This window comes from Dermacentor andersoni, chromosome 2 (assembly GCF_023375885.2).
Source record: "Dermacentor andersoni chromosome 2, qqDerAnde1_hic_scaffold, whole genome shotgun sequence".
Lineage (NCBI taxonomy): Eukaryota > Metazoa > Arthropoda > Arachnida > Ixodida > Ixodidae > Dermacentor > Dermacentor andersoni.
The window spans coordinates 174,569,750-174,713,928 of NC_092815.1; the positions used below are offsets into that span (position 1 = coordinate 174,569,750).

A 144,179-nucleotide genomic window follows, 5' to 3' on the forward strand; every position below is an offset into this window, starting at 1 on the left:
AACATTTCTTTCCTTTTATTACCACTGCTTAACGTAAATAACACCCGTTCTTGATGCCAGTTTGAACCTAACAAAAAAGTGGCATCCTAATTTTGGCGCTAATAATCACAGACGTTTACACACGAGTAAAACCATGCACAAGCAAGCACAAAATAGCAATCCCGCTCATCTGTATGGCACTGAAAATCATTTCCCTGCTCATCTACTTGCGGCAAACATTCGTGTTTGGTTATAGTTTGGTGGCTTTGGATAATTTTTGTGGCTAACATCGTTTGTCATTTAAAACGCTTTTCTTGCGTTTCTTGTTTCTAGCTAGCCACACGTTTGCCGCTATAACTTCTAATATTCAAGTACAATACTGCTGTTATTTCTTTGTTCTGGCCCCCCTCAGCTACCCCACTTGTTCTTCCCCCAAGAAAGCGAATTCTGATGCTGTAAACTTTTGTGTGACACAATACTTCAAGTGCACTCGGTGGCTTGCAGTTGTACTTATGTCGCTGTTAGGTTCATTAGTCACAAGTGAGTTCTGATTAATGAGCATTTGAAACGGGCCGCCATGCTTGAATGTAGTTTCATGAAACATCACGCAACTCGGCGACCCAGGCGAACAAGAAAAAAAAAACAATTACGCGAGCACGTATGCGATTCTTCTGATGCATAAATACGAGAGCATTACCTGTCGCTGACTTTGTCGCTGAGTTTTGTCACTGAGTTTAGTTTTGAGGTGAAGTATCACTGAGTTTAGTGCTGCTACGTTATATTTCCAAGCGTAATGCTGCGGCTTATGAGGCCGCAACAACGCAAAGCGACAAACCGTCCATATTGGGATCTCTCAGCTTAGTTTTGTTAGAAGCGTAATGCTGCTGCTTATGAGGCCGCAACAACGCAAAACGACAAACCAGCCATATTGGGATCTCTCAGCTTAGTTTTGTTACCGATGCTGTAATTAAAGTAGTGTGTCAAGCACGTTGCGTTTAGTGTCCTTTCTCGATGACACCACTTTTCAGCAACAATGACGACAGTTTGCCGAGCGATGACAGTGGTTTTTCGAGGGGCGCCATGGTGTTGACACTACTTTTCTTTATCGGGTTCGTAGACGAACTTCACCTTATGCACCGGGGGCACCCGACGGGCGCGTGATGCGCGTTGTATCTTATTCGTCGTCCTTGCCAGTGGGCTCAGGTGACGGCGTGTGCAGGTCCAAGTTGATCGACAGTAGCATGGCCTTGTGGTCGGAGTAGTCTGTATATATATCGTTGTTCTTTGCTTGCTTATTTGCAATCTTATTTTATGATGTTTGCACATTGCGCATGATCGATACGGCGTTGATTTTGCTTGGCAAACTGGTTGTAAACCATCCTCGAGGTTGTGCTTCATTTCGTGTGCGCAGCATGCACGTTTTCGAAATGTTACATTGAATTTCGAGTGACTTTTGGCTTAAATGCTCTGTATAGAAACTTGCTCTCTTCTCTTTTTTCTCGAATAATAATTTGAATGTTGAATTTTTTTCCCAATGTACTCGATTGTGCACTGTTAAACTTTATTGTAACATTGATGTTCCTGCTTGAAAAACTGCTTAACCTACATTTATTGCTTTAATGCTACCCTGGCGGATGTGCTTCGGTATTTCCATGTCGATTCTTTTTTTTTTCTCTTTTTCGTTTCACACATGATTGTCTGTGTAATGCCCACCTGCTATGGTCTACACTGAGAGTGGCAGTATTGAATATATATATATATATATATATATATATATATATATATATATATATATGTATACACTACTCCGATCACAAGGCCATGCTACTGTATTATGCTATACTATACTCTATAGTGTACTATACTATACTTTGAATCCAGAATGTACCGAAATAAAGAACTTCGATGTGAATACATTGTAATTTTTTATGTTGTAATCTTATTTACAATAGCTAACCTGGGGGTACAACGCAGGCCATTAAAACAAACTAAGTGTTTACCACCATACACTTTACATACACATTCAAAGCAATTTCTGCTGTGTACCACTCCTCTAGATGCACACTTTGCACAATAAAATGTTAACCTAGCTAACCATTGCTCCACAATATTCTTGGCCTCTTCTTTTACGAAACTCTGCTGGCAATACAGCTACATGAGAAACAATCCTATTTCTTTATGAAACTGTTTACCAAAGCTCCAAATACGGCGTTATATATTGTCTAACGTTAAAGCAGAACTATACATGCTGGTTCTAAAACATTTCCAAGTCCCAACGAAACGGATTATCCCATAGCGCTCAAAGAAAAAAGTTACAGATGGTATTTACGCTACAAACTATTTCATAGCGCCATAACTAACTCATTCGCTATTTGACTGCAACGGTGGCCTACTTTAACAAAATCTAATGGTTCACGACTCATGTAATTATGCTCAATAAACAAGGAAACTCAACAGAAACAATTTCTATGCATATCTTTCTTCTTCGTTTTGCTTCAGCATTTTTCCTGTTACAGACTTTCAAGGCCGGCCCAAAATTGTGAATTTTAACAAGTATACTTGTTTCCCGCCTATTTGAATTTCCTTTGTTGCTAACACAGCAGTGGCTACGGAGATTCCGAGGTGAGCGTTGAACCCCTGACTTCCTGAGCACACAGCACAAATGCACATACATACATACATACATACATACACACACATACATACATACATACATACATACATACATACATACATACATACATACATACATACATACATACATACATACGTACATACATACATACATACATACATACATACATACATACATACATACATACATACATACATACATACATACACACATACATACAAACATACATACATGTGCGTGTACGTGTGTTGAACACGCTTAACCCCAAAAGGCTGTCGTACTAAAGTTTCGGCCGGCGACCCAGCATTCATCTGAGGGACGGGCCTACAAAACACGTTCGTTTCCAAGAGGCTGAAGAAGGGGAAAACACGTGAAAAGGACATGCGGCTCTAAAGGAACTCTTGGCGAAAAAAAAAGATAAAATAAAATAATGTAAAATAAATTACCTTTTTCATAAAAAGTTTTGCCAGCCCTGTTTAGAGGCACATGTACTCTCCACGTCTTTTTCTCCTTCCCGGCGCTTTAGAAACAAACGTGCACGTTCTGTAGTCAGTTCACTCTTATGAAGGCCGGGTTGCAGGCCAGAACGTTAGTAAAGTATTAGTTCGGTTGTAGTTAGGCATGTCAATATTGCTTTCATGGGCATTTCTTTAGGTTCAGTGTATGATACATTGGAAATGAAGGTGGATGAAAAGAAATTGCAGCAGATGGGGAACGGTCCCACCTGTTGGTATTATGCGTGCGGTGCTCTTACCAACATAGCTACCGCGTTTCCGTTTTCCCATCCACTTTCTTGCGTATTTATGTGTTACTACTAGAACTAGCTCTGGGAGTGTTAGCCAGCGCCAGCAATCACAAACCTTGGCGGCGGATGGGAAACAGTCTTCCTGCCATAGGCGTCACGACTATGTGATCTTTTTGGGTGAAGGCAACCGGTCAATAAACCTACACATGCTATACCTACTGGCATCAATGTTATCGGATTCGAGACTCTCGTTATGTAATGAACGAGAAGAAAGAGGGTTAACCAAGGGGCCCGATTTTTATTAGTCATATCATCAGAAGCCAACAAACACTGACACCAAGGACAACACAGGGGAAATTACTTGTCCTGAATAAATGAAAAAGAAGAAACGACAAATTAATGGAAATGAAAGTGGATAAAAAGGAACTGGCCGCAGGTGGGGAACGATCCCAGAGCCTTCACAATACGCGTGCGATGCTCTTACCAACTGAGCTACCGCGGCGCCGCTTTCCCATCCACTTTCTTGCGTATTTATGTTCTACTACTAGAACTAACCTTGGCAGTGTTAGCCAGCGCCACCACTCACAAACCGCGGGGGTCACGAGTACGTGATTTTTTTTGGCTGAAGGCAACTGGTCAATGAATCCACACATGCTACCTTAAGGCATCAATGTTGCCGGATTCGAGACCCTCGCTATGTAATGAACGAGAAGTAAGGGGGTTAATCGAGAGGCCCTGTCTTTGTTAATCATATCATTATATATAGATACATATACATTTCTATGTCTAATAAAAATTGGGCCCTTCAGTTCCCTTTATTCCATATATATATATATATATATATATATATATATATATATATATATATATATATATATATATATATATATATATATATATATATATATATATATTGGAAGATGGATACTGCATGCAGCAATAAGGAATCAACATGCGAAACTAAGAAAGAAAAGCAAGAATAAAGAAAAGAGAACAGTTGATGTTGTATGCATATAGATATATGTTCAAGGTACATTTTAAACCGGCAATGTTTCGCATATCCATTGCAGTGGCAGACATTTACGTTCATAAGAAAACAACTTTCGCAATGGTCTAATCAGCAGTTATCACTAATTAATTTTTTAGCCTAATACATTACCGCGCACATTAAATTTCACAAGTTGTAATTGGTGAGTTGGCGAGGCGTAGCCACATGTATCGTATCCTTAGGATGGTTGCGGCTTCTCATTACATGTTGTCAAATTTGTAGTAAAACTTCATTGTTCTCGCACCTGCTTTTTAAAAAGGAAATACCGCGTGATGCTGTGAAGCTCAAATAGACACGGAACGCCAATTTTGGAATGTGGGAAAATTGGCTAATTTCTTAATCTTCCATTTTTATATCTCATGCCAGTAATGTTTGCCACCCGCTCACTGACTAGAATCATGCTACTGGCCACAAGACATTACAATAAGTTTTTCAGTATCTATATATATATATATATATATATATATATATATATATATATATATATATATATATATATATATATATGTGTGTGTGTGTGTGTGTGTGTGTGTGTGTGTGTGTGTGTGTGTGGAGAGATAGATAAATAAACACACGGCGTATGCGTCTCCATGAAGCTAATTCTGCTCACTCCATTCCTTTCATCGGCTTCTCTATAAAGCCATGGCAACAGAATGTTTCCGTCTGCTAAAGTAACTTCCGCCATATACACATATTGCTTTTATTGTTACTGTCATTATAATGTATTCATAAGGTTTCGCACGGCGTCCACGGCGATGTTCTCTCGCTTCCACGCTGCTCCAGACACGAACTGTCAGTCTAGGGAGCTTTCTCTGGGGACTGCCTGTCTGGGCAGGACCCGGTGCACCCTGGTTGGAACATTTATTTCCCACGTGGCTAAGAAGGATGAGACGCGTATAAAAATAGTTGACACGTTGCTTCACTCAAGGTGCTCTGCTGTGACGCGCTGTCCTCATTCTAACGGCGGCTCCTGGATATTGCCTCTCGTCCCTCTGGGGCATCTCTCTCGGTAGTGTGCCGAGTTTTGCCCCCGCAAATTTGCCCCCGCCTTTTCTTCGTTGCACCAAGGACGTGCGTTTAGAGATTGTGGGGCCAAGCGCTCAACCGCATGCACCGTAGTCCCATGGCTTTTGCTAGGGGTGCCCCAAATACACTATCCTACATTTTCTTTTCATATCTTCATCATAACTTTACCAGTATCATTTGACTGATAGATAAACGAAATTGGAGTTCGACCACTATTGTGTGCTTTGCAAGCTTTCTCGTTCGATCAGCCTATGCCAAAGAGGTGCGTATGTTTTTTCAATTACTACTTACTATTTTGACTTTCCAACGTAGGCAGTTACTATTGGGGACAAAAGTGCAGAGGGCGTGCGGGCGATGATTGAATTGCGTCGCTGTGCTTCCTCGCGAAATCAATCAGGCTGTCAGCTAAGTTTAAGACAACTTAAAAGCATCATTTCTGCCAAGAATGTCGCACGAGGTGGTATGTTGTGATGGTGTTTCGAACTAAAGGTACCGTGTAGTGCCTTTTTTCTTCAACCCGTCTTGGTCACCAGTTTTTACAAAGTATGGTTAAACATTTTATCGCTATTATCGTAAACCATCCTTGCGTCTTGGCGTGAGTACAGAATAATGTCATCTTGATTATATCGGTTTTACAGCGACGATGTCTATGGCTAGGATCCCGGGAATTCTTCGTGGCATAACGTTGACAGGAAACTATCATTATCATTGGCTCATACCCACAAATGCAATGACCCATATCCCGGTAAGGCAGAGGCTACAAGCACTCAGCGAAGTGAAGCGCACAGTAGATAAGTTCGTTAGAATTACGCATACAACATGTAGAACAGCATATGTTTCAATGAAGAACAAGCATCAAAACCGCATAATCGATGATAAGGCGCTCCGGCGTTTACATGCCATGCGAAGCACGTAGCATTCCCTGCATGCATTTCTCGATAAAATTTAAATTATGGGGTTTTACGTGCCAAAACCACTTTCTGATTATGAGGCACGCCGTAGTGGGGGACTCCGTAAATTTTGACCACCTGGGGTTCTTTAACGTGCACCTAAATCTAAGTACACGGGTGTTTTCGCATTTCGCCCCCATCGAAATGCGGCCGCCGTGGCCGGGATTCGGTCCCGCGACCTCGTGCTCAGCAGCCCAACACCATAGACACTGAGCAACTACGGCGGGTAGCATTTCTCGGTAAAAATTGCTGTTGCGGAAGCTGCCGTGGCGACGGCAGCTTACGACCTGGTGGGTGACGTCGTTAGCATTACGTTTATAAACTAACCAGCCTATCAACTGATGTTGTTGCAATACCGCTATGGATGGCGGCAGTACCGCTACGGATGGCGGCAAGGTTATCATTAGTCTCATTACAACCATTATTATCAAATAGGATTACTACCATTACTCTAAAGCCATAAAGCACTGCATGCATGGATGGATGTATGGAAAAGTTTTATTGTGAGTCCTGAGATACGCGATTATCGCGCAGCGGGCTGCTCCTACGTTGGGACGGGCAGGCTGAGCCTGACCGCAGCATCGTGGGCTCTCTGGACGGCCCAGAGTTGGTCCCCGTAGTCGAAGCTTCGCAATGAGGTATTCCATCTTGACTGGTCTGCTTGGTCTATGCCTCCTAACGAGTGCCATCGCCAGAACATATGTTCTACGTTAGCTGAATCGCTGCACTGAGAGCAGGTATTGCTAGTGTACGTGTCTGGACAGATCGAGTGTAGTAAGAATGGGTTGGGGTATATCCGCGTCTTCTTAAGTCTGGTGGTGATTATCTGCGCTTCGGTCAGTTCTCTATGTGGGAGCGGATATGCCCTCCTGCTAAGGTAAAAGTGTTGCACGACCTCGTTGCAAGTGGTGGGAGAATCTCTGTTGTAGGGTGTCGTGGGCTGGGGGCATTTTCTATGGTCACGGAACGTGAGACCTCGTGCCTTGGAGTGCGCGAGCTCATTTAGGTTGGTGAGCCCCTCTTCAATGGACCTCATGTGTGCTGGAAACCAGGTTATCGTATGTGGGGTGATCACTTTGCCCTTGAGAATACAGCGGGCTTCCTTGGTGTTGGAGCCGATGAAAAGGCTCGGACGGCAGCTCGGGAGTCGCTAAAAACGTTGTCCGTCAAGTAGCGCAATGGCTATGGCAACTTGCTCAACCGCCCCTAAGGAGGCGCATTCGACCGAGGCCGCGTTGATTATTGTTCCCGCGTGGTCAAATCAGGCGACCGTGTACCTTAGACTATCTCCGTAGCGGGCGGCGTTGACCAAACAATTCTCTTTAGGGTTCTCTTTGACCTTGCGAAGAAGGGCCAATGCTCTGGCTCTTCTTCCGACGTTGCGCAATGGGTGTACATTGCGCGGAATGGGGGAGACGGTGACTTGTTCTCGTTGATTCCTGGGGATGCCGTGGTAGTTGCTATGGATCTTCATTTGTGTAATGCCCATGTCAGCGAGTAATTACCGACCGGCCGTCATTCCCGAGAGTATGGCGATCTGCGCCCTCTCTTGGGCCTCCTCGATCTCATGTGTCGAGTTGTGCATACCCAGCTGGAGCAGCCGCTCTGTGTGCGTATAAAGAGGTAGGCCCAGGGCGCTTTTGATGCCTTTCCGAATGAAGGCATTCACTTTATCTCGTTGCGATTTTTGCCAGTTATGCATTGCTGCGCCGTACTTAAAGTGGCAGAGTAGGAAAGCATGAATGAACCTGACCAGGTTGTCTTTGCACAGGCCGTTAAGTTTGTTGGCGACCCTTTCGATCAAGCCGATGGCGTTATCCGTCTTTTTGGTGAGCCGAAAAACCGTACGTGAGCAAAAACCGACAGTGACTTTAGCATATGCCCAAGAGAGAGAAGGCGAAAGCCTGCGCGCTCAAGAGACATTAACTTACTTGACAGTCTGATCCGAATGCGTTGCTACTTCTTATTTCCTGTTTTGTCCCACCAAAGTTCATGCATTCGAGTGCCTTAATGAATGCTACCTTAATTAACTCAGCGCTCATTAACACAAAAGTTGTGGGTTCGACTCCTAGCAAGTGTCGAGGGCGCAACTCCGAACAGAGGTCGTGAGCTCGAGTGCCCCAATTAACTCTATCGTAATTTGCCTTTTTTGGCACGACGAGAGGCCCGAGCACGTCTCTGCGCGAGGCGGGCTCACATGATTTTCTGTACCGCATGCCGCGTTTTCCAGACCATCGAGGATGTGATCCACTTAAGGCGTTCGCTTGAATAATGCGTAACTTAGCTGCATGCAAAGAACTATACAAGGAAAAATTGCAATCTTTCTGCTTGGTCGGTAATAAATAACTCCGTACATTACTAGGAAAGCCTGCCAAACATAAGTTGCCAACCATTCAAGTGCTCACGCAGCAATATGACCAAGTTCTCTCTTGTTTTGCTGTCGGGCGTACTCGATCGGTGTCGTTTACTGCGGAGCTGCAAATTTGCATCTCTTTTCAGGAGACCAGTAGATGAGGCTCTATTCTCGATACACAAGGCGGCTGCATGGCCGCTTTTATTTGCTAGGTTGAATCTCTGATTGGCAATCTAGTGGTCATGTGTTTTAATACTTGTAGCGGGCAGGAAGCTTCCCGCCATATTCCCGCCATATTTCGTGGTGCAACCATTCGCGATAATTATGCTAGTGAGCGGCCGTATGCAATGGCGGTGGATCTGCGTGTGCATCGCCGCATTTTCCCCGTCGCTCGGGGCCCTGAAAAACGTTTGTTCTTAATTCGTGCAAATACCACTTACATTGCTCTTGGGTGGTGTTGGCATTTGTGTTTTGGGTGACCATTTTTTATTGCGACAGCAATTACACGGGCTCTCCAGGCGCATTTCAGCCATCGGCGTCAGTGTCGCCGTCGCCGTAAGGGTACGTGTAAAGTCCGAGGGCCATAGCACCGGTGCCACGCGCGCTACGCTGTATGCATACCAGTGAAAGCTTGCGAGTGGAGACGACGATCGTGGCTCAATAATCTCGCCCGCGCGAAACGGACGGAGAGGAAGCGCGCGAGACGCCGGGGGGGAGGGTAGGGAGGGGACGACGGTTCTACTCCGGCAGCAACTGCGTTCCTCGCGGCACGGCGTGCGGTATGGGCGTGTCGTGTCTTGAAAGCGATCTGCAGATGCACCATGCCTTTGTGCGGGCTGTTCTATCACCGCTGTTTGCGTTGAAGCGCTAGACAGCACGAAGGTCAGTTCGCTCTGTCCTGCTGTGGCGCTTGCTCGCGTCGGCATTTTGACAGCGAGTGCCCGCGGTCATCGAGCGTGATATCTTAAGAGTTTGCTGGGCGCGTTGACACCATGCTTGTAAATTTAGTGAGCAAGCGAATATTCACGAATTGATACGGCCGATAAAAATGTCATCCTTATTTCGTATGGTTGTCAGTTATATTCGCTATCGCAGTCGATGCTTCGCCTTTTGGGCGAAATTGCAACTTTTTCTTTTAAAACGCGTTTATTTGAAGTGATATTTTTGAACAATACAAAGCTTCTACGACTTTGTGCAAGTTGCACTGTTACATTGCACTGTTGTATTGTAATCAAGAGTAATTACTTTCTAGATTACCACAGGTCGTCACAACAATGCCGTTTTAATTTATAAGAAAAATCATCTCAAGGCGGCCACCACAACCAAAACTGTCTGTCCATTCTTCTTCTTCTTTTTCAAAGCGACGTTTCGAAGTTTCATCACGTGGTGCGAGTAAGCAGCAAAGTGAACGAGAGATGGCAGCGCCAGCGCTTGCGTAATAAAAGTGGCCAATGAAGTAGCATGCGCATTGCCATCGGTGATATTTGACCACTTCCCGGCGAGTAGAAAGCGGCTGAGGCCCTTATGTTTCACGAGATAACGATAACACGGCCTGAAATGTGCGCTGCTTACCACTGCTCTGTCGCGTATGCTGTCTTGAAGTAGTAAAGAAGTGTGTTGGCACCACTATATGACGACTCATTCCCTCTTTCCGACACACGCATCCTAGCCAATAAAGCAGACGCGGAAGCAAGAGACGTTTTCTACAGAAAGATCGTACGCTTTGAGCTGGCTACCGAGAAGGAAAACTGTTTTGCTTTATCAGGGAAGGCCTAGGTTTGTTGCGTCTATTGCAGTTGCTTTAGCGAAATGTCAAATTTCCGTCATGTTACGAAAGCAAATTGGGGCCAACAGCTCCATCTTGTACGCGTCCCACTTATGGCACGCCTCTAAGAAAATGGCGGAATGTGGAGCATAGAGCCTCAAGCCAGCCTGCGAAACACCACCTCGCGCTGCGCTTCGTGGTAAACATTATGTCCTAGACAAGCCAGAAAAACAGCATGACTGCCATGAGAGTGGGCCATGCTTGCGCTTTTCAGTGATCTCGAACCCAAACGACACAAGTTGCTGATCCCGGCAGAAAGCGCAGTGATGCGATTCGGTCACCGCAAGCGTGTCCTGGGCACTTTTCCCGCTTTACTACAATACCTGCAGGTTTAGATTTGTTACTTCGCCAGTACTTTCAGTATTTATGAAGAACTGTCTTACTAAAGCTATATAACTTGACTATACAAGGTGTTTCGCGTAACTTGAACCAAGGATTTGAAAAAAGTGGTTAAGCCCTGTTGAATGAGACCAACGACATATGATTTGCCGTGATGTGGCGCTCTTTAGAGTATTCTTTATATTGCGCTTAATTAGATCACTAACTATGATCAATTATGCAAAACTTTTAATATTCCCTTTAGGACCAAGTTTATGTCCTTATGGATTAGAAATATTATGCCGTATTAATACGCCTCTTATCTGGAAGTCCTCTGTAGCGGAGGACGTAGCCGTTAGTTAGCACTGTATAAGCCTTACCAGTTCTTCCAAGCTCACTAAGGTCAATAATATCCCACGAAATGCCTGATAATTCCTCAGAGTTCTGCTAAGCTAGCTTCATTCGAGAGGGTTAGTGCGTTGAACGTTGCCAGTTTGAGTTTCCAGTGGCAGCCTGTCTGGATCTAGAGATTCTTAGCCCCCTCAGCCGCGTCGCAGGTCTGAACGCCGCCTTGGTCAGGTGGTCCGCAGCCGCTATTAGCGCTAAACATCAAATAAAAAAACCCCTTACGTTGCGTCGACTAGAAGAAAACTATAGTTACTCGGCCAATGCGTGACTAGACATTGCTGAACATAGAACAGCAATGCAGATGACTATAAAGTAACATAAGAAGCACTTTCACCACTTCGTCCCGCAATTCCACCTTCGCGCAATCAGTACTCGAACAAAAGATAATCGGCTGGTAAGGGGTGCATATGGTGTGTTGACAGTGTGGTTCCTGTTACAATAACCACGCAGAGAAGTGCACATCCGGTACATGTGTAGCATAGAGAGATATTAATGCGCATTTCTGGACGGAAGAAGAATGACAGAAATTTCAGCGGTTTCGTTTTCACAGAGTGCTGACAAGCGCTTTTATCTCATGTCACTGCAGCGCCGACTCCCGCACCCGCCAGTGCATTCGATCTGCTCGCTTAAACAGGCAGCGAATCCCCTCGCCCTCTGCCCGTCCAGCATGCCTCCGCGCTCTCTGCTTCAGCGGCTCTCCCTCTCCACAACGTGTCTTCCTTTGCGATTCACCCTTCCTTCTCTCCTGCGAGCAGCTAGCACCAATTCAATGCGCCCTGTGCCCACAAAATTGGATAACAAGGTGCCAACATGACGAACGGCTTTTACTCACCTGAGGGTAGGCCATCTAACAGAGGGCAAGCAGCCGATAGGAAAGGAAAGACGCAGCGCGTAACTGTCAGATGGCAGAAACGCTTTCTGGGCCATTCGGTTGTTTAGTGTTGCGAACACAAATTAATTGCTTTCATCTGATACCGCCTTCTCTCGAACGGCAATCATGTTACGCAGAAATTGCGGTATGCTGTGGTGTTGCAGGCGTCTTCAGGGGACGTATTCTCGGGCGATCACTACTTCATGTGAATACTACGTAACCTGAGTAACGTAGTGCTCAATCAGCCAATCAAGGGATCTTCGGTCTTGCTCAACCAGCCAATAAGCGCGTACTGAAAGTGATATCGGCGAAAGTGACCGCCCGAGAATGCGTCCCTACAACTGGCGCAACTTCTTTTTTTTCTGTGTTTTGTTGAATTCAAAGGTCACTTCTCGTATCCCATGTGATGTTTCTAGATTGTTATGCTAATCTTATGTCGCAATAGATGAAGCGTTTTGTCCTCGGCTGATGGCTGGAGTATGAAAAAGAAACCAAAGAGATGAATGGTTGCTCAGGGAATAGAGCGCGATTGTTCTTCAAGAGCTGCTCCTATTTCCTTAAGGACGCAGCTGCGAAGTTTAGTTTATGCTCTTAGCATTTTTTGAGTACCGTTTCTTTTATCTTATGAGTATATGGTGTTCTCTGCGACAATAGCAATCCACACAGTCTTCTTAAGTAAACATTGTGTCATGATGCATATGCGCAATATCTAGCAGTAGCCTAGATTTCCTCAGTGTCTTATTTTTTTTTTTGCTACTTATATCATGAACGGGCCGTGGGTTGAAGATAGTAAGGGAGTCATGTGAATATATTAAGTTGCTTGAAATGCAACCAGATTGCGCCGTGAACATAAAGACTGATTTAGCAGCTGTCGTGCTAGAGTATTTATTTATGTTCATTGCGGCAAGCGAGTGTTTTCACGTGAGAGTCTTTGGTGCGAGCTGAACGAGACGAAAAAAATAAATAAATATGCGTGTTGACATAAAGCGCAATCATATGTAGCAGAACGGCCCCTTGATAAAAACGCACCGTTCTGATCGAGCGGCCTTGTGTTTACTCCGCTTCGTAATGCTTTGTGTAAGTATTCTTCTGGTGTTTTTTACAAACCGCGGACTATTTTTACATTTTCGATTGTGATGATTTTGACGATTTTCATCACTGTATAAGATAGTGTTCTTGTAAGGATCTACCGCTGCGGTGGTGGCCTAGTGGCTTTGACGTGGCGCTGGTAAGGCACAGGCAGCGGTATCAATCGCGACCACAGCGGCCGCATTTCGATGGGATGAAATGGAAAAATTCCCAGGTACCTTGCATTGGGCGCACGTTAAAAAAAAAGAAAGCCAGCTGGTCAAAATTATTCCGGAGTTCTACAGTACGGCATACCTCATGATCATACCGTCGTTCGGGCACGTGAAAATCCAGAATTTAAGGTTTCTGCGAAGACCACAATATTTATGCGACATTCAAGAGGAAAAGGATTAAGCCTTGACTTAAAGCGTCGTAACCGGCAAAGCCTGATTGTAGGTGTATGATTTAATCCGCAAAGTGCTAGATAGGAAGACACATTTTTTTAAGAGAAAAGCCGAGAAATTGGTCTGATCTACTGTGTTCTCTATACCCTGCAATACAGCTTTGGGGCATGGGGTAAGGTGTACAACAGAAGAGAGAGATAGTGAAAATCCTGACCAAGAGAGAAGAGTAGTTGCGCATGAATAGAGATAAAATGTTGCACAAAGCACTGAAGATTATCTACGAAGATAGAGAGAGAGAACTACAAAGACTCGATACGCATGGAGATGAGACATTCCGGTTTTCTACACTGCACTGGGGTGACAAAATAGAGCTTGAAAAAATATTGCAGAGCAATATATAAAGAATAAAGCAAATGTACAGATCTAACGCACATATTGGAATATTGGAAGGTACGTGAAGTGAAGGTTTCGGGAAGCGGCAAATAAATGCCGTGCAGCTGTTCATCTTTTGCACCATGTTGTGCAGCACAGCATGTCACGTGTATGCACGGCAGGCTTGCGACAAGACGCGGAGAGCCCAGGCACACCACTCACACCATTGAGGAATCACTTGGTTAAGTGAGACGTACCCTTGCGCTGTGCCCCTCATCCACAAGAAAACTAGCCTATGAAACTTTCATTCGAAATAAACTTGAATACGCCTCAGCTATTTCGAGCCCGCACCAAGCTTATTTAATTACTATATTAGAATCAATACGAAATCGTGCCACTAGGTTTATCACTTCCAGGTACAGCCGCGAACAAAGCGCCAGTGCGATGAAATCACGCATAGGACTTGAACCATTGGTGTTCCGTCGGAAAATGGTAAAGCTGTGGGTTTTGCACAGACTATATTATAACTTCCCTGACCTACATGGAAAGCTTCTAATCCCACTAACCCGTACATCTCGTCGCCTTTTTAACTCTTACAGTATCCAGCGCTGCATGGTTCAACATTTTTCCTTAATAAATCGTTTTTGCTTAGCGCCATCACAGAGTGGAAAAATTTACCAAATAGAGTTGTCAATGAAAGTAACCCCATTATCTTCAAACAGCTGCTTACTGTTCACCTCAAACCCTAACCTTATATTGACTTTACTGTGTCTTCGTTCTTTTGCGATTGCCGTTTAACATTGTGACTGTACTGCTGATTTGCTTTTGCATTGTATTCAGTGAGCCTCTTGGCCTTTTCTTTTTCTGTTTTTTATGTTCTCATACGAATCCACCGGCTGACTTTTGTAGGAAATTGTAACCATATCTTTGTTTATATTCTTGTCGTCTCTAACGCCCCCCCCCCCCCCCCCCCCCTATTATGTAATACCCCGACAGGAGTCCTTAAGGGAAAATAAATTATGGTGATGATGATGATGACGATGATGATAATATTGCGTCCGAGATTGGCCAAGCTTGCTTTAGGAGCGAGGAAAGGTGAGCGAATTCATTATGACTATTGAATGCGGCGTAATTTTCAGTTCTTCGCGTGTATTTTTTAATGTTACGGTTTTGCTCGTTATGTCTCATATTTTTGTGTGATAGCGGTGCTAATTCGTTTATACATACGTGCACATGCCAATAAATTTTTGTCGCAAGTCCGCGCGTCGTCTTGTCGTTTTTTTCTGCGTGAATGCGCTCCCTACAGCGCTGTTTAGCCGCGGTAAACGTTGCGGTAGAACTGTCTGCGGGGTCGGTCCAATGTATCGGACGAGGAACCGACAGAGTACAATACAATACAATACAATATATACAATACACAACACACTACACACATACAATAAATAAAGACAATACACATTTCCTTCAAGAAATGCAAGAGTTGTGGAGGATACCGCAGGCTAAAAGCTGTTGGCGAAAAAAAAAAAAAAAGCTTGACACGCGGAACTCGTGTTTAGAAGTCATGGTAGCTTCTGCTTTAATATAGAAAAATATTCGCTTGATGTATACTTGCAGCAGGGAGCATACTGTCAGGAAAGGTTCGCCGAGAACGCTTAACCTTGAAAAAAAAAAGAAAAGAACAGCAAAGGTGGATTCATTAGAGGCACTCAGGCAGGCTGCTTGACCGCACGAAGAGCAGTACTGCGCTTTCTCGACCTTCTGACTCATTAAATTCCGTCGATGCTGTAGGACTCTTTCTTCCGACAGGGGCTGGTCGTCAAATTTATTGAGCATGACGACGAGCGATATTCTCTGTACACTGTGCCGCAGGCGCTGGCACGACAGGTCGTCAAATATTGTTTCCATCGTCGCCCGGTAGTCACCGGCCACGGTTTCGGACATTCCTACGAGGGACACGTTGGAAGTGGGAAATGTCCAACCATAGCATACACACCAACCGTAGCCGCGCCAAGTTATAGCCTACACGGTGTCTTCGGGGAAGGCTTCATCAAATGGAAGTTTAAAGGTACGACCGAACGAATGTTGCCTGGTGTGCCTGAACTTCGCTCCATTCCGTTCAGATGTAGCCCTTTGACGAGCAAATATGTGACGTTTACCTCCAGTAACAGCACTTGAAGGCGAGATTAATAGGTAGCAGTCTTATGCACGGACAAAACAAGCCGCTTCATATGCACGTTCATTGCCGATAATACGGGAGTGGCTTGGCAGACATTGAAAAATGGCTTAGTGTCATGTCCCACTCAGGTGGTGTATGGACTGTTCAATTTCAAACACGAACTGGGGGGGACGACTGTGTGGAGGGGGGGGGGGGGAGGTGAGGAGGTACCTCTTTCGGACCGCGCCGCAAGGCGGGCAGCAAACACTTGCAGTGCCGCCTTAGAGTCTCACAAAATCGACCATTTGTGTATTGTTTCGTCAACAGCAAAGCGCAATGTGACACAGAGTGCTGTAAGTCCTTCTGCCTTTGATGTTGTCGTGTCTGTTCGCCAGGATGAGGCCGTCGGTGTAAATGTGCATGTAGACTCAGTACCTCTCCCGTGAGAGAAGTAAGACCTCAAAAATCAGATGAGCACGAATACAGCAGTACTTCCAAAGTGTGCCGCTGAATTCGATAATGGTGCTTGGTGATGGCAGAATGAATTATCATCAAAATATTTTCGTGAGCGGCATCACAGCACGACGGCGTAGACGTCTGACACTGCATCCGCTTGACTTAGTGTTTTCGTTGCGACATAACTTGTAAACAAGGGTAGAGTATAAACATAAACGCTTCATAAGGTTACAGTTTGCATAGGATCAAATTTAACACAGTTGTTCACATTGCATCGCAGAATAGCCTCCGATAAGACACTTCACTAAAGCTTAGCTTCAGATAAATTCAAACATGTGCGCTGGACCTCCCTGCACAAGTTTTTGTCACACTCGTGGTAGCCATGGCTAGGTAGTCTGTTTATGGCGATGTTCTACGAGACGAAAATCCACCTTTCGTTACGACAACAGCGGTTTTGGGGCGCGAGGACACCACCTAAAATGAATATCTGCGAAAAAAAAAAATACTGGGGAAGCTCTTTAATGCGCGCGTACCAACAGGACAGCCTATTCACGTAGATAAGTTTTTAAGGTTTGTGCGCAACAAATTATTGAAATACAACGAAGGAAACACATGTCAGCAGAACCAATCTTTTCTGGGCGCTTGCTTCACTAATTTCCGCTAAACGCAGGACGTTGAAGGTGTCTTGTACAACGAAGAATAACAGGCGAAATTTCTGCCAGATTGACGCATAAATCCTTGTTTTTGTTTGTAATTTCCTCTTAAAGTAAAGGTTTCTCTAGGAATCATGACTATTTCATACCGCAATAATTTTGTGCATACAGAACAAATATTGTAATGGAGGTTCAAGACTGAGGCTTGCAAAGTAGACGCTGTATCTTTAAAGGCGGAACAGAAAAAGAGCATGCACCGAACGCGCTTCATCGTCTTTCATGGCCCTGTTTATTGCGAGCGCCTTCCCGCCCTGTGAAAACCCCACATCGTTGTGCTAAGTGCCTCCCCCCCCCCTCCCCATGCGAAATGTGACCGTCTAGGTCGCGTCGAAAAGTTCTTTCAACGGAGTTGCCGGTAAGAAATGGATATTCTGAGGTGCAATCTGGACGCTCACGTACGCGCATAGTGTGGCTTCTTCACGCACACTAGATCAATAACTTCAACGCGAGGACGCGGACGGAGCGAACCGGGGTCGTAACTGTAGGGAAGAACTTCGTAGGTTATGTCACTGAGGCGGCATGGAACATTGTCGGAACCAAAATAGCGGCGCAGAAACTTTTCCGAGAGCCCACGGTGACGGATGGGCTTCCAGACCCACACGCAGTCGCCGGTACTGTAATGGACCTCGCGTCGACCATGGCTGTATCGGAGGGTGCCGGTACGCTGTTGCCTCGGGATACGATGCCGAGTACGCTGGCGTGCATCTTTGGCTCTTTGTAAAAAAATACTCTTCCATTTGTTTGGTAGTCGGGCTATTGCCAACCACAGGTAGCATGGCGTCAAGTGTCGACATGACGTGGCACCCGGCTACTGTACAGCAGTGTCATAGGCGTAGGTCACAGTGTGCCGTAATGTGGATTAAGACTATAAGAAGTAGCGCACATGCGGTTTTATAAAAATATATATTAAGAAAGCAAAGCAAAACACAATGCCCATGGTAGTGCATCTGCGTGTAATGTAAAAATAATTTGTAGGAACCTATATTTTTTTTTAGTGGGTGCGAAGTGAAGACTAAGGATTACCACGTATGGGATATAATTTTGTGTGAAGACAAAATTATATTGTATTTGCGAATTCATTACTGGATGCATTTTTATCTTGATGTTGTCATATAACGTTCAGGGGGCAATCTTCACCTTAATTCAGAATCGGCGTCGGAATATTACATGGATTAGTATCAGTGTTGAAAGATGTCTAGAGTTTATCGAAAGTGAAAATTCAATCTGCTGCACGCCAAACGCGTAGTTTCTGGCAGAGTGGTTTAGACCTCGAATATCCATCTTTGCATATCCGAAAGCAACACTGTTTTGATTCGGACACGGGTCTATTAAACTTCACCGCATTGATACGTCATGTTCAATACGGCCTATGTCGCTGCAGCGGGTGCTTTGAATTTCGAAGTTTTTTAGTGAGCCACGCTGCGTGATGGTGCCGCGGGACCACTCAGCAAAGTGTCCTAAAATCCAAGGACACGCTGAGCGAGGGGATACCAACAATCTTTCTCCGCCAAAAAGCAAAATGTCAATGAATAAACAAACAAAGCATAAGCGGAGCCGTTATTCGTTGGGTCCAAGCGCCAAGATGTCCCGGGCATGCCTTTACTCAGGAACGTGATTATCACTCAGCTATACTGCCGCACGTCCTTGTTCTGAGCAGATAAGAGGCCCAATATGGGCACCCGCGCAGTCTTTCCTTAAGAGCTAGGGCAAAGTAGAACAGCTGATGCACTTGTGACGTTGAGAACGCGTAAGTGCCTTTTGTTACCAAACGAGCGCGTTAATGGCTATGTGTCTTTCTCACTGATGGCTGAGGCCAACGACGATTCTGGGACCAAGCTCTCGGGGGATTTCTTCGGCGGGACGTGAGTTTGCCTCATAGGAGTCCGCCAACTCACTGCTCTGGTAAGTTCTGCTGCGCCGAGATGCTTCACTAAGTGACGCATCTCGGCGAAATACTTCCAGTGCCCAAGGAAAGTCGCAAGTAGGGAGACCAAAGTGGCGCACTTATCTACGGTTGGTACTACATGCTTAGATACTGCCTTCTGTAGTAAGTATGCACAGTAGTCGTTTCCGACGCTCGTGTTTTGTCAGTGGAGATTAAGAGAGAACAGTTCGAGGCAAAAGAGAAAAGTGTCAGTGACACTTCTAACGTTGTCAGTTTCGGTAGGCTTTCATGCTCCTACGGATTCACTTTTGCAACTAAAATATACCTACCCAACTCACACCTACCTCTGAAAGATGCATGGCCCTGTCGATCACTAGCGTTGAGATGTCAAAAATATAGTCAGGTGTTACGTGCTGTGATATGAATTATCATTTGGGCGTGCACTTTTTCTGCCAGAAAGCAGTTGCAAAACAAGCATATCTCAGTCTAAGGAACTTTATCAGCATGCAACAGCCGGCGCACTGGACAGATTCTTCGTTGACGTATCTAATACAGATTGGGGTCGAATACAAGTAAATGATACGAACACCGCGTGTCAACTGCATTTCGAGAAATTTTGTTCAATAAACGAAAACCACTTTCCTTTCAAAGAAAAAAGAATCCATAAAAGAATAAGAAAACAATGGATAACCCGTTAAATGCCTGCCCGTATTTGAAAAAAAAATTGTATAAACTGTTTATCACCAGTAAAAACATAACTGCTCTGAATTACTTCAAGAAGGACAGAACTAACTGAACCAAGGACACTCGAAATTCCAGAAGAAATGATTGCGAAAAATATTTTGAATGCTCAATAAACCGTTTAGATAGCTTTTGAAAAAAGCTTAGGTCGCTAGATCCTACAAACGTCGGCGTTAAGTCAGTGGACAGAGTTACTCGGAATTGCTGCGAATACGTGGGGAAACCTCTCGCTGATGCATTCAATGGGTACTTCCCTCAGCATTTCAATCGTCAAATAGATATGCCTATACTAGCCATTAAGTTGCATTCACCTACCATGTTTTTAGAACCAGTCCATACAAACGAAAATAATAAGCATACTTTCTGAAATGAACAGCAGTGTATCCTGTGATGTAAATCGCATTCAATTACGTCCTGCCAAGCATGTAATCGACCTCATATCTTATCAACTAGCATGCTTATATAATCGGTGTTGGAAATCGGCGCAATTTCAATCAGGCATGTAGATTGACAGGGTAACCGGTGTGCACAAAAAAGCCAATATAAATGACTTTTCACATTACCGGCTAATAGTATTCTTCCTGTTTTTTTCTAAGGGTCTCAATAAAGTAATTTCTTGACGTGCAGAGAGATAGGTATCTTAATTTGTCGAGCATCGCACGCGTAATGCGAAGACGTGGAATCGTTCCCCACCTGCGGCAAGTTGTTTTTTCATCCATATTCATTTACGTTACTTATCATTTCTTTAATTCAATAAGTAAGTACAGTTAATTCCGCGTATGTTTTCTTTGGTGTCATTGTTTCTTGGCTTCTTATGATAAGGTTATGTAGTAGTAATACAATATTTACAAGGTACAGAACTAATAGAAACAATGCAAATTTCAATGTCAGTAGGAAAAGAGCCCAATACCCTGAATACGAGAAGAACTGTAAGTTATGCATATTGCTGTAGATTTCTACTCGCCACTTTCGACATCCAGGTAACACTTTTATCTATGTAAGCAAAGAATGGTTTGTGTGGCGCTGCCTGACTGCGATTTATAAGAAACAACAACTATTAAATGTACACAAGGTAAGCCGCACTATGCCCCATGGCCTGTTATGCAAGAAGAAAAAAAATGTTTAATATTACTTCGCAACGTGTGCAATAGCAGTCGCACTGTATCCCCAAGGCTCATGACTTATGAAACACGACTTGGCACCTACGTGTGAGAAGTATGAAGGTGAAAAGTCAGCACAAAACACATTGCTTGTACACTCGAAAGTCCCACAAAGCTACAACGTGTGAGATGGTTTCCTAACGCTATCAAACTGCGTGAAGGGTTTAAGAGTTCTTGAAACCAACTTGCGAAGCCTTCTACTTATCAACGTTTCATCATGTCAGCATTAGGACGCACAAAAAGTCTATAGGCAGAAATATCAAAATGGATCTCAACAATCCAAGCAAACAGCGGCCATGGTTGCTTAGTGGGTATGGTGTTCGGCTGCTAAAACAAGGTCGCGGGATCGAATCCCGGCCACGGCAGCCGCATTTAGATGGGGGCTAAATGTGAAAACACCCGTGTACGGTTAGGTGCACGTTAAAGAACCCCAGGGGGTCCAGATTTCCGGAGCCCCCACTACAGCGTGCCTCATAATCAGATCGTGGTTTTGGCACGTAAGGCCGCATAATTTAATTTTAATCCAAGCAAATGTAGTTATGCTCGAGGTAGTATTTAACATGCCTACGTGGAAGTGTTTACTGGTCATTATAACTGGTAAGGAACCTTTTGCTGACGTATCGCACTGACGCAGCAGTTTCTATAAGGGTTTAGGAGTTGATGGAATAACGCTTAGGAGACTGAAAAAGAAAACCCCTGTTTTCCCGCCTAATGATAAGTACTTGGGTTTAACACGCACAGACATATGTAGGGCGACAGTTATCACCGATATCATAAACTGCTACTGTTCTTGCGTCAAGTTGTCATTTCTGCGGCTTCATTATCCTTTTTTCTCTTTATTAATGTTAAGACAAATAACACAACTTTCTGCTAGAGGTTCTATTAAGTAATGAAAACCTGTAGCCTGTGTTTTTTTATTACTTCATTATGTTTTTACGATTTCTCTTTTCATAAAAGTGTGGTGGTGGTGGTAACACCTTTATTGAGGTTCTGCTCAGTTATGATCTCGCAGGCCCGTAATTCGAAGATGCGTGGGTTCCTCTGTGATGCAGCACTGAACTTGCTTAACAGTATTGTTGCCCACGTATCTCGAAATAACGTGTTTTAGTGTACATTACGACACAGGGACAAGGGCTAAGCAGCAGTTCTTAGAAATACATGGTGACTGAAGCATTGCTGAAAAAGAGAGGAGTTGCTGCTTAGATGGTATTAAATATGGAGCGCGTCGTTTTTCTATTCCTGATTCCAGCAGATTTTTTGTGCTCTCATACTTTCAAAACATCATTAGTCTACTCAACTAATTGCAGTCATAGCCGCGCGCAGCATTGCTGCAGTAAAGGATAAATATTTACTCATAAGTACTGCTGATATGTTGTGTATAGATATAACATAGTTTCGTTTAGATTTTTCATGTCGTTACAGTATTTAGAGCAATATGGTCAGACGTAATTGAGACGTAGTTTATGAAATAGAGAATAAATCAGTAGCATGTAAGGAGTCCTGTTCCAGAAATCGCCAAATTTCGTACTCTTATGAGCTGCTGAGCTCTTCCGACTCTATAAAAATTGTTTTCGTCTAGTTTGCGGAAGGCAATTATCTTGAGTTCCGTTTTACATTTTCTGCGTATTTTTTATAACTAAGTAGTATATGAATGTGCTGTCATGTCGAACATTTTTGTAAAACTACCATGAAGAAATAGATCCAAGCGATAACAAAATTATGTAGATCCCATCCACATATTGCAATGTGAGAAGCGAAGTTTTCGTGAAACGGGTAAATAATTGAAGGGAAAGGGGGGGGGGAGGTTATATTCAGCGCTGCGTTTTGCATCGTAGCAATTACCCCGGCGACCACGTGACCCACATGACCACAGATTATACTCTAAGCGGGATTGGCCCTCTTTGATACGATTGAAATACTGTATGAAATACTGTATACTGCATGCATACTGAAATACGGAAATACTGTATGCAGAGTTGGCGTGCCAAGTAGGGTGTACACTGCACTTTACTGTCCACTGTAAAGTGCACTGTACTCACCGCGAGACAGAGAAAGAGGATGTGCCACACTCTAAATCCTAGTAAAGTGGTCACAGAAATGTTTGCATTATTAAAGGAATTGTGCTCTTCATGTCCTACATTTGTTGCAACGAGGGCATTTAGGCATTATTTATTTTGTCCCCATCAGGACAGTAAAGTGGTAATGCTGTTCGGCGTATGAGCTATTAGATAAGACAGCAGCACCCAGCCAAGGTTCAAAAGCGTTTGGGATGGTCCGCAAAGAAAGCTTTGCTTTAAGGAGTGATTGAATTTTTGCACTAATTATAATGCGCAGTTTGTGGCTTCTAGCCAGCTAAAGCAATCGGACCTTCAAGTTAACATGGGCTGCAATGGAGATAAATATATAGATCTTATTATTTGGATCAACTGTAATGTTTAAACTTGTAAAGCTATATACTAATATGGACTTCAAGAGCAAAACGCCAGATACATTCACATTCACAGCGCAGATTAACAGTTTCACAGAAGCACGAAGCGCGAGCAAGCCAAGCGCCCACTGTCTACTAAAAGATAGCGTCAGAAACCAAGAAGATAGATTAAAAAAAACACACTGCTTCTCTCATGCCCGATAGTCATGGGGAAGCAATTACAGAAATAAACACGCACTTCATGAGCATGGCAGATGAGTTAGCTCGTCACTTCAACACAAACTCGATCTTTCACTACCGCCTTTATCGTAAAACAATGTCAGATTGAAAGCTTCGGCAACTCTATGTGCGCGCTTTTCATAATGTGTCAGCCTACTCGCCCTTTTATTCCATTGTTTCAACTTTTTGTGACACGTCGCTTTTGCACTGTAGATATGTATCTGTGCTAACAAAACTATCTAAGCACCTTACAAAATCATCAGGTATGCGCAAGGCGATACCTTCAAACACCTGTCTGCGTCGGCCAAATAACAATTACGCTAGAATAAGCGTATCAAAGAAGCAGGCTTCAAAGTTTTAATCTTCGCTGCCTTCACATCTCGGAACCTGTCAGATAAAAAAAAAGTATGGATTAAACGTTCACTGAACACAGACACACGCGCTGCTGCTTTTCTCATCATATCTTCCTCCACATTACGGTTGTCGGAGACGGCCTGCACCGTCGAAGCCAGCTGTTCAAGTTGCAAAGTGAAATCGGATATTGAACCCACGACGGCCTGCTCTCCGCTCCCGAGAAAGGCCGGGCCGCGGGCGGATTTTTTTTTCATGTATAAATGAAGATTATAATATCTCCATTAATAGAGAAATAGTGGCTGACGCCACCGAACCTATTGTATTGGCATGTCTTTTGTAGTTTATTACCAGTTTTTAAGGTTGGTGTTTATGGTTAACAAACCATCGATACTGAAAAAGCAGTATTGCCATGAAAAAAGTTTCATATACTCATTTTATGCGTTCTCCGAGTTTACACCACGAATACTCCAGCCATCTTTGCTGTGCTTTACCATTGTGTCAATACCTATTCATCTATTATCTTTGCACTACAACGCTTGAGGCAGAAAAACATTGTTTAGGTCTTTATAGATACTGCCATGCGCTTAATTACAGGATTAAGCTTTAGTCCTGGATTGTTAGAAGGCGGCACAAGAACAAAAGTCCAACTCACTTTAACCTCCCTGAGCGGCAATTTTTTTCCATGATGGTCAGCATGAAGTCATGAAATATTAGAACGCAGAATGCATATCAACTTGAAGGTTTCTGTTGGCCTATTACACAAGCAACTGCTAGTGACGTCGGTTACTGTGATAGCGTAAATATTATGGGATATAGAAAGAAAGACGATCATAACTGCTTCAAGATTCGCACTAGGGCAAAAAAACAAGAAAATGAGTCATCATATCAGTAATCAGCGCGACCGCTAATTTGAGTGGTTTGCTCAAGTGTCTTAAAAATACATGTTGAAACCGACGCTAAGCTGTGTAGGTTACTTCAAATGCAAAGCACTGCTTTTCGCAAGAGCGTGGTTGCCGCATATCGGACAAGTCTGGTTTAAGGGATAACAAAGATGTCAAGCATGGCAGAACAGAGGAAGCCGACTGTTTATCTCTGAACATTGTTCACAGCTGACTGCGCGACGGGATTTACACGGGGCGGAACTAGCTTTTGCAAGGAAGGCAGCCGCGCTCGAGCGAAATCAAATTTGCGCAGAACAGGCCGCGAAATATGTGGGCCTTGGTATTGCACAAACGTCCTTCCGAGCGACCGGACGCTTTCTTGCGTAAGAACTCCCCCTCCGAGAGCTGGGGAAATGCTACGTAAGGAACTAACGCTATAGCTATACATATCCTTGCGTTTGTATTGCCTTATCACTGACGTCGCTAAGTGATTTCTTATGGTAAAGGTTACCTAACAAATAAATACAGTAGTATGTTGCAATACCATACAGTGCTCGATGACACCGCAGGAGGCTGGTGTTATTGTCTGACTTCTTTTCTTTCCCGGAGCCTTAAGAAGGGATCCCAGTGAGTAGAAGCGGTATGATCAAGTGTTGCTAGACGAGATTGGTCTTGAAGCTTGTTGGAAATCGATCGCGAGACGTGAAGGTTTACAGGACGCATGAGTTGCTTTGCGCGAGCTATATAGCCCCGGCTTCGTTTCAACCGAATTGTGTAATTGCGCGCGGCTTTCACAGCAGGCTGTGAGAACCGCTGATACATCAAGAGTGATATAATAATATCCGATTTCTTGTCATTACAAAGAGTGTGGCGGTTGAAATCCAGGTTACGAATTTAGGGAAATGCATTTCGTCAATTATAGGTAGCTTGCACAGATATTGCATAACGTGAAATCATAGCGGGGTGTTCCCTGTGTTCCAGCTAATGGAAAGTTACCGTAGTAATGCTCGTTGATCGGCAACGAGCGCATTCATTCAGTGGTGTCATACGACAAAGGCAGGCTGTACAGATACGCGTGAGCACCACAGAGCGTGAATCCTCGGGCAAGTTGCTTTATGTGGTCGTTGTTGTCACTAACGTGGCGCATGTGAGAAATGTTTCTGCAAAACTTCAGGGTACCACAACACACAAGTAGAAACGAATATGACCCATTATTTCGCAAGCACGACTGGCCTTTAGAACATAATGCCTGTAGCGGAAGCAGGCCACGCTACTAGCTGTAGCTTTTCTTGACGGGGTGAAGGCATGGCTCGATATTTCAACCATTCTGTGACTGTTCCTTTTTTGAACACGTCTTATAAATAAATTAAAACGGAAATGTTTTAACCTGTGCTGCTGTTTACATTGCTCAAGGGCAGCGATGCACTCTGAAAATGTCCCGACCTTTAAATATATTTTTCGGACGTATTATCAAGGTGCAATTACGATAGTATTATATCAGCGATTATTCGGTAAATGCGATCACGTAGCAAAATATAAAACAACACCAGCGTGGCATTACGTACCTTTCTTATATAGCGGAGGCTGTTTTCTCCACATAGCACGTAATAACTTTCACGTCGTGCTTGTTTTGCGGAAAGCAGAAAGCTATTACGATAGAAAAACATTGCTTTGACGTAAGCTGCAAGCCGCTGACATTGCTGCAAGCCGTTGCCTACGAGTCTAAATCAGTGTGCTTGTTTGTCCTGCAGCGAGCAGTTTTGTTTACACAACACATCGCCATTTCCTCGATGCTTATTTCTTGTGGCAATAGAATTATCAGTGGGGGTAACATTTGTGATTGCACTGAAAGCGTTACGTGGGACTAAATTTCCGGATTTTGCGTTATCTTTGGTAACCGCCAGCTTTATTTTCGCCTGTTGAGCCCCTTCTGTGAAAACAACATTGCACTTCGCCATTAACCTGCGTTGCCTTAACGTCACGCCCAAGATTTCGCGGTTCTTGGTAGGCTGCGAGAATTTCTAAAAGAAAAACAGCCGCAGCGGATTATCCGCGCTATATTATTTTGAGAATCGTGGAAGAAATTGCGTTTTTTATCAAAAAAAAAAAAGCAAGGTTTGTTTACCCAAATATTGCTTAAAGTTTGTGTTCGTATAATACAGGATCCGAAGCTCAGATCTGGAAAAAACTTCGGCGTCTTATATATGTGGCCTCTGGCATGGTTTAAAAGAAACTTTGTCAGCTCAAAGGAGTGTGATGACGGCGCATATTGTTTTGTGCATTTATTTTCGTGTATACTGAAGCAAGTGCAAATAGAACGAAATGTGGAATTCAAGACGGAAGTGCTGTACAAATAGGCAACGGAGAAAAAGTGAAGCGTTTCAGAACAGAATCACCGACCGCTTTGTGTGAGTTTGTAGAATCACAGCCTAAATCTTACCGAAGAAGAGAGAGAGAGAATAAACATTTTTATTACGTAAATGCAGCTTTGGAGAGGCGTTCTCATTCCAGAATACCTTGAGCTCGGACCGCGTCCTGGGCCCTCGCAATAAGCCGTTGTTGATCCTCGAGGTCGGAGCTGGCCAAGGTTCTCTCCCACAGCTCGTTCATGTGGTAAGGGTTCAGAAGATTTAATGGTGCCGCTCTGCAGACCCCTACTATGTGCCTGACGGACCCGGGCTCTGCGCAGAAGCGGCATTGCGGAGAGAATTGTGCAGGGGATATAAGGTGATTTCTGGTTGGGTGGGAGAATGTATTAACCTTTAGAGCTCGGAGGAATCACTCCTGCTCTCTAGGTAGTGACTTTTGTGGGGGTGCATATGTTCTGCGGGTTAGCTTGTAGTGCTGTGTGATGTCTTGGTACGAGACTAGAGGGTGCATGCACTCGGGTTCAGATTCCTCGGCGCCGGCTCGGTAGGTCTTACCGAAGAAATCTTCTCGACAAAAAGACCATGGCGCCTGGAGCCCACCTTGCAATACCTTCGGAGCGGTTTCTCAGCGAAGAGGCATTTTTCGCTAATTGTGGAACTTCATGGCCGCCAGCACAGCCACCACTTCAACGTTGAAAAATTTTTTTAAAGTTATCACAGAAGAAGTGTTCTGGAAGCCGGAGGGAGTCACTCCCACAGGAACGTTCCGAAAATTGTGAGGGCCACTTCGGTTATTGAATATGAAAGATGTCCTGGGCCAGTAGGCCTGATAGTACGAAACAGGCCCGAACTTGGTTCCTCTGAGACTGATAAATACAATTTCTTTGTCCTCCTACCTATTCGCCACCTTCACTGCCATCGCCTGCCACGCAGAGCCACTGATTTCACGCCTGTGTGGAGATTTGAGATCATCATCGACAATTACAATTTAAATTTTCAACCAACAAATTTTCTTCTTTGGAAATCCATAATGCACAGAACTTAGAGCATACTAGCACGAACACGAAAGGAGAACCTAGGCACAGAGTTGCTGCTTAAAGTGTTCAATATCTGAAGCAAGAACGTCGGGTCGGAGCAACAATTTTCACTCTTTATATCGTTGTTCATAGGAGCATTTTAAAACGTCCGACATCATTTTGGAAGTGTTCTTTGGTTTGATCCAATGCACCTGAGACCTCGAAAATTTTCTTGTATTTTATCATATGCAGCATTGTTCCTAGCCCACGTCATCTCAAGGCACTTTTGAGAGCGCTGAAAGCCTTCACACGTACACATTCGATGATAACTTGTGGCGCCCTTACAACGACTTTTTTTTTTTGAAATTCAGGAAATTCTTTCATTATGACAAAATTTATTCCCATTAAGCTTCATTTTCTTAGCCCAGCAGAACTAGAACAACGTTTTCATGAAACAATCATCATCATCATCATCATCATCATCATCATCATCATCAGCCTGGTTACGCCCACTGCAGGGCAAAGGCCTCTCCCATACTTCTACAACTACCCGGTCATGTACTAATTGTGGCCATGTTGTCCCTGCAAACTTCTCAATCTTATCCGCCCACCTAACTTTCTGCCGCCCCCTGCTACGCTTCCCTGCCCTTGGAATCCAGTCCGTAACCCTTAATGACCATCGGTTATCTTCCCTCCTCATTACATGTCCTGCCCATGCCCATTTCGTTTTCTTGATTTCAACTAAGATGTCATTAACTCGCGTTTGTTCCCTCACCCAATCTGCTCTTTTCTTATCCCTGAACGTTACACCCATCATTCTTCTTTCCATAGTTCGTTGCCTCGTCCTCAATTTAAGCAGAACCCTTTTCGTAAGCCTCCAGGTTTCTGCTCCATACGTGAGTACTGGTAAGACACAGCTGTTATACACTTTCCTCTTGAGGGATAGTGGCAACCTGCTGTTCATGATTTGAGAATGCCTGCCAAACGCACCCCAGCCCATTCTTATTCTTCTGGTTATTTCAATCTCATGATCCGGATCCCTGGTCGCTACCTGCCCTAAGTAGATGTATTCCCTTACCACTTCTAGTGCCTCGCTACCTATCGTAAACTGCTGTTCTCTTCTCAGACTGTTAATTATTACTTTAGTTCTCTGCTGATTAATTTTTAGACCCACCCTTCAGCTTCGCCTCTCCAGGACAGTGAGCATGCATTGCAATTGGTCTCCTGAGTTACTAAGCAAGGCAATATCATCAGCGAATCGCAAGTTACTAAGGTATTCTGCATTAACTTTTATCCCCAATTCTTCCCACTCCAGGTCTCTGAATACCACCTGTAAACACGCTGTGAATAGCATTGGGGAGATCGTATCTCCCTGTCTGACACCTTTCTTTATTGGGATTTTGTTGCTTTCTTTATGGAGGACTACGGTGGCTGTGGAGCCGCTATAGATATCTTTCAGTATTTTTACATATGGCTCGTCTACACCCTGATTCCGTAATGCCTCCATGACTGCTGAGGTTTCGACTGCATCAAACGCTTTTTCGTAATCAATGAAAGCTATATATAAAGGTTGGTTATATTTCGCACATTTCTCTATCACCTGATTGATAGTGTGAATATGGTCTATTGTTGAGTAGCCTTTACGGAATCCTGCCTGGTCCTTTGGTCGACAGAAGTCTAAGGTGTTCTCGATTCTATTTGCGATTACCTTAGTAAATACTTTGTAGCCAACGGACAGTAAGCTGATCGGTCTATAACTTTTCAAGTCTTTGGCGTCCCCTTTCTTATGGATTAGGATTATGTTAGCGCTCTTCCAAGATTCCGGTACGCTCGAGGTCATTGTGATGTGTGGTGCGCGACGTGGTGCGGGGCTCGGGACGGTCGAGAGCAGACGACGCTGAGTGCACGCGCGCCGAGCCGGAAGGAGGACAACGACGACGCCGAAGAGCGCCCGGCACGTGAACGCGCGGCGCAGGAAAAACAACAAAAAGAAAAAAGCAACCAATTAGAAAAGACCACGGGGCGTCGGGCAGCCAATCAGTAAATGCCAAATCGGCCATACCACAAGAAAAAGCGTGGTGCGCTGGCAGAAGGGGGGCGACACGCAAGAGGACACGCAGGATGACGCCGGGGAGACGCCAGGAGAGTCCCAGGAAGCAACGGCAGGAGGAGGTCAACCACCGGAGCGGGCGTTGAAGACGGGCCGTCGGGTTCCGGACCCGAGCCCACCAGGACTTCACCCGCCCGGGGCCTCCTGCCAACCTGTTCCTGTGCGTCGCCCGTCTACCTGAGCGTGCCGTCAGCTCCTCAACGCCGGTGAGCTTCTGCGCCAGTGGGCAGGACGAGAACAGTCGGGCTTCGGGCCCGAGTTCTATGCCAGCTGCCCGGCCAGAACGCCACCCCCGTCTGCCGTGCCGCCTGCTGCCCGAGGCCGGCGTTCGAACTTCCGCGCCGTGGGCGAAAGGGGAGCAGTCGGGCTACGGGCCCGAGCTCTCTGCCCGGCCAGAACGCCGCCGCCGTCCACTCCAGCCACCCAGCCGCCAGCGTTACCTCGCCTCGCTAGAGCTGGCGCACTCCCGGCGCCCGGTCGGTCAACCTACGCCGCGACCTTTTGTGAGACCGGCGCCACTCCCTCTGCCAGCTTGTCGCCACGTTGCCGCGTCGAGACTGCGACGCGTCCCCGCCCTCGTGGCAAGCCCGGACTCGCACCCTTGTTAAAGCCCAAGTGCATTCCTTACCGCAATGTTTTCTTGAATGTTTATTTTGTGCATGCTTTCCGTTTCGTTCTATTTGCTTTATGCCTCTTTTTATTTTTGATTAAAAGTCTTTGTGTGTGTGTTCAAACCAACGGCTTTGTCCTCAATTGGGTTCTCGGAGGCTCCGCCTAAGAGAACCATTAAAACATTGAGAACTCGAACCTTTGCACCCCATAAGTGGGGTCGTCACAAATTGGCGTCCGTGCGACAGGACAAAGCCGTTCGTTTGGATCCTTCTTCTAGCGGTTAGGAACTATGGCTAACACAAGAGACTTGTTAGCGTTAGCCGAACGCATGGGCCTAGAAGGTGCAGAGTTGAGGGCATGGTTTAACGAACAGGAAGTGCGGGCACGAGAAGAGCGGGCAGCGGAGCGCGAAGCCAGGAGGGAGGAACTTGTATTAGAGGAGAAAAATTTACAGTTACGACTTAAAGTCGCGGAAGCTGAGGGCAATCGTGGCGAGACGAGCCAACGGCAGCTAGAATTGGAGGAGCGAACGCTTCAGTTGCGCCTCCAAATGGCGGCAACGGACGCTGCAAGGACAGCTGACCGAGGACCAGGAGGGAGTGCCCCATTCAGCGTGAATCCTCACAGTTTGATGCCGGGATTCAACGAAAGCCGGGACGACTTGACCGCCTATTTTAAAAGGTTTGAAAGCGTCGCCACCGGACAAGAATGGCCTAGAGACAAATGGGCCACAGCTCTAAGTTTGTGTGTCTTTGTGTCTTTGTGTGTGTGTTCAAACCAACGGCTTTGTGTCTTGTGTCTTTGTGCGTGTGTTCAAACCAACGGCTTTGTCCTCAATTGGGTTCTCGGAGGCTCCGCCTAAGAGAACCATTAAAACATTGAGAACTCGAACCTTTGCACCCCATAAGTGGGGTCGTCACAGTCATGAAGCATTGTGTATATAGGGTGGCCAGTCTTTCTAGAACAATGTTCCCACCATCCTCACTAAGCTGCAAATAAAACACAATAAAGAGGTATTTTCTCACACCTTTGCTAGTTATGGCACAAGCTTCCAGATCTTTCAGCGTATTAACCTTGTCATTTCAGATATTCGTACCAAATTACATCGCGTTACCTCTAACTGCTATCTGAAAATACTTCAGCAGCATGTCACACTGCTGTAAAACGTGAAGACGAAATCCTGTTCCACACTTCGTAATGCATTAAGTTATACGATCGGAGGGATCAGGCTTCTTGCAAGACATAACCAGCCGCAGTGTAAAGTACATGTATAGCGCTTTAGGTCGCCCTCCTCAACGGAACATGCGAGCCCTTAATGCACTACCTAAAGGTGCAGCATGCTTGTCGCTAGTAAGTGTTACAAGTGTGTAACACAAACCGAGCACAATTACGCAGCGTTCTACCAGCAGGGGAAAGCAGCACTTGCGGTCGAACGCCTTGCTGCAGTCGCTTCGCATGTCGCACCTCGTTTGTGGCTTGGCGGGCGCCCCAGGCCGGAGCGTATTGCCGAGGCCTACCACGCAATATGCTAGGCCCTGAGCGAGCGTCCTCCATCGCCCCCTCCCTTTGAAGTCGACTGTCGCCACTACCGCCGCCGCAGCTGCGTGACGTCAGCGACGCAACACCTGTTTTTCTGTCTGCACGCGCTACTCGTTGCCCTCTCCAGCCGCCGTTCACTCGAAGAAGGTCACGTGGGCTTTTGTACCACTTTTGTACCACACAGCGCATGCTACCACACAGCGCATGCTGTGTTTCGCTCAAGGTGAACGCGCAGCGAGCCACTTAAAGCTCTCGCCTTAAAATTGCATCAATATTTTAAGTCGATGCTCTTAACCGCGTCTGATTCTAATAGCAGCTTCGGCTTGAAATTCCCAAGAACGTGGATAACAGTGCTTCGAAATCACGAAACGCGGTTCCTTTACGATCGAAATCATTTATTGCATATCTGCTTGTGTCTAGCGTCCTTACAGCGATACGAGGTATAAGGAATAGAAATTGATTTCAAGTTTTCTAATTACCGCAAGAACCTGCTCCTCCTCTTTCAACATGCATGCTGCGTTTTCAAAGCCCTCCTTGTCAGTTCACAGTCCTGGTGCCTTGTTTAATGTGTCGTCTACTATGCGAAAAGGCAAGCCCATCTGACCGTATAATGGTATTGGCTTACAATTATAAATGTATCACTTTTTTGCAGCTTGCACGGAATGAGCAGGCCAACCTCTAATCTCCAACTCTTATTCCTTTCTTAGGCTACACTATACTGACTCAGTATATTTTTCATAATATTTCATAAACTTAGAGCCCTTACACTTTGTAGATTCTGAATCTGAAACGTTTGTTCAAGCCATGCCATTGTAACAATAGCTGAATAAATGAATTCCATCAGAAGAGCAGACGGCTTTAGGTGTTAAGTGCAGCAGGCACCACTTAAAATAGAGAATAATGCTAACCCAAGCATGAGATGCCTACTATTCCGGATCAAATCATGACCATTGCAACGGCGTTGTTCTTTTATTTATGATGTATATTTAGTGTGACAGCCTGATACAGTCACATCATAAGAAGCCAACAAACATTGACACCAAGGGCAACATAGGGGAAATTACTTGTGCTTATTATATGAAATAAAGAAACGATAAATTAATCGAAATAAAAGTTGATAAAAAATAACTTGCCGCAGGTGGGGAACTTGCCGCTGATGCGGCAGAGAGGATTTTCCGCATCCGTCGCCAAGGTTTGTGAGTGGTGGCGCTGGCTAACACTCCCAGGGTTCTACTAGGAAACATAAATACCCAAGAAAGTGGATGAGGAAACGGCGCCGCGGTAGCTCCATTGGTTTAGCATCGCATGGTCATTGATCACCTGCGGCAAGTTGTTTTTTCATCCCATTTCACTTCCATCAATTTATCGTTTCTTCTTTTCATTTATTGCGCACAAGTAATTTCCCCTATGTTGTCCTTGGTATCAGTGTTTGTTAGCTTCTTATAATATGACTAATAAAAATTGGACCCCTCGGTTAACCCCCAGCCTGATACAGTACAGCTTGACCTCTAGAGAGAGAGAGAGGGAGAGAGGAAAGGAGAAAGGCAGGGAGGTTAACCAGAGGGGAAGATCCGTTTTGCTACCCTACGCTGGGGAGAGAGGGGAGGGGGAGGTAAAGTGATAACAAAGTAGAGATAAAGAAAGAAAGGAGCGTAGACATACAATCACAGTCGGTCACAGTCGCCGCATACTGCCACGGCACAGCACAGTAGCATCTGCAGCCCTATAAACATCTGTTCAGGCTACAGCTGCTTATCCAATTTTGTCGCCCTCAAAAACCGCAACAGTGCCCTCGTCGCCCTCTGCTGCGATGGCTTGTGATGGCGACATTTTAAAATAAGTTTCTCTGTGAGAGGTCTTTGGTCAAAGCGTACTATCGCGATTGCGAGTGATCGTCTCTGCAAATTACAGTGAGGACAGTCACAACGAAGGTGTTGAAGAGTCTCCTCGTTACCACAGTCATCACACGAGGCGTCGTCGGCTCGTCCGATTCGGAAAGCAAAAGACTTGGTGAAAGCCACCACTAGCCATATTCGACAAAGCAGGGTAGCTTCGCGACGGCAGAGTCCAGCTGGAATGCAAAGGCGTAGAGAGGAGTCAAGATTGTGTAGCCAGTTGTTTTGAAAACTGCCTACGTTCCAGAAGGAGAACGTGATATCACGGCTGAGCATTCGAAGCTTTCTAGCGACATCTGTCCTTGATAACGGTATCGGCTCCTCTTCGTCCCCTTGAAGATCCAACCGAGCAGCGTTATCGGCGTGTTCGTTCCCTATGACTCCGCAGTGACTTGGAAGCCACTGAAATGTCACGTGGTGTCCTTTCTCAGTCAAGATATGAATTAGTTCTCTAATCTCAAATACCAGTTGTTCGTGTGGTCTGCGCCGCAGGGCTGATAGCAAAGATTGCAGTGCTGCCTTCGAGTCACTGAATATTGACCATTTTCGAGGTTGTTCTTGGCTGACGAGACGAAGTGCAGCGCGAAGAGCTGCAAGTTCCGCAGCCATCGGTGTCGTTGGGTGACATGTCTTGAAACTGATGGTAGTGACTTTCGTTGGGAAGACCACGGCTCCAGAGGAACACTGGAGAGTTGCCGATCCATCAGTATAAATATGTACGGTTCGGCCTACCTCTCGTGCAAAAGGAGCAGAGTTAGTTGTTTAAGAGCAGGTGATGACAGCTCAGGTTTTTTCCTGATTCCTGGGGTGGTGAGGTGCACTGCGGGTCGAGCCAAAAACCATGGTGGAATCGATGGGTTAGTTGCAGGGGTGAAGCCTGATGGAAGGCAGGTGTAATACTCCGAAATCGTAGTACGAAATGATGCCTGCGGCCTTTCTGACGGTAGTGTTGCCAGCTGGTGGGAACGGGCACGGGCAACGTGCCTAATGTGCACTCTCAACACTTCCACCGTAATGTGTGTTTGTATAGGTTGGTCCTGGGCAATCGCAATAGTCGCTGCTGTCGATGTGCATTTTGGCAAACCAAGGCAAACCCTGAGAGCCCGAGCTTGAGTAGCCTGTAGAGCGCGAAGATTTGTCTGGCAAGTGTTGGTCAGTATGGGCAAACTGTATCTCAAGAAGCCCAGAAAAAGAGCCCTGCACAATTCCAACATTGCATGCACTCACATTCCCCAAGTCTTACCGCCAAGAAACTTGAAAATTTGGGAGATTACTGTCAGACGCTGTTTCAAGTAGGTCACGTGCGGGCTCCATGAGAGATCTCTATCAATGATTATGCCAAGAAATTTGTGAGTTTTCTCATAAGCAATTATCTGGCCATTTATTGAGATGGCGTAGGGTGTCACTGGTTTTCGAGTGAAGGCCATCAGTGCACATTTGTCTGACGAGATTTCAAGACCTTGGTTGGGGAGGTATATAGCTGTTAGAGTAGCAGCTTTTTGAAGTCCTGCACGTATCTTAGGACGTGTCACACCTGAGGTCCATATACATATGTCGTCTGCGTAGATTGATATCTTGATCGCTGCTGGCAGATGATCAACGAGACCAATGGGCGCGAGGTTGAATAGGGTAGTGATTAGTACTCCGCCTTGAGGAACACCTCGGTACGTGTAGTGTAGTGCCGTTTTGCCGTCACCGGTACAGACAAAGAACGATCTCATAAAAAGGTAATGAGAGATCCATTGGAAAACTCGACCACCTAGGCCAACCATCTCAAGAGCATCGAGGATAGCCTCGTGAGATACGTTATCGTATGCCCCCTTGACATCCAAGAACAAAGCTGCAGATAGTCTTTTGTGTGACTTTTGAAGCTGGACGTACGTAGCGAGATTAACGACACTGTCTACTGAAGAGCAACGAAAACCAGCCATGCAAGTTGGTAACGTGTTGAAGTGTTCCAGGTACCACTCCAAGCGGGCAAGGATCATCTTTTGCATTATCTTTCCCACACAGCTGACCAGCGCTATTGGGCCGTATGAGGTGAGTTCAAGTGGGGACTTGCCTTGCTTCAGGAGAGGGACCAAGCGGCTTGTCTTCCATTCTTCGGGAACCATGCCATCCTGCCAAGATACGTTGTAGAGATGTAACAGTTCTCTCCGTGCGCCATCACTCAGGTTGTTCAAGGCGCGGTAGGATATTTCATCTGGTCCCGCGGATGAAGAACGCCTGCATAGAGCAAGAGCCGCTTCTAGTTCCTCCATTATTAAAGGAAGATCCATGCGGCAGTCACGTGAAACAGGGATGTTATTGGGGGCTCGAAAGCCTGGACCGCTTGCTTGAACAGCGATCCTTGCACAATCATCATCATCATCATCAGCCTGATTACGCCCACTGCAGGGCAAAGGCCTCTCCCATACTCCTCCAACTACCCCGGTCATGTACTAATTGTGGCCATGTTGATCCTCCAAACTTCCTAATCTCATCTGCCCACCTAACTTTCTGTCGCCCCCTGCTACGCTTCCCTTCCCTCGGAATCCAGTCGGTAACCCTTAATGACCATCGGTTATCTTCCCTCCTCATTACATGTCCTGCCCATGCCCATTTCTTTTTCTTGATTTCAACTAAGATGTCATTAACGCGCGTTTGTTCCCTCACCCAATCTGCTCTTTTCTTATCCCTTAACGTTACACCTATCATTCTTCTTTCCATAGATCCTTGCACAAGTCTTCTGCAAAATCAGCCTCTAGCCGCACCTGGGAGAGCGCCAGCGCTTTGAATGGGAAGGGTTGTTCAGGGAGGGAACGTAGACCCCATATGGTTCTCCAGATGTGGGAAAGTGGCTTTCGAGGGTCTAGTGACCGGCAAAACCTTGTCAAACGTCGAGATGCCAGTTTATCCATGCGACGTTGAAGTTTCTTTTGTAGTCGTCTGGCTGTCCTAAGGTCCTCGATGGATTTTGTACGCCGGTAGCGCAGCTCCGCACGACGATGGAGTGCACGAAGTCGCTCCAACTCTATATCCAATTCCGTGTGCTTCGATGAAGCCGTGACCGTGCGCGCGGTGTGTAGCATTGCTGAGTTGATTGTTTCCTCTAATCCAGAGGACGAGCCCTCTCGACAAGCATCTTCCATCGTGGAAGTAAAATTGGTCCAATCAATTAATCGAGTGGTGTTCCGTGGGATGGGCCTGGACATCCCTTTGATGACAAGGTACGAGGGAATGTGATCACTCCGGTGTGTCTCGATATCCGAAAACCATTTAACATATTTTGTGAAAGAGCTGGAGACGAAAGCTAGGTCAAGACAACTGTCATAATTCACGCCTTGTATAAACATTGGGCTGCCGTCATTCAGGAGTGAAAGGCCGTGGTTGCAGGCGAAGTTTGCAAGTGTTTGCCCTCTTGCGTTTGTCCTTGTGCTTCCCCATGTTATATGGTGCGCATTAAAATATCCGATGAAGATATATGGAGCAGGGCAGACGGACAAGATGATCGTTAATCATTTGGGATCAAAAATACTTGAAGGTGATATATAAACGCCTACAAGCGTAAACATGAGTTTGCCCTTTTTAATTGTTGAGCAAACGTATTGATTCTTATCATGAGGCTGAATCGGTTGGCGAACATAGGTCAGTTCTCGACGAATAAAAACAAACACTTTGCTGCATGCATCAGTTGTTTCGGATATAACAGTTTCGTATCCCGATAATCTGACTGGTTTTGACACGTTAGGCTCACATATGACAATGATCGGGAACAAATTAGTATATATATATATATACTGACGAAAGTCTGAAAGGCGTGATTTTAGTCCTCTTGCGTTCCACTGGATGACTGACGCTGCCTTGACTTGTTCTCGAAACGATGGGCGATGGTTGGCCATGTCTCTATTCGAGGGACTGACGCACTGGGCTTAAGGCGTCCAGTACCTTCAGTGCACTTCGAGCCGACGTAGTTCCAAGGTTCGACAGAATCACTCGAATGGCATCTATGAGGGGACGTAGCATTGAAATGACTTGACGATCTGCTTTGGGTGTGTCATCAGCGGCAGGAGTAGGCTCCCGAGCGGGCTTGACAATCTGTGGTTCTGTGGGAGTTTGCTGGCTCGGAAGCGCAGGCCATGCCTCCTGAGACAGATTCCTTTCAGCCGACTTTCTTGTGTTGTTCAGCCCTTTTATGGCCTGGTTGGAAAATGTGGGTGCTACAATGGAAGCGGCCCTCTCCTTTCGCGGTTCTGCCTTTCTTGAGGAGGTTCGGTGACGCCGACGCCGGAACATTGCAGCAGCCTTCCTGTGTGTCGAATTGTCCCGAACCATTTGCTTGAGAACAGCGACTTCGTTCTTGATGCGAGGGCATTCCCTAGACGAGGCAGCATGGGAACCATTACAGTTGCCGCGCTTTAGGACAGTAGCCCGGCACATCTCCTCCGCGTGAGGTTCAGCACAACGAGGACAGAATATCGAGCTTGTACAGACACCCTTGACATGTCCAAGCCTAAAGCACTAAGGGCATTGAAGAGGCTTTTGTACGAAGGGCCGAACAGGGAGTCGGAAGTGACCGACTTTGACGTGTGATGGTAGGCAATCTCCATTGAAAATCAGTTTGACACAACGCGATGTTCCAAGGCGGCTCACACGCGTGATGACAACACCCTCACTTGCTGGTTTGACGAGGATAGGCAAGTCGGCGTTGGGAATGGCGACATCGATGTCTTAAATGACACCTGCTGTGGATGCATCATCCATCGGGATGTAGGGGCGCACTTTGATGCACTCTAGCTCCGAGATTTGCTTCAGTTTTTCGAGCGCACTCCCGTTGAAAACATCGATTGCGAGGACATTTTTGCGTGTATTTATCCGAATGTCCTTAATTTCATTCGGCACGACCCCTTCCAAGAAAACAGAGAGTTCTTGCCTGTTCAGCAATCGGAGGTTGCTTGAGGGTTCCTGGAGTACGAACAGAATGGCGTGAGGGCAGCGTTCAGGCCTTGACTTCAGAGTCACCGTGCTAGCTTGCGTGGATGTGTTCGCGTTGACAGTCCTCCTTTTGGCCCTCTTTCTGCGGACAGTGATGAAGCTATCATCCGATGAGTCTTCATCCGACATCGAGTGTAGCTCAGTGTCCTCGGTGTCACTGAGCACGCTTCCTCTCTTCTTCGTGAGGGACGGCCTTGATGACCTCTGGCCAGGAGGGCCTCTGGAAGGCTCCGCGTCCATGGCCACAAGACCGGGAGCCGAGGCACCAGGAAATTCCGAAGATTTCGTCAGAAACCAGAGAACACAGATAGAAGCGTGCAGAAATCATGCAGAAATATACAAAAATGTTTTCAAATAAAATGAAGGTATATAAATTCAACATAGAACAATCACACTACTATGACTGGGCGCATTTAAATCTTGCTGTATCACATGAGCTAGAAGAATAACAGGCAGTCTCCGAGCGTACAAGCTTCACCATGAACAGTTCAACAACAGCAGATTCAGCTTTCGCCCTGAAAACCCCTAACATTTCTGTCACAAAGAACAAATCGTAGATAATATAGAGATCTGTGATTTGTTTTTTATCTATATAAAAGTTAAGCTCTTTAAGGGGACACGAAGTCATTTCGAAATTGCAGGCGACGTCCCTGTAGGTGACAGGGCTCGCGAAGCTCATGAAAGTGGAGTACTATCGCTACTAATCATAGGGGCGTGTGATGAACGTTGTCTTTTAAGCAAACTTGGTGGTCAAATGTCCAAATAATCTTAGTTCTCAAATGGCGCTGAAAGCACCTGATTATATGCGATAAACCCTAAAATGAATTAACCATAGCTATGAAAACGAGACGTACAATTTAAATAATTCATAAATGCCGCTTCGACGAGATAAAAAGAACGACATTGGTTGGTGCTCTTATAAGGAGGCCAAAGGGGACATAAAGTGTCTGCTATTGCACTGCAATATATATATATATATATATATATATATATATATATATATATATATATATATATATATATATATATATATATATATATATATATATATATATATATATGTATATATGCATTAAGAGTAGACGAGCAGCTGGCGTCATCTAAAAGGCACCACTTCCTCGTAGATGTAGCTGACTAGCGAAGCACGCGCCTACTTGCATTTTCTATATGTATTGTCTCCTGCTTGACGACAAAATGAACTGTTAATGTTTTTTGTTTCTATCGCTCCATTTTCTTTCGCATCCCTACTAGTGCACCATGAATAACCTAGAACTAATACCTTGAAGTGGTCTGGTCATGGAAAAGGCCGGTGGTTATATGTGCGGCAATCTGCCTGAGGAGATTAAGCATTGGTGCAATCTGACGTACCGTTGAAGAACTCATCTGCCGAAAAATGCAGCTGTTCAATCTAGAGTCCTTCACTGCATTCCATGTTAACTAGCTGGTGCAGCTCCAGCTATGTTCGTGCTTTAATTGAAAAATGTGTTACCAAATTTAATAGAGAGGGCATTCCTGTACTTCGGGGAAGACTTTGCTCACTAATTCTAAACTTCGCTTTTCAGCGAGTTCGCTGCGTCGCGAAACTCTACTACAGTATATCTACATTAGCTACCTACTTGTGGCTACTTCACGCCGCAACCACTACTTGTGGGGCGAAATTCGGTCCCTACGTACAGCCGCAGTCTTTGATATTCTGGTCCTGTTTAAATTTTTATAAGTCAATGTGCAAAACAAATCTCGGAATATTTTTAAGCTCCTCCGTCCGCCAGCGCTTCCAGCCGTATATAAGTTTCAGACAGACAAGAAAAGGCAAAACCTGTAGCGCAGATGCAGCAGCTGGCTACGGTCGTGTGTGGCAGTCTCCTGAGAAATCTGCCAGGCCGATTCCTTCTGGGAACTGCTTCCTTTTGACATCGGCTTCTCTAGACAAAAATTCCGAGAAACGACCAGAAAAAGTTGAAGCCGTAGTGCAAACCTAAGCTGCGTGGAGTTGAGTATTGAAGACACTCAAGCGCACTAGGGGCTCATTTTTGAGGAGGTTTATCCGAAATCGCAGCAGTGGTACCACAAATGCTGGATTGCTTGGCCATGAGGGATTATATTTAATTGAACGCACTCCTATGGCGCATAACGTCTCGCAAATGATGTTCAATATATGAAAAGATATTAAAGACAGAATGAAAGAAAAATGGTGCAATAATGGCGTCAGAATGAAAGTTGGTGATCTGGAGAACAAAAGCAGCCCAGTTTTCTTTTAGTTAAACATCAGATAACAATCGTCTCAATGAGAGCACCACCTTTATGCGTTTCAAGTTATCATCACTGCCCGCTTTTCAAGATAAGCAGAGGTCAGTGTAGTTTCTGTTCTGTATAGCATGCAGCCTGTCGCTGCTGCTCGTTATTTCATTTATTTTTCAAACTAAGGTATGTTCAGACTGCGGTCGTAACGCTAGCAAACCGTGCATCTGTCGTAAAGCCCGTATCGCGCATTACTAGCGTTAAGAACGTTAACAATGCTGGCCGTGTGCATTGTAAGTTGATTCCATTACGCGTCTGAAGACCGGCTAACCAAAACGTCAGCTGACAAGTTGCTTCTATGTGGATTTCAACACGGCGAAACCGCTGAAAAATTCTAAGCAAAGGCACCAAAGAAATACGGGCGCCGTTGCAGTTCGAACGACGCACGCGTGCGCATGCGCCGTCAAGGCTGTTACTCTCACTGCGGATTGCTCTCGCTGGGGTTGCGTCACGCGAAATTTAAAACAGAAACTGCGGCGCTTCCTGGCCACGTCGTAACTGTCGCACCTGTATGAAACGTAAAGGTATTGGGCCTTCCAACAAATACGCTCGCATGTGTGACGACTGTTCGTCTCTTAAGGCTTCATACGATTGTAGTCTGAACAATTTAGTTGCGATTTTAACGTTTGCGCTTGCGTTGTTTGCGCAATATCTGCACATTACGTACGTAGTCTAAACGGAGCTTTAGACTACGAAGCGCGCAAGATACGCGGATCTATATACCACGTGTATCAGGTTACCATAACATGGCTTTAAAAACAGAATGTCTCGTCGATTGAGACGTTAGACGAGACGTTAGACGAACGAGCACCACGTTATGGTTGTTGCAGTAGTCTTAAATTCTTCAGAGGATTCTTTTAAGCGTGTTTAGCGAGCTAATTAGTTTAGGCTATTCACGAAAATCCTAAAATATTTGTTTTAGAGCATATGTCGTATTACAAAAGTTGTGGAGCGTGCTCGCGAAGACAATCAAGTTCTTTGCTTGACATTACATTTTTCGTGCCTTCATTTTTCAAGACTCTGAAGAAAGCCCGCGAAGTATCAAAAAATGACTTAACTGCCGCGACTGGATCGGGCGCCTTCCATCGCGTTTCTCAAGAACGAGGCCCGCGTGCATGTCTCAAAATAAAACTAAGTGAGTGAACACAGAATACAGCGTGCGCTTTGGTTCTCAAGATCACCGTCCACCATGGTCTAAATGACAAGAGATTGGCTGGCGAGGAAGAAAATTCCAACACATTTGTCAGCATTTCTTTTTTAACTACGGACGTGTTGGGTTCGTTTTTTCGTAAGTTCAAATATTTGGAAGAGCGCCAAACGACGGTGCAAGGAAGGCAACAAATGGGCGCGGACTACAGAGCTTTGGCGTAATAGTTGTGCGGAAAGCCGCAAGGTGAAGGGAAGTAATTAATAAAGGGAAAATGAGACATCCGCCCAAGCGTAGCTAAGTGCTACGTAGGAAACCCATACGGGTTCCTGGAAAGAAAAGCCTCGCATTTGAAGAAAAATACGTACTCGTCCGGGACTCGAAGCCGGGACGCCGCCTTTACGGGGCAGCCGATCTACCATCTGAGCTAACCAGGCGGCTAGCAGATGGCAGGTCGAAGTCAAATTTGTCAACAACTCGAAGTAAAGGCAAGAGTTTTACGTAATAGCTCTGCGGAAACCAGCAAGGTGGATAGAAATAATCAATAAAGGGAAAGTGAGACATCCACCCAAACGTAGCTCAGTGCTACAAAGGACACCCGTACAGGCTCCCCGAAAGAAAAGCCTCCCAGTTGAAGAAAAATTCGTCCTAGTCCTTTGGTCTCACTTAGCTACGTTTCGGTGGATGTCTTATTTTCCCTTTATTAACTACTTCTCACCACCTTGCGGGTTTTCGGAGAACTATAAGTGAAACTCTTGCTTTTGTTTCGAGTTGTCGATATATTCGACTTCGCCCTGCCATCTGCAAGCCGTCTAGTTAGCTCAGATGGTCGAGCGACTGGCCAGCACAGGTGGTGGTCCCGGGTTCCAGTCCCGGACCAGGACGAATTTTTCTTCAACTGCGAGGCTTTTCTTTCGAGGAACCCGTATGGGTTTCCTTTGTAGCACTTAGCTACGTTTGGGTGGATGTCTTATTTTCCCTTTAATAACTAAAAAGCTTTATTCGAAAGAACATGTATCACAGGGTGTCCCACCTAACCTAACCTAACCTTAACCAAGACCTTCAATATAGAATATACGAGGACGCAATCAATGAAGTTCGGTCAGCAGTGACGTACCGCATCAGGAGGCTTAGTTTTAATAGTTGTGCTATCGATAATTGGATGAGAATTAACAATCATTTTAATTACATAATTGAGGGCACGAATTTTGACAGAAAAGCAATAATTATGTTTTAAAACACCCGTTGCTTTTGTTTTCCAGTGTGCTATGTATCGCGGAAATATTTCTTACGCTTTATAAAGAAAACGCGCGAAATATGCAAATAGCCGCATGATTACGCGTCCGCGCGACGCAAACACCAGCGGTCAAAGGCGTTACACGGAAGAACACCTGGTATGCAGACTATGGGAAGCTGGACTTCTTATGTGGTCAAAAGTTGGCGTTTGTGGCCAGTTGGTTCTTCTAACTCAAATGCCTTTAAGAAGAAAAAGCTAAAAGGCAGACAGGGAAATAAACTCTTCTGCACAACAGTAACCCTTTCCAACAAAGCATGTTGACAGTTATGTTCTGTCCAATAGCACCACTATCATCATCATCATCACCCTCGTCATCATCATCATCATCATCAACCTGGCTAAGCCCACTGTAGGGCAAAGGCCTCTCCCATACTTCTCCAACTGCCCGGTCATGTGCTAATTGTGGCCATGTTGTCCCTGCAAACTTGTTAATCTCATCCGTCCACCTAACCTTCGGCCGCCCCCTGCTACGCTTCCCTTCTCTTGGAATCCAGTCCGTAACCCTTAATGACCATCGGTTATCTTCCCTCCTCATTACATGTCCTACCCATGCTCATTTCTTTTTCTTGATTTCAACTTAGATGTCATTAACTCGTCTTTGTTCCCTCACCCAATCTGTTCTCTTCTTATCCCCCCAAACGTTACACACATTATTCTTCTTTCCATGGCTCGTTGCGACGTCCTCAATTTAAGTAGAACCCTTTTCGTAAGCCTCCAGGTTTCTGCCCCGTAGGTGAGTACTGGTAAGACACAGCTGTTATACACTTTTCTCTTGAGGGATAACGGCAACCTGCTGTTCATGATCTCAGAATGCCTGCCAAACGCACCCCAGCTCATTCTTATTCTTCTCATTATTTCAATGTCATGATCCGGACCTGCGGTCACTACCTGCCCTAAGTAGATGTATTCCCTTACCCCTTCCAGTGCCTCGCTACCTATCGTAAACTGCTCTTCTCTTCCGAGACTGCTATACTTTAGTTTTATGCAGATTAATTTTTAGCCCCACCCTTCTGTTTTGCCTGTCGAGGTCAGTGAGCATGCATTGCAATTGCTCCCCTGAGTTACTAAGGAAGGCAAAATCATCAGCGAATCGCAAGTTACTAAGGTATTCTCCATTAACTCTTTTCCCCAATTCTTCCCAATCCAGGTCTCTGTATACCTGCTGTAAACACGCTGTGAAGAGCTCGGCATCTCCATGCCTGACGCCCTTCTTTATTGCGATTTTGTTTCTTTCTTTATGGAGGACTACGGTGGCTGTGGAGCTGGTATAGATATATTTCAGTAGATTTACATACGGCTCGTCACACCCTGATTCCGTAGTGCCTCCATGACTGCTGAGGTTTCTACTGAACCAAACGCTTCCTCGTAATCAATGAAATATACATATAAGCGTTCGTTATATTCCGCACATTTCTCTATCACTTGAGTGACAGAGTGAATATTGTCTATTGTTGAGTAGTCTTTACGAAATACCGCCTAGTCCTTTGGTTGACAGAAGTCCAACGTGTTGCGGATTCTATTTGTGTTTACCTTTGTAAATACTTTGTAGGCAACGGACAGTAATCTGATGGGTCTATAATTTTTCAAGTCTTTGGTGTCCCCTCTCTTATGAATTAAGATTATGTTGGCGTTCTTCCAAGATTCAGGTACGCTCTAGGTCATGAGGCATTGCGTATACAGGGTGGCCCGTTTTTCTAGAATAATCTGACCATCATCCTTCAACAAATCTGCTGTTCCCTGATCCTCCCCAGCTGCCTTCGCCCTTTGCATAGCTGCCAAGTCTTTCTTTAATTCTTCTGGTGTTACTTGTGGGATGGCAACTATTCCCTCTTCCATTATCGTCGTTGTTGCCACTCGTACTGTATAAATCTCTAGAGAATTTATACAGCACCGCTATATTGACATGTAAATGAATGCTTTCGTGTCTGTGCGTGCATTTTCTTTCCGATTGAAACATGACCATTTATTGAAGAATATTGAATTTTCCTTCATTGTAATCAGCTCCAATAAATTGGAATTATACTCTGTTCTGCATTAAAAACACTAAAAATTGTCTTTTCTCACTTGGTGCGTTGCAGACACTTTCCTGATAGCTTTCTCTATAGCTACTTCGCCCACATCAGATGAACGTCGGCTGATGTCGCACATCGAAAACTGGAAAGAGCAGCAGGACCAAGGTGGAGGAGACTGAGACACCTGATTGGCTGGCGCGCGCGCATGACGTCACGTATTAGCGGATGAGGAGGCGGGCGCCCAGCTATGAGCACCGCATCTGCAATGTGCATGTGCTGTGCCGTATACTAACCTTTCGCATTTTCGTTGGCCAAGTCTGCTACTTCGTGTGTTTGCTGAGGTGCCACCAAGGTTTCGGGCTTCAAAGGTGGCATGAGGATATGCTGTGGGTTACACAAAAAAATCTATCGGTGCATTGGGCAATCACCTTCGACAGTTTCTACCATAACCGTTTTTAAGAACAGTGCGTTAAGCTGTATGTGCAATAATGTGTCACAGCCAGATATATATATATATATATATATATATATATATATATATATATATATATATATATATATATATATATATATATATATATATATATATATATATATATTTATGTAGAGAACGTCTTATTAATAATCAACCATTCTAATTTTGTAAACTATGAATGGTCGATTCTTATCTGAATAACTCCTTTGTTTTGCTATCTGTGGATGCTGCTATGTTATCGCCTGCTTTCAATTGGAGTTGGGGCTAGTCATGCTTCTGTCACCCACTTTTCTCGTACCAACCCCGCGGCATATGTACATCTGTTGTGAAAAAAAGTGTGTATGTTTACTCCAAATTATCGCGAAATCAGCAAGCAATGTATGTGAACAGAATTAACTGCAAATTACACGACAAGATTGCTCGTGTTCCATCTCTCTACTCGTTCTGAGAAATCTAAGAAAAAATTCTTACATGCGTCCTTTAGATTTCATTTTAATGGCCTCACGGGCCCCTACGGTTCCTTGTGTGAGCAGTGATGCCTAAAATTGTATTTCAAGAAAAAAAAAAAAAAGAATTTCCAGTGACATCATCTAACCCAGGCCTAACACCATATAGGGAATGTCGTGCCATAATTCCCCTAATGCGCGGCAACCCCGCCTTTAATCAAGCGAGACGTGCTCGGCATTACCGCGCGGAGCGTATCACGCGTAATGTGGCGAAGACTTCGCAAGTGCTCTTGCGTGCGGCATATTTTCGCGCTCTAGGTTTATTTAATGTCATTCCCCGTTCTGGTCGCCCGCTGTGGGTGCTTTCGTGTTCGCCGTGGGGGAGTTTCTTCCCAATGGGAAACCTTGGCTGCATCCATGGCCACAGGTACCGCGACAGCTCTGGCACCGGCGATTAATCTCTCGCTTGGTCGGGTGGGCGTTACTCAACTCGACAGTTGCGTGACAGAGTGTACGCGTGAGCTTACGTGGTTCATCAACATGCGCCTTCCTGTCGTGGCAAGCGTGCGAGAAAACCCCCGGGCTTTAAAGACTTCAAAAATTTGGCATTACCCAGCGAGACCTCCGCCATGCTGTTTTGGATGATGATGGAGATAAGGCGTCCGTTCCGTAAAAACGTTCTCCCAAACTTTTCCTTGTGCTTTATTTTTCTTTTCTTGTGTCTTTTACTTCGCATTCTTTTAGTGTATACGCTTGTACCGATTGGAGATAGCGCGCTCCTCGATAGCAGCCCATAGCATACGGATAAAAAGTTGATTAGACGGGGAATTTGGATGAAATTGGCAATCATAGTCGCGCGAATGTAATGGCACCAAAAACATAAATAGTGATGAATACATACGATCCAAGAAATCACCTGGATAAGGATCGCCTTATTTTTTTCTCCCATGCACTGTCTTTCTCTGCCTGCTTGCTTTTCTTTCTGCCAGTCTCTGACAGTGTTTCAGTCCTTCATAATAAGCCATATTGTTTAGCAATAAAATGCATTCTATTCATCTGAACTACATTGTGTTGGTATAGAGAAGACAAAATTTAGTTCTCGTTTTTTGTTTCCATGTCATCTGACAAGCAAATGTCAATAATTTCCCACCAGCTATGACAAAGTAGAACAAAAAAGTTAATTAAATCTCTGCCCTGTCATTCACCTCGTGTTCGATTTTTTTCAAGCCCTTTGACGGGGACTCCATAATTATTTACAAATTATTTTACAATCAGCCTGAGTGAAGGCCAACTTTTCATCAGTAATTCCAACCTGAACTTTGGCCCACTAAAGTCATTTAGACTGCTGAGTCAAAAAGTCCAGTTAACATGATAATCGGGTCGGTCTTGTACAAAAACGTGCACTAGGACACCATACCACTGAAAGTAAACTATTTTCTGAACCGTAAACGATTACGGTTCAGATTCATTGCCGCAATTCATTCGAATTGCGGCAAATAAATGGGATTTCACAGTAACAGACGTGCGATAAACAGATTTTTTGCTACCGCCAACTATGGCAACCGAGGTAAAAAGAAATTTTTTGAAACTTTGCTCTCGACAGACAAAAAGGGGGGCTTCTCTTTGCAGGCGCCGAGACCATGGATTGCGCAAACTGGCCTGTTTTCAGTAGATGCAAATTTGTAGGACTAACGTTCGGCCGTCTTTGGGAACTGTACAGAGTGATGATTTTTAAGTGTTACAATATTTTTAGGAATTGCCTGTGGTAGATACCACAATTCTTGTCCTTGAGGCAGATTATTCGGAGAGGCGGATAATACAAGCACGAGAAATCAAAACACGTATTCGGGTAATTAACGCAACCACACTAATTAACTTCTTCATTAATTACTTTACGACACATATTGCAATTGAAGGGTTGTAGCCAGTGAGATTGTAAAACGTATCCACTTGAAATAAAATTCCAGGATAACACCAGTTTAGAGATAGTATTTCCCAAAGTGTTGGACGAAATACATGGGCGTTCCAGTTACTTTTGTGCTTCAATACATAAAAAGGGCGTTTTCTTTAAAAAAAAGTAAGTAGAACAACAACGCCTTTTTACAGCGACTTTGATGTCGCACATCTCCAATCTGGCGCAATTCTGAAAATTCATTCTAAGCAGGTACGCCTTGCACACTTACCGGGTACAATTCGTAAATTGCAATATGTACCGCAAAGTAAATAATTCAGACGATAATTAGTAAATTTTCGTTAATTAGTGGAGAATGTGTTATGATTTCTCGTGCAAGCAATGTCTGCCTCTCTAGAAATAAGTTACCTGCAACAGGCGATATTTAAATATTCTGTAAAACTTAAAATTTGATCACCCTGTATATCAAGGTGGCAGGGTAATACGAATACACATGCAAGCACGCACGCACATTCTTGAATCTACAGTGCGAAAACAGTCTACGATACACACGCCCACGCATTCAATGCCGTCTTCTGCTGCCAAGTCTAGCCTCTCAGTTACTTCGCACGGTGAATATTTTTGAAGTAAGCACATGCGGATTGTTTCACAAAGATAATTGACCATAAAACATGGCGACACATGTGGGCAAAATATAACTGTACGTGTCTGTTTATGCGCGTTGGTGCATCGTACAAGCTCTTTGCGCTGGCACTAAATTTTAACCTAAAAACCTATCTGTATCTCTTAGGCCAACAAAATCTCTCGTACACCAATTACCAACGTTATTTTACGTTGGTAAGAAAAGCATATGAAGCTATGTGTTATTCACTATGCCGTCGAAAAAACAACCTTGCTATTGCGAGGAACACCAGAAGGGGATCCCATTCCAATGCTTTTGAATATATGCCTCGTGGTGGGGCTAGTAGTACCAGCGCACGAGGCCGATAGACTGCCAAGATGTTGGTCTCGTATTTCCTCTAAAATTTAAGAGGTCAGTAATATACATAGCACTGATACTCTTACATTTTTGTGGATCCAGAACGGAAGCGGTAGAGGCTGTGCTTAGTGAAGCTCAGATAATCGCACAACGATGGTGCCTCACTGAACATAATATGTATTGCTTGCCAACAACAACAAGCGAGTGAAAGGCCCTAAAAGACGTGGTAGAGCGTCCGCTCAGGAGGAGCTTTCTCTCCGCGGGTGTTCGCAAAGCTGTTTTGCATTGACTAAGAAATACTTTCAGGGCTCAATGTAGGATCAGTGCAATAACATTTTCTTCCCAGCAGACTTTCTATAACACACCTTGCATTAATATGGTGATTTAGTTAAGTGAATGTCATCTTGAGGAGTCCATTTCGAACACCATAGGTAAAAATTACGTTGCCTGGTGTTGAATATCACATAAAGTACGGGCGTCGAGAAAAAAGTTGCAGTTTCGCCCGAAAGGCGCTGCAGCCGTTGCGATAGCAAGTTAGTAGAAAGCTACACGAAGGAAGGGTAGTAGTTTTATCGGCCGTATAAACTTGTAAACATTCGCTTACTAACTAAATTAACAATGATATAATATATAAGCGCGACTGAAAGAGGACGTAGAACGAAACAGACATACAGAGACAGAGCTTCTTCGTGTGCCTGCTTCTTTCTACGTCCTTCTTCAGTCGCGCTTACACATTCTCTTATGAATTCCAACCAATCAACCCGCCAACGTTTTTTAACTAAATTAGCTGGCACGGTGTCACGCGCGCACAGGTAAACACAGACACATCGCGCTGATGAGCGCGGAAACGTGCTCTGAAAACGCTGGAGTGAGGAATCGCGGCAGCAGCAGTGATCGAATCGACCTTCGTGCATCTCTCGGTTGAACGCGAACGAAACGTCGCAAGCACAGCGCGCACGAAGCTACCGGCACCACGCGCACTCTGAAAACATCGCAGATCGCTTTGAAGACGGGGTCCGCGCGGGGGCGCACTTTGGACCACGTCGCAGATCGCTTTCAAGATACGGTCATTGATAAAGAAACTATACGGCGCCCGCACGGCCGCGCTGTAAGCAGCAGCAGCCGGAGAATAACGGCCCCTCTCCCTCGCCTCACTCCCGGGCTTCGCGCGCGACAGGAGAGGGCGCGCTTTCGGCCCGCCTTCCTCGCTCGCGCACGCGAGATTGAGCTGCCTTCGTTGGCTCACCCTCACAAGCTTTCATTCGCATATACAGCATACAGCGAGTGGCGACGGTGGTATCGCCATTGGACTTTACACGGAACCTCACGGCGATGGCGACGCCGACGGCAGAAATGCGCCTGGAGTGTCCATATAATTGCCATCGCAATTACTGTACCTTCAGGAACGCTCACGTTCCTCAAGCATATAGACAGGTAATACAATCCATGCTTCTACGAAAAAGAAAAAAAGGAAACCTTACAGAATAGATTTTCAATTTCACTATTTGTGGTATGCTGTGCCACACAAAAGTTATTGAATCACAATGCGCACATCGCGCTCACAAATTATTTCGATTCCATGAGCTCAGCGGAACCTCAACCACAACAGTTGCAGACTCATTATTATAGATATGTTCAGAGGGCCAGCGCGACTATCATGGCGATTAGAACTTGTTGCTGGGCGAGTTGGTTGAGATCTTATGAATACACTGTTGCGCCAAAAGGAAAATAAATACTTAGGAGGGAGCGCATATATATAAGAAACGATAGGTTCAGCGCTCGACCTGTCATTTCTTACTTTCCCTCCTAAGCTTTTATTTTCTTTTTGGCGCAGCAATGCATTCATTATGTCGTGACGACGGCACTAAGAGTTGTAACTCGTTGTGGACTGCAAACGGGATATATCAAGCTCAAGTATCAATCATGTTGGTAAGGATTCATCACCATCAATCCTTACGAACTTACTCAACCTTCAGTTCTTTTACCAAGCTCTCCATTACAATGAAGCTCTTGGCAGGGGTAACGTGATGATTATACTCCCATGTTATTCCTTTTCGTTATACGACAGTGCTCCAAGAGGTGCTCCGCCCATTTTATTTATTTGCTATATATTATTATTTATTATATCACCGTAATCGGCTCACCGTGAGCAATGGATGGCAAGAGAGGGGTAGTGAAAGGAAGCTTACATTACACTTCTTTTTCTCTGCAGACTTATTCATCCAATATGCTGGTAAATTCGGCGCGATATATTTAAATCGTCAGCTTTCCTATATTTCTTATTTTTGGAATTTGGAAACGTGGAAGCACGTTTCCTTTAGGAAGGAAACGTGCTTCTCGATCAGCTTTTGATGAAGATCGGCATGCGCATGCCGCAGAAACAGAGAAGATGAAGACGAAGAAAGAGACATCTGGAAATCGTATACGGTGTTATCCCGCCTTTATTACAATTTTGTGCTCGATAAGCGTATTGGATATTAGATGCTGCTACAGGCTGCTGAATTTGCCTGAAATCTGCTGACGATCCGATCAAATATCGAATGCCATGTGGAGCAGCTTGATCTACAGAAAAAAGAGGAGTAGTAGCGCAACCTTGTCATCGAACATGCCGAAGTCGGTGAGTAGTAGTTGCTCCGAGCAGCGTTCTAAGCCGTCGTCCTCGTTCTTCTCTCCATGCCCATTATAGCACGCAACGCGCCGAATGTGTTCTTCCTATCCAATAATGCAATGATAATTCTTAGGACACGTCGCGTTTTCCTCGGGCTATCTATATTTATCTGCAACCGTTTTCCCGACAACTTGGGTCGCTCGGTAGTCCATGGTGCAATGCGTAGCGCATCGGGCTGCTGGGATGGCATCAGGGTTCACAACCAACCATTAGACCAACTTGGGTCTCTGGGTATGTGACCATGGGTATGGGTCTCTCTTCAATGAACCTCTCCCCCCAACTTCGATCACTATGTAAGTGACACTGGTGTGTGCTTCTCTTGATCGGCAATAAAGTCTTTTTCAAATTTCTGCAGTACTGGATGGACTCGAACCCGCCTTATGCATATTTGGAACATTTTGTACGAGTATATACTCACACTAGCTGACTTCCTGGTGGCGCCTCTAGATGGCGCAGTGTGTTCAATAGGAAACGTGAGAGAGGAGCCCGGCTGCATACATGCCTCATGCATGACGCGTTCAGGCGTTGGCATTGCGCTGTGCCGCTAGATTGCTTCAATGCTAATCGAATTAAAGTAGATATTTATCGTGTATAGGTCCTGCCCTGCCCGAATGTTTTAAGCACGAAATGCTTTTAGCGCCCGTTGAGGGCGACCTTCAAGTGGCCTTGAGCCAGAAGCCAGAGCCGTCATCCGGGCACTCAAACGAGAACAACTGGGGAAGTTGCGAGAACACAACGAGATCCCCCCCTTTTACAGGACCGCATTACGTACGCTAGTTACTCCCAAGCAAGTTACAAAAAGTATTGCTTACGAGCTCTTCCTAATGTTTCTTCACAATATCACTCAAGCTTTAACTTCTAGTATACGCTGAAGTTTTATCTCATTTCCAATAGAGGCGTTGAAAAGGCAGATAAAGGACATGATACACTTTAATTCTGGGAAATGGATCTACTGCGGTCGCCGAGCTGTTGTGTGACGTGGCGCCGGACGCGTCTGGAAGCGCTGCTTTGCCTTCGATGTGCGACGCTCGCCGAGCGTAGGCGTGGCGTGCTGCCGGAAGTGTCTCATGCGCTGCTTTGCCTTCATGGAGGAAAGAAAACGTTAGGAAAAAGCATTACGTCACGTAGCCAGCCTTGGCAAGCGAACGCTCCGTGTAGCCAGCCCTTTGCTCAGTGGTGACTCAACACGGAACCTCTTGCGTCGAGATCACGGAGCAAGAATCGAGCTTTGCTGAGATGTTTGGTCGCCTCTTCTTCAGGCGCTTAAATTTCTTCTAGCTGGGCAATGCGCTCGGTCTCCTTGGCGTGTTTCGCTGCCTGTCGTGCACACCGCACCACGCCATACTGTGCACTGGTCCATATGGACGCTGCCCAGCTAGAAAAAGAAAATCGGCTGAAGTCGGCACGACTTTGCAACATTGCATTTTGATGCAATTACACGAGGGCATAAGCGCAGGTAGACTTCGCGCGCCAGACGCGCTTTCTCAATTTTCCTGAAGCAGCTGATCTTGACGCCAGCGTCACTTTAATGTACATATTGCTACTACAGAACTCGCTAGTTAGCTCTTAAACAAGTACTCCTGTCTCGCATTTCTCTGGTCTGCTTTGTAAAATGTAATTACAGAGTTATACATGCCAGGACCACGACCCCACTATGAGGCACATGCCGTAGCTGGGAACTTTGGAACAATTTTGACTGCCTGAGGTTTCTTAACGTTAGCCCAATTTACGGTACACGAGCGTTCTTGCATTAGCTTACGTCGGAAGGCAGCCGCCGTGGCTGGAATTGAGCCGGCAACCTCGAGCTCACAAGCGTAACGCCATAACCTTTGAGCTACCACGGGGGGTATCATCTGGTATCGAGAAGCTATAATAGCCGCAGCTGCTTGCGCAAGCGACCAAGCGCCAAATTTCTCGCTATACTTTTCAACAAGCCTTTACGGTGACGCAGGGTGCCGTTTCACCCTCGGATCGTTCTGCGGGGCCGGTGTCGCCAAACGGCAGCATATGCCAGACACGTAGGGATGCCCCCACGTCACGTCACCCGAGTCAGCAATCTGCCAGGCAGGCGCTGTTCTCCGAAGGCGCCCACACGTTCTGGAGCATGCGTACCGGAATGCAAGCTTCTCGCACATATCTGTGAGTGTTCGGGTCTTTCTTTAACATTATCTAGCTGCGCCTGAAATTTTACGCCAGTTTGCGAGAGCACTAAAGAAAGAAAAAAAAAACGGGCTCCAGGCGTGGCATTTTCGCAGACGTTTTTGTTTCTTTCACCCGTTCTTTATGTTATAAGGGTGACCGAAACTAACCTTGCGCCTGCATGGCTCGTTGAGTGCATTTCTAGTTTTCGATGCTTGGTTTTTCTGTCTCAAACACGCATCGTTTCTTCGCGCACGCAACCAACTGGGTCAGAGAAAGAGAAGGAAGAGCGGCAACGTCGAACAATATGAACTGGCGACAGCACAAGTTAGGTCAAAAATAATTGGCACGAGTAACAAGTATCGGTATCGCATCGTAGAAATGTGGCCTCTTCAACGAAAACAGAGGCGAAACGTTCACTTGAAGCACTGTCACTAAACCGGAGTGCATATAGGGCACGGAGGAAGCGAAAAATCCACAAAGTAAGGTTTGAACGGAAATAAACAGGCCTACTCTTTCGCGTAACATAGCTACACCACCGCAGCCTTTAGCCCTTACAATTTCCTTTCTTCTATCCATGTCGCAGAAAAAGATGTGTTGCCTTGAGCACGACTGACGGCACGAAGCCATGCTAGCTGCGAGCACGGACATGGGTCGCAGTCAACCCTCTCCTTTTTTGCACTGCTAAATAATTTCCTACGCCGAAACCAATTGGACGGCTTAGAGCCCACAAAGAAGCCCATCAATACTTCTTTTTGGACGACTCGGTTCATCTTGAAAGATATGGGTAACAGAGCAAACAGACGACCACACAAAGGGAGACACGTACACACAAGCGCTCACTATGCTGAATTTGATCTTCGGGATGCGGCTATCGGGGGGTTCAGATTGCAAAGAAAAAGAATAAAAATAATTGTTTCCGTTTTGTTGCGCTTGGTCGGTTGTATTGCGCTTGCGTTGCTGGCACACTCTCCCCCTTGACATGTTTTTCCGCTTCATTTCCTTTGCTTCACTTGGCATGTGTAAGGTGTGCTATCCTTGCGATTAAAACGAGTTGTTAGTCAGCGCTTGTGTGTACGTGTCTTCCATCTTGCGGTCGTCTGTTTGCGCTGTTACCCGTAGGTTTCAAAGAAGCCCACATTCCGCGCAGCGCCAGCGATTGAGTCGATGCTCCACATTATCCACTTTTGCCATGGACAGCGCTGGCTAATACATCAATACTTCTCCGGCTGCGCTACAAATGCTTGCCAATACTTCTCTCAGAGAAAGGACAGGACAGCCGCCACCAAGCTCGCGTAGTACACACTTGCACACGGCGTGAATGCAGGTTCCTATCATCGCATCGTCGGTTCCCATCCGTGCCTCGGTATGACAAAATTGCCGCCCTCCTGCTGTTCAAGACAAGCGTCGTTATGTCGCATGAGCTGATACAGCGCAGCCACGTACGTAAGACGCGCAATGCTCGCAACGCAACCCCGTTTAGTTTAACGCACGTCCACTGGTGCATGAGGAAATTCACGACGTTCTGCGTTCGCGCACTTCGATGCCGCAAAATTTTCGCAGGCGCGCAGCTCCGCCGCACATGCAGCTAATACTGTAATAATACATTCATAACGTAGTCGCATTTATCTTTCATGGGTGCTTATCCGCAGTAGTGAACAAAAATATATGCTGTTTTCTTATTGGGTCCTGCGAGATACTGTTCAGGCGGTTGGTGCTGCGTTGGGCCAGACCGCTAACTTTAGGGCAATAGTGGATTGGTTTTTGATAGGGGTCCTCAAATATTGGGGGGGGGGGGGCTAATAATTAGCGTTTTGCCACTGCGCGTACGCCGAATACAAACGGTATCTTTGCGCTTCGGTTTCCGTGCCCTCCTAACGCTAAATTAAAAAAGATAGCGTGGGTGTCCTAAGCGTCCCTAACCTGCTTTGGGTCCTCTCAACGTCACCACGAACATATCATAAAGGCGTCAGCGCGTCCTCATCGAGTATAACCAACACTCACGTATATTTTTATCCAGAAAAATACTACGGATTGCATTAGTTCAGGTTTTATTTCTCTGGAACTGTGTTTTCATTTTCCTTCCGCGTGCACGAAAGGCGCTGCAATCTCATGACGCTAAGGCAAGCTGGTGCTGTGAAGGACGTGGGCGCGGCTAAAGAAGGGAGACAGAAGTGAGGCGTGTGTCCCTGAGGAATAAAGCACGAGTGACGTTAGAGCGATAGCTCTGCTACTCCAGGTACAAACCCTGAAAACGCCTCTTTCCGTCAGGCAGACCTTCAAGCTCAGCGAAGGTCAAACTGGGACTTAGCCTGCCAATACCAGCGCCTGCTGTATACGCCGCGTGGGTACAGATATCTTGAAAGCGATCTGTGATGTGTACAATGTACGCCGAGTGCTGGTAGCTGCTATCCTTACTGTGTATAGCTTTGTACTAATTTCCTATCGCAATCGATGATTCGCCTTTCGGACGAAAGTGCTAGTATTTATTTGTGCCGTAGTCAAACCTCGGCAATTTAGCAGTGCACTCACGCACCGTTCTCTTTTCCCGCACACAACCTGATAACACTCCAGCGATGCTGAAAAACGCGAGAGGGTGTCTCGGCTGCGTTAGTATACTGTGCTGCGGCCGCGAGGCCGCCACATTACTTCGCCTCCTAGTGAGTCCTCAAAACTTTATATACTAATTGATGTTGTCCAAAGGTCCTTACGACGGAGCGTCAAAGGTTCTACGACCAGGCGCCCTGGACCAGCGTCCACTACGCGTTAATTGCCTTGGGTACGCTGGCTTCCTGGGTACTTCACGTATGTGCACTGTTGGAGCCTTGGCGGGTGGTGCCACAGTTACCAGGGCAGGTGTAAGGCCGTCTACATCCTCAATGTACGCTGGCTTCAGCCGATCGAGTGATACTACTTCGTGATGAACACACAAGTCGATCGTGAATGGCTTCTCACCTCGACGTGGCACTGGTAACGGCCCGTCGTACGGTGGTTGGAGAGGCCGATGAACTGCGTCGTGCTGTACGGACACATTAGTGCACGAAGCGAGTTCCGATAGCACGTGCACCACACGTGGCACTGCCCACCCCGGCGCGGTGGGCAGCCCCACAAAGGTTGTTCATTATGTCACGTAGTCTAAGTGCGCAGCAGTCCAAGGCCGTATCCTGCGGACTGCGGAGCTGCCCGTGAATAATTCTCCTGGAAGGTGGAGCGTCGTTCTGCAGACCGATTCAGCCGCACTACAACCAATGTCTGTATTGAGAGCCGTCCGGACTTCCAAGAGAATGAGTGGCATTGCCTGCATCCAGCTGCGATCTTACATTGCAGCGAGCGCACTTTTCAGCTAGCGATTTAAATGCTCCCCCATGCCGTTGCTAATGGGGATGTAGGAGGTTGCTTTGATGTGAGAAGCGCTGATAAGGCGCGTGACGCTGGCGAAAAGGAACATTTGAAGTGCCTGCCGTACGCGGTCGTTATTACAGACGGTGCACCGAAACGAGTAATCCAGAGGTGCAGAAAGGCGTGGGCAACAGGGTAAGCGGTGATGTCCACAATAGGTATGACTCCACCCAGCGCATGGATATGTCGATGCATGGCAGCCAATAGTTATGTCCTTGCCAAGGTAGTATAGGTTCGACATTGTTGAGGTGTAAATGGACGAGCCTTGCGTCGAGAGGCGCGAATGTTGCAACGGAGTCACAGAATGGCGATAAATTTTGGCGCGCAGACACGACATGCATCATCTTGCCGCGACGCGAACGTCCCGATTGAACCTTGCCATGAGAAACGTTTACGTAGCTTTGATTCCCGCATAGGGTTGTTTTGTATAGACAGGAAAACACGGCGAGATTGATTGCGGGGCACAAATGGGCGTGGGTTGCCTGTGGACCTGTCGGAGCAAATCTGGCCGCATGATTCCGTGATCTGCATCCATTGTAGCTTGAGAGCACTTTTTCTCGTTAGTGGGCTCTTTAGCTCTCCGTCTCCAAGATGAGCTGCCGCCAGGGTGTCGAAATGAGTTCCTTCTGCAGCGTTGACAGGCTTTATGGCGCTTCGCGAAAGGACATTTGTCACGACGTTGTCTCTTCCCTTGTCGACGTTGGCTGTCGTGAACTCGGAGATGTATGTTAGTTAGCGAAGTTCGCGGCCCGTATGTGTGCCACCGCCGGAGCGTATAGAGTGCTGAGCGTAAGTCATACCGTCTATTAAAATGAAAAGCTCAGCGACTTCCAGAAAATGACCGAAGTTGCATTTGCTGGAGTAGATGGCTAGCACTTCGCGCCCGAAAGTGCTGTAAGGGCACTCAGTAGGTGTGAGCTTCCTTGAGAAAGATGCAGTTGAGTGCCATGTACCGTCACTGAGTTGCGCCACGGCGCCGATAGTTGTGTGAGAAACCTCCATCACTACTCACTGTGGAACGCCCGGTCGTACATACGCCAGGAGAATCGCTTTTGCCAAGGCCTGTTTGCTTCGGTGGAAAGGATCTTACCTATCGTCGCACCAAGACAAGTCGCTTGAGGAGTTTTCCGTTTCCTTCAGCAGTCTGTGGAGTGTCTCTATGATTTGGGCGCACTTAGAAACAAAGCGGCGTAGGAGTTTACCGTCCAGAGAAAGTCACGTAGCTGATGCTTCGTAGTTAGCTGCGGAAAATGTGTGTGGCCATACTCCCGAGGCCGAGATTACGTGTCCCAAGAATGGTAACTCCGGCACTCCAAGTTCACTCTTGACCGCACTAACGACAACGCTATGTCAAAATAATGCCCAAAAACAACTAGTAAGTGCTCTTTCTGTTGTTTCGGAGTGTTGCTCGCTATATTCAAGTCGTCAAGATAGGCGTCACAAAAAGTGAGGCCTCGTAGGATGCCGCCGGTGAATCTTTGGAACGTCTGACCTGCGTTGCAAAGGCCGAATACCATGCACAGGAATTCGAATATACCGAACGGCGTAGTGATGGCCGCCTTCGCGACGTATTCTGCTGCTACAGGTACCTGGTGGTACACTCGCACAAGCTTAAGTTTCGAAGCGATTGTTACGCCGTGCCGACGACCCACCATTTTGTCATGGATATGTTCTATGGGATATATGTCAGGCTTCGTTACACTGTTTAGCGCTAGATAGTCCCCGCAAAGACGCCAACTCTCCCGATGACGGCTTAAAAACCATGTGGAGAGGAGATGCCCATGGGGTGGTAGAAGATTGAATGATGCCCACCTTCAACATATGGTCAAATTCTTGCCTTTCCACCAGCAACTTTCCAGGTGGCAATCGACGTGGTCGCGCATGCGCATGGTTTATCAGTGATAGCCATGTGCTGGCACACAGTGTTTGACTGGGGATCCGACTCGGCGTTGGCGTGTCAGGTCAGTAAGTTCGCTCAGTATGTAAGTGATGCGAAAAGCACCAGCTGGTCTGAACAGCGCCAGACTGAGCGGCGTATGTTTAGAAGGGTTGCTTTTATCATCACTGTGTAGGACGGGACCTAGCAGTCTCCGGTTACGCACGTCGACTAAGAGAACGAAGTGGCGCCGAAAATCCTCCCCGAGGATAACGAATTTCGCGTTAGCTACTGTGAGAATCCAGCGCATCTCTGCAGGCCTAAACGTATAGTTAAGGAGCGGATTCGGTACGTAGCGATGGCCTTATTGTTTACTGCTTGCAGAGGAGACATATTCGGGCGCTTGCGGTCCACGGGCGATGCTGGCACCACGCTTAGTTCGGCAGCTGTGTCAACGAGGAAGCGCAAGCCACTGCTGTGGTCTGTTAGGAAGAAGGCGGATGAGCGACGTTGGGGTGTGGCGGAGGCACTGATCCCCCTCAGGTTTTGCCCGGGGCGTTTTCCGAGAGCTGGCAAGGCGGTAAACACTTGCGCGAGGCATCGTCAAACTTGCGATGGTACCAACATAACCTCTCGCACTTGGGAGGCGGCGCCGTAGCACACTGACCAGTTGACCGCGACGCTATCAGGAGGGCGGCCACGGCGTCCACTAGGCGTGAGATATCGTCCTTAGGCTCTTGAAGCAGCTCGGATTGAGGCGGTTCGCTTGTGAGCGACAACCATAAGCTTGTCGGCTAACGCGCCTAGCTTGGATAGGTCTTTCTCCCATGAGGAAGCCATAATCATTCTGTAGTTAGGGGAATTCTCTAAAGAAATATTTGTTGGATCAGTACAGTGCCTAGACCGTCCACTCTCTTGCCCAGTAGTTACTGCGTATGATGCAGCAGCTAGCTTGGTGCACGGTCACTAAGGTTGGGCTCATGGAGAAGCTGTTGCAACCGCTGGTCTTCAGGAGGCGTAACCATGCGAAGGAGTGTTGCCTTCAACGTGTCGTAAACGTTGTCTACTGGTGGAGAAAGTAGCAGGTCTCGAGCTTCACTAGCAGCTGACGGGACAGACTGCTCAAATCGTGGTGGTATTTCGTGAGGTCTGCCGTAATGCGCCGTGCAGCGTATCGCGATACCACCTGGATCAACCAGAGTTCAGGGTTCGCCGTGCAGAAGGGAGGCAGTTTAACCTCGACAACGGAGAGCGTCGCCACCGTGAGGTGTGTCCATAGCACTTGCGGCTAGTCCGGGTCACTAATGTTGTGAGCGATGCGAGCGTAGATGAAGAAGGCAGGCAGAAGGCGAGGTGTACGCGCGACCCTGAGGAACAAAACACAATTGACTATTTCTGCTGCACTCAAACCTCGGCAGCTCGGTAGCGCACCCTCGAACCATTCCCCTTTCGCACACACAACGCGATAACACTTCAGCGATGCTCAAAAAAGAGAGAGGGTGTATCAGAGTCGTCTGTACACTGTGGTGTGGCTGTGAGCCCGCCACACCAGCAACCCTATTCTAAAGCACTTTCCCGACGGGGCAGACCACGAACGCAAATTCGTCGCTTGTTGGGGCACCCTAAGCTCTAGAACCCTATTCTAAAGCTCCCTAATCTCTTGAACACGCACTGCCGTCATACATTATTCCGGCACCACTGTCTATCAACGATTTAAGTAAAGTGCATATTTTATGACTATATCACAACGAAACCGTAATATGAACCAGTATTGAAAATACGTGCGTGCTAGTGAGATGACATTTATTGATAGGTGGAAAGTGTAACCGAGCAATAAATTTGGCACACTCGATCAAAGGACGAGAGAACAGGAAAAAACTCAGACCAATCTACTTGCACCAAACCTCCTAAACTTGCAAAAGGGAGCGTTGCCACTAGTCAAGCCTAGTGGCATAGGCAATACGCAAAATGTTCTGCGTTCTCTGTGGTCTATGGAGCATAAAGAACTGTTCAGTTATTAACGGTGCCATAGAGCTCGAATTTCTACTTTGTTCATTTCACTGTGCTCACTGCAGCCCGTTTTTGGGCTTTCCTGAAAAATGATGGGCCTGTGTTGTTTCTTTTCTCTCGTCCCTTGATCCATCGTTCTAAATTAAACCTGTAGCAGAATGCCAAACCTTTTTCACGGCTAGCATCTCCACACATCAAAAATATTTATCTCACCAGCGCGCACATATCTTCACTAATGGTCGATATTACGGTTCCCGCGTGGTGCATTCCTGGAATATGCAAATTAGTGTACGCGGTGGATGAGCTATGCCATGTGCATAACTTACGAGGATAATGCGTGATCCAGACACTATTTCCATAGGTTAGCGGCCCGCCAGTTATAAAGAAGTACCAACATTTTCAGCAGTTGAGCACAATACCCAATTGGAAAAAAATAATTTTTGTTCATCGCTATATATATATATATATATATATATATATATATATATATATATATATATATACACACATTTGAGTTCTTCAAACTATACCCACATCTGTCACACCTGTTTACGACAAAGCCTCTCCATCTTAAAATGTAACTCAGGAACCACGTGACAGTTTGCTAACGTGTGTCCCAAATTCTTATCCTGTTATCATTTTATATTGAAACCATAAGGCTGCCATCAATCTCGCATTCGATTTTCTCGAATCCGTTTTCTCTGGGATCCAGCCAAGACGTCCGGACCAGGGACCTGGTGTGCTTGGTGGCGAGCATCGTGTCGATCGCGCTGGTGCTCGTCTCGATACATGCGGTGATACAGAGGATCAGTCCCGAAATAAAGAGCGTCGTCGTGGACGGACACTTCGGAAGCGTGCACGGGAGCGTCACCATCGTCGCTGGCGTGCTTGTCAGCTCGTTCCTGGGTGTGCCGTACGCCGACCAGAGAACGCAGCGGTTCGCCGCGCCCATACCTTGGCACAGGAAGTTGTATCAATTCGACGCCACGTCACCCGCACCCGCATGCGCCCAGTCCAACATCAAGCAAGGTTAGACAGCAGCACGCGATAAAATAAGTAACGAAATTCAGAGTAGAATAAAAACCAGGATGTATCGTAAACGCCTGACGCGCCTTAACCGGGAACGGTATGTTACTCAGATATCCCTGAAGGCAACAACAAATTTGGCTAACTAAATTGTAGATGGCGTCCAGGAAATGCGAAGCATTAAGTTTCTCTCTTTCCTAGAAGCGTGACAAATATCGAAGTAAGCAAAGTGCAGTAAGAAAATATTAGCACGAAGCAGAGATCAATAAGACAGAAAAAATACAAGCGCTGCTCTTTCCGCCATCAGCGATTGTATGAGTAGAGTAACTGTAGTGGAGCGAACGGTTATGTAAATATTCATATGGTGTAGTTTCTTAGATTTATAGTAAGTAAGACAGAATTTTTCGAATGACAATTGTGTCATGGAAAACAAACTATAATCCCAATGGCACATACCCAGTGGAGATACCTAGCAACATTTGCTCAGTGGCCTCAGGTTCATATAACCAGTGTATGTACCGAGTGGCCCTAGTGCACATATAGAGTGCAGATACCCAGTCACCCCGTGGTACAGAATTTCAGACCAACACCGTGATCAGCCCACCAAAGCGGCAAGACACTCCGACCGCGAACATGTGGCTGCAGTTGAAGAAGAATGCTTTGCACTGTTCGGTATTCTCACTCATCCTGCCATATATAGCTTGATGTGGTCCTTGATGTTGAACGAACGAACTCTTACCTGAAGACCATGTAACGCACAACGGTACAGAAAAATATAGCTATTATTATTAAATAGGCAGACATAGTATATATAACAGCGCAAATGGGGATAGCTGTTATGCTTGAAATGAATATTATGCAACAAGCCTCTTTGGACAAGCAATATATTGCGCGTTCCTATTGAAAAAAAAAACATATGCCTTCCATATCCAATAATCCATACGAAACGTGCAGTATTCCATATAAAAATCTGTTTTTCTCGTATGCCATATGTTTTTATTGGTATAGGAGTTATGCAGGATATGTTTTTTTTTTTACTAGAGAACGAAGCCTTACCAGCCCTCTGTTATAGATTAACCGAATAAATTACCAGGTAAGGCAAACACAATCAAAGAAAAGAGAGGATTTGGCGACACATTGATACAGATGGGACGTTTGCAGGTGAGATATGAAGCCAGTAGACGCAGCAAGAAGTGTCTTCAGACTGTCGCGAGATACCATTTTTCTGCAGCGAACTAGGATAGGATCTATACACTAGAGAAAAAAAGAACACCGCAAGTTGGAATAGGCATCGTCGCTTAACTACGCGTTACAAAGTTTTTACGAGCAGGACCAACGAATAAGCTAATCAATAAGGCGCAGCTTACTCTGGCAACTAGGTTACTGCAGGGTTTTTGCTCTAGTCGTCTATGGGGAGATCAGTAAATGATGACCTTGATTTCTTAGCTCATGCAGCATTCGCGACATCGATGGCAATATCTGACTCCCTCCTACGTCGGAGGCTTGGCATACTCAGAAGTACGCCGCCAGTGCGGTCACTGGTACGGATCAACGGGCTGTCAGTCTGCATATAGTGTGACAAATCTAACAGTATATACTAGAAAGTCAGCGGCAAGAAAAACTCCAACAGGACATACCGATCGAACTCTTGAAGCAGCGAATACTAAAAATACAGTCGACCGGTGACTATGTTCCCATGTCCTGATGAAGGTATACAAAATTGGAAGTGCTGTAGATCACTGAAAGCGTTTTCGGTTGCCTCCAAAACGTGATTACTTAGTTCTAATATTTGCATACGCTGCATACGTAGTCAATTGTGCTTTTAAGTTTTTTGTTCTTTTACACAGTAACCTAATTTTCGTGATAATGAAAATCAAAATTATGGCAAATTGAGGCGTCATAGTCACGAGTGGTGCACATCGTGGTAGCCTGTAACCTAGGACATCGAGCTGTGCATTGGCCTCTACATTTAATGGAGCACACATCTTTCCCTGCGTCTCGAGAGCAGAGCAAAATTTTTATTTGTCATCGCGTTTCGCAAGGCTGCATGAAGTAACTGAGTGTCTTCCTGACGCTTCACAGACAACGCTGAAACGCGCCTTTTTGATGTCTTTCAGATGAGATGAATATAAGCACATCGGAAGACTGTCTGCACCTTAACATCTGGACACCGTCGTGTGATGGACGTATCTGCCCGGGCAACCTAACCATCATCTTCTTCATACATGGTGGTTTCTTTCAGGTATGCACCCCTTTCAAGCTGTATAACTCGAACATCCATTACACATCTGAAACTGCAAGACTAACCAAGCAAGGTCCTATTTTTCTTGAGAATTCTTTTTCCATAACCTTTCCTAGCCTATTTATGACCTTTGCGAGTGTTTGTCCTATATACAAACTGACGCTTCTTATGCCAAGACGGCGACCTCCATTCTACGCTTTGTGTTTCTGTCTTGAAGACGGATGCTAGGCATGGCGTTTCGACAGGAAGGAATGCAGTTGAATTACCTTGGTATAATTTAATACTTTCTGAGATAAGCTAAGTCCATCTTGAGTGATTGTAATAGAATATATATTATCAGGAGCATAGTTAAGCACGTAAAAAGTATAGCATTCAGCACTTTCGGTACTCCCTAAATACTACCATTTGTGAAGCAAACATGAAGTTATTTCATGAATTACATGGCCGACACTTTGAATAGGTTCATCAATACAGATTTATACGCAACGTTTTAAAGCGTTGCGTAGAAATTTAAGCATGCGCATGACCGTGCAAGACCCAACATGGTCCTCAACTACATCATGAACTTAAAGAGAGTGCAAATAACCGCGCAACTCAAGCTCTGCAGAGAGCAAAATAATAGGGCGACGCCAAAATGAATATTTCTTAACTTGCGATCTATGGTTTCGGCAGCAAACAGAGATTTGTATTTGAGAATATTTTTCCATGGGATTTTCTAATGTTCCCGTAGACAAAGGTACTTCACTGTACACAGAAATATTTTCTATGTTCAGTTGGAGCCTCTTGGTAATGCTTTTGTTAGAACAGCTTGCATCTAAATTGTCCGCGGCCACAGTAATCATTATTGTTGTTAAATCGTTGCACTTACGTTTGTTCGGTAAGTGCAGGAAAAGCCCGACTGCCACGCAGACCTAGTCTTCTCTGCTCCATGAAGAGGGAGGGAGAACGCGACAGGCTTGCATTAATGTTTATCACTCTAATCACTCCCTTTTCTGACAAATTTTCCTACCCCGCACGACGTGGCTGTCCCATGCGTGTAAACAAAGATACATTTGATTTTTCTTGATACCGTTTTTCTCAAATACGTTTATCATCTACGTAGCTTTAGCTGCTCATTATTGCGACTTACGTTGTTTTGCTTGAGCCTCACCATGCAACCTATGCTAAATGACTCGAAATCGTTTACGTCGCACCATGGCGACTTCCCCACGTCCCTCATGATCACAAAGCCTGTAAAGCGACGATTGCGTTCTCTGCGAGAACCTAGTCAACATATTCACGTTTGCTTTTATTTCAGACCTCTTGCACCAAGCAAGTTTAATTGACAGTCAATTATTGGCGCGTTCGACTGGTTATATACCACTCTCGAATTCGGTTTGCACTGGTGCGGAGCCCTCTCCAAATTGCAGCCAGAGAAAGCCTGCCCCAGTCGAACGGGCTATAGATTTTCCCAGGGAAAACCGAACAGGCACGTCACCGGGTTTCTGTCAGATTTCGACGGCGCCCTCAGCTCGAAGGTGGCAGCGCTTCCGACCGCTCCCAGCTGCAGCACGGCGCTCCGAATAAACCGGGCGAATGTGTTCCGAGCCCACGATTTCGACCAATCGAACGTAAACTGCACTGCGAGAGAGCGCTCCCGAGCACTAGAAAGCGACTTGTCGAATGTAACGTAAGTAAGCGACTTCTTTTTTTTCTGTTTATCTGCCCTATCGCACTCACAGGCGGGCAGCAACAACGACCCGTACCACGACGGCCGGGTTCTGGCGGCGGTCGGTGAAGTGATGGTCGTGGTCCCAAACTGGCGCCTGGGCCGGCTGGGCTTCGTCAGCATGGCGACTGCCGATTCGCCCCTGAACGTGGGCTTCCTGGACCAGGCCGAGGCGTTCCAGTGGGTCAGGCGCAATGCGGAGCCTTTCGGTGGCAACGCCTCGGACATCGTGATCGTTGCGCACGCCTCGGGCGCGTCGGCGCTCGGCTACCACATGTTCGCCGGCGAAGGGATGGTGCCGGGCGCTCGAAAGTTGGTCTTCATGAGCGAGAGCCCATTTACCAGGTGGGACCGCAGCGCCCATTAAAAAATGAAAAAGAAAGAAATCTGTTTTGCCACTTTATAAGTGAGATACTGTATTTACTCGTGTAAAGCCCGCAGCACCACTTTACCATGCGAAAATTAGCAAAGATGTTTCACTACGCGACACGCGAGTACTCGCGTGGTGACTCGTTTCCGCAAGCCGCAGCGAGATGGCACTAGTCCGTGCCAGAAAAATTGGTCGTCGACTTTAAATGTTCTCATACTCCACCGCCAGTGGTTATACTTATTTGCATGGCAGTCTGAGTGCAGTTACAGGCTTCAAGGAGTAGCTATAAGCCTGCCTCGTGCAAGGCCCGCACCCGGCGAATATTCAGAAAGAAAGATAGTGCGGGGCTTGCACGAGTAAATACGGTTTTTTGCCGTTTCGAGGTTAGAGCTGAAAGGGATACTAAATGAAAATATTGAGCCGCCTTATATCTTTAGGTTATCTGCCTAGAAGATTATCACTGTTTTCCCTGGGCCAATATATGACTTTCGCGTTGAAGAAGGCCACCGACTGTCACACTCCCGCTGCTCAAGTGGAAGAGTGCGCGCCAAAACGTACGAGTTGACAAAATCTCCCCTTCCTTCTCTGTCGCTCCAAGTAAATCAGTGACTGCAGGAGGCACACCAGAGGTACCATAGTCGAAAATTTGTAGCGCCACTCTATTTTTCCCCTAATTGTATCGCTTGCAAATTTCGAACTGGGCTCTCCCTTTCTGAACAAAGAATTTCTTATTAAAGCGGCCTAGTCGATCAATCTACCTTCACCTAATATTTTGCTTGGGTGCCACCTTGAAACTAGTTTTCGATCTTATGAGAACGTACAAGGTTATATATCCTAAAACATATTCAGCACTAAAAATCTCCACTAAGCCACTTCGTTCATTGAAAATACAGTTGAGAGGAGTTGGGACAGCTGCAATACAGATGCTCAAGCTTGCTGTGAGGTCATCTTTTTTAATCATTTACCGGCTTTCATCAGATAATGGAGAAAAGAGCCGGGCACAGAATGATGTAATAAAAACCATTTTATTGGGTATCTTTTCCTACGCCTCTACAGCTCTCCTAATCCAACTTACGCCTTTAAACAAACCTAAAACATCTCTACAATTGCACCTGCCTATTTAGCTAACTAATCGCACGTTAACAAAATACTCGGCATAACTAAAAAAGAACACAATATCTGTAACATTAGATGCAGATGTACCGGATTAAAAAAAGAAAAGTGGGGCTCAATATACCTAAAACACATGACCGATCCGCCGTTCTTCCCTACTATGCGTATATCAAGACGTTTGCTACAGACAATTTCAATGAGCCCCAACAGGAAAGGCTGCGGCATAATTGAAAGTTGCTTTTTTTTTAGAAGGACGCGTTACGATTTATTATATCTTCTCGTGATAAAAGAAACATTTTGCTAATCTTCTGTTGTGATTTCGACGCCACGCAGATACCCCGTGTATGGGCTTAACCGCGCACCGGATCAGATGAGGGCGATCCTGGCCCGACTGCTCTGCGGCGACGAAGCATCCACTAAGGGCGCCTGGCTGCAGTGTTGGCGCAGGCTGCCCGTGGAATCGCTGTTCAAGACACCGCCCGGAGCTTTGCGGGGCCTGCCTACATTCTTTCCCAACCTGCCGATCATGTGGAACCCCGTCATGTGGAAGAAGCTCAGGGTATGCGTACGGCCATAGCGAGGCCGCTTTAAATATCTACATACCCAGGGAACATTGTAAATCGTCCCTTAGGCCATCGCCTAAACTTTGTCGCAATACATCAAAGTAAATGAAAGGGCAGCACTTCAAACAAAAAAAGGCTCGTATTTCATGTTATCGGCCGAATTTGAGCAGCTTTCATTTAGCACCTTCGAGAAGGTACTGTCTTCTAATAACGTACGCACTTACGGTCTTTAGTCGCTACTTAAGTACTGCAGTATAGCACTGATTTAATCCTAATGAAAATGCTGCTTTAACGCATCGGTGAAGTTATGATCAAGTCCCATGCACGCCTCTTCTATTAGAAGGAAGTATCCTGTCGACATTCCTACTGAAAGGTGCTGAAATGCAACCGATCATTTGATATGTCATTTCTTATTAGAATAGCTGCCCGTTAAGTTTGAACTGACATTGTGGAGTGCGGACAAGCTTGAGATATGGCGGAAGTTGCAATGTCCGAAATGTCTGCACATTCGGGGCATTATAATGCAAAGTTGTTCATCCAAACTGTTTCCATTCCTTTTCTGCCTTTAGCCCCTCACAAATGGCAAAAAATAAGATGCGTCCAGGGAAATTTTGCTTGTCTGTCATGCGACGACACAAAAACAGCGAGAACACTAGATGTGATAAGACGTGTGCGAACTGATTGCGAATGATAAGGCTGAACAAAGAGAAAAAAAGAATGATATTTTTTTTATTTTACCAAATTTCATGCCATCGCCTTTTGGTAAATCTGCTTTCGGGCTGTGCCAACTTTATCTATCTTTCATGCGACGTGACAAAACCGCGAAAGCTCCCCGCATCAAAGTGACGCGGATTAATTAAAAATAAATTAATGTGGCTAACAAAACTGAACGTTTTTTTTCCGGAATAGCCAGAGACTACCCCACTCCGAAAGGAAATTAAAATGGCTGACCACCGTTCACTCTGCGGCAATGGCTACTCAGAGATGCCGGGAAAATGTTTTTTTTTTTCGTATATGAAAAAAAAAATTGTTTGGGAGTTTAACGCGGTCAAGCTCTCTCGGTCACGCGTAGGACATCGCTCTGCTAACTCATCTTCGCTGACGTTCCGCTTTAGCGGCATTGTCAACCTTCAGCTTCACGCAGTCACGATTTTCGGCCAGATAGGGCAACCTAAGCGAGGGAAAGCAGACCCGCCGCGAATGCCGGCACCGCCGTTCTCTCTCAATTAACCACTTTCACTGCGCGAGCTCAGCATCCCGAAGCAGTCAGCACTTCTGCACGCTCTTCACCGGTTGTCAGCCCCTCAGATCAGAACAATCCATCAACGTAGGCAATTCTATTCCCTTTAAAATCAAACAAAACTGGCCTCTTTTAAACGAAAGAGCGTTTCATTAGGCTGCTTAGACAATATTGCCGGTCATTACGTAATCTTACGTCAGAATATTGGAATAAAGTCAGAATGGGATACGCTGGGTTTCAAAATGTTTGACATGACATCATTTGCCGCAGTTCGTGGGACCAGCTTCATTTTGTTTTCTTTATTATATCGATGGTTTCCTTAATCACCAGGAAGAAAAAAAACATTAAATATAATGTCGTTTAAATATTCAGTGGTTGTTCCTAACCATTATCTGGAACTTCTCCAATCGAGCCTACGATACCACACACAATTTAAAAATTGCGCCATTGGACTTTGAAAACAAGCTAACTAATCGCACTTCAACCAGTATACATGAATAGCTCAGGTCAACTGAAGACAGTAATCCGTTCATATTATTCGCTTAAGTGTGCATGCTTTGCGAGTGCATCCGTTGATCTTATTTGCTTAAGATTGCAGAGTGGCGAGTGCATGTTTTTTGGCACCGGTATGTTTCCTCGCCAAATGAGTTTTTGTCGAACACTAGATTATGTTACCTTAAGATGTGAGACTTTCTTAAAAAAGGCTGCTTGAAGTTGCATGTGGCACCCTGTATTGAAGGCATCCCAGCTAGCTAACGTTAAACAAAGTGTGCAATAAAAAAATGAATAGAAATACCCATAGTAAGATATGATTTTAAAAGCGATGGTATTTGGTCGACAAGCCTCTCACAACCTAACACCATATGTCTTATAACTGTACCTTGGCCCATGTATTTTCAATACTTTGTTTCATTGAACAGCTTGCCTAAAGTTAGCTGGGACACACAGTTCAACGAATTCGCCACATTTTAGTTTCATTGTCGACAATACGCCTTGTTGCGGTTTCAAAGGAGCAGCGGTTGTGCCAGCCATTTGTATGATAGCGATTGGTTAGAATTGAAAAGTGAAAAGATAATTAATTATGAGTTCTTGCATTGTACATTTACCTGCCTGCAATATCAACTACAGTATCGTCCCACTGCTTGCAGAGTAACGATACTTATTGAGAGGAAGTGGTTGTTTACCATGAAAAAACATCAGCATGCACTGCTACTTTTCTGGAAGGCCGTTCAGTGGTGAAATGAACAGGCAACTCAACATTGTAGCGCACTGACATCAGACATCACCCGAACGCAAATGACCTGTGCTTTTGATGGAGCGCCCGTTAAAAATGTCATGCCACAATTTGCAAATGTGCAAATTAGTCTGTAAGATATTCGTCACAATCAGGTATTTGTTAGTAAGTTCAAAACCAGTGCCGATGTTTGCAGTATTTGCGTCTATGTGCGTCCTTGTATCAGTTGCTCTGTTTTAGAATCGTTACGATGCCGGCTCCTTCATTTCGAAAGCGTAGTGCCAAAATGCATTAAAGGTATAGCCTTTAAGTTCCCAAAATACGTCTTGGATCTTCGTTTCTTCCACTTCGTAAACACTCTGCATACGTGGACAAACAGAGTAAGCAGGTGTTATTCGTACAAAGTAGATGTTCTTAGGTTCCTGTGTGCTTGTATCTTGTCGCATGCGTCTGTGCGCATAACAACAAACCTTCTTTATAAAGAGTGAGAAATTGGGTGAGGAGCTTGGTTCTCTTTCACTGTAGAGCTTATGAATGGTGATTTCTAGTGTGGCACTACAGCCTGATGTCTTCTGCTTATCGGTACAAATTCCCTGGGCACAAGACAGCCCTAAAGTTCGTAACACCTGGAAGCAATTTCCTTAGCCATTTACTACTTCTAATGTTGAAATTGTACCTGATTCCGGAACTCCTCAATCTCACATAGGTAGTACGTGGCATTTCTTACTTTTTTCACCCTTGTGATTTGTTCTCATCGCGTACTTATCTTGCATAGTACCAATGCCACCTCGATATTACAGGAGGAACAAAAATTAACCTATTTAAGCTGTATAAAGCAGTTCGTCCAGCCCAGAGATGACGCAACTGGAGCGGAGACAGGAAGATAACATTGCTTTCAATTTAATGAGCTGTTATGTTGCACAATTAGGCATGTTGGTTTTAAATCTTCAGGTAAAAGGCGGGAGTGCAACGACGTGCATATAGACCGACACACACGGTGCTCTCCCAGTGTTTTTTGGAACTATAATTGTAGCAGCGATGGGCTGTTCATGCATTTTAACGGTTCGCTGGAAACAACAGACGAACTTGGAACAAGAGCTCAAGCTCTACATCTAAGTGATTTTTCTTGACATTTCTCGCAATGAACTCAAGGTGGGATATCATGAGATGCAGTAAAGTGATCTTTGTAGCACCAGCAGTCGATTATTGAAGGAATGTCCGAAGATCAAATAATGAGTAATAATTAGGTCAACCGATTGCATAATTTTACCAGCTAGTTAGTGAGTTCCCACTTTTCTCTCCGTTTATGCCTTTCAGGTATCTGGATTGAGCGTACTTATGGGCTTCTCCGACAACGAGGCGCCGGCGCTCATGGAGAATTTCGCCGACTATCTGAACGTCTATCTGCAGGAAACTAATACATCGGCTATGTCTCTTCTCTCGTGGCTTGGCTTTCCGCAGAAGGACGCTACTGAGGTCACGGAATATTACGCCGAGGTAATCGACAAAATTCCCGAATGGTTGCGCTTCAAAAACGACGTAAATCTCAACCGCATCTCGTAGGAAAGTTCGACGGCCTGTGTAATCTGAGACAGCCGGTCTCACAAGGTTTGAACCGGGTAACGTCGGCATAATCGTGCCTTCTTAGCTCACTGCTTTCAATGCGGAACGCTTCCGCGTGAGGGGCAACTGGGCTTCTCAACTTGGAGAACTCGTGGAAAGCTCCTCCCCCAATTCCATGTCGGGGAGACAGCTGCGAGCACGCTCCGGGCAAGGAAGAACACTACCGGTATAGAAAACGTTTGAGACTGCTGTCGCGAACGCTCTGCGGAGCGCCGGGCCACACTGGGCCGCGGCAGGTGGCGCGACCGCCTCACACCGCTTCGATGCAGTTCGCGTCCCTGCCGGACCTCGGTTGCCTGTGTAGCGTTCCTGATGCACTCTCGATAACCTACAGCGAACCAAACGCTGATACAACGATCATCATCCTTAGCCTATTTTATGTCTACTGTAATACGAACGCCTCTCCCTGCGACCTCCAATTACCCCTGTCCTGCGCAAACTCATTCCAACATGCGCCTGCGAATTTCCTAATTTCATCAACCCACCTAGATATTGCGTCCTCGACTGCGCTTCCCTTTTCTTGGCGCCCATTGTGTAAATCTAATGGTCCACCGGTTTGATTGAGTCGAGATAACAGCTCGGCCAGATGGGAGGCGGTTCTCCGCAGCCCTCTTCTGGCTGACCAACTTTGGGCTGTCCAGCAGGCCCACGATGCGGCCAAGAGGCTCGGCCTTCCGGTTCCCACGTGGGAGTGGCCCGTTTCGTGAAGACGCACGATCTGCAGGACTTCATTAAAGTTTTGCCACACCATACCATACCATACCATACCATACCATACCATACCATACCATACCATACCATACCATACCCGTTTCATTTTCGGTCACGCGAAAATTACGAGCCACATACGCACGAGGACTCATTCATCTGCTTACTGGCGCGTTTAGCTGCCCCAGTCGCAGTAGCTATCGAATCAGGAACGGTATGCCTCTGAATTAGCTACGTAAAACACGTCTGTCACCTAGAGAGCCTGATCAGGCCCTCTAGTTGGTCAGACATGGTTTTCACACTTCGCGCAGGGAGACAACCGTGTAATCAGTGATTACTAGAACAAGTATTGCGGTACATCTAAGACCGCGAGCCATCGGCCTTGACTTATGTGGTCTTGAAGGACAAGGCTTTAACTAACTTATGCTATAAAGCAATGCAAAGCTAACGGAGCGCGACTTAACGTGATCATATAGGTAGTACTATTTATGTTGTTAACTTGCTTCATACAATAATGACTCGTCCTAACGCTGCCTTCACCTGGTCCCCTTAGTGCAATCGAGGCCGCTTGCAGTGCTACCCCATGTTCGGCTGCCTAAGAAAGTGCGCTCTCAAAGAGTTCGCTTAATTTCATCCAGGCAATCGGCTGAAGTCGAGAGCGCACGTTAACGTTCCGACTATTTCGTTATATCAGCTATTTTGTTTTCTTATACAGTCAACAATATATACGTGATTTCTTACTACAGTTGCAATGAGTGGTGAAAAGGCACGGACAGGGCGCACATATATGGATGGAGGCAGACGCCTTGTTCGGCTGGAGGGTTTTTGTCAAAGGCACGTCATATTTGATAGGCCACGCAGTATTTTCCTAAACGGCCCCTTAACAGGCCACACAGCAAATTTTGGTTATACGCTGGAAGTTGTTACGTGCACTTTAGGGAGTATCCTGCTGCAATAATATTTAAAATTGCTTCATTGACATCCGAGATATAACTATTTCAGAGCTGCGAACCCTGTATTTCAAATGCCGAGAGCCACTGCCAAGCGGGACACTCTTTCCACTTGCCCCGTCTAGCCTCTCCAAGCGAAATTCCTTTTCTGCGTTCTCCCATGGCAGAGTTGGAGAATCGCGTGAAGCATACGTTACGGGCCCCGCACCTTACATTTTCTTTGTCTCCTTTTTTTTCGCTTTTTCTTTTTGCTGCGCGACGCACTTCCCGTGACGACCTCGAGCGCGAGCTGTTCCACTTGTCTTGTGTCGCGCAGCGCTCGAGTTTGCGCCTTGTGCACGAGAACACTCCACTAGTAGCATAAGTCAGTGCTGCATGAGCACCGCGGCAGACGCAAGCGGATCACAGCGCATGATCGCGCTCTGGAATACGGTAGAAAATGGCATAGTTTCGTTGTCAGCGCGCGCGACTGGACGACGTGGGAACGAGCAGACTAAACGGAAATACACGTCTTTTGCTGCGGTGCGAAGTAAAACAAAAACACGCAGACAATCTGTTTGTGTGTTTTATTATTTCTCTAAACTTTTATTCGTTGACTGAAGCAAAAGATTGCACAAATACCTGATATTGCCTCGAATAATTCTCAAAGTCAAGTGTCACCATGAGTGACGTCACATCGCGAACACACGTACGTAGGCACATGCGCACATATACGCGACCCCTCCGGCTTGGAGCGCGGTGCCCGCGAGGAGAAGGGTTAACGGCATTCGGTTTTAAATTTCAGCTATTTTCGCGTCGCGTAGCGATGTAATACTTACCAGACACACTCGTTAGCGCGCATTGTATGCAATGCGTTTGTCAGCCCAAACTCACCAGACCTGGTGAGGGGCCCTTTACCTGATGATGTTTTAGACTTGAATGGGGCTGGCACAGATCCTTTTTGGTGATGTATACAAACACTTCAATTTCCATTTTCGTGGGTGAGTAAAAACTGCCGTCCGACATTCAAATTATTGCTCATCTGAATCCACTTGGAAGTGTGACGATGAGCCAAAATTTGGCCAACGTCTCAAGTATATATTTTTGATTCAACTGAGGCAACGTTCTTAATGAGCCATTTGGTAACTGTCACCTAATTTTAAACGTATTTCTAAAACCCACGAAGGCTTCAAACTCCGATGAGAAGAAAAGCGGGAACAACTGTTAGTGTTAAATAAAGTTTTATAGCTCTTTATAGACGGCGTAAAATGATTGTCACAAAGTTGAAATTAGCATAGTTTCGTGAAATGGTGGTGGCAGCTTTGCGTACAATAACCAGCGATATGGCCTCAATCTATGCAGTCACCCATGTCGATGGAAATCTTTGAAAAGAAATCCTCCCGAGCGCTATACCCCTGTCATTGTAAATATTGTTTTGTGGCATACTCAAAGCAATGTGCGCCGCAACCAGCTCAGCGAACACGTATGTTGCTTTCATTCGACCTAAAATGCAGGGCGCTGGACAAAGGAATTGGACTCAGGAACTCTTGAGCGACATTGCCGTCGTCTGCCCAGTGCGGCTGTTCGCAGAACAGCTGCACGCCCTGGGCAATCACGTACACACCTACGTGTTCCACCGCAGCGACCCTATGAGTGAGGAAGGCGTCGGGAGGGATGACGTCGTGCGGTACCTGTTTGGCAGCGCCATAGCGCGGGACTTGACCATCGAAGAGCGAGTGCTCAGCCGACGCGTCATGGCCCGCATGGTGCAGTTCTTCAAAACGGGGTGAGGGCTTCTACGCAGCTTTGCCACGCTAGAGCAGTTCCGCTCGCTTAGCCAATCTATAGACAACGTATCTTTTTTTTTTTTTTTGGTACACTACATTCGTCGCATTCAACGCTCTATTGGCGCGCCACCATCGTCAAAGACCGTTTTAATGTGGTGTAGATAAAAAAAAGGGTCATAGTAGCGATATTCTGTTTTGTTATCGCCATAGAAGTGCACATACAAAACTGTTTTTTTTTGTCGTTCTGGTGGATATTATTTTCTGCTTTCTTTCGTCCAGTTGCCTCACGTATGCTCAGAGTATAAAGCTCGGTTGCTTCGTAACAGGACATTGTGGCGGCTTCAACGTGGTGCTCCAAAACGAATTGTCGGGTGTGCTATTAGCTTCCAACTGTAAAACACGTAAACACGTTTTTTGTGCTCAGGCTGCGCGTTGTGATTATAAATAGGCACGTCGCAGAATTTTGCCAAACCTCGTTCAAGGACTCAAGACATAAGACATGTTTGAACTAAGATCGCGTATACTGGTCATTGAGGAGTAAAATGGCTCCTCAGCGCATGGCGTTCACCTCCATATGTCTGCGTTAAATACACACGTGATTTGGCTGTCTTGCCGCAATAATTTTGAAGGCAAAGTCTTACGTGGCATGGTACCGTCAGTTTCTTTTTTGTATGAGCTATGTCTTTTACTAAGTTCTAGCCTCTTTCAAGAGCCGATCCCGAAGATTGAGTAGTCTCAAAATGTAACCCGATCCATATCAAAGATAGTGCAGCCTAAAGTAATTCGCTACTCGCCTTCGTATTGCCAAACCAATCCCGAATAAATTGCCGACCAAAGCAGACGGCAGATGAAACGTGCATAGGTTGCAAGACAGTCGCTACGCGTGTACTAAAAAAAAGGTGGAAGGCTATTCAACCACTAGTTGACGTCGATCAAGCATTGTCACTCCCAGCGCTGCTCTCTAACTAAGTTACATAGTTCATATATCCCCCCCCTCGCCTTTCTTATCCCCCAGCTATAGCCCAGGAAGGCATTGCCTTTCCTTCACTTCAACTACATCGCCTTCTAACTTTCTTGCACCTTCGGTCTACCAAGCTGACCCACAATTGGGTCCACAGACTAAGGGATTCAATTTTTTTTTTCCTTTCGCCGAGCATTGTGATTCCTTGGGTGGCACCGTACGCCGTCGCTCATCGGCTAATGCGTTGCGCTTCTGACCACGAGGTCACAGATTAAATTTTGGTTGCACTGGTCTTATGCAGATGGAGGCGGATTGCGAACGCGCTCGTGTACGTGCCGTGCGTTTTGGAGGCACAAAAGAATCATAAGTGGTCAAATATATCCGGAGTCCCCCTTTCCGGCGTCCTTCATAATTTCCTAACCCAATTTAGTGTTTTAGGAAGGTAATTAAACATCAAAGTGTAGTATAAGTACTTGGACTGCCTTTGGTCAAACCATGTGTGATGGTTCTGGGACACAGTTAATAGATCAACTGAACATTGTCGCCATGAACCTTTACGCCTGTCAAGAAAGTGAGGCGCGAGACCAAGCGACGAGAAAGGCAATCATGCTTCACCTCTTGTCTCAGAAAAGCGGAAACGCTTTTCGCAGACAAATGCTGCACCAATTTGACTAAAACTTGAATTTCCTATAGAACGGTATATTCTAGCAAACTTGAGAAGTAGCATTTTATTTAAGGCACTATGGTGTTTTAGAAGAGTTGCGGAAAATTGGTAACTCGCAAAGAAATAGGAGCACAAAGTTTACAAATATGGAACGCTGTATCACAAACATATGACAGTTCCATGAACTGCAGCTGTTGAGCACCTAAAGCAAAAATTATTTGTATAAGGATTTTCTGCTTACGTGAGATAATTACAATTTTACGAGGGTTTTGCTAAAGTCCGACTCGCATATTGTTGAAATATTTCAGAACGCTTTTCAGTACATGTATTATGTCCGCTATAGACGTACTGTGAGGTGCAGTTTCCATAATTGTGATATCGTTCTTTATTGCTTAGTTACGAAGTTTGCACGCAAAATTGCGCGACTGGCCGCTTGAGGCACTTTGTGTGTATTCGTGAGCTTCTTTCACGCTCGGAAAAACATCTTTATGTAGCATGTATAGAGCAACAGAAAGCTGTACCGGGAGTTTTTGTCCTGTCCAGTTTTTGTTTTTGTCCCTGTACAATTTTCTCATTGACAGTTTTTATGCAATTTTAATATTTGAGAAGTTGACTAGTTAATTACGACTGATTATCTAATTAGGCGGAACGAAAAAATAATTTGAGTATCCTACGAGAGCCCGATACTAATGCACGCTATTTATCCAGAAAGTTACACAACAGGTAGATGCAAAGTGTCTGGCACCAGAACCACGCTACAACACATGCTACGGCAATGCCAGGAGCTAATACAGGATAATGAGAGCGAAGCCTCCATCGACAGCCTCCGCGCGCAATAGCAGGCCGCGCTGCTCAGCTCGAACCTGGAAGACCAGCTCCAGGCACTACAGCGGGCCAAGAAAGCCGCCGAGAGGCAAGAGCTCTTGGCTGTAACCTAGGCGGGTGCCCCAGCCCACTAACACGCCACACGCGAATCGTTCTGATTCGAAATAAAGTTTCCTCACTCACTCACTCCCTCACTCCCTCACTCACTCACTCACTCACTCACTCACTCACTCACTCACTCACTCACTCACTCACTCACTCACTCACTCACTCACTCACTCACATATATATATATATATATATATAGGGCCGGGGTAGTTGGAGAAGTATGGGAGAGTGGGCTGCAGTGGGCAGACGCTGGCGTGGGCTTAACCAGGCTGATGATGATGAAGATGATTATATATATATATATATGTATATATATATATATATATATATATATATATATATATATATATATATATATATATATATATATATATATATATATATATATATATATATATATAATCATCTGGTCTTCTGGTCTTCTTCAATCGTCTGCCCACTGCAGCCCACTCTCCCATAAACCAGGCTGATGATGATGAAGATGATTATATATATATATATATATATATATATATAGAGAGAGAGAGAGAGAGAGACATGAGAAGCGCTTCGTGGCTATGTTTGTTTTATTTACCGAACAGTTTCGGTCGGCCGACAGAAGGTGGTCTGTTCTGGACCGCCATCAGTTCTACGTCGCTCCTCGCAGAGGTAGGGCGTGAGCCGAGTGAGCTCCTGAACAACAATTTCCACTATGTTGCACCAGGTTTATATCACGGATAAGGCGCGACATTATGTTCACGCAGTTCTCTGGCATTTACAACTAAATCACCGCTCATTTTTTTTTTTTTAAGCGAGTAACTTTCTTTGTTTCTTCCGTACATTTTCGTGGTTGGTGCTTTGGTGGTCGCTGGTTAGCGGTTTATGCATCCGCTTACTAAAATTTATTACGGCCTACCCATAGGCATACCCAACTGGGACACAGAAGCCCAGAGGTCACACGTTTGGGCGAGTTTTAGCATGAAGCTGGCGACACTGTATATGAATCCGGCTTTGTTGTTCTCGCCCTCGTGCACGGAACACGTAGCCCTTAACGAAAGACGGGATAGCCAGAAAGGACTGAACTCTTGCCATCGCTGAGGAAACGTTTGATAATTTTTTGAAATGCTTGAAATGTTTCGAAACAATCGGAACTTTTGTGCTGGTGGGTTGTGGAAAGTAGTAGTCATGTTAGAACGACTTGTGGCTTCTGGCGCACATCGTGTAGCTCCTCAAACCTTAGGTAGTGTGGGTGTTTTTTCGATTGCAATCGCATTAGAAAGTCACACATTATTTGCTTTCTGTTCTTTCTGCGAACGTATTCTGCTCTCACGATGAACCCGCTGCCTGCCCTTCTGACACGCGCTCTTTTTCGTTCCACGTATAGTCCTCTACCTTTCATTGCAGCTAAAGCAGGGAGCAGATGTGGCGTAGAACGTCCGCTGGGGGCGTGGACTCAAATGTATAAAGCTCAGATTTAAAAAAAAAATATCAATTTGAGCGTGCACAGTAAAATATTGAGGGAATGTTGGTTTGTGTATGTGAAGTGAAATATGTCAAGAAAAGTAGTAATGCGTGGGGCAATTAGGTATGATTTGTGAATTTACCAAGACTCCAGTAGTTATCTTATATGGAAAATGCGGTTTTCAACATTATGTCGTTTCCAAATTATACAAGGCTTAGCATTTTGAAATTTGCTGCGTATAACATGCGTCTTTGGTGTAAAAAGGCTCTACAATTTCCTAATTATAGGTGCTTTGAGACTGAAGAACAAGATGTTCAAATTTGTGTTAGGTGGTCTTCTTGGTGCTTGAAGGGGGGGGGGGGGGGTAGAAATTTGCTTTTTGCAAATTGCAGAGTGTGTCCAATTTAACCTTCGCAGGAGTACGGCGTGCATCTTGGAATACAGCTCGGTCGTACGAATTGGGAATTGCTAGCTGTTTCTAGGTGTGCAACTTGTCAATTGAATAAACGGAAGGCCCTAAGACTCATTCGAAAATACATTCCTTGCTTGCAGTTCATTCAGAGTCAGTCACCAAATTCTACTCCACCGGGATCACCGGCATTCCGACAAACAACGGATCCACGCGAGCTCACTAAGACTAAATTCTCGGGTTGGTCCGAGTCTGATTGAGTTCGCTGACAAACGGTTTTAATTAGTTTTCTTTTCTTTGTTTGGTTTACGCTGATGGCATGTACGCTGCACTCTCAAGTACTATTAAGGTACATCTGAGGGAGGTTCGATCTCAATGAACTAGTGGCTTTTTAGCCGGCCGCAACGGGGAGACGTTGCCGCCGGAGAAGGCGCCGTACAGAAACACTATGGTTGCCATGATTATCAAAAGCCTAACGAACAGTCGCGCACTTGTTTACAAACGATGGTACTCTAAAAGTTCACACAGCAGCCACGACACACCCTTGCGAATTATGCACTTGTTCTCTGCATTTCTTCTGTATCGCAGCGAAATCCACGGGGAGAACGACACGGTGGCTGATGGAAAGTACTCCGTCACTTTTACTTCTAGCTCCAACGAACTTCCTCGCTGGGTACCGGACTTTCGCAAGGAGGCCTGCGAGAATCTGCGGAAGTACTTCCCGGTCATAGTCGAATTGCCCGATTCGGAGCAACGTTGACTGCGAACAAAAGCTGATTGACAGTGTAACCATTGTGCTCTCATGCGCTCACAGTGCCGGATTTTGACAGACACTTTTTAATTTAAAGTTTGAACACATTTACCTCTTGTGATCGAATAATAACTTCAGTGCAGTAATGTATCTTAATAGCCGCGGCTTTCTTCTTGACGCACAGCGAGCGCTTTCACGGATAATGAACCATCTAAATGTTCAGCGCAATTTCAAACTTAAGCAGTGCGGGAGCGAAATAAGCTATTCAGCATATTTGCGCAAAGAGCCTTGACGAGACGTTTATGATGTGCAAGCAACGCAAATGGAGGTTTTGTACGAAGGTTGTGACCTCGACTCATGTAAAGCTCAGCGTGACGAATGCATTCTCGAACTTGGCATTCTAAAGATAGGACACTCCAAGGACGTATCGGCTCCAGGAAGGTGTTTTGTTCTACACGATGAGTGGCAGAAAACTTCGCGGCCTGTTTCTTGAAAGCTTGATGATGGTTCTTTAAATAAATGTCTAGTCAGCATGTCCAGTTTATTTGCTTTTCTCTATGTTACGTTGTTAAACATAGTCGTATTTCCCATATAAAAATTTACTATTCCGTTGTTGTTCTGCTGACGTTGTGTCTGTCTTCTGTTCAATGATAGCATGTCCACTAAGGAAATGATTGTTATTATTTTATAGGTTACGGCGATGCACCACCAATTGTATATATATATATATATATATATATATATATATATATATATATATATATATATATATATATATATATGGTTACCCTACTTTCGCTGTAGAACATTGTGAATGAGAAAGAAAAACAGGTTTTTCTTACGAGCATACTTAATCTGTCTGTAGTGGAATTTTGGAAGTTTAGTCTTGGTCATTAACGTAATCACATATGAGTATCCATGACGTAAATACGCTTCTGATATTGAAGGTATGTGTGCATTATAAAGTGTCAGTAAAACTATTTTGTTCGATTAATACAAGCAGTTCTCTAGCTGTTGCCCATATAATAAATGCCGCAAATAAACGTGACAAAACAAAAAAAGAAAATCGCTGTTTCGACCGAAAGGCAAAGCATCGATAACGGTAGTACCTATACAAAGTAAGGATAGTAGTTTTCTCGACCATATAATCTTCTAAAGATTCCCTAACTAACTAAATGAACAATCGTTTTCCACGCGCGCACAGGCAAATATGAACCCATCTCAGACTTGATGAGCGCGGGCACTCGCTGTCGAAACGCTGGCGTGAGGAATAGCAGCAGCAGCAGCAGCGAGCGAATTGACCTTCGTGCTAAGTAATTGACCTTCACTAAGTAAGTGCCACTGTGTGTGCGGCAAGCAAGGAACAACTGTCAGCCTTCTCAGGCACCGGCACACCACGCTTCCCATCTCTGACTCCACGGGCGGACTTACAGTATCTGCGGTGCCACTAGATGGCGTAGTGCGTCCAGAAAGAAGCGCGAGAGAGGAGCCCACTTGTCACTTGACGCGTTTCTCAGGTTTCGCGCGCACCGGCGGGCCACGGATTTCGAAGGCCATTATCAGGCTTCGCGGTTGGGGTGTTAGATGGCGCCGTCTGTTCTTAAGGAACAGGATGCCTCGATGTAGCGCGCCGCCGTACAGGGTGGAGACACTGCCTTCGTGACCGCCATATTGAGGCGAGCGCAGACACGACGGGCAGTGCAATGGAGCCTCAGCCGACATTCTTGTGTAGCATTGTTACGAGCGGCCTGCGGAGGCTGGTGAACTAGAGGAGAAGCGGCCGACGAAACCTGCCTGGCCCGCTGCGATGACTCACTTTGTGAAAACGACCATGCGCTGAGTCAACAAGCGAACGGCGCCACCATGTCTACTGCGGCGATTCGCTTTCTAAGGACGACAATACGACAGTCCCCAGCCGAATGGCGCCGGGATGTCTACGGCGGTGACTTGTTTTGTAAGGATGACAATACGACAGTCCTGAACCGAACGGCGCCGGGATGTATACACGCAGTCGGCGGACCAGGTATTGTTAGCGGATATGCTCTCACCGTTACGGTTTGTTTCAAGCGGTGGAACTCCTAGAAGAAGGTGTTTTGCGGCGCTGTCTCACGGGTCTTAGAAGTCGTCAGTCAATGGACAGACGCGGCGGCCACTGACTGCAGGGTCAACTCTGGGATAAAGAGGCACCTGCTCGGGTCAAGACCTCTGTCTGCGAGAACCCTCTCACCTCGGTGTCGTCAGAGAAACCTGTGCGGAAGTGCGTGTGTAATCCCTCCCCCTCAAATGCGGGTCGGCTACGATGACTTTGGACGCTCCGAATTGGTCGACGGTCGAACGGCCATTTTCCCTCACCTAGGGATCTAGGGAGGACAGAGTGTTTATAAGCAGCTGTTGCGCGACTGCTCAGTGTGCATTCTCTTTCATTCATGCTAGACTGATGAATTGTAACGTTCTCATGTAGATATTGTACATAAATTCCCATATTCCTTGTTCTCGATGAGAACAAGTCCCTCCTTTCAACAACGTCCTCAGCGTGGATGAGTTGGATGAAGGCATGGGCCAGCTACCATCTATTTCACGGCCGACCTCAACCATTACAGCATGCGCTTGCGCCAGAATTCAGGTGTATAAAGGTCTTGCACATTTACTCGCAATCCTAAGTGGTTCTTACACAAACAAATAAAATATCGTATGCTTGCATGCATAGATCTTAGAGGAAATGACTACTGTGCAGCAAGGTCCGCGTTAGCCAACTGGGATGCTCAAACCGATGAATTATTTGACTAGATTGACTTCTTTATAAAGGAACGCGTTACGGTGCTGTCGGGCATGAGAGGTTATAAGGTGCATAGCAGGCTTAAATTGTGTCTCTTTCTACAAATCAGCAAACAGTTGAGGTTGGGTTTAGTTGAGGCTCCTAGAAGAAACACATTATTAAGCTGATTTTCGCCTACTAAGAACTGCACAACTTCAGGGCGGCGATACACTCTTGTCGCGGACGTCGAAAGCATAGTAACATCGGTGCACCAGGCCGATGCTGCGGCCCAATTCCGGGCCACCAATCTTGGAACGCGCTTCTCGCAACAGCAAAGCGAGTGAGCATCGCGTCCCAAACAGCAACAACTGAATTTTTACTAGTTGCAATCCTTTTGAAGATATGTCGGATTGTTCCGCACACATGCGCTTTTGGCACTACCCACAAAGCGCCGTTATTCATCGCCACACACTCATCTAGCTTCGAACAACGCGAAACAAATGTCAGACGATACGTACACTTGCCATTGTGCACTCCCATCCGGACTCTTTTGGCAGAAATCGCTTCGTATTAAGCTATGATAGCGCTTCAAAATGCGCAATTCGTTCTAGCTGGTGCAAGAAAGAGCGGGTCCACGCCAAGTAGCACGGCCAGATTAGCGCACGTAAGTACGATTGCGTACTCAAGCTGCGTCGTGAACATAGCAAACGAACTACAGAAAGCCGCTACCATTGCATGTAGCGTCTGCTGAGTTGCGTATAGATATCGCGACCACCACGTGGTGCCGCGACGAGCTGGCTCGCTGAGCTCGCTGCGGCTCGCTCAGAGCAGCAGCGTGTATTGATAGGTTTCTGTGGGTAAGGCTTCAGGTCCACGTTGAGCTGGCCCGAGCTCCGTCGTTTGACTGAAACAGGTCGGCTGCTTCGCGGGTTGTACACCATCGAGGTGTGTCGTTATTATAGTCGAGGTTCGGCGCGTTAGGAATGCATTTAACGCGAGTCAGGTGTGTGACATGAATCGCTAATCGCCTAGCCGATGTGTGCGCCGCCGATGTACTCGCACGGGCGAACATAAATATGGCGTTTTGTTCTACCCTCGGAAATTTTATGATTGTCGTAGAGATAAGTGAGAAATGAAAATGGTCGACTCATGCCACTCGGTGCCATCTTTGATTGGCCAATAACTGCGCTTCTGCTGAATGAATTGAACAACATTTCGCTGCTAAGAGTTTATGAAGTAGTGTATACCCGCCGTGGTTGCTCAGTGGCTATGGTGTTAGGCTGCTGAGCACGAGGTCGCGGGATCGAATCCCGGCCACGGCGGCCGCCTTTCGATGCGGGCGAAATGCGAAAACACCCGTGTACTTAGATTTAAGTGCACGTTAAAGAACCCCAGGTGGTCGAAATTTCCGGAGTTCTCCACTACGGCGTGCCTCATAATCAGAAAGTGGTTTTGGCACGTAAAACCCCAGAATTAAATTTAATGAAGTAGTGTATAATAACGTGAAATGCAATCCACAGTGAAGATCGGTTTGCAGAGCGATGTCGCATACGAAGCCGAGAGGGGTCGACAGTATTGTACCGCTGCGCATTTTTTTATGCCCAAATAAATCCATTTTCCCCGGCAGCTCCGAGTAGCCAGTGCCAGAGCAATCGGCGGGCAGCCGTCTCCTATTCCTTTTGGGATAGGACCGTCTCCGGCTGTATTGAAAGAGACAAAAAAAATTTTGCTCGAAACATTAATGCATCTTTAATGCATCATCGTCACCTTGACGTGGTGAGTTCTTGTGGTTTTGTGGCGTCGCCCGACACACAAGCGAAGTGCGCGCAGCACGTAAAATGATTTGACCAATCGCGGTGAGAAATAATTACTTTTCTTTTATTCGGTCTAATCACACATAATCAGTGTGTGCACGTCATATTTGATGTGTAGTTTGCGCAGTTTTCGTGTGGTCGCGTGACAGACAAGTGAAGTGGTTGGGGCCCGAAAAAGGCTTGACCAATGGAGAGCTCGTTGCAGAAAAAGAATAGAAACAGTTTGGAATAATTTTATGTTATAGTGCCCCAACATTCGAGCCTTGGTTAGAGCGCTTAATAAGGGCTAACTTACCCTTTTCATCTTGGTTTACCCAAAAAGTGCGAAGCCCACTCATCTCCAATCTTACACGCAGTGAACGCTTTCCTATAAGACTTTGCTCTATTCAGCTGAAGACATTTACTGGGAAGAACTTATTAGACCTTTTTTTTTATGACCACTTACTCTCTCGAATGGCACTGCTACAGACTACGTAGTGCTGTTGGCATTGAGCTCAATAAAGGCCGATGCAGTCTGTTTTTACTGATATACCTGTTGGTTCCGGAATAAAGGCTTTATTTGCAAGTCAGCATTTCCGTCATCGTCTTACATACTTTTTTTTTCTTGTCTGTTGCGATGTCTTTCACCTGCTGAAGTGGGAGCTACGTGGTTTCACAATAATCCCGATGGCGTTGCGGCAACAATTAGGGAACTCAATAAAAAGGCTGCTAGATAACTCTCAGAATCTTCGCGCACCGCATTTTTTAAGTGACAGAGCTTTTCGCAATATGTCCATAGACATGATGTTGCCAATTACATCTACATAACATGATTTGTATCACAAAATAAAACAGTTTTTTTAACTTATTTGCTTCACTCCTTTATTCTCTATAATTTCTCTGATTAATATATACATTAACTTACATCCATTTTCTCCATCCTTAATGTATCATAAGAGGTTTTGTAGAAATATTTTCTCAAAGATAATAAATCCTGATGTTATACTCGTGTGAGGTAGTATTCCATAAAACAAAGATATAAAACAGCGAATCTAATAAATGACACTTGCGATCTTGATTAGTTAACTACTCTGCTCTGGAAGGGGCTCATTCCCGAACCAACTGCTCTTAACTTTGTAGTGCCAAATGCAAAAAGGCTTGCGGAAAGGCCAGCATGGCAATAACAATGAGGACAGCAATGTGACACACGATCAATTTAGTTTCCGAGTTGAAGACGGTGCCTGCGGCAGTGGTGCAACATGCCAGCCTAGGGCACTAAAGAAAAACACGTGACGGTCGCAACTACAAATAGTATTAATGAACTAGAAGATGTGGTTTCAAAGTATAGGGCTAGTGCAAATTGAGGGTTGGCGTAACCGCATCGCTATCTTCTGTTACAATTCGTTTTCGTGATGACCTGTTGTAGTGGTGATTTACTTTTATGCAGAAGAAGAAAGACACATAACGCCAAATCCATACGTAGTGATTTCAGATAAGTATATTCTTGATTGCATGCACTCTATTTCTGTTTCACGGTCGGTATTCTAAAGAAAAAGAATGGTAAAAACAAAGTAACCTACACGAAGCGGCTTTCAAATGCTTTCAAATGTTTAAGCTCTAACTAAAACCAATGTTCGGAGTGCTCTTGTGGCGTTGGAAAATTCAACCCATATCCATTACTAACACAGCACGCGCATACCACACAACATAAGTTTACTGTAACGACCATTCGCGCTAAGGTCACTGACGCACTTGGCTACGCCTCTGTAAGGCGCGACGGAAATCACACATGAACGGGCTTGGCGCAAAGTACTGTTTTCGGTCCATCGGTTTTGCACTTTCCATCTCAAAGAGCAGGCAAACGAAAAGGGTAAAGTCGTTAAAACCATAGTTCTATGTTTTTGTTGTTGTTGCCGCTGTAACCTTGCGACTGTGAAATTTAACGGCGAAATTAGAAAGCGCTCCCTAAACGTCTACTCCGGCTTTGTGGCAAAATACTCGCTGCCAGCGCTAATACGCTTCGCGGGCGCTGAATGTGTCTTAGCTTTACGGCTCAAGGATATGAGGTGTTTGGAACAGCTTGAAGAAACCAAAACAAGCTCGGAGCGAGTCCGCGCCTATGGGAAATAGCTTTTCTGTCGTAAACGTCCAAGGTCAACCAGGCGAAAACGACAAAAGTGTGATGGCTAAAGCAGATACAGGAGAAAAACCAAGGCGACCATTCACCATTTGTGTGTGGCACAGCCATTGTGTGCTACTGGATATAAATATTTACCAAGACCGGCTGTGTTATTGTTGCTATTTCGTGAGTTTAGTTGTGGCGTGTGCTAAAGTAGAGTGGCGAGATGCGTACAGTACGGGGCAATGCTGTGATAATGTACCGCGGCAGATCTCGTAAAGTTGCGTTGAAACTGCGTGTCCGCATTCGTTTATTGCTTCTGGCACCAGATCTGTGCTTTAATTATTACACGTGCTCTGTAATACTGCAGCTCAGCTTTACTTGCTCTTAATAGATGCGCGAGGGAACGCTTCAATCGGGAGCGTATTCCGTAACTGCGCCGAACGATCAGATGATAGGTTAGAAACAGCTTGGTCTCATGCATGTCCTCAGTCAGCCGAACCACCAAATGCGGCCGCCCACGTTACTATCTGCAGCAGGTCTTACAAGAAATGCTTCATAAAGATTTAGCGGTCTGTACTTTAGTGCCTCAAATCTTGAATAGAAAGTCAGGATATTTGCGCCTCACATGTAACAATAAACATCCGCTCGCAGGATTTACGAGTAAACATTCGGCCGTTTCATCTCATTGTCTCGCATACTGCAGAATCCTGCCGGTGTGCCTGTATTGCGGCGGGCTGCATTATCCGTACATTGGTTGGTGACATTCTAATTCAATGCAACTGAAGCGTAGAGACTACGCTTAGCGACACTCGACGCAGAAAAAGAGATTGGCTACACGCGTACAACGACGGCTTCTTTTTTGCGCTCGCGCTCTCATCCTGAAGCGTGCACACGGAAGCGTTCAACCTTGAACAGGCTGGAATCCAGCCTCGAGATGCGGCACACTGTTCAGGCCGTGAAAACTGCAGGATCATTTTATGGTATACGGAGAGAATCGTTGAATATTCAGATCACTTTACCATGCCGCGCGCCAAACTATGCAAATGCCCATTCCTGCACGGACGGCAGATTATTATTTTTTTTATCTAGGATTGCTTCGCTTTTCTCCCGTATATTTTCTCCTCTTCCGCATCATTACATTACGAGCAGTAGCTTCCGCGACGATACTAGTGCCAGCGTACTTCGAATAACTTTACGCGATTTAGATCTTTCCGGTCCACTATTTAAAGCATTCGCTGCGCGTCTGACATGCCCTCCGAGCAAAGCCTGCTCTCGCAATCCCGTTGTAAATGTTTTCGCGCGTCGTTTCCGCCCGCACTTAGGCCAACAGTATCGTTCTTTCGGCGCGGCGAAACAGCATAACTACTGCATGCTGTTCTAAGCAGCTTCAACGTTATATGCGGCTACGTGCAATCGTAGTGCGTAGCGTTGAACCTCTATATGAGAAGACATCTCTTTTTATCGTGGAATGAAATGCTGTATGGGAACATCAATATTGTGCAATATATGCAGTAATTCATGCATACCAGGTAGTCTCGCTTTTTCAAGTAAAGCTGCACTTGTGGCAAAATTGCCTGAGTACGAACGCAAGCCCGTTTTTCTCCTAAGGGACCAGTAAAAGTTTAGATGTACCTGAAATATATTTCCACCTAAAAAGATAACTTCACAGAAAGCCAACAACGAGGCTGTCAGTTCGGTTAAATAGCTAACTCTAGGAAACAGCGGTCGAATTCGCAAAGCCTCAGTTTGTAAGTGCTCTTCGCCACTGACTGGCAGCATTCGCTAATCGTATGTCTAGCATCCGGATTGGCTGGAATTCATTCTTACGAACAACGGTAGCGTCCGAGCTTCTTGCAAATACGGGGTCAGGTTTTGTAAGTGTGTAAGAGTACGTACCTATCGTGAACGTAAAATTCGCTTGGTATATAGATGCTAAGTGAAATATGAGAGATGGAGACGACGACAACATTTCAAATGCAGAGGGCGATAACTTCGACATATTTCGCAAGAATTTATCAATTACCAAAATAAATGGTGGCGTTCATGGCGTGAACGGGCCTCGAGTATCCGAATAATTGTTGTCGCAGTAAAATGAACGCACATGTTCTCTTAAATGAACCGAAATGTTTATTCTCATGGGAAAGGAATGGGGAAGCATTGTAAACTGGCTTCTGCATTTGCCACAGGCACTGCGGAAGTAAAAAAAAAAAAAGGCGTGCTGTGAACCCACTCAACTTAACGAGAACTTATATCAACACTCACTGGATGAAATTAAAGATCCCAAATCAACATGGCCATATACACGAAAGGACAGTCCCTAAATTTGTCTTACGCTATGAATGACGATGTAATAAACAAAGTTAGAGAGTTTAAATACTTAGGCGTTTGGGTACACTCCAGAGTTATCTTGGCAGTGACAGGTAAAGTACGTAACTGCCAAGGAAGAAAAAAATTTACACTTTCTACGTAGAAACTATAGATCATCTCATCAGTTCGTACAAAAGCTACTGTATAAAATTTACGTACAGTCTGTCTTTGAGTATGCCAACGTGGTGGAACGAGTCCGACGGCGCGCGACATCAATCAACCTAAGAGGGTACAGAATTTAGGTGCACGGTACGTGTCAAACAGTTACGGTGTGAATTTCAGCGCTACAGAGGCTAAGGGAAGCTCAGAATGCGAGGCATTACTAGGCTGACGAAGGACGTAATTGCTAAAGCTCTTTATTCCCGTACACCATAGTACGAATAGTATACGAAGAGACAAATGTGTACTACAGCCTCATCACTGGTCGCAAAGTGTGGATCGCAAGTTTAATGTGTGCAAAATTTCCTGTAAGACCGAGTTCAGTAAAAAGTCATTCTTTACACCCAAAAACTATTCAAAAGTTGAAGGGTTTACCTGCTTGTGTTGTCACTGTTGTGTCAAATGACGTATCTTTTGCCCCCTTGAAGTGAATCGAAATTGCCGTTTCCTTTCTATTGCTGCATTGCCTGTGTAGAAATTGTATGCTTCGACACTGGTGTGATTATGGCTATTATTTATTTAGCTTTACACGTTATTTATTGATGTGAACAAATTTTACATGTACGTTTCATAGTGTTTGTGACCCCCCTCCCCCCTCTCTCCCCTCCCCATGTACTGGCCATTTAGCGATGTGGGTAAACGAATACATAAGCTGGTAGATAAATAAATAAATAAATAAATAAATAAATAAAGTAGCAAATAACTCACGAAGTGTGCACCCTTTCTATTCTAGCAATTATACGGCAACACATTACAAATTATGGTGATAACACACCAGTGACTGGAGATGCTGATGAATAAAGCAGGACACTCTGGAGATAAATGCTTGACTCCACAGAACCAGATCAAAATCTTGGGTTATCCGCCATGGTTGCTCAGTGGCTATGGTGTTGGGCTGCTGAGCACGAGGTCGGGGGATCGAATCCCGGCCACGGCGGCCGCATTTCGATGGGGGCGAAATGCGAAAACACCCGTGTACTGAGATTTAGGTGCACGTTAAAGAACCCCAAGTGGTCAAAATTTCCGGAGTCCTCCACAATGGCGTGCCTCATAATCAGAAAATGGTTTTGGCACGTTGAACCCAATAATTTAAAATCTTGGGTTATGCGAGCTTGAGAGAAGGTACGTAAGAAAACAAAATAACGCCGGTGTTGCGAATTTTGTTCAAAATGTTAAAATGAACTTACAATACGCGCTCATATTTTTAGTTCTTGGGCGTTATAACGTAAAGCTATTCTAAACTTTTCTATTTCAATTCTGCAATCACCCTCCGTGATTGGTCAAGACCTTTTTTGAACCACCTCCACTTCGCCTGTCGGTCACGCGACGTCACGAAAACCGCGATTGCTCCCCATGTATGACGCGCGCACATTGATTATGCGTCATTGAACCGAAGATAAAAAAATAGTTATTTCTGATTTGACGCCTTTTAGCCATTAAACCTCGGCTATCGGTCAAACGTTTTCGGGCTGCAGCCACTTCACCTGCCTGTCACGCCACGTCACAAGACCGCGAAAACTCACCGCGTCAAAGTGACGTGTACGCGTAAAGATACATTAATATGTCGAACAAAAGTGAATTTTTTTCTGAATAGCCGCAGGCTGCCCCCGTTCCGAAAGCAATAAAATATGGCGGCTGCCGATCGCTCAGACACTGCCTACTCCCACGTGCCGGAGAGCATAGGTTTATTTTCGTACAATAAACCTTCTCGCGTGGCTGTGTAACGTTATCAAGCACTTTCGGCACGTTTACGACCTCACTCTGCCAACTCTTCTTTGCTAAGGATCCGTTTTAGCGACAGTCTTAACCTTCCGTTGCAGGCTGCTACAATTTTTGACCAGCCACCTCAAGCCAAGTAAGTGAAAGCGGACCAATCGCGGACGCAGGCAGAACCCTCTTCATGCGGTTATCCATTTTCAGTGCACTGGTTCGGCCCCATCGAATCCCTCTCCACTTGAGCGCGTTCCTCGCCTCTTGTCAGCCAATTAGATAAGACATTCTGCTCACTGTAGGCAATGTTGTTCGTTTTTAAAGCAAACAAAAGTGACTGCCTATAAACGTGGAGAGCGTTTGATTTGTCTCTTCAGACAACTCTGTGGGGTCACCGCCCAATGCTTGCGTTGCTGCTTACGCAAATTTGACGTCAGGAGATTGGAATAAAAACATCTTGGAATATTTTTACGTTATAGGGCTCCTTGGTCGACATATACTTATTCAAGGCCGGCAGGGATGTACTTTAAATTCCTCTTTAATTCCGTGCAGGTTTTCCTGTGCCATAATAATTTCAGTCATGGCGTTTATGCATAAAGTTGGAAGTAATTTCTTGCTTGCTCTACAGAGTGCCTGAAAGGCAAGCAAATGCGAAGGTAGCTCTTAATATGCGTGAAGGTGCGATCCTTTAGTGACGCTAAGAATGTCCTGCGTGCGGTACTTCAGCCGTGATAGTAGCGTCAGTAGTCACCTTTATCACCGGCAACAACGCTTTAAGGGAAGTTCGACGTGTTTCCCTGCATCAGCGCAGCTATAAACCAGCTTTTTAAAGCTAAGCTTCCTTTTACAAATTCTTCTATTTTCTGATTACGGTTGCTAGGTGCACCTGCTGTCGTGTGAAAAAAAATAAGGAAAGTGAATCAAGTTCCCCTGATGATGGGATCGAAACTGTTTTTCTCCTGCACGACAGACCAATGCTCTAGCTATTGGGCTGCATTTTTCTTTATTGCAATTAGGCCGCAATTACATGTGCACTTATATCGGCGTGCCAACGCCACCCAACTCTTTCTGGTGATTGCCGCGTGTGTAACGTTGAGCAGGCCGGGTGCGTGAAAACGCACGCGTGCGTGCCACTTTACGTTACGCCAGAGACGCAGGAATGGAACGAGCACCCTTATAGTACTTGTCTAACCGCTTCACGAGTGCTTCATTTCACATGGATTTCAATATGTACGTTGGATCTTCGTGATCCTTTTTTTTTTTCTTCTCTTGAGTACCATAAGATTCTTCATCAAATTTTAACTGTTATGTTTTGCTTCTACCGAATGTTTCTAGACATTTTGGAAAATAGTGGGGTCAATGCCAGCGGAATACTCACAAGCAACTATGCTTGAAAAGCTTGCGGCCCTTTATACTAAATGTCTCACGACTTCAAGGGTCCCAGACAAATGGAAGAATGCCAATGTTATAGTTAATCAGAAAAGGGAGATATTAATAAATTGAAGAATTATACACCATTAGTTCACTTCTAGTATCGCATAAAATATTCACCAAGATTATTTCCAACAGATTAAGGGCAACATTTGACTTCAGTCAATCAATAGAACAGGCTGGCTTCAAGAAAAAATACTGTACAATGGATCACATTCATATAATCAATGGCAAATGTCAATTATTCGGTTGGCGTCGGACAGGGATGATTGGAGATCGCAGCGAGAGGCCTTCGACCTGCAGTGGACATAAAAGAGGCTCATGACGTTTTGCAGACTCATTATTAGTCGCAAAAAGCAGCATATTTAGTCATTACACTGGCTATTTAATTTCTGGTATGTTTACACTGTGTTTCCAGTAAAATACGCATTTATGAAAAAAAGATTATGACACTCGATGATGGTTGTTTACTGAAGACAATAAGAACCCGAGATTTATCTCATAGGTATATAGTCATCTACGCGGCTGTAAGTACAACACGTCTGTAAGATGGCGTATCCACGGTGGAAACGTAAGCAAGTAAATGCGCTTTTTTGCTTGCTTGCATGGCCATACTTTTGAACCCGACCGTGTGTGTGTGTGTGTTGGAAACAAATGCTGCAGAGCGAGGGACGGACTGCTGTTTCCTCACATTCCATTTCGCATTCTGTTTTCGCTTCAGTGGTGATCTGGCTGAGTGTGTACCCATGAGTGCAACATAAATAAGCAGACCAGCTGGCTCAAATGACCACACAGCAACGCTGACGATATTTCAGGCAGTGATCCCTGGAGCCACTAAGCCAGAGCATCTGGAGATGCCTGGCAGTGGTGTGCGTCAATAAAATAAGCGTGAGGCCGGCGGGCTCATTATGTACAATGTCTCTTTCTCCTCGCTTTCTATTCCCACCCGCCCGCCCCTCTTTCACGTTGGCCCTTCTTCGCTTCAGTAAGCTTCAAAGAATCATGGCTCCCTGCAACGCGACGTGGCTGAAATCTATATACTTTGCAAGGCTCAAGCACGTCGTCTCGCTTTTGTGCAGCGAACCGTCCGAGTTGTGTACGTGACCAGCCCAGCAGTAGGCGCATAACACCGGTTCCACGTATTTTACTCCCTAGCGCTGTTGCTTAGTATAAGTGCGCTGTCCAAGTTTTGCTTGTGAGTGCGCAACGATTTCACAGAGTGTTCGGTAGTAGCACGGACTGCTGTATGCAGTATGTTTCGTAAAACGGACGTTTCGATTTCTCTATTAGCATGTGTCAACTTTCAGCTCCAGCAAAAGTATTTCGGTACTAATGGTGTACAAACCGCTGGTTTGGGCCTATACCGTGGTGTCAGCTATAAATTTAACCCTCTAACTTTTTTCTTATAGTCGCACGTACACTATTTACCTTTTCGCTGATGGTCACTTGAGCCGTATTATCGCTGGTATGCAATTCGAGTAAGCCGAGCCTACGGCATCACAAGTTCGTTTAGTGCTGTCGCGAATGCTGCGACAGAGTCTTGTCGAACCTCCTCGCGGGCAAAACGCCAATATTGTCCTACACTCTCGAGTATACGCGAGCTCCAGCGATTACTTTCTAATGTGCGGCGATACGAGAATAAACTCCGGACAGCCCCTGACCCGTGCGTTGAAAGGTCGAATTCACAAAACCTTCTGTTCACAAGTGTTCTTTGTCATTGCCCGGTAACCTTCGCAACAATAAGTAGGTCCGTAATAATCGTTGGTTGGAATTTGTTATTACGAACAATGCCAACGTAAACGGTTTTCGTCAATAGTAGCCCATGGGCCGCATTCGCAAAAATACAGTGCTCTTGGCCACTGGCCGGCTGCTTTGGCCGGTGGTATGATGAGCATCAGGATTTGCGTTTTACGAAGAATTCCTGCCTAAGACTTTCGTGAAGTACTTACATTAAATAGGCGATAGGTATGACGAAATAGACATGACGATAGGCTAGCAAATGCTAGCCTATGGTCATGATGAACATATTATACGCGAAAGCAGCTCTCCAATGGGGACACACCACATACAAACGAAAGCTATATGTGCCTTCTAACTCAGATTCTTGAGCGTTAACGGTCTGTTTGGTTCACACTTGCAAGCTTGGCAAGCGCACGCTTTGAGACGGGACAAAAGAAGGAATGCACAGGACAAACGCTAAGTCGCAACTAAAGTTCATTCGGAGCCGGCAGCATATACGCATGGAGACTCAAAGGAGGTTAGCCTACCACACAAGACATCAGAGGAGAGAAACATCGCAGACGCCTTGCATTTTATGAGAACAACAAAACCACCGCATTTTTATTTCTGGAAACTGCCGGTTTTCTAGTTTTTATATAGGAAGCAGAGGGGAGAGCGTTTGACTGGTTGTGTATCAATCAGAGATGATTCTCTATTTTTCTTTTTTAAAGAAAGGACTCACTTCCCGGCAAATGTTGTTTGCCAATATTGTGGGGCTATTCCTTCACACATAAATTTAAAGCTATAACTTTCGCACAAATATCGTGAAAAACACACTGTTGGAGCTCTTCTAGTACAATGCTTAGTCGTAAGTTGAATGTATGAGCCATATTTTCGGGACCATCAGACGTACGCTTGAGTCCCCAAACAGATCTGTCCCATATTTTGATCCGTACCATCTTAATTCCTCCAGTCGTACAATTCTTGTTTCAAGAAATTGAAAATATTAATTTTCCCTACGCCCTCCCTCCCCCCCTGCTTAAGAAAAAATATCAACCTTACAACTCCTTCATTCTGCAATCATAAATGCTCCTAGTCTATAAACTGCACCCCGTAGGGAACTTACTACTGTGAAATTAAGCAACCATGTCAAGGATAACGCGTTGCACTGGCTATATAGATTACGACTGAAAGTTTTACAGACAACAAAACACGTACAGTGTAGATTTGCGCTTAATTATTTCCATTTAAACTGAACGTCTGCTCGAAGATTCACGGTAAATGAAGTTTGTATCTGACTGCAACTGAAGCAATTACCCGTTGAAGCTACTTAAAAGGGCCTTCTAGAAAGCTGCAGCCGTCCAAACGCACTGAACAGACGCCAAGCAGTTATACCCTGCAATAATCAACGTTTACAATTTAGAAATAGAGGAAAAGGAGATGTATTCATTCAAGATCGAAAATTGCGACCAATGTACACGTAATAGGTCATGGCTGCAACGAGTGTCACAAAAGCGCACGAACGCAGGGACAGTGTCTTCATGAAATAAATAGGCACCCTTAAAGTTTCTGAATCTTCATAGGAGCCTGAAGAGTTTTAGTTCGTGTACTGCTTACGTAAGTACCTTCGCTCGATATATCAAAGACGCCGCAATCTTATTCCTGACAAAACTGCACTCTACAAACGCTAAAGAAATGTAAATTCATCACCATGCAGGTCAAATTCCAAGTAAAGAAAAGGCGGACTGAAAGCAACCAACAGTGACTAACTAAACCTTTAATATTTAATGGATTTAACTCGAGAACTGCAATGCGAGCGACGTGCGCTTACTAAACAGACAGTGGTTGTCGTTGATGATCTGGGAATAAACTTCTTGTTCACGCATCGCAAGGTACCTTTGTAAACGTGCGGCCACCGCGGGAAATTATTTTACCTAGTGCTGAAAGTTTCTTTCTGTAAGATCAAGTTCTTTCAGGGCTGATTTCTGCTCTGAGTCTCCACTCATACGTCACTTTTTACTGTGCACCTTTCTCTTCGTGAAGCTTGGTTTGCATTAGCAAATACCTAAGCAAGAGCTCTTTAATCTTTATACAAATGAGCTCTCAAGGGATTTCTTATCACATAATCTCGATGTGTGTTTTCTTGCGTGTATGTTTTTGTATATTTTCTTGTTTTATTTCATGTACTTCACACAGATGTATTTTTAACAGATCTTTACAAGCGTTTTATCGTGTTATTTCTCATTTTATAGCGTTCCTACCTTATTCATGTCAATTCGACCGTGTAACCTTGATCGTGGGTCCCGTTGCAGTCCTTGGGTTATGGGACACTAGTCTGAGATACTTTGGCCAGACAATTAGTAGTGATCATGATTATAGTACGGAGAACAGTATAATGTAAAGATGATAAGTTTATGTTGATAAAAAAATGGATCCAAGGAAAATTGATGCAGAGTTACAGAAGTGAAAGTTGAAGACAAATATTGGCGCAAATCTTTGCATATTTGTCCTGCACCGGACATATTTAAGTGTGTCAATGTGCTTTAGAGCACCTTGTTCGTAAAGATTACATCTTAGAACTATGAAAGTGAGTAAACTTATTTTGAACGCCCACAAGTGATCGCTTAGGCATGCGCAAATTTAGAATGAAATTAAGAACTAAGGTAAGAGAAGGTCGTACAGGAGGATCTAGTGTTTCTCAAGAAACGGCATTTATTTTGCATAGCCGACGTTCAATTCCTGGAGGAATATAAAGCAAGAGAGAACGAAACACTGAAATCCTTTGAAATTTTTTTCTACGTGTTAGCTTCATTGTGATGACCCACCATGGTTGCTTCGTGAAAAGGGCGCTGCGCTGCAAAGCAGGAGGTTCCGGGATCAAATCCCGGTCATGGCGGTCGCACTTAGATGGGAGCTAAATGCAAGAACGCCTGTGTACCTTGCATTGGGTTCACTGTAAGGAACCCCAAGTGGTCGAAATCTATCCGCAATTCACTATACTGCGGTTTGCCTCATAGTTTATAAACTGTAATGCAGAAGCATTTTGTAATGTAGAAACAATTAGAAAAAATTCTGACAAACAGCAACGCTGAGAAATTGTACAAAACTTTATAAAAAAGTTCGGCAGTATGTTACTTTCCTGTAAAACCACGTGAAAGCTAAAGCCTGCTGCACACTTGGTAATGCGCCGTCTCGCATCTTCGCGTTGCTGCTCTCGCAGTTCGGCTTCTTCGGCTCGTTTTCGACGCTTAGCTGCGGCTTAGCGCGCTCGTAGAGCAGCGTTAGACTCGCGCCAACGACGTTTCTCTTCGACATTAAGTTGGATCTTCTCAGCGGGGGAGTGAAACGTAACGTATGCTGTTCTGTGTGTTGTATGGGTGATTTTAATGAATGCAGTGGCTGTTCGCTTCCCTTTGCTGAGCTTGTAGCCTCAGCCCTAGGGGGTTATTATAAGCCATTGCATTTTTAGCTTGCTCACTGGGAGTATGACCCATTGAGAAAACGTCACGTGGTTTCTTTTTCTACAACTCGACTAGATTCTGCGTTTCTGTACATTGCATGCGTGATTGGCCCAGGCCGCTCCGACGGGCACGGCTGACGACGTCGTTGCGGCCTAGGCCACTCACGTAAGGTGAAACTGAACGTAAACTGAGCGCGCTTTTCGAACAATGATCGCCGACGGTGGCCATGGATCTTGCTTACCAAGACTCGCGCCTTCGTCTAAGCCTGAGCAAGCACACATAGTTAGACAGGTGGGAGAGCTAGCCGATCTAAGCTAATTTCCATGAACGCCTCTCTGTTATTTCTTCGTGTGTGTGCGCCAGAATTTATTCATACTGATAACCACAAGAGGCGCTCGTCTTGTGTTCATGTCGTCGAAACCGTGCCGTAAGTGTCATCACCGCGCACTTCATGAAACACTTCTATGAATATTGCACAATATGTGGGCACGTTTTTTACAGAATTTCTCCCAGGAAGTTTCTATTCGAGGCGTAAAACGTTACTCAATGTGCGGAGTGAAATAGGACATATTTAGGACCGTTGTGGAGTTCCTACCCCTGCGATGGATACAAGGAAAGGGGAACATTTAGCAAACAGTCGAGATCTACGCACAAAACTGGGAACATTGCATGAGTTAATATTCAGACATCTGTGTCTTTGCAGAATTAGGAACGGCACTCATATTGACAATGTCGCATCAGTTGCTCGCTGAAGAACGTCCGCCAATCAATTTTAAAACCCACGCCACCGTCGCAGCTTGCAACAAAGCTCGCCCTCCAACCCAATTCACGCCACACATCTTGCCTACCTATCGATGTCATATCGACACTGCGCGTGCAATCATGAGAATGAGAATGAGAAGATAGTTGCTGTCGAGACAGAAGCTCACTGACTGTTTGCGTATAGATCTGGGAGATATTTGCCCTGTAGAAGGCACCTATCTCTGCTGGATGAATTAGAGTACGTCCAAGCATTTTTTAAATTTGTGCACGTTGATCAAATATTTATTTGTCAGGCAACTTCTTACGTTACCTGTATCGTAACATACAAGAGAGAGAGAGACGCTAGTTCTCAAGAACTACTAGACAGAGTAGTCACTGTAGAAGCCCAGCTGAGTTTTAGCTTAGGGAGCCTTCAAGCAACAAATGAGGCAGCATACGTATCAGCAGCTAGCGAATCGAGTGATCCGCGCTGAACGGACAATCTATTTCGCGACAGAACAAATCGCTCCCATTTTCAGTGGACCAGCCTGCCGTAGATCAGTCTATCCAGCATTCCGCGCCTCCCGTGGGAGTAACTGGCTACCGAGCAGAAAAATGCCTATGCCCATTTTATACGTCTCCCTGCTGCCTTCATTAAACGAGAAGCAGGGTTTACTAATGCCCCGCCATGAACGTAAAGGACCCTCATTCGGAGAATGTGGCCGTAGCTGTTCACGCTCACCGCTCGGAATGAATGTGGTGGCTCACAAGATAGCGCCAGTCTCCTGTACTCACCACCGCACGGAGCAAGAGCTCTGGTCTTCGGGTAATGGGCGGCGATAGAGGCAAATGAAGGTAGTTTAGTGCACGCTCATCTTCTATCTGCGTACGCCGACTAGCCTTTTTCTTCATTCTGTACAGGAATAACACACCATTTATGAATCACCCCAGAGAGCACCAGAAAGCGTTCAAACTAAGCAGAGGTCCATGAATCGGCACTGAGAGACAGCTATCGTTGATTGGGGCTGGCGCTAGGCTGGAAAAAGCAGTACTTGGCTGCAACCGCTGTTTCCCCCGAACGACTATTCTACTGCATGCTTTCATTTCGTCTTCGTTTTGTTCTGCACACTATTGGCATACAGGTTGTTTTGTCTTTTTTTTTCCCACAGTACGCTTGATTAAAATTGGGGTCGCTTCTGAGAACTTCACTTATAGGCCGACGTTGGTAACGTGCCTAAATAAACCTAGACCATTCGATGCTAATGGGTGCGTTTCCAGTATCTTGCGTCTAATTTAACTTCGGGCACGGAATGTGAGATCATATAATGTGTTCACAAAGCACTGTAATAAAGCGGTGGCACGGATACGATGGTTCGTTTCCTCGAACAGTGAAGGAAGTGTTTAAAACCGGCCCGTTAGGCGAAGAGATCATATTGTTCGCAACATGTGCGCATAGGAGAGGTCACTGGAGCTCCCAAGGAAATATACAACCGGCAAATATGGAAATCGTAGAATATCACAAATTATTATATCAACTTATCAACTTCAGATACACATTTACATTTCAGAGCGCCACTTATTCCGGTCGTGTTCACAGCTTTTGACACTTCAGAAAATTTATAAAGTGAAGTTCAGTGCCACAGTATCCACCATCTGTATTAGCATTTACTCTCGCATTTTTATCAATAAATGTGCGTATCGGAGAGGTTGCCATCATGGGTGATGCCGGCTGCTCCTTCTCGCTTAGGCGAACAGTTCATAGCAACGATATGCCTGCTCAAACAAACAAGCAAGCAAACAAGGAAGCAAGCAAAAAAATAATCAAGACGGAATACTAAATAGAAGGCACAGAAAGGTCGGACATGCTAAGGCACAGTTCCCAGAAAGTGCCAATAGCACATTATACTTAACAACACGAGCAAGTTGCACAGAGTATAAGAACGGATCGGTAAACATAAAGTAAACATAAATTGATATCGCAGTCACTTGCAACTCACACGTGGTTAAAGTGAACAAAGTATACACTACAGTGTATGCAAGGTTAATCCATAAATTGTAAGAAGATCAAGGACGTTTTAGGCACACTTGGCAGAAACAGTCCACTTAGTGCCACCAATTATGTTATGCCATGCATCGCCTGCCTGGGTGCAGGAATAGCATATACGGAGTGTATTACTTAACTAGAGCCCAAGCCAAAAAAGAGGGCTACAACCTAGACGAAAAAAAGCAACGCTTCCTTAATATTCTTTGCAGTTGTTTTACTTGCACAGACTATTATTTTTGTAAGTACAATCCGTTCGCTGTAGTCGGTGGCAACCTGACAATTACAAACAAGCTTCACCCACCGAAACGCAGTGTGCATCTGTCTCCCAAGTTTGTAGGAGAGCCGGGCACGGTAGGAGTGCATCACAATTATACACAAATTATACACAACAAATCAGACTCGCTTATGTGTTTCACGCTGAGCGGTATTCCTCGTTTAAGACAGCTGTTTCCTCCGTACAGATCTGCCCTTTTGTCACGGGTTTCAGTATAAAACGTGCATGTCAAGTGCAAATGTTATGACTGATCCAGAAATCGGTACTCAGCCAAATGTGACATTTTATCCTGAGACAGCCATCATTTATTTTTCAATTATGTGTTTGCATTTGCATTACCAGAGCAAAGTCATTGAGCTTTGAGTGGACTCCAGCCGGCTTGGTTCTTTTTTCGTTTGTAATTCTTAGGTTCTAAGCTGCTATAATTAGCTACCATAAATTATGCGAAATTTAGGTATTCGTTTTAGGGCAAAAGTCATATTTAAAGACTTGTAGAGTGGGCTCAGAAACACATGTTGAAGTCGTATTCATGACCTTAGGCCTTCGGAGAATAGTTCTGGGAATGCCCGCTAGGTGGAGGAAAGTTCATGAAATGGAAAAACGGACATTCGCCCGTCTTGTAGGACGCAGCTACGATAGAAACATATGCAAGTTTCTTAGGAAGAAAGCCTCGCAGGTAATGAAAAGTTCCTCCTGCACCTTCCACCCGTACCTTCCACCCGTGGGAATTTTTCAACTGCGAAGCTTTCTTTTTGACAAACTCATATGGGGTTCCTTTGTAGCTTCGTGCTACAAGACGCCTGGATGTGAATTGCTACTTTTCATGACGTCAGCTCTAGCGCAGTTTGCTTTTCTTGCCTCTGTAGAAAGCCATCGCAGTATTAAAATTACGCACTTGTGCTCTTGCGCGTTTGGATGGCAGGGCTCCCGAAAATGTTTCAACAACAGAGAAAGTATGCGTGCCCAGCCGAAAGCCGACGAGTGTATTTGCATCCGTGGTCAGCGACGGTCTCTCACTTATAGTTTGTGAGTCGTCAGAAACTACATGTGTAGAGCCAGCATTTTAACTCTTTCGTTATCACGCCTATTCAAATCGATCACCGGCGATTGATGCCGTATATCGCCGATTTCTATAAGTTGGAGCCGTTTCTTCTCCACTTAAGGCCATCCAGTAGTTATTACAGGCACTAAACTTGTAGAATCAGTTTCAATTTTCGCGCTCCGCCGATGTTGTGATTTCTGACGGACCTTTTTTCGAACTAAGGTGCGTATGTTGCAGCGAAAATAAGCGTCCCTGTCACCTTCTTCCGTGCTCGAGAAAACAGCATACCGCTCACGATTACTCTGCACGAGCATAACAATTTTGTAATCAAGTGACTCCCAGAAAGTCAATAATTAAATGATATCACCGGCTCTGCCGTTCGACAGTGCTGAGAGGTGATGATTAACTGAAGATGACGCCAGCTCTTTACTAGTGAGCTTTGGTTTGGAGTCCGAGTCATTTTATTCCGCCAAAGTGTATTTCTGAAGTCCGCCGCATTCCCAACATGCGTAACTGGCATTTTCAGCCAGTTTCCAAGAGTTTCGGTAAGGCTTCTCTCGTAAAGTCCCGGCAAGGGGCGCTGTCGGCGTCACTGCGCAGTTATCGAAAGTCGCGTCCGTGGCGTCGTCCCGCGCGGCTGCGTTGCGAGAAAGGCGTCATGCTCGAAACTATGCTGCACTGAACTTCTATTCAGTGATGAGGACTCGAGTTATGATTCCGAAGATGGAGAGCAAAGCGGATTCAAGCTCTGAGGGCGATGATGTTTTCAGTCAGCATGGGACATCCACGGCTGTTCACCGGTGAGTTTCCTTCCTTGTGCGCGCTTATCTGTCGATCTTATTGCACGACCTGAGAGCTCTGCTGGTTATCTTCAGGGTTCATATTTCGCCTGGTTATAATGTGCTACCATCGGCAATAAAGGAACTTCCGTTCACGCCAAGAAGGCCGCTCGTATCCCGTCTCGGCCCACCACTACGGATCAGCGCAAGACGGTTTACAAGGGCGCGGGATTTCTTTCTAATCTTCTTCTCTGCAGAAGTGATAAAGGCAATTTGCAAAAATGCAAACAGATATGCTTGGATGCATAATCTCGTACTTGCCCAGCTACGCTGAGAGCGATCGGTCCTGGAAGAGGTGCATGACTCTAGACAAATTGTTGAAGTACGCTTCAGAGCGGGAATATGTGCTACCTCTGGCTCGGGGTGGCATTTACGAAGGCCTACTCGTTCCGCATTGGAATGGTGGGTACGCCCATGTGCGATTCTTGCGGAACCGCAGAAACGATTGACCACATCCTATGTATCTGTCCTCAATACGACATCGAGCGCGAAGTTCTCCGGACAGCACTGAACCAGCTGGACGCTGGACCATTTTCCGTAATGAAGATCTTGGGCCCTGGCCGTTCGCGTCGATAGCACAGAAGGCCACGAAACCGTTCTTGAAATACCTCAAGTCGACAGGTCTTGGGAACCATGTGTAGGCTCTGTGCGAACCTTCCACTCTGCGCGAAACTGTGCTCTCTCTCTCTTCTCTCTCTTCATCCCCATACCCCCTTACCCCAGTGCCGGGTAGCAAATCGAACGTGCGTCTGGTTAACCTTCCTGCCTTTCCTGTCTTCTATGTCTCTCTCTCTCTCTCTTGAAGTACGTTCCTTGGACTTCGCACTGGACGATCCTTAGAACGTGCTGAAAATGCGGGACTGCCAAATCTGTTACGAAGACCGCAAAGTTGAACAAAAACTAGACATTTTGTGGGAAAAGTGCGCAGTGCTTCACAAAATCCAGGAACTGCTTCACCGCATGGCTTGACTGATGAACTGTTTCTTTTTTGTATCCAAAGAACGGCGGAGTACTGAGCACTTATTTTTTCAGACACTATTGCTGGGTTATTTATCTTCGAAATGTATATTCTGGATTTCCTTGGATAATAATGTTCATGTAGATATCATGTTTTTTTATTATTTTTATAAACTGGCAGCACAAATGGCGCTTTCTAGAATTTTTATGTTTTATTAATAATTTTTTGTCAACGTTTATTTTTGGAAAGGGCATTTCATTGTGCACAATATGCAGTGCTACAATGTCTGCTAGAATATTATCTGTAGTGGTACACCATTTTTTTTCGAGACCTATAATAAACGATCATTTTCTCGCGGTAACGAAAGAGTTAAAACATTTATTCCTCGTCAAAATACAAGAATAGATAGAATAATCTGAACGCAGAGGTATGTCAAAGTACGAATTCTCTACTAATTTTGAAACGACATTGAAGTCCCTATACATGTTGAGTTTTATAGGTCCTGAATACATGCTGTTTGTATATTGCTCAATGCTATTCCTGTGCCGTGAGAGCATTGATAAGTTACAAATTGTTTGCTATTGCTTCCATGTCGTGTGTGCTTTGACGGGTAGGCGTCAAATGGCCCAATGAGTGAAACAGCCGGCGTCTGTCGCCAGAGAATGCTATGTCACGCTGATAACGCGCGTGCCGTTCGTGACCTAGAAGTACCGGGCTCGGAGCATTAAAGAAAGACGACGCAAGCAAAGCGGATGACGACTATCGTTGTGGGAAAAGATACAGCCCGAAGGGCGCATACTTTTTTTAAGAGGAAGCTTTAGCTCGGGTGCTCCTATCTAAATACATGTAAAAGGAGAATTCGTTTTTCTCGGCAACCGCTGCACCAAATTTGACGGGGTTTGCTGCATTTAAAAGAAAAACTTAAAATCTAGTGACTGTAGGTTTTGAATTTTTGAATTAGGTCGTCAATTTTTTATTAAAAATTGGTGAAAATTGAAAATTTTCAAAAAACGAAACTATCAAGTTTACAACTCTGTAACTCAACCACTAAAAATGATAATACAATTCTGTGAGTTGCATCTAATAGTACATCTAAAGCGGACAAAATTGATATGTTACACATGAATATAAAAAAATTTAATCCTAGGGAAATACAACTTTTGCAAAACCGTTGTAACCAACGTAACAAATTCACGTAAGATGTAAAATGACATATTGCATTTGTCCGCTTTGAATGATCTAATGGATGCCGTTTACAGAACCGCGATATCAGTTCTTGATGCAGAGCTATGAATTTGTAAACTTCGTGCCTCTACTTTTTTCAAACGGTCAAATATTTGAAAATCGTTTTAAGAAAATTCAAGCCCTAAATCGAAATTCCGCTTCCAACAGTCACTAGAATTTAACTTTGTCTTTCAAATGCAACAAATTTCATCAAAATCGGTCCAGGGGTTATCTCACCAAAACGTTTTTGCGTTTTTACATGTATTTGAATAGGCCACGTCGGAGTTGGGCCCGAGCTAAAGCTTCCTCTTAAGAGTGCATTACCCAGACGCTTAAGACTGCACTGGTCTCATTATTTCCATATTTAACGAGCTTTTTCTCAGAGTGAGGTGAAAAGAACCACGCAAAAGTTGACCCTATAGAAACAACTACATTGGGTTTTTCTGAGCCTGCTGTAGAACTCTTTAACCAGGACTTATGTCGTGAAGCGAATGCTCCTAATCTCCACCCTAAATAAACGCAACTAAGTAACTCACTGATCACATTTGAATTAGGAAGCAACAACGCCAACTAAGACGATCACGAGAGATCACAGGACAAGCGCCACGGCGCTTTTCCTGTGTCGTTGTCCCTCTCGTGATCGTCTTAGTTGGCGCTGTTCCTCCCTAATTCAAGTATGCACCATCTAGTTCAAATGAATGTTGTCCTGAATCAGTGATCACACTTCAGAAAATAGTCCCAGTGACTCAGGGAGATTCCACACAAAATAGCGTTGGTCTCGTTCGTCTAATGTGTACAACTCGAATTTTATTCGTTGTCTCTAGTTAGGTAAAACATTCTGTCTACGGGTGACCATGTCGGAATGATGCGAATGGTTCTACGGCGCATACAGGCAGACGGAACTTATAGGCCTTATTAGGCGTAGGGCCTTCTTAGTGGTGAAGTATGGGTAGCCTACGCATTCAGCATCTCAGAACGCGCGTATGGTGTAATTCTCTGAAGCCTATACAACAGCGTAAATTTCCGAGCTTCGTCCGACACTTCACTAAAGTGAATGAATTGACAATCAGATTCGGCAACTTTCTAAAACAGCTTTAGCGCGCTTACCGGTGTGCAGAAATTTGCGTCGGTGAAGACAGTTGGCCAAAAGAAACTATGTATTCCCGTCATTTGTTTCGGCACTGTCAGCAATTGTTCCAGACACTTGAAAATGTATGTTTTGCTTAAGCCATGCCGTAAGAGCTTGTAAGTGAGAACGTAGTGTTGTGCAAGCTACACTCATGATAGAAGACCATTCATTATGCGCCAGTGTGAGTGTTACTCGAACCAGGCACGTGGTGTCAATTCACATGCTTAGTGACAGGTTACTTCTGAACTTACTCGGGAAGCTTATTCCTGAATTAGCGTTAGAAAGACGCACACGGAGGAAGTGGGACGAAAAGGAGTGCTTCGTACACACGCATACTGTTTATGTTCTCAGTGAACGTTTTTCATCGGTCACAACGTGATCTCTCAGCGCAAGACAGGCCTTTCTATATCGGAAGTTTCTCGAGTGTTATCGCTGGTTCTATCCATTGTCTATGTTGTTGCCTAACCTTGCGTAATCAGACTGCACGCGCGACAAGACCAGCGTTGTACATTCTAGACTGTACGCGAACACCAGCGATTAGCTTATAACCTGCGACGAGTCTTGTTCAGATAGCCGACGCGTCTGACTCGTATAACTAAGATTTTGACGATCGCCGGTGGCGCTACCCGCTATCGCTGCGTATCGAGTGCAACTTGCGTTTCTGGGCACCGGCTTGCCCAATATACAGCTAGTTTTCGTTGCTCAAAGTTCTCGCTAGCGTTTAGTGTTTCACTGTCACTGGAAGGTGGCAAAATTTCACGTACTTTGGGCCCCCATTCCTCTGTGTTTTCCCCTCCATTTCTCATCAACGCTCTTTTTTACGCTTCATCGAATCCGCATTCCAGACTTCACTTTACGCCTTTCGCGTTTGTATAGGGGACCCTACTCGTGAGATTTATGTATTCTCTTCGGAATGACGAAGCCATCTCGAGGACACGTAAGAAGAAAGCGTTCATGTCCGCCCCCCTTTCTATATGTGCGTATATGTAAGTCAACTCACCTGCTCGAAGCTCTTTTTTCCCTGTCGCCCGATGTTTCCCAGCACTCTTAATAACTGTTTTCATACCAGCTTTTATAACCAGAAACTCACGAAATCAAGGCCAAATAATGGTTCTCAAAATGCTTTTTGTATATTAGTCATACATCCGCGCGGGTGAGTGCAATAGTACCAAACATTCTTTTATATTTAAATAGAAAGCACTCTATAAAACACTTGACTCTGGTTGCGCAGAAAATTCTGTGTTTAATACTACGCCGTCTAAATCTTTCTTGTTTGATATGTGCCTACTTTTGATATGTGTCTTCTTGTGCAAGTGGAGCAAATGCGGTACTTAAAAGGGGCTTTTCCACAGTAAACATGCCCCTGCGGAGAAGCGTGCATCTTTGATCAGTTTCGTTCGCGATGTCGCAGACGCCGTTGTGTCCGCTTCAGTCGACGTCCGGACAGCCCGCTGCTTCTTCGCTGCAAGCAAGCTGCTATCTTTAAAAATGAAGCTATCTGCGAACCTCGCCGGGTTTTAGTGACCGTTGGTGCTGCGCGGCGGTTGTCTAGCCGAATAGGCTACCCAATCACACTGGAGGACCCGCGCGACGTCACCGCTGGGTTCCTTCCACCACCACCACATGGCACTCACCTCTGCGCATCCGCCCGGTCCAAAAGGCAAGGCCCTGCTGATAAATGGCCTAGAGCAAGTTATTAGACAAAATAAAATTCCGGTTGGATGGCGTGAAAGCAAGATGGAACTCGCCTACAAAGGCCAAGGTGATAAGCATAAGAGGAGCTCGTACAGGCCAGTTACGATAACGTCGGTGACGTATATAATTACAATGCAAGCCATGAAGTTAGAACTGTAGAAGTGGCAGGACAAAATTCCCCGACGATCACGATACTCCCTAATGCTAAATTTGAGTTCAGCTCTGTGCGTGTTTCCCTCTCCACTGTAAATATCTTGTATTATGATCATACAGGTGTACGGTGTATATTACGAAGAGAGCGGCTGTGGGGTAGCGCAGCTGGCGCGGAAAACCTGCCTCGCTAAACGGGAGGTTGCGAGAGCCGGCGCGTGGGTGACGTATGGGCGTGATTCACAGCAGCTACCGCAGGCAGACCTCCGCTCATGCACAGCTTTGTTTCCATATAAGGTACCGGTGGACGCGCTTGCCGCATGCCTTATCAATGGTATCATCGGTGCACACACGGCGGCGCGCTACTCTGGCACTGTCTCGTTGCGGTCGTCGCCGCAGAGCGCCTCGTGCGCGGCACTACGCTTTTCTTCTCACGCTTTCAGCACACCCTCCTCCTCCGCTTTCTTCCTCGCGCTCTCTTCGCTATCGCCGACTTTGATCCCCTGATGCGCTTTCATCCCCCCAGCGTTCGCTCTTTTATCCTTCGCTGTGCTCGTTCGTTCCGTTGAGAGACGCCAACGCTCAACGCAGCAATGGGTGCCTAAGAGCTGCGCTCTAAAAAAATTATGTACTGGGGAAATACACAATGGGTTCCGACAAAAGAGACGCTTAGATGATAATGTGTTTGTACTAACTCAGTGCATAGAACTTTCAGTAGCTCAATATATTTTATGGATAGCATTTCGAAATATTAAAAGAGCTTACTACAAGGTGGACATGGAATTGTTATGGGATATGCTAAAGCAAAAAGGCATAGATGAAGATTCCGTGGAGCTGCTGTGCAATATGTAGAGAGATAACCCAGTATAAATTGTATGGGAAAGCCGAACATGTTGTGAAGAGGTGAAAATTCACCATCGACAGAAGCAATTGATGTCCTTTACTTCCATTGCTGTTCCCACTTTATGTTAGAGGCATAAAAAGGCGACTGGAAAACAGCCAATTGGGGTTTGATTTATCCTACATCCAAAACCGAGAACTGGTGCAACAGAAGGTCCCTGGACTGATGTATGCGGGCGACATAGTGCTACCAGCGGACAATGCAAGATATTTACAGACACACGATTGTGAATATACGTGACCACGCGGCGACAAATCTAGGCCTGAAGTGTATCACAGAGGATTCGGGAATTGAAATATTTAATGAAGAGACGAGTAATTCCGTGGTTTCAATTCAGCAGCAAGTCATACCCGTAGTCAAGCAACGTAAATACCACGTTACACACATACACGAACACTTACTCAAGCATCCACTAAAATAACCTGAAAATAAATGAGAGGCGGGATGCAGTAATAATGAACCATGGAGCACTTTGGGGCCACAATAATATGAGGTGATGCGTGGGATCTGTAGAGTAATGAAGCCACCTCTAACATTCGCAAAGGCCATTCTTTGCTTAAAAACAGATATCCTATCGGGGCTGGAAGTTACCCAAATATAGGTAGGCCCGTTGGCATTGGAAGCCCAGGGTAAAACCACAAATGAGGCAGTGCAGGGTGACAAGGACTGGGCGTCTTTGGAAATCCGACAAGCGTAAAGTAAGTTTTGAAGAAAGGCTCCAGAACACAGATCAAAATAAGTGGCCGGCTAAAGTGCACAAGCATCTGTACCTCAAAAGCGCGGATAGGGAATGAATGAAAAGGTCCAGAGTGCTGGCAACAAAGTATAAGCACTTTGGGGCCGCAAGGTAATATAGGTAAGTACAAGGTAATATAGTACAAGGTAATATAGACAACCAGGAGTCACCAGAAAGTGAGAGGAACAGAGACGGCGAATTGCAGGCAAAGAATGCAAACAAAAATACCACGGAAATTTACCAGAATCAGAAGAAAGAAATTGGAAGGAAAAATCTGCACGATAACACGAAGAAAAGTGCCTTGCTATTTGAAGCTCGACCTAGTTGCCTAACGACAAGAACATACCGGAGCAAATATTCGCAACAAACTGAAGCTTGTGTGCCGCAAATACCCGGAGACCACTCAGCCCATCCTTGTGCAATGCAAAGGTATTCAGCCTGGGACACCCGTATGTGACATACACCTCATAGCAGCGCGTGGATATAAAGCGGAGCGAAGCATAATCCGGTCAGCAGTAGAGATAAGCAAGAGACCGTTACAGTATTGGGAAGACTTTGACACGACCGTATACATTACAGGCATAGGCAGCGATACAAGGCAGATAGAGAAGTTCTGAGGAAGAGAAAGACGATTATGGATACGTATACAAAAACACTAGAACGAAAAATATGTGCAGTAAACCTGATTAAATCAAGCAGGCTAGGGGACTATTTGTCACCGCCCCATTCCAAAGGGGCTGCCAATAAATCATAACCAATACCACGGCAGCGGAGGCACTTTGTGCAGACATTCAATGAACACAAACTCGTGTTTCGACTCTTTATGCACACACACAAAGCATCCTTGTGTATAGATTCCAACTCATTCGCTCTCCTTCATTTTTTTCTGAGAACAGCAAATGGGAGCTCAGAAATGGGACTAATTGCGTTAAGCACGGCAGTAGGTGAAGTAAAAAGAGTTATCCAGATTTGGATTGAGTCGAGATGTTGAGAGAGAGAGAGAGAAAGGGAAAGGAAAGACAGGGAGGTTAACCAGAGATTATCTCCGGTTGGCTACCCTGTACTGGGGGAGGGGAAAGTGGATGCAATAGGTGAGAAAGAAAGAAGGACAAAAAAGAAAGGAAAAGAAAAACCCTAAGCGCACACACGCACGTACACACGAACTATTTCTGTGGGCACTGTCACGCAGCCCGCAAAGGCATTCCTAGTCTTACGCAGTGTCACCGTACAGTCCTACGCCACACAGTGTACTGTCACAATTTGTCAGAAAGTCCCGTGTCTTTCAAGTATCGCAGCAGCGCCTTCATAGCGGATCGCGCTGATGTTCGCGTAGGCCAGGTTCCAAGGATCTTGTTTTCTGTCATTGGGCGCTTGTCCAGTTTGTCTAAGGTGGCTGAGACGACAGTTCTTTGTGGGTTAAAACGAGAGCACTGACAAACAGGCCTGGAGTGTGGCCTGATCCCGGTGACCAGAACCGGTAACGCACTCCCTCACCAGAGCAGGATTGGCCACCCTGGTGCAGTACTTGGCCACAACCTCCTATATGAACACAACAATCAAACCCCGGCCCTCAGTCCCCAGCAGCTGCGAAGCAACTGACCACGGCGGCAGTCAGACCTGCGACGGTGCAGAGGGTGCTAAGAATCACTGGCTCTGGACAGGCCGCCATTGGAATATGAACCTGGCAACTTTTAACGCTAGAACGTTATCTAGTGAGGCGAGTCTAGCAGTGCTATTGGAGGAATTAGAGGGCAGTAAATGGGATATAATAGGGCTCAGTGAAGTTAGGAGGCCAAAAGAAGCATATGCAGTGCTAAAAAGCGGGCACGTCCTGTGCTACCGGGGCTTAGCGGAAAGAAGAGAACTAGGAGTCGGATTCCTGATTAATAAGAATATAGCTGGTAACATACAGGAATTCTATAGCATTAACGAGAGGGTGGCAGGTCTTGTTGTTAAACTTAATAAGAGGTACAAAATTAAGATTGTACAGGTCTACGCCCCTACATCCAGTCATGATGACCAGGAAGTCGAAAGCTTCTATGAAGACGTGGAATCGGCGATGGGTAGAGTGAAAACTAAATACACTATACTAATGGGCGACTTTAATGCCAAGGTAGGCAAGAAGCAGGCTGGAGAAAAGGCAGTGGGGGAATATGGCATAGGCACTAGGAATAGCAGGGGGGAGTTATTAGAAGAGTTTGCGGAACAGAATAATATGAGGATAATGAATACTTTCTTCCGCAAGCGGGATAGCCGAAAGTGGACGTGGAGGAGCCCGAACGGCGAGACTAGAAATGAAATAGACTTCATACTCTGCGGTAACCCTGGCATCATACAAGATGTGGACGTGCTCGGCAAGGTGCGCTGCAGTGACCACAGGATGGTAAGAACTCGAATTAGCCTAGACCTGAGGAGGGAACGGAAGAAACTGATACATAAGAAGCGGATCAATGAGTTAGCGGTAAGAGGGAAAATAGAGGAATTCCAGATCAAGCTACAGAACAGGTATTCGGCTTTAACTCAGGAAGAGGACCTTAGTGTTGAAGCAATGAACGACAATCTTGTGGGCATCATTAAGAAGTGTGCAATGGAAGTCGGTGGTAACTCGGTTAGGCAGGATACCAGTAAACTATCGCAGGAGACAAAAGATCTGATCAAGAAACGCCAATGTATGAAAGCCTCTAACCCTACAGCTAGAATAGAACTGGCAGAACTTTCGAAGTTAATCAACCAGCGTAAGACAGCTGACATAAGGAAGTATAATATGGATAGAATTGAACATGTTCTCAGGAACGGCGGAAGCCTAAAAACAGTGAAGAAGAAACTAGCAATTGGCAAAAATCAGATGAATGCGTTAAGAGACAAAGCCGGCAATATCATTACTAATATGGATGAGATAGTTCAAGTGGCTGAGGAGTTCTATAGAGATTTATACAGTACCAGTGGCACCCGCGACGATAATGGAAGAGAAAATAGTCTAGAGGAATTCGAAGTCCCAAAGGTAACGCCGGAAGAAGTAAAGAAAGCCTTGGGATATACGCAAAGGGGGAAGGTAGCTGGGGAGGATCAGGTAACAGCAGATTTCTTGAAGGATGGTGGGCTGATTGTTCTAGAGAAACTGGCCACCCTGTATACGCAATGCCTCATGACGTCGAGCGTACCGGAACCTTGGAAGAACGCTAACATAATCCTAATCCATAAGAAAGGGGACGCCAAAGACTTGGAAAATTATAGACCGATCAGCTTACTGTGCGTTTCCTACAAAATATTTACTAAGGTAATCGCAAATAGAATCAGGAACACCTTAGACTTCTGTCAAGCAAAGGACCAGGCAGGATTCCGTAAAGGCTACTCAACAATAGATCATATTCACACTATCAATCAGGTGATAGAGAAATGTGCGGAATATAACCAACCCTTATATATAGCTTTCGTTGATTACGAGAAAGCGTTTGATTCTGTCGAAACCTCAGCAGTCATGGAGGCATTACGGAATCAGGGTGTAGACGAGCCGTATGTAAAAATACTGAAAGATATCTATAGCGGCTCCACAGCCACCGTAGTCCTCCATAAAGAAAGCAACAAAATCCCAATAAACAAAGGCGTCAGGCAGGGAGATACGATCTCTCCAATGCTATTCACAGCGTGTTTACAGGAGGTATTCAGAGACCTGGATTGGGAAGAATTGGGGATAAAAATTAATGGAGAATACCTTAGTAACTTGCGATTCGCTGATGATATTGCCTTGCTTAGTAACTCGGGGGACCAATTGCAATGCATGCTCACTGACCTGGAGAGGCAAAGCAGAAGAGTGGGTCTAAAAATTAATCTGCAGAAAACTAAAGTAATGTTTAACAGTCTCGGAAGAGAACAGCAATTTACAATAGGCAGCGAGGCACTGCAAGTCGTAAGGGAATACATCTACTTAGGGCAGGTAGTGACGGCGGATCCGGATCATAAGACGGAAATAATCAGAAGAATAAGAATGGGCTGGGGTGCGTTTGGTAGGCATTCTCAGATCATGAGCAGCAGGTTGTCATTATCCCTCAAGAGAAAAGTGTATAATAGCTGTGTCTTACCAGTACTCACCTACGGGGCAGAAACCTGGAGGCTTACGAAAGGGGTTCTACTCAAATTGAGGACGACGCAACGAGCTATGGAAAGAAGAATGATAGGTGTAACGTTAAGGGATAAGAAAAGAGCAGATTGGGTGAGGGAACAAACGCGACTTAATGACATCTTAGTTGAAATCAAGAAAAAGAAATGGGCATGGGCAGGAGATGTAATGAGGAGGGAAGATAACCGATGGTCATTAAGGGTTACGGACTGGATCCCAAGGGAAGGGAAGCGTAGCAGGGGGCGGCAGAAAGTTAGGTGGGCGGATGAGATTAAGAAGTTTGCAGGGACGGCATGGCCGCAATTAGTACATGACCGGGGTTGTTGGAGAAGTATGGGAGAGGCCTTTGCCCTGCAGTGGGCGTAACCAGGCTGATGATGATGATGATGATGACTGACAAAGAAGATGCTCGATCGTTTCGTTGCACCCGCAAAAGTCACACAGTGGGCTGTTGGCCATTCCGATAAGGAAAGAGTAGGCATTTGAAAATGCTACTCCAAGCCATAGACGGACAAGAAGGGTGCAGTCACGTCGTGGAAGCTCGGACGGAATATGGAGCTGTAAATTAGGGTCCAGGGTATGGAGGCGTGCACTTGTGAAATCGGATGAATTCCATGTTGAGTTTTCAAGCGAATACTTTGCTGATACTCGGATGAGGCCGCGTTACGCGAAGGAACAGATAGCATTTTGCAAAATCACTTTCCCCATTTCGCGTCCAGTGGGGAGAACATCATTCGTACTTCAAATGTTAGGACGCTACCCATATGGTATTATGTCCTTTTTTTTTGTCATGACCGTGATTACCGCACATTTTTCATTACTTTAAGCTGCATGAATGAGCTTATCGCTCGCGCCTCTCCCCGTTGCCTTCTTTTTTATTGCTTTCGCGTAGGTTCGTCGAAATTGTTTTCGCGTAGCTCGTGTATGGGGGGACGGAGTGGGGGTGGGGGTCGTAACATTGTTTGTGCATTTGTCCAGAACATGCGGGCGTTGTCATTTTGTGTTCAGTTGAAACATTTCGAACTTTTGTTCATCGTTTTTAAAGCTACTGCTATGAAGCTCACCATTATTTCTAGTTCAAGCAGCGTTTCCGAAATTACGAAAATTTAGACACTGCTCTCTTGTATGTGGTTCTGTGCTGCGGTTCGCAGGGAAGATAAAAAAAATTTAAGCACCACGCAGTTGCGGTTTATTTAGACAGATGGGGATTATTCAAAATTTTGCGAGAAAGCGTGAGGCACCAAATAATTTGTTGATTAGTAAATATATGACAATTTTCAAGCTGTGGCGGTGCAACCGCGAGGATCCGGTTCACGTGCGTTTCCTGCAGCTGCTCTGCCAGGGCTTTTCTTACGTTGGTGGCAATGATGCGTAATCAGTGTTGCATTCAACGGCTCAATGTCTCGGAGAATGGCGATTTACGGGTGTAAAGTTTTTCTTTACTGATCATCACGGGCGTCTCTGGGAACAGTACCTTTTGGAAAATTACGTGAGGAGTCCACCACACTGTAGGCTGTGAAGCAGCCTTTTTCGTTCCAAGCCTATAATTGCTGGCACGTACAGATAAAGTGTTCCACGTCCCTAGTCACACACATCAGAAGGGGGGGGGGGGGGGGGAGGACGAGGCTACTCGCGAGTTGAGTAGGCGCATAGTCTCGTCAGTCACGCTTAATAGTTATAGTCTGTATGAAATGCAATACTGGAGAGTAGCTTCTTTTCGAGGAAGTTGACTTGTTAGGGTCTACGTGAAGGACTGTCCATGGATCATGCGCAAATTGTTACGAATGGCGTCAATGGTTCGCAGTGGAGTCTTGGCGGCTTTTAATTTTGGAGCACACGACAGCATTTCGTTCCCAAAAAATGTCAGCTTCCTCAATTATTTCATTTCCTACGCCAAACTGAACCCACTGAGACTTTACTATGAATGCCTGCGTACTCCCAAGATTATTAAGCAGGTCAATATATTAGTTAGAGAATTCCTCACAAGACAGGCCACACTGTAGCCACTGTCGCACTGAGTTAAATTTCGTGAGTACCATGGGAACTGGTTAGACCAACGGCGATTGCAGCTTTCTGTCCTATCGTTGAAGAAAGCAGCAGCTGTGAACGAGACATACCAAGAGAACTTATGGAGAATGCGGCTGCACAGCTATGGATATCCGGGATCGTCTACCCATCCGCGTAGGCTTGCAGGCGGTAGTAGTTTACTATTATTTTCTGACTAATTATTATAGAAGCACCCCGTTGACTTGAACTCTGTGTCGGAACGGAAGGTACTTACGAAATGGCACGAAGCATCACAGTGCCATAGTTCACTAAACTTTGCTACATTTAGGTAAAGGTTGGTTGGAAGCGAATTTCGGAAGTCGGTTTGGTGCAATGTTATATTTAATGGGAGACACTGAATGAAGTTTGAAATTCAGGCGGGTGACAATTATTTCTGTACACACCAAACAACTAAATTCTGCTTCCTGAGGTCGGGGACAAATCTCATTTTTACGTTATTGTGTAGATGCGTATAACCTCCATAAACATTACTATTAACAATAAGGAGTCTTTTTGCGGTAAACTTCTAACAATTTTTCTCGCGGGATTAAAAAAAATAACCTGCAAAACTGTGCTTGGACAAAAAACAATATACTCTAGCGAAGGTCTCTTTTGTAGCTTGTTTCGTCTAACTGTTATTTTGCTGACCAATTAGTTCCGCATGCAGCGTATTCTGATTTTATTTTTTAGGAGATCAAAACAAACCGCGCAAGTTTTTTGAGGCGAAGGTTAAAATATGAAATTTTCGGGAGGCAATATTTGGCGAAGAGGAATGAAACTATATACGTTATGTCTATACCTGTTCCTCTGTTTTATTCTACACGTTTCTGTAATAAATGTGCCCTAAGGGACGTAAAAATTAGTTGCAGCTCATAGCATAGCTATGCATGCAAGTTTTTGAATACCCCATTATTCAAAAATTAGGCAAGGTCAGTTAGCAAACTAGAGCGCGGCGTGAGCAGACACTTTGCACTTAGCCGATTTAAAAATGATGCGTAAGAAACAATAAACCCTTGCTACCAACTCGCATACCTAAGAATCATTATGGGCTACGCGCAGAAGAATCGCCACCATCTGGCGAATAGCAAGAACGGGTGAGCGCAACCACAGCGAATGCCCTTCAGACTGTAAGTGAGTTTAGGTGTAAGAGGTCAACGTCCTGTTGCGAGCACAGTAATTGAGTCATGGTTGAGCACTGTGTTTCAGCATCGGGTTTCAGCACACGAGTTATCACAGAACAGCTAGACTAACACACATTCACACGAGCGACCATTGGTCACAGTCAGAGAACTAGACTTTTCGAGGCTGCCACAAATAGCGCTTGGAATGAGAAGTCGCGTATATAGGTGGCAGGCGCTCACCGAAAAACGCCTTTAATTTAGACGCCTTCCGCATAACCTTAAAGAAGAGGGACTGCGCTTCCTGTGCGCGGCTTCTCCAATCTTGTGTCGGTATATAAGCTGAGAAATGGAGATGTCAGCGGAAACGCGCTGCGACACTTTCCATTTGTAGTCCGTGATATATTATGCTGAACGCACTCGGCGATGTAGCTAGTTCCTTCCGAGTGCCGTTTGGCTTTTCCGCCAGACGAGGTAAATCTCTTGGTTTTTGCTTGCTTTGACATTCCGTGGCACCAAAATACATGCCTCATTTCCTAGGGCATTCAGTGCAATCTCAATGTTTTTTTACTCGGTTTAGAGTCTTCGGGGTATTCATTTTCCTTTCTCCTTTTTCTCTCTATGAAATGTGCGTGCCTAAAGTGTAGAACAAGAAGTGCTCTAATGGACGAGCACTCGTAAAGAAAGAGAGAAAAAGGATGAGGTTCGTGCGGGCCTCGATTCTCTTTAATTCGTCCAAAATTAGTTTTATCCATTTCGACTTGACACTTTTGCCCTTTTTTTGTACCAAGAGAATCTTCCTAATTCCACCCAGATCTTGGTCAATACCCAATCGTGGGATAGCAGTAATATATCCATCGTAGAAGGATATCCTATCCCTCGGTGTTCAAGTCAGTCTCTCGGGTTTTTAATATTATTTAGGCGACGAAAACCCTGTGCGGGCACGCCTTGTTCTCTTCGCAGGCGTCGAGGGGCTCTCTGCTCTGTCACGAGCGTTGAGGAACGATAAACGCGGACGTGACGATTGACTCCCGTACAAGTCAGCTGAGCTATCGCACGTAACTTCTTCTAATGAACCGGCTGAAGACCAGGCGAGCGGCCCGACGAGCGCAAAACACGAAGATAATTCAGGAAGCCATGCCTCAGGAATGAGTACGATGTTGACATACCGAAGCTTAAAGGTATGCGCGGCCACCTTTCTTCATTCTACGACATGCTCTCTAAAATTGATGACGAGATTTAGTATCACATACCGGGTGATGAATTAGAAGTAGAATACGCGACTACTGCTCAGTACAAGGACTAGGCAATCAGAACGCTTGCCGAAATACCTTGTCAGATTGAGGTGTTGCAATGAGTCGAGAGAGCCCACGGTATTCCTCTGTAATCACGATCTGTACAGCCTAACGTCACGGATAATGCTGCCTTAGCGCACAGTTTTGGTCGATCGAGTCTTCGGAAGCCCGATATGCCAACATTTAAGGGGGACATAAATCATTGGCCCGGATTCTGGGAGCGGTTCTAGCAGACAGTTCATTTAAATAACGCCCTCTCATCAAGAACGAAAATGTTTTTTTTTTTGTTACTTACGAGGGTATGTCGCTGGAGGAGCCTCGTCGGTAATTGCGGCATTGCAAACATTTGAGTCTTGTTATGGTGATACTGTCGACATACTTAAAGAGCGCTTTGGCGGTCGAAACAGAATCGAGCATCATCGCCTAGCCGCTCTGAAGAACATTGCCCACTTTAAACTAGGCACCGCCGTGCGAGGCCTCAGACTACTGGATGATGCTACGCAGCTCCACATTCCTTGTGTGAATTTTCTCAACGTGCCTACGTTAAGTTTCTCAGCAATGCTTATCGACATACTACAAAATCCTCTATCATACGATATCATTCTTGCGTTTATGAGGGAGAACCGAACTAAACCATTGAGGAGGGACTCATCAGACGACACTCAAGTTGCATCGGAATCTACTTCAGGAGCGGCTTCCTCAGATGCCAATTAAGCAGAATGAACTATTGGCATTCATTCGTGTCGACTTGGAAAGTCGCGAGAAGCGCATGACCCCATGCGAAAAACACATTGTCAACGAGCTCAAACGACAGTAAAAAATGCATTTGTAATAAAAAAGTGGACTGTTTTTCTTGCCGCACGAAAAAGCGTGGTACGCGTGCGTATGACGGCAACCTCTTACTGGCTGCAAGGAAGGATAAACTCTCCAAGGACAACACTTGTTTTCGATGCACGTCCAGAGGTGATCCGGCGCGAAGCTGTCGAGCTAATATGATGTGCTCACCTTGCCATGGAAGGCTTGAACAAGCATGTGCGATCCCTCATACCGGAAAACGAGTGTCGATCCGGAAGCCTTAAGAAGATACACAGCAGTATTTGTTTCCCCAGAAACATCAATCTCACGCTCCGGAGAGAAAACCAGCCGAAGGTCCAATGGCAGGTACGTTGTCGCGCTACGGTGGAAGGAAGATCGCAAACACGCCATCGGTGACAACCGTCACAGCGCCGTCAACCATCGATAGAACCTCGTGAGTAGACTATAACGACATGAAGGCTTACTTGAACACTACAATACAGTCATATTACAGTATATGTCGCATGGCCTCGCAGAAGTTGTGCCCAAGGAAGTTCACAATCGCCATCGAGTTTTCTACATGCCACATCAGGAGGTCATCAAGAAACAGTTGCATCTTCCCATGCTCCAGGACTACTCTCACTCTACGACTGTCTGCAAAAGGAACCAACGTAAATCCAGTGCTTCTGCGTGCGCTACTTCGTTTTCGATGGTTTTTAATCGCCCTAAACTCAGACATCAAAAAAGCGTTCGTGCAGACTGAAATACAAGCGCCAGACAGAGACGCTTATCGATTTTTTTGGTTTGATACCACGCCGAAAAAGAAGAACGCTAATGTTGTAGAATGACGCATGACGCGCGTGCTTTTTGGGTCAAGTTCGAACCCATTTCTGTTGATGGCTACTGTTCATAACGATCTAGACAAGGCTGGTGCTGAAGACGTGAAGGTGGCGGTGAGTGTAAAGAAGTCATTTTACGTTGATGCCTTGCTGATTGGAGTAGATCAATACGAAGAAGGCCTTCAAGTTTACGAAAGGACGAAGACGATCATGAATGATGCCGGATGGAACCCCCGAAAGTGAACTAATAACAAGACATTCGAAGAAGTTTTATTAACAAAGGAAAAAGCAATATATGAAGTAGCGATGTTACGGTCGTATTAGGCATGCAGTAGGAAGAAAATCATGACATTTTTTAGTTTACTCTGGAGCGAGTAATAGAATGCTCAGTATCAACAACGACAAATACGAAACGGTAGTTTCTAAAGACTGCATTTAGGATATTTGATCCTCTTGGAGTACCTCCACCCTTCACATTGAGGGCGAAACTTGCATTTCAACAATTGTTGGTTCGGAACGTTTCGTGACCCAAGGATATTAGGAAGCCTCGGAGTGAATGGTGCAAGGACGTCTTACAGCTTGGCTCGATTAGAATACCGCGATGCTTAAGAAGCAGTCTCCAAGGAATGACGGATACGACGGAACACCAGATTTTTGTGGATGCTAGTTTGAGAGCGTATGGTGCATGAGCATATCTGAAGGCAACCAACCTGCAAGGCGACTTTAATACTAAGCTCACAGCAGCAAAATGTCGACTTGCACCGATGAAAACGCTCACGCAGCCGATGTTGGAGCTAATGTATGCAGGTATAAGAGCAAAGTTGTTGATGTACACCCCACCTGCGTAGGATATCCGACATTTTGCTTGTATTATATGGAGTGACTCTAGTATTGTTCTCAGTTGGATTCGAGGAAGCAGGGATAAGCTGAACCAGTTCGCCAAGAACAGAGTGCGGGAAATTTCAAGTCTAACAATCCTGAAGAATGGCGTTACTGTCCAGAACAAGAGAATCCGGCAGGCATGCTCACACGCTGCTAATCTGCAAAGACTCTTTTGGAAAGCTGCATCTGGTGCAGTGGTCCTAAATTACTCAAGCGAGTGAGTTCAGAATGGCCTGCAGAACCACCTATAGAAACACAGAAAAAGGTTGAGCTAGGAGCTGACCCTGCAGTGTTTAAAACAAGAATTCATCGCTGAGAGATCTGCATCCATCTTTTTCTTTTTGGTCGCAAAGGAGCACATCGTCTTGGCGGACTACTTCAAGAGATGGATGGACCTATCAGGAGAAGCATCCTATCAATTTTCCATGTAAGCATGCGCTTACAAGACTGATTATGACAGCTGCGCACTGCCGCGTTTTACATGGTAACGTGCCAAGCACAATAATGCAAGTGCGGCAAAGATTTTAGTTATACAGGCTAGGCAAGAGGCCAAAAAAGTAATCAAGGCATGTTTTTTTTTTTGTGCAAACGACAATATAAAAAACCGACTGATGTGAAGTATCCTCCTGTATCTGTAGAAAGAATCAGAATGTCTTGACCCTTAGAAGTTGTGTAAGCCGAATTTGCAGGCCCACTTTACGTAAAACAAAAGGAGCTCCAGTCTGGCACCATTAAGTCTTTCGTTTTGCTTTTCACTTGTGTATGTACCAGAGCGGCGCACTATGAACTCACTAAAGCTCTGTCAAGGACGGCCTTCCTCCTCGCGGTTCGCACATTTCTATTGCACAGAGGAGTTCCTCTCACTATCTATTATGACTGCGCCCTGACATTCAAAAGAGCATCGCGGGACTTGCCAACATTCTTGGGTGTTATAAATAACTCAGCTTTTGCCACTTTTCTTTCTTCCCATCGCATCGAATGAAAGTGAATTGTACCGAGTGCACCATGTTGAGGAGGTTGGCGGGAGAGGTTAATACGGTCTATGAAGTCGGCGCTGCGCAAGATACTTGGAAAACACATGCTCGATAGCGAAGAGCTAACATTACTGGTGGAATGGAGGCCGTAGTTTCTAGACCACTGACCTATACCTACGTTGACGCAAAAGAACTTGCTCCGAACTGTCCAGCCAATTCTTTATTCGTAAAATCTTTGTGGGCTGAACCGAAGTACGGCGGCGACAAGTACCGGAGCCGAAGTTTGCAGAAAAGCCAAGAAGACCTCATTAAAACACTTCGATACCGGAACAAGCTTCTCTGTTGCTCAGTTGGAAAAAAGAGTATCTACTCGAACTTCGTTCGCTTCGTCACTACCGAACATCGACAAAGAAATATTTAAAGGTGGACGACATGGTGGTCGTCAAGGAACCAAATGCCTCACGATGCGTCTGGCCACTCGGAAGATTAACTGAAGTCTGTCATGGACGTGACGAATTGGTACGAACCTGCCGAGTTCAGATTCAGGACGGGAAGTTAACAAGGCCTGGGTAGAAACTGTACCCACTGGAGATGACACCTGTTTCTTCGGGCAGGAAGAATGTAGAAAAAAAGTGCTATAATAAAGAATGAGCGCTCGTAGAAAAAGAAAAGAGAAGGAGGATGAGATTCTAGGGGGTCCTCGCCGTTCGAGTCTTATGTCGCGTTTTCAATATAAACGACGCCAAGCCCAAAAAGCCGATATGATGATCAAGACGAGAACGAGATGAAAGCAGCAACCAACCTTTCCACATATGTACTTCTCTTTTTCAAGTGCGACATATGCTCTCCTCGGCAAGATTCCTTTAAAGGGGAGCGAGGGTAAGGCAGGTGGACAAGGCAACGACCAGCAGTGAGGGTCTATAATCGAAAAGAAGGATGTATTACTCAACATGCATCACGTGTTTTAACCCATCCTTCCTGGAGACTGACAGGCGAAGACGGACGAGCTATATCCACTGCAGGGGGGGAAAGTCAGAAAATGCCGCAAATGACTTCTTTTAAAGACCGGTTAAATCCGCGAATAGAAGCAATTAAGCCATTTAAATAGCCATATCAATTAAGGCTCCAATAAGAAATATAGCTAGCATCTAGATTTTTTGCACCTGCAAAGCCCACATCTCAATAAATGAAACTGAACAGAAAATTTGCTTCAACATGTGACGGAAATACTAAAGTACAGGTATAAAATTAGGATAGACAGCTTCATATTAGCAAAGAAAGGAATGGGTGATAAGTATAATTGAGATACGTCATTCAAGGTATCTCATGTGGAACTGCGAAGTGACCAAATGTATTAGCTGTGTTCCACGAAATATTGTACTTTATATTAGCGCAACTTTAAAAATACGAATGAAATAAGCTTTATTCCACTCTTTACCAAGCGGAAAGGGACAATGCACACATAATATATACACTGTGGTAGTGTAAGAATCCCTCTGGTCGCGTACACAATCTTCCAGTGATAGCACGAAATGACACACGGCAGTTTTGTTTCAACCCCAAACTAAGAAACGTGAGCAGTCTTAGGAAAGCCACAAAAATAAAATTACAGCAAAAGCGCATTGTAAAAAATACCATTAAAGAAGTGCTCCATAAACAAAGTAAGTTGTAATGCTAGTACAATAAGCTTACTCCTGCAGTGTTTAAGATATCTTCCATGACAAATTCTAAAGTTTGTTCAGTACGTTTGTCTGGGTATCAAGTAACTGCGCATTAACCTGCACTTCTTGTTGAGCAAATTTTGCTTAATGTTGACAGATTGCAACAAATTTGAGGTAACGGCTGTACAGGAAGTGAAAGCCTAATATAATTTAGGCATCTATCTTTGTGCACATATTATTGGTTTGCATTGCATCACTCTAAGAGCTTCTGGAAAAGAGCCTTAGGTGCATGCTGATGCACTCATTCTTTTCTTAATACTGCGTTCATACTAGCTGCTTTAAAATTCGTTTTGTGGTATGCCACTAAGCATAATGACAAGATAAAATATTCCTATTTTGATCTCTCTAAATTTGGGGATGAAGAACATAAAATAATAAAATTCCCTGAAGTGCACAAACTGCTGAAGCCCTTGTTAGAGAATGCGCGAACATACAGAAATATAGTAGTGGCGCAGCGCGTCATATCGACGTTGCGATGGTAATTTGCCTTCTTACCTTAGAGACGGGACCTGCTAGAGCTTGATTGTGACAGCTGAAACAACAGAAAGAATTAGATTTTTCAATACCGTTTCTCTTTTGCCGGAAATTAGCCGACACTCGCTGAAAACCGCAACAAAGAAGGCTGCATCACCTATGAAGGCACACAGCTTCTGGAAAACAGTACAAAAGCAGATAAATTTAACTGACAAGCCACTAACATAGCATCAGCAACGCCTCCTGCACTTTCTAAAGGAAACTAGAGGACGCGCTGGTATGTGACCTCCTTCTGGCATGTATACGACTAAGTTCAAAATTAACAGCTCAAGAAACCGGACGAACAGACCAAAGCAGACAAAGCGCTGGCTATCAACCAGTTTAGTTCATCAACTAAATTGGTTGACGAACCGATTGGTTGATATCGAATTCATAGCAAAGGTGATCGGTTCACGCAATCATCCAATCAACAAATTGAGTAATAACGAGCGATTCGTCTGTTTTCTACAATTCGTACTGTCCATTACGCTGTTAATGTTCAGCTTCTACCAAGCGGTCAAAGTTAGCATTCTACCATTTTATTTTATTTTATTTTATTTTATTTTATTTATTCATTTAAGTATGCATTGAGCCTCTTGCACAGCTTCACACAGGGTGTGGGCTATATAAAGTGTTCATGATTATAAGAACAGGAATAATAAACAAAGTGTCTGATGCTGCCATTCAACAAAATTAAGTTCGCGTTTCCTGCAAATCAATAAAAAATAACAAAACGTGCTCAAACAATGACGCTATTAATCATGTGATGTTATTGAAGTTACGGAGGGTCACAGAACTACCACTGTTCAGTGCATTGCGATAAGCATAACCCAAGTCATAAGTAGCTTACAAATACACGAGTACCATTGCACAAGCATTTATTCTATGTATATATATCCACGATAATGGAAGCTACATGCTGAAGAACTTTCACGCGCAACCAAAATGTGACTCCAATTTTGCCACAAAACCATCCACAGAATCAGATTCAACAACTTCCTTTGGCAACGCATTCCAGATTTTGATTGCCCCCCGGAAAGAATGAATAATTGAGCGTGTTGCTGTGCCTAAGATGCTGCCTGATGTGTTTATGACGACCGGCTCTAACGGAGCATCGACGCGCTGGCTGCATGTTTTTTCGCTTATTTATATTGATATTGTCGTGATACAGCGGAAAAACAAACATCATGACAGCAACACCACGCCGAGAAACAATGGTAGGTAGTGCGGCTTGGTTCCGAAGAGAACTTACGCTGTTGTGTCGAGAATATTTAGATTATATATATATCGCAACGCTTTTTAGTGCGGTATTATTCTTAGCGTACTTCACGCATTTTCTGGGGGCTATGCATCTATCCATGCTTGTTTGCTTTTATGTATGCATGTTTGCATCTAAACCGTCTTCCCGTTTGCATGGCTCACTGGGTAGTTCCTGGTCGAATGGATCGCGCTGATGTGCTGAGGGAGCCTGGGTCGGAAGCAGCCATGGGACCAACTCAATTGGGTCACTGAACATGTGGCAATGTGTACATATATACCGCTCCTCAACGAACCTCCTTCACGCCGGCATCTGTAACTACAATTTGTGGTAGTGGGTACTTACCACCGCTCGAAGGAACTCTTTGACGTAAAAACAAGATAATTAAGAAAGTAACTAAGGAATTTTCCATGGTGTGCTTGTGAGTGATATGGATCAGTAGTTATGGGGAAAATGTGCTTTACCGGAATTATCATCAGGAAACACCTTGCCTACCTTCCAATCGCCAGGAATAGTAGAAAATTCTAAAGATTGAACAAAAATACTAGAGATGATGACAGAGCGATACATTTCGGTCATTTTAAACGTCTTGGTAGTAGTGGAGTCACAGTCAGAGGATAAAGAAATCGTAAGGCTACTATTAAGGTTTCCAAATGCTGACAAAATCGATGCTAATGAGATCCATGAGAACGAAGTTGCGGTTATTTGATATCCGCATATAAACAGAGATGGTATCACATCAAAAAAAAAAGGCAGACGCATTATTTAACACAAAACAACATTGGTTAGGAGGCACAGCATTGTTATAATCTCGTGTCATGTAAACAAGACGATTATCCGAGGCGCTAATCATATTCCAAAAATTGCGTGGGTTTGTTTATAGCAATTTCGGCAAAGTATTGTGTCAAAAACGAATCGTTGGCGCATGCTGTACCATTCTTCTACTCGCTGTCAAATTTAGAGTTGGTGATTCAATCAGTCGAATCATTGGTTCACTTCGCACTGCGAAAGAAACCTTTATTCTTGTTGAATAGCCATTACAATGGTAAAGCAAATCATGTCCCTCTGAAACAGAAAATTATCTCTTGTAATTGCAAAAACCAGTTCTGTTTACCAGCAGGCTCAGAAAAATTGCTCACGCAATCAGGACGAAACGATACCATTTCAGCCGTCATCAATGCAACGTCTGCTCGACTATAGACCAGCATTTCCTGCGCATCTAAACGGCCGCCATGATTTTGTCATGATGATGATGATGAATTGAAATGCAGGATTATTATTATTATTATTATTATTATTATTATGACGATGATGATGATGATGCTGCTGATGATGGTGGTGATGATGATGATGGGGGACTGCAGGAGCGGCGCAGGCGGCAGCAGACCACAGCAGACCACAGCGCGTTTACGGTTATCAGTCGCCTGCCGTGGCTGGTTCCGAAAGCACTGCAGCCGTCTTGTCGTCTCTGAAGGCCGGTGTGTTTTCTGCAATGTGTTCACACTTCAGATCAGAAAAACATGCCACGGAGATAATTTAGCGAGAGCACCTTGCGGCATCATCAGCTTCAACGGAGCTGCAGCGTCATGTGCTTCACTGCAATTGCAACGTCGCCTTGTTCGCCTAGCTTCTTTCTGGAAAGTCTGCCTAACTATACACGTCTTTCAGGGCTTTCGGCACTGCATGAAAGATACTATAAGACATTAAGCACGCGATACCCCGTTTACTTCTAAAGACGAGTATCATAGTTGTGCCGCTTGCTGCCGCCATACATTGTGCTGCACTTTTATCTTGCTGTATCATCTCGATCGCCGTGCGATCGTAGCATACCACGAGCGATATGAGTACAATAACGTTATTTTCTATGTTTGGCAAGCTGCACGCAGTCGCCGGGAAAGCGCTAAGGCCTACGTGTTAACGTAACACTTCGCTACGAAGCAAGCATGAGCAGTGTTTCAAACTGACGACAGACACACTTAACAATATAACCAATTAGTGGTTGAGTGCAGTGAGCACAAGTTAGACGCATTGCATATTATAGCGCGTGTTCAGCCAGTTACAGTCGCTTTATTATTTGCTCCTTCGTAGTCAATGGAGAAGACACAATAATTTGCGTATGCGTGTGTGACGTCACTTAAAGGGGCACCAGCTCCGTCCAGAAAGGCTCAACCTGCTTCTCGTGTGGCGCAATGTGAGCACCGCACAATTCTAGCAGTTCTGACGACGACACAGTTGACGCGTGCGCAGCTCTTGTTTTTTGTGCCCACGCAAGTCATCTGATGATTTCTTTCTTTCGCAGTCACGAGTGCTTGAACTCGGCTCAGTCACGTGCATGAAAAATGCAGGGCATTAAAACCGCCAAAAATTTCGCACAGTCTTGTTTATTTGCCGTAACGGAACAATCGCTGCGCAAGTTAGGAAATCGACACGTAGACCCAAAAGATTCCCGCTTACCTTTCTTTCGTATCCAAAACGCAGTGTTGGGTACGGAATGACCTCCCTGGCTACTCCGTTCTGGAAGTGAATCGAGCAGACCCAAAAAATTCGGAGGCCGAAAGGCCTTAAACGACACTGTTATGATTTTATCGCAGGCCCGCATCGCGAGAATGCGAGATACACCCGATCGCGTAGCTTGCGACCACAAAACGAATATCCACCCGAGCAAACTTGGTGGCCCCGAAGTGTTTTCTATATAAAGCCGATATCTTATAGTGTCTTCTCACAGGCGCCGCAGGAACCTTGTGTGCACAACTAATGCACTCCACACAAACACAAACATTGTTTCTCCGTGAATGTGAGTAGCCTTCTCGTTCGCTGGTTGTTGGTGCAGCCAAACCACAGCACAGTGCTGCTCGGACGACTAGCCTTGCGAATAGCCTTTGAATAGCCCTAAGGATCCCGCTCAGAAGATGCAAACACCTCAGCAGGTGCGGCAAAGTCGCGTCAAAGAACAGAACAATATGCGAACACGCACCGAAAGGGCACCCACTTTCTCCCGTCGCCCGCAGTCCTCCCCAGAGGGCAGCACGTGATGTCGAAAGTAGCGGCATGGCTGACACTCGCATTACGAGAGTATGAAAAAATCTAGTCCATACTCGCGAGCAATCTTGTGCTTTTTGCTACGTGACATGCATGCTTTGGTGATAAAGTGGAGTAAAAGAGAGAGAGAGAAAGCAAGGACAGGAAAGGCAGGGAGGTGAACCAGAAGAGTATCCGATTTGCTACTATACACTGGGGGTGGGGGAAAGGGGAATAGAAAGAGAGAAAAGGGAGAGAGTAAGCATTGAGAGCGTGTGGGAGGGACTCTATAAACCGTCTCTTAAGCAGGCGCACTTGAAGTATTGCACTAGTGCACGAATCACTTTTCGTGCCAGTGACGGGTGTGGCCAAGCTCCGAGTATCTTTGACTTGGTGAACAGTCTCGAGTCCGGTCAATGTAAAGTTGCCCGCATAGAGAGGCGTTGTACATCGTAGCGAGGGCACCTACACAATAGGTGCTCGATGGTTTCCTCGCACCCACAGGAGTCACACATCGGGCTCTCGGCCATTGCCAAACGGTAGGAGTAAGCGTTCGTGAACACCACTCCCAGCCACAAGCGGCACATCAAGGTTGTTTCGCTGCGAGAAAGGCTAAATGGCAGTTGTAGCCGTAGCATGGGGTTCAGTTTATGTAATCGGCAATTGAAGGCCCTTGAAATCCATAGATCTTGTGACTTTTTGCGTGCAAGTAGGCGAAGTTCCCTGGCAGCGTTCGACCTCGCCAAAGGTGTTGGACGCGTCTGGGTATCTTCGTGGGCATACCGGGCAGCCTTGTCAGCTAGGTTGTAGCCGACGGTGATACAGTGAGCAGGAATCTATTGAAATATAATGCTGTGCCCTTATTCCAGGGCACGGTGGTGCACATCCCTGATGTCAAATATCAACTACTGGTAAGTTCTGTGATGTAATGCAGACTTGATACTGTGAAGAGCTGGCTTAGAATCACAAAATAACCCGCCGGGGTTGCTCAGTGGCTATGGTGTTGGGCTGCTGAGCACGAAGTCGCGGGATCGAATCCCGGTCACGGCAGCCGCATTTCGATGGGGGTGAAATGCGAAAACACCCGTGTACTTAGATTTAGGTACACGTTAAAGACCCCAAGTGGTCGAAATTTCCGGAGTCTTACACTACGCCGTGCCTCATAATCAGAAAGTGGTTGTGGCACGTAACACCCTATAACTTAATTTTTAGAATCACAAAATACGACCCATTTCTCTGTTGGCTCTTTGGTGACGTACGTCATAGCGGCATGGAGAGCTGCGAGTTCTGCCGACGTAGATGCAGTCATCTGCGATAATTTGAATATAACTGTAATCTGCTTAGCTGGAATGACGAATGCGGCAGTTAGCTTATGCTAGGGAGGTAAGTAAGAGGGACTGCTAAATTAGGCATGGTGTTGAATATAAGACCGAGGATATTAGAGGAAGACGCAGTGGTTCGTGTTCGTTGTAGAACAAGTTGAAATAGTTACAAGGGCCTGGGAATTTAACCTACTCTGATGACTGTTTTGAGATGATTCGCACAGAAACAACTTCCAATTATGACGCGATATGAACAGGTGAAGAAACGAGCGAGTCACTTACGGCAATTAATAAACTTCGCCCGGAATGAACATCCCCGCGGACATACTTGTATATTCTCCCTCACAGTTTGAGATTGCGATGTCTTTTACTTTAACAGAAAGCGATGTTTTGGTTAGGATAATGATATCTGCAGAACAAGGATCATCAGCACGTGATCAGTCATGTCGCTTGTTGGAGACACCTAAAGAACAGAATTTATGCAACTCGTTAAGATTGGTTCATGCCTCTTTAAGAGAAAGAAACAGAAAATAACAGGAAGGACAGGAATATCTACAAGATGCTTCACTACGCTATTACCTACGCTATTACCATTACATTCCTAGCATTTTCCTTCTCATGTTGATATTGTTACGTAGGAAGACGCAGACGAAAAGCTATGTACAAATATATTTACAAGGAAAATACGCTGCGCTTGGCCAAGAGGCAACAGCCCGCGCTAGCTTCTAATCGTCGTCGTCGTCTTCACACTGCTGGCCTTTCGTGATCGCGCATATTGTGCCGTAGCACTACCCCCGGCTGCAAAAGCGCCGTCCCGGAGCGACTAAAGATCGGACTCGGAAGCAGTGTAGTAGGCCTTGAGCCTACTGACGTGTACGACATCACTAGATGCCACAGGAGAGGACGAGGTTGAGGCCACAGGAGCAATTTCGTAAGTCACAGGCGTCACCTGGCGCAGCACGCGGTAGGGCCCTGTGTATCGCGAAAGGAGCTTCTCTGAAAGTCCGACGTGACGAGAGGGCGACCACAGGAGCACGAGCGCACCAGGTGAAAACTGTACGTCACGATGGCGGGCGTTGTACTGACACTGCTGAGTGGTCTGTGAGGCCGTCAGTCGAGCACGGGCAAGCTGGCGTGCATGGTCAGCGAGGGCGATGGCGTCGCGCGCATACTCGCTTGTTGAGACCGCAGCAGGAGGAAGTGCCGTGTCTAGGGGCAAGGTAGGTTCGCGACCGTACAGTAGATAAAAGGGAGAAAATCCGGCGGTGTCGTGCCGGGAAGAATTGTACGCAAATGTTACGTAAGGAAGGGCAATGTCCCAGTCGTGGTGGTCCTTGGAAACGTACTTGGCCAGCATATCGGTAAGAGTACGGTTTAACCGCTCTGTCAGGCCATTGGTTTGAGGATGGTATGAAGTAGTCAGTTTGTGTTGAATGGAGCAGGAACGCACAATGTCAGCGATAACTTTCGAGAGGAAGTTTCGACCACGGTCAGTAAGCAGCTGTCGCGGGGCGCCATGAAGCAAGATAATGTCACGCAAGAGAAAGTCCGCGACGTCAGTGGCGCAGCTGGTAGGGAGAGCCCGAGTGATAGCGTATCGGGTGGCGTAATCAGTCGCGACGGCTACCCATTTGTTCCCAGAAGATGACGTGGGAAAGGGACCGAGCAGGTCTAATCCAACACGAAAGAACGGTTCCACAGGGACGGTGATCGGCTGGAGATGACCGGCAGGTAGCACCTGAGGTGTCTTCCGACGCTGGCAGGGATCACAGGCAGCAACATAGCGTCGAACGGAGCGAGCGAGACCAGGCCAATAGAAGCGGCGGCGGACGCGGTCGTACGTGCGGGTTACCCCAAGATGTCCTGAAGTGGGTGCGTCATGCATCTCAAAGAGCACAGTCTGTCGTAGCTGTTTTGGCACGACAAGAAGAAGGTCAGAGCCGTCAGGGAGGAAGTTCCTTCGATACAGAATGCCACCCTGGAGGACATATCGGCGAACGGATGCGTCGGTAGGTGTAGAGCGCAGACGCTCGATAAGTGCTCGCAGCGATAGGTCTCGGTACTGCTCATCGGCGATGTTACCGAAGGCAGAGACAGAGAAAATGCCGTTGGCGCTACTACTGTCGGCGTCGTCAGGCTCGTCGACCGGGTAGCGAGACAGGCAGTCAGCGTCCTTGTGCAGTCGGCCAGATTTATAGGTGACAGTATACGAATATTCTTGGAGGCGTAAGGCCCAGCGACCAAGTCTTCCTGTAGGATCTTTCAGTGAGCATAACCAGCAAAGCGCGTGATGGTCTGTGACAACGGAAAAGGATCGGCCATATAAGTATGGGCGGAATTTCGCAACCGCCCAAACTAGGGCCAGACACTCACGCTCAGTGATGGAATAGTTGCGCTCCGCGGGTGAGAGGAGCCTGCTGGCGTAAGCGATAACACGGTCGTGGCCACGCTGGCGTTGTGCCAGTACTGCTCCAATTCCGTGACCGCTGGCATCAGTACGGACTTCGGTAGGCGCAGAAGGATCGAAATGGGCCAAAACGGGAGGCGTTGTGAGAACGTCGATTAGATGAGAGAATGCAGAGGCCTCGTTATCGCCCCACTGGAAAGGAGCGTCTTTTTTCAAAAGGTCGGTTAGTGGTCGTGCTATGGCGGCGAAATTTCTCACGAAACGGCGGAAGTACGAACAAAGGCCGATGAAGCTGCGCACATCCTTGACACACTTCGGAACAGGGAAGTGCGTAACAGCATGGATCTTGCCTGGGTCCGGTTGCACTCCGTTCGCGTCAACGAGATGTCCAAGGACGGTAATCTGGCGACGGCCGAATTGGCACTTCGATGCGTTGAGTTGCAGACCGGCTCGCCGAAAAACGTCCAGGACTGCTGAGAGGCGCTCGAGGTGCGTAGCGAACGTTGGGGAGAATACGATAACGTCGTCCAAGTAGCACAGGCACGTGGACCATTTGAAACCGTGAAGAAGGGAGTCCATCATGCGTTCAAAAGTGGCAGGGGCGTTACATAGACCAAACGGCATCACTTTGAATTGATAAAGACCGTCGGGTGTGACAAAAGCAGTCTTCTCGCGGTCGAGATCGTCCACGGCAATATGCCAGTAGCCGGAGCGAAGGTCAATAGAAGAGAAATAGCGAGCACCGTGGAGGCAGTCAAGGGCGTCATCAATCCGAGGTAGGGGATACACGTCCTTTTTGGTAACCCTGTTAAGGTGCCGATAATCCACGCAAAAGCGCCATGAGCCATCCTTCTTTTTGACCAGTACTACAGGTGACGCCCATGGACTATATGATGGTTCAATAATGTTCTTGGCAAGCATTTTGCGAACTTCTGCGTGAATACATTGACGCTCAGCTGGTGACACTCGATACGGGCGGCGATGAATAGGAGGGGCAGCGCCGGTATTAATGCGATGTTTGATAGCTGTAGTTTGGGCTAAAGGACGATCGTTAAAGTCAAAAATATCGTGGTAGGAAAACAGAACGCGGTAGAGTTCACGAGCGTGCTCGGAGGGCAAGTCGGGGGCAATCATTTTCCGTAAGTCAGCGATGGTACAATTTGCCGACTGCGATGGTAGAGGAGTATCGGATGAAGGGTCGTCTACTGCAATGGATGCTACTGAGTGATCCTCGAATGAACAAAGCTGGGCCAAAGACATCCCACGTGGCAGCACTTGTGTCGTCAAGCCAAAGTTGACCACTGGCAGGCAGACGCAATTCGCCGTAATAGATAAAACTGTATGGGGTACTGTGATCCCATGTGTAAGGAGGACGTCTTGCATAGGAGCCGCGATGTAGTGACCGTCGGGGACTGGTGGGGATGACACTAGGTCAACGTAGGTCAGTGCCGAAGGTGGCAAGCGAACGAAGTCGGCGGAACTGAGGCGACTGGGGTGTGGTTCAGCAGGATCCAGAACAGGCAGGTCAAGGCGGAGAGTACTGGCGGAACAATCGATGAGAGCAGAATGTGCGGAAAGGAAGTCTAAGCCGAGGATGATGTCGTGGGGACAGTGGGCGATGACTGTGAATAGCACGATTGTTGAGCGATCGGCGAAAGAGACGCGGGCGGTACACATACCAATTACGGGGGCTGTTCCGCCATCGGCGACACGGACAACAGGCGTCGTGGCGGGCGTGATAATTTTCTTGAGCCGGTTACGAAGGTCAGCGCTCATTACGGACAAATGCGCCCCAGTGTCTATGAGAGCAGACACAGAAACACCGTCGACTTGCACGTCAAGAAGGTTCAGATGAGTGGGCAAAGTCAGTAGAGGATTTGGCGGCGTAGGGAGCAATGCAGCGTCACCTCGAGGCGCTGCATCGTCTAGTTTTCCGGCTGGGAGCGGCGTCCGAAGGGAGTCGGCGAATAGGAGCGACGGGGCTGGGGAGAGCGAGATTGTCGTCGTTGGGGCGAAGGCGAACGAGAATAGGGGAGGTTCGTTGCAGGAGAATCAGTGGCGGCATTATCGGAGCGTGCGGCATAGGGACGAGAAGGGCCACCTGAGGGGCGAGAGTAGGCAGTATAAGTAGGCCGGCTCGGGGAACTCCAGCGACTACGACAGTGCCGAGAAATGTGCCCGATTCGATGGCAGTGGAAACAAATAGGCTTGTCGTCAGCAGTGCGCCATTCAGATGGGTTGCGGAAACGTGGTGGGTAAGAAGATGCGGGACGGGGCGAAATCGAAGAAGCCGGGCGGGTATTAGGGCGATGGGCCGAGCAGATGGTGTGAAGACCCATGTTTTCAAACTCCTGGCGGACAACTGCCTGGATCAGTGAGACCGTGACTGCAGATGTGTTGGTGGGACTGGAGTCGAAGGCAGCCGGATAGGCGGCCTCGATCTCACGCCGGACGATCCTGGTAACATCGGCAGTGTTGTTGGGACGAGGAGCGTCGGCACAGGAAGATGTCGCTGGGGTGTTGGGCAGACGGGCAAACTGCTGGTCAATACGTCGGCTTTTGGCGAGTTCCAGGCGGCGGCACTCTCTTATAACAGCATCCACCGTCGCTACGTTGTTGCAAACGAGCAAGTTGAAGGCGTCATCGGCAATGCCTTTGAGGATGTGGGAAACCTTGTCTGACTCAGTCATGTGGGTGTCAACTTTGCGGCACAGAGCCAAGACGTCCTGAATGTACGTGACATAGGGCTCTGTTGACGTCTGCACACGGCCGGAAAGCGCCTTCTGCGCGGCAAGTTGTTGACCGTAGGGGTTGCCGAACAAGTCTCGAAGCTGTGTCTTAAGTGAATCCCAACTGGTGAGCTCATCTTCGTGCGTGCGATACCAAACTCGAGGTGTGCCACCGAGGTAAAAGACTACGTTGGCGAGCATAATAGTAGGGTCCCACCGGTTATTGCGGCTGACGTGTTCATACAGGCTGATCCAGTCATCGACGTCTTCCCCATCTTGGCCCGAGAATACGCCAGGATCACGGGGAGCGGGGAGAGTGATGTAGGTCGTCGAAGTGGCAGCAGGTGTCGGAGCCGGCGGAGTCGGGTTGTCGTCGCCGGGAGCCATGAAGGAAGGCTCGACGTACCGTCCACTGCGAAGCTCCGTGACGAGGTACAGGGAACGTCCACCTCCACCAGATATGTTACGTAGGAAGACGCAGACGAAAAGCTATGTACAAATATATTTACAAGGAAAATACGCTGCGCTTGGCCAAGAGGCAACAGCCCGCGCTAGCTTCTAATCGTCGTCGTCGTCTTCACACTGCTGGCCTTTCGTGATCGCGCATATTGTGCCGTAGCAATATAATCATGATCCTAGTTGTCCTTGTTTTCATACCATTGCATAACAAAGGCCTTGGAGTAATGTAATGTTAACGTTGTTTTCAATCGACCGACGCATTTTTGTGCCATATAATTTTATGCTTCATTACTCAACCTAGTCTTTACACTGCATTCACAACCATTGCTTTTCCCAAACTGTATATTTGTGTTCCAGAATTGTGCAATTGTACGGTGTGTTTGACTAATTTTTCAGGGTATTACAGGTCGGATACATTCACATAACTTTCCTTAATCTCGAAATAATATTCGTCCATAAAACCCACCGTTCACGAACGTCAAAAGATCAACACGTTCTAATTTTCATGGCCATTCCGCCGAAAAGGTCCAAAGTTCTGATAATATTGAACTAGTAACTCCGGGTGATAAAAACCGCAAGGACAAGAAAGGTGTACAAAGACAAGCGCTACAAGTGATACGAATACATTACGAATACGAATACATACATTAGTGCTTGTCGCGCTAAGTTACTATAGTTCAACTATGGAAAACCAACTAGCCGAACAATCAGCTCTTCTGATGATGAAGATGAAAAATTTATTTATCTCTCTTTAAAGGGAAGGGGGCAATGGAATAGAGGGTGGGGGTAGGAACTACTTGAAGTAGACCTCCTCTATCCTCTCTTCTGAAGATATGCCTGCGTTATGAAAAAAACAAGTTGTGTGCCCTGATGCTACCGACCGAAACATAAGAAAATCTGAAAGAGCACTAGCACGAAGCAATCTGCGGTGAGCCAAAAATTCCAGTTGCACAAGCTTGTCAATCACAAGTAATCATAAATATGTGTAGCATTCATTCGCTACTCAGTATGGTGGACGGGAGCTCCACGCAGCTCTGTCCTAAGTGTGGGCATAATCTATAGATATTGATTCTCTGTCACCGTCGTGGCATGTCCTACGCAGTGGAATGCATTGACCGCCGGGACGTAATTTGCTTTCTTTCTACGGCCTCAATGCAATGAGCGATGGCACGTCGTCTCTCGGAGCAATCAAAGGGCACACACGTAATATTACACAACTGCGACAGGAGGCCGCAATTAATAAACCACTTCCTGAATAAAGATCACGTTCGGAGTGTTATTGCTAAAAGAGCGTATTGCGTTCCAACGGTATTCACTGCGGTTTATTGATACACGGGATGAATCTTTGGGCAACTCCTCTGTCATTTTAGGTTGGTTCGCCAGCTTGTTTTCGGCAGACGATAAATTATATGAACGGCCGAACCAAATGTTTTTGATCGTTTGGTGCAAAGGAAAACAAAAGTAAAAAAAAAGTTATACGAAAACAACCCATAAAAGGACCTCTCAAAGTTAAAAAACCGTAAGTTTATCAGAGGTCATTGTGACATTACAAGATCATAGCTTCTGTTATTGGAAACTGGAATAAACTGATTGATTGATTGATTGATTGATTGATTGATTGATTGATTGATTGATTGATTGATTGATTGATTGATTGATTGATTGATTGATTGATTGATTGATTGATTTTACACACCGCGGAAGGTTCTCCAAATTAATGTATCGTTGGTAGTGCTATGCACGGAGCGTTTACCTCAAAAATATCACGCAAATCAATCGGGACTGTTGCTGCCGTAAGAATGTTGTCTTTCTTCTCTACTCTCTGTATCCATTCTCATTCGCGCACTTTCTTCACTCGCATGCGTGAGCTCGTGCTATTTTCCCGTTGGCAGACGAAGCCTGCCGGGCGATGCAGTCAGTCATTCGCGAAGTGTAAGGCTTCAGGTGGGCAACGTGCCTAGCTTCGATTTTGGCCGAATGTCGTCCGCTGTTTGTTTGCGAAGCGTGCATTCTGATGGCCTACCTAAATTAAATTAAATTTTGTGGTTTTACGTGCCGAAACCCCGATCTGATTATAAGGCGAAGGGGGACAGTTATCATATTTGGCAATGCCTTCACCCCGTTGTCAGACTCAACGCCGCACGCAACAGCCGCGTCCCATCAGGGAGGAGCCTTGCGCCTATCCTAATTCGCTTGCATGCGTAATCATGCGAACGGCAATTCAAATTTGGAGTCGGATATCAAGGAGCACAGACACGGCAGAATAATTCTTCCAACTGATAATGAGTAGAAACACGACTGCCTCTAAATTTCAATACAAACATACCCAGTTACTGCAATAAACAAAAAGTTCATTATTCAGCTTTAGTTAATTGAGCTGCTGACAGTGATAATTATTATCTCAGTTTGTCTCCCTCTGGCCACATAACATATATGCAAAGGAGGCCCTCGCGTGCCTCGCAGTGCCTAAATTAAAAAAAAAAAAAAACATTCTATGCCACGAGGAAGGTATCGTCGTCTATGCTGTTCATAATATGCCGTATCTTATCGGCTTCAGTCATGGACACAATTACGCCCTTACAGAGGTCGATGACGTCGTCAATATATTTCGTGAAACCTTACCGCTTTGTTGAGCTCGGCCACGCAAACGGTGCTCGGCGCACACAAGGCGCACAGTGGGACGTCCGAAGAACGAAGTGAGGGTCCCCGTGAAAGCTGACCAGGTGGTAAGTTCGTGGTTGCTGAACCAGATTGGCCACATCGGTCAGAGAAAATATGGCGTTGGTCAGACTGACGTGGTCATCCCACTTGTTATGCGCGCTAGCGCGTTCATACTTTGCAAGCCAGTCCTCCACGTCGTGATCGTCGGTGCCACTGAAGATCGCAGGTCACGTTGACGCGCCACACAAGAACACACGACAGCTGTGGGGGCGGGATCGACTTGTGAGGGGCCGACGTAGTCGGTTTTCTAGGAGGCAGATGGCAACGTACGGCTTTAGAGCTCCAGGGCGGTGAAGACGAGACGAGTTCCTAGCACCCACAAGAAACTCCCCGGGATATTTGTCTAAGTTGAGTCGGCAGGAGACGTGACAGAAGACGAGGAAAACAGGGCAGTCTCAACTGAACACCGATCTTGTTCATGTTTTCGTTACCTAGGGAAATGGTGCAACCAACTCTCGGGGATCGGCCATGAAACGGGCGGTGAAAAAAAAAAAACTGCTATAAATCTTTTTTGAGGTTAGTAAGGAGAAATGAAATAAGTATTCTGTAAATTGGATTAAAATGTATACTAGCAGGTATGAATGATCATGTATAAGGTATTACAGAAAAATGCTATGCGAGCATAATAATTATAAGCAGAACATATATAGCCACAGGAGCTTCACAAACGCTCCAGTGGCTGTAACGTAGTACGGTTAATCCAAAAGAAAGGATTATAGAATAGTCAAATTCAACCCAAGGTTTTGGAAGGGTTCATATATAAATATCTTCCTTTGATTAGTGAACCGGCAGCATGTCGAAAAGCACTGTTGCAGAGATCGATGTTGAACATGGTGAATATATTGTTATGGAAGGATAAAAGAAGAGGGAGGAAGAAGGAGATCGCGATAGGCTGGCTGCTGCGTGTTGTTGCTGGTAAGCCATGTTTAACTACACTAACTCTGCCTATGTATATATTGTAACTACAGTCTTTCTATACTCCATACATCCCCGTAACATATTGGTGGAGGTGCTGGGTACCACAGTTGGAAGCGGAGCTCCGCAGTGGACGTCGCCTCACCGTCCCCACCATGAATGACTGTGAGCACGCGGGATCAACGTCACTGCCGCCTCCAACGTCACCGTCGCCAGCTACGTCGCTGTCCCCTTCGGTTGTGATTGTGCAATCCAAGGATCTCTGCGGGACCGATGGCGCCGACGTTGAGGAGTGGGTGGCGATGTGCGAAAGCGTGAGTGGAATCAACAGATGGGACCCTACGTGTATGCTAGCTTACCTGTCGTTCTACCTAAGAGGCACGGCAAAAGTGTGCTATGAAATCCACGAGGAGTAGCAAACCAGCTGGGACCAATGCAGAGAGAAGTTGACAGAGACGTTTGGCAAACCAGCCGGCCGTAAAATTGCCGCAAAGCTAGGAACTGGCCTTCCGTGTACAATCCCTCACGGAGTCCTATGTCTCGTACATCCAGGACACTTGCGTATTGTCGCAAAGCCGATCACGACATGACAGAAGCTGAGATGCTCGGGCACGTTCCGAAGGGCATTGCAGACGACGCCTTTAATCTGCTCATGTGCAAACGCTGCTCGACAGTTGATGCTATCATCAAAGAGTGCCTACAATTTGAGCATGGCAAAAGCCGACGTGTCTTGCCACCATTCGCCAGATTTCTCAATACTGCCGCAACGTTGACGTGTGATGATCACCCGCACAGCAGCGTGCGTCGCCATCAGAGAACGTGTCGCGAATCATTCGACGTGAACTGGATGCAATGGCGGCCGCAGCTTTCTGTTCGCGTAGCCCTGATGCTACCACGTTTTCAGTTCCCTTCGTACAAGCCATCGTTCGCCAGGAACTTGAAAACATTATTTTACATTCTGTCTATGCTGTCGCCAATACCAGAGCTAGCGAACGCCGTTCTACTATTTGCTCTCCATCCCGACGCTTCTCTACCCGCTATCGCAACCCGACTGAGTGAAGAACTGCGGACGACCAGCCGATATGTTTCACCTATCGCCGCATTGGTGATGTCGCCCGATACATTCGCAATTCGTGGCCCTCAACACCTCGCACGTCGACCAACCTGAGCCGTTTTGATGGAAATACCCGTAATGTGTCTCCCACCACCGAGTCTCACAGTGCCGACAACTCTGGTAGGAACACGTGGTACAGCCGCTCACCGTCGCGGCGCGGACACCAGTCTCATTCACCGCAAGCACATCGCCCATCTTCCTGTTCGTCGCAGCCACGTCGCCTTTCGTCCCCTGTGGCGTTTGGCCGCACTCTTTCGGAAAACTAACAAATGCAGCCCTCTGAGCTGGTGCCGCATTACATACAATTCAAGTAACTAGTAATACAATACGCACAAGCAACATGTACAAGTAACAAGTATAAGTATATATATAAAGCACATATAGAATACGTTCGTTATATGTCTGTTTCTAACTCCTCCTGGTCATTTTCACAACTTCTTTAAAGTAACTCGGCCTTCGATAAAGTAAGGACAGACTTCTGTGTCTCCATGTTGGAATACAACAAACGATATTAAAACATGACCAAACAAGCAACACTAATCCTGAAGGGTGCGTGCGACATTAAAAAAAAAGAAATGTGGAGCTGCGAGGGCTCTTATAGTGCCCTCTATGTGGAAGATGGTTTCAACTTAAGCTGATGTTTGCGATTGAACCCTCAGGGATTCGCACGAAAAAGGAAATTGGCCTCATGCTATGTTAAAGCTATTGCGATCTGATATTATCTTCCCCGGTGCCGATGACCGTGATCTGACAGCAACCTGCAAGTTAAGATACGACGCTTGGACGAGCGAAAAGCTAATATGGGGCAAATCGCTGTGATCAGGAGCTTCACTGCCCATCTGTGGAAGCCGTATCAACACGTTCATTGCACTACGCGGGTTCAAAGGCATCTAGAGCCGTTGAGCGTTCCGTTGGGCCAAGTCTGGCTCGGGCGCTTACCTGTATTCTAATCAACCAAGCTGAAAGAAAAACCGCGGTTAGAGAGTAATGACACGTTCAGTAGCAGTTCTAAGGTCACAGTTCCAGGATCGAACCTTTGCCTTAGATAAGCAAAAAAATTCCGTGATATGAGTAAGAAAGACATTTTCGCGTGCGACCAGCTGGCTGCTGCAGTCAACTACCATTGCCGAATAAAATGTGTTGCTTCAAAGAGACATACAGTGCCTGTCCCTCTTTCACCGTGTAGCGTCGGGATGCTCGTGCTCTTAAATATTTATATCATACAGCATAACGGGCTCTAGACGCAAAGTGCGTCATCATAGATGCAGTAGTGTACGAGGCGGGATTTATTCTGACCAACTCGAGATTTCTTAACGTGCGCACAAGGCACGGTAAATGAACGTTCTTGGAGTCGACTCCCTTCACTATGTGGTGTCCGCTTCTGTGAATCAATTACTCGGCAACGTCCTCTGCAGTAGAACACCAAGACCATTGCTCCAGAAAGATAGCACGCCTAGAAACATGCAGCCCAAGTTACGGCACGAAACAGCTAGGTGCACTGTGGAAGAGCGTTGCGACGACATTGTGAAGTCAAAAAACATTAGATAATCACATAAAGATAAAATAAAGGAACACGCTGCACGCGGAACTCCCGCTTATAGGGAAGAAAAGCGAGCTAGTTGGCTAACTTTCCATGTCTTCCTCAATCTTTGTAATTTAACACTATGCCGCCTTTGTCTTATCTGTTCTTACCTTTTTTCTGTTTGCTTTTCTTATAGCAAGACAACTCCTTATATAAACGAGTACGCGATACTGTCCGTATCAAAGCCAGTGTGGCGAAGTAAATGGATTCTCTTCCGCAGTAATTAGGAGTGCTTGCTAAACTACTTTTGCTCACACACAGAGATATCGCCTCGCATGTGCTTCTCGGAATAATTCGTTCCGCAGGGCTTTCCATCAACGCGAGCGAATATGCCCGTGCAATTACGTTGGAGTCTCGGGTTTCACTTACGAAGAAAGCGACGATTCTGCCAGTCTTCGCAGGGCTTGTTCGTTGTAAGTCGGTGAGTAGCGGCAAGAAAACTCAAGCCTACAGATACTGTCTAGAGAGAGGAGCAGCAGCCAGGTTTCAGAATTTTTCATTACGAGGGAGGTTTCGAATCCCCTCAGATAAATAGCAGCATTCGAAGACCCGCATGAAATCTTAGACACTCTATGCGCACACGTATGCGCTAAACTAAAGCAAAAAAAAGGAAGAGAGAGAAATGGTGATATGCATATTCGTTCTTCTATTTCACTGCCAGAATTTTTTTGCGCCTGAGAACATCTTTTTTTTTTTCCCGTCCGCTTAGACTGCTTAGAATCTAACTTATGGGGCACACTCTCGTTCTGTGCTGGTTAACTAGCGAGGGAAGGGATGTCAACTTCGTGAAATTAGAGAGACGCCTTTTGATACAGAGTACTTTTAGTGGTTTCCTGCCAATGCGTGCCATAGATGAGGTGCCATAACACACCAACGCATCCGTGTTTCATATTACGAACTACTGCATCAGGAAAGCGTTGATAGTTTCGTTCGGTACAAATATATACTTATTTATTGGAAAGGTTCGAGATCTCCGCGCCGAGTTGGGTGCTGCGGATAAACACATGAAAATGTCTAACAGAAGCCTTAGCGCGGATGATGAAAATTAGCGATGCAAAAGACATTGCACAAAAGGAGGGAAGACAATGACAAGCGTTACTCGAAACTTTTTAATAGCGGGAAGGGTTTGACATATATATACAACACTTTGTCATGCATGCGCACAGTAAAAGTATAGACACATCGCAAGAAGAACATTTGCCAGTGAAATACCTTATCATTGAGAAGAATATATT

The 144,179-nt window shown here is 45.7% G+C and overlaps 1 protein-coding gene across 1 annotated transcript; it reads left to right on the forward strand.

Moving 5' to 3' along the window:
• The first annotated feature begins 19,129 nt into the window (after window positions 1-19,129).
• On the forward strand, window positions 19,130-82,494 carry LOC126540870 (cholinesterase-like). Its single transcript, XM_055076432.1, has 8 exons — window positions 19,130-19,188; window positions 62,880-63,196; window positions 65,311-65,435; window positions 67,157-67,488; window positions 68,960-69,185; window positions 72,981-73,160; window positions 76,438-76,709; window positions 81,707-82,494. The coding sequence occupies exons 1-8, from the start codon at window positions 19,130-19,132 to the stop codon at window positions 81,876-81,878; spliced, it is 1,683 nt and encodes a 560-aa protein (XP_054932407.1). The 3' UTR covers window positions 81,879-82,494.
• The last annotated feature ends 61,685 nt before the right edge of the window (window positions 82,495-144,179 follow it).

Coding starts and splice junctions, on each gene's coding strand:
- LOC126540870 (XM_055076432.1), top strand. CDS start 19,130: ATGGCTGAGGCCAACGACGATTCTGGGACCAAGCTCTCGGGGGATTTC. Junction 67,489..68,959: donor AGCGAGAGCCCATTTACCAG/GTGGGACCGCAG, acceptor GACGCCACGCAG/ATACCCCGTGTATGGGCTTA. Junction 69,186..72,980: donor TCATGTGGAAGAAGCTCAGG/GTATGCGTACGG, acceptor TATGCCTTTCAG/GTATCTGGATTGAGCGTACT.